The sequence below is a fragment of the Ranitomeya variabilis genome, chromosome 2 (assembly GCF_051348905.1).
Source record: "Ranitomeya variabilis isolate aRanVar5 chromosome 2, aRanVar5.hap1, whole genome shotgun sequence".
Classification (NCBI taxonomy): Eukaryota; Metazoa; Chordata; class Amphibia; order Anura; family Dendrobatidae; genus Ranitomeya; species Ranitomeya variabilis.
Genome location: NC_135233.1, coordinates 979,352,418 through 979,496,596, shown reverse-complemented (window position 1 = coordinate 979,496,596; position 144,179 = coordinate 979,352,418). Strand labels below are relative to the sequence as shown.

General features: G+C 44.3%; 2 protein-coding genes across 6 annotated transcripts; one reads left to right on the top strand and one right to left on the bottom strand.

Annotated features, from left to right (window-relative positions):
• Positions 1–30,527: 30,527 nt before the first annotated feature.
• On the bottom strand, positions 30,528–32,291 carry LOC143810080 (uncharacterized). The gene is made up of 3 exons (XM_077292972.1): positions 32,215–32,291; positions 31,306–31,923; positions 30,528–30,658 (listed from the first exon to the last, which is right to left on the bottom strand). Exons 1-3 carry the CDS (start codon positions 32,255–32,257, stop codon positions 30,636–30,638), a joined length of 684 nt encoding a protein of 227 aa, XP_077149087.1. The 5' UTR covers positions 32,258–32,291; the 3' UTR covers positions 30,528–30,635.
• A 48,946-nt stretch (positions 32,292–81,237) lies between these two features.
• LOC143810079 (uncharacterized) lies at positions 81,238–143,070 on the top strand. Of its 5 annotated transcripts, XM_077292967.1 has the most exons (23): positions 81,238–81,314; positions 81,682–81,713; positions 95,335–95,373; positions 96,602–96,655; positions 101,262–101,408; positions 107,123–107,161; positions 107,679–107,732; positions 110,954–111,052; positions 113,794–113,832; positions 114,355–114,408; positions 119,443–119,481; positions 120,182–120,235; positions 120,386–120,601; positions 122,052–122,108; positions 123,450–123,488; positions 124,262–124,300; positions 126,597–126,635; positions 127,331–127,366; positions 128,947–129,009; positions 138,665–138,703; positions 142,227–142,264; positions 142,460–142,525; positions 142,962–143,070. In XM_077292967.1, the coding sequence occupies exons 1-23, from the start codon at positions 81,285–81,287 to the stop codon at positions 143,030–143,032; spliced, it is 1,383 nt and encodes a 460-aa protein (XP_077149082.1). In that variant the 5' UTR covers positions 81,238–81,284; the 3' UTR covers positions 143,033–143,070. The 5 variants fall into 5 exon arrangements, with proteins under 5 accessions (XP_077149082.1, XP_077149083.1, XP_077149084.1 ...); XM_077292968.1 differs by lacking the exon at positions 119,443–119,481; XM_077292969.1 differs by lacking the exon at positions 142,460–142,525 and having other exon boundaries at positions 142,962–143,068.
• The last annotated feature ends 1,109 nt before the right edge of the window (positions 143,071–144,179 follow it).

Sequence of the window (144,179 nt, the reverse complement as noted above, 5' to 3'; positions counted from 1 at the left end):
GGGAGCTGGCAACGTAATCCAAATGCAACCAAATGAGACTAAGTCCAATCTGAAACACAGGTGGGTGCCAGTACTGCTGGTGAGCACAGCCTTGTAGGAAAACTGGAGAAGAATAAATCCGGCACACCAACACACCGTTAATAAAAAAAAAAAACAGAGAACACCTGACGCGTTTCTGGCATGTGAAAAGTGCCCTTAGTCATAGGATTCTATAACTAAGGGCACTTTTAACATGCCAGAAACGCGTCAGGTGTTCTCTATGTTTTTAACCATGGCTTGATATGCCAGAATAAAGATTTTTTGATTTTTATTAACAGTATTGGTGTGTTGGATCTATTCCTCTCCAGTTTTCCTGAAAATGGTAACGATGACTCTGAGCACACCATTTAATCACAGTGCTTATGCTGACCCTTCTACATAGTTAAAAGTATTTTCAATGGGAACATAAGCATTAGAGTTGGTCTATGGAGCAACAGAAAAAGATGGCTTGATTTGTTGACAGACATTTTTTTCTACATCATGTCAACAGCTTTGTGTGTGTCACTTCTTTGAGAAAGAGATGGCACCACAAAGTAATTTGACTAGCAAGCAGAGGCAGTGAGATCTTCTGCGTAATCTTCTGCTGGAAATCCTGTAGGTCCTGGTATTCATATGAATATTGCTTTGACACATACCACCTACCTAAACAGTGTAGAGACCAAGTACATACCTTCATAGCAACAGAATTCTAATTCAATATGACAGTGCTAGTCTTCATGTTACTGAAGTGTGTCAGCAGTTCCTGCATGATGTAGCCATTGATACTATATACTGGCCTGCCCATCCCCAGACCTGAATCCAGTTGAGCACATCTGGGACATCATGTCTTGTTCCATCCACCAACGTCACGTTGCACCATAGACTGTCCAGGAGTTCACTGATGCTTTAATCCAGGTCTGGAAGGAGATCCCTCAAGAAAAAATCCACCGCCTCATCAGGAACATGTCAGGCATTGTAGGGAGGTCATACAGGCACGTGGAGACCACACGCACTACTGTGCATCATTTCCTTGTCTTGAAGTATTTCCACTTAAGTTGGATCAAACTGTAATTTGATTTTCCACTTTGATTTTCATTATCATTACAAATCCAGACGTCAATGGGATATTAATTTTGATTTACATTAATCATTTTTATGTTTTATTGTTTTCAAAGCATTCTACTATGAGATGAATAAAGATTTGCAACTGGAATATTTCATTCAATGATATATAGGATGTGGTTTTTTAGTGTTCCTTTTATTTTTTTGAGCAGTGTACGTTGTGAAAAGAGGAACTGCATTTGGTGCCAGCTTATTGCTCTCTCATTACTGAAAAAAATGCACATTTTGCTGAAGCAAGCACCGACTGACATTAAAAGTGTACAGGCACATTTAGGCAGCTGGCCGTGGAAGATTGTGCTTTTATATTTTCAATGGAAATATAATTTCACAATAACCATTTTGAACATATCTGTGGATTTGGTGGAGTATGCTTGCTCATGTCTTTGAAAGAACCTTATTTATCTTTTTAGCAGAGAATAGTTTATTTTTTTAACAATATTGCTAATTTAGTGACCAAAATATACTTAAAGTGGCAAAACTCAATAATTGATGCAGTTGTGGAATTAGTCATTTCATTTCCAGAAAATATTTTATTCAATGACCGTAAAGAGCAAGAATGCTGAATTTCTATTACAAATGGGATGATTGGTAAAGTCCTGGTAATCTCTCCTCTGGGCACAAATGGTGTTAAGAGCACTTTGAGTCTATTGAAAGCTTTTGCTAATATGAAAAATGCACACCAGTCACTTCTGTATTGGCAGCACTGCTGCACTTTTCAGCACTCAAAGTAAATAATACGATTATAGAGAATGTGGAGAAGTATAAAGCTGATGTTTCAATCCTATTTTCTATCTCTGGAGTCTCTCTTAATGTGATATTATAAGTGCATCACCGCTCAGAATGACCGGATTAGTATATTCATGCTACTTTTGGTCCCCTGGTAAAGCTGCCCTGCCTGGTCCAGAACTTTCCACCTTTATGATGACATTTTACATCGACAAATCCTATTTTCTCTTTATTGTCCATAATGCTAAAAGCTAATTTGTGAGGTCAAAATTGACTTACCTTGACTGTTCAGCTAAGGCCCTATTCAAGTCGATTTTGTATAATAACACAATGATACTAATATGAATGGTTCCTAGCATATGGCTATATATTAACCCCTTCACCACCAAGGGTGGTTTGCACGTTAATGACCGGGCCAATTTTTACAATTCTGACCACTGTCCCTTTATGAGGTTATAACTCTGGAACGCTTCAACGGATCTTGGCAATTCTGACATTGTTTTCTCGCGACATATTGTACTTCATGATAGTTGTAAAATTTCTTCGATATAACTTGTGTTTATTTGTGAAAAAAAACGAATATTTGGCGAAAATTTTGAAAATTTCGCAATTTTCCAACTTTTAATTTTTATGCCCTTAAATCACAGACATATGTCACGCAAAATACTTAATAAGTAACATTTCCCACATGTCTACTTTACATCAGCACAATTTTGGAACCAAAATTTTTTTTTGTGACGGAGTTATAAGGGTTAAAAGTTGACCAGCAATTTCTCATTTTTACAACACCATTTTTTTTTTAGGGACCACATCTCATTTGAAGTCATTTTGAGGGGTCTATATGATAGAAAATACCCAAGTGTGACACCATTCTAAAAACTGCACCCCTCAAGGTACTCAAAACCACTTTCAAGAATTTTATTAACCCTTCAGGTGTTTCACAGGAATTTTTGGAATGTTTAAATAAAAATGAACATTTAACTTTTTTTCACACAAAATTTATTTCAGATCCAATTTGTTTTATTTTACCAAGGGTAACAGGAGAAAATAGACCCCAAAATTTGTCGTACAATTTGTCCTGAGTACGCTGATACCCCATATGTGGGGGTAATCCACTGTTTGGGCGCATGGCAGAGCTCGGAAGGAAAGGAGCGCCATTTGACTTTTCAATGCAAAATTGACTGGAATTGAGATGGGACGCCAAGTTGCATTTGGAGAGCCCCTGATGTGCCTAAACATTGAAACCCCCCACAAGTGACACCATTTTGGAAAGTAGACCCCCTAAGGAACTTATCTAGATGTGTGGTGAGCACTTTGACCCAACAAGTGCTTCACAGAAGTTTATAATGCAGAGCGGTAAAAATAAAAAATCATATTTTTTCACAAAAATGATCTTTTCGCCCCCAATTTTTTATTTTCCCAAGGGTAAGAGAAGAAATTGGACCTCAAAAATTGTTGTGCAATTTGTCCTGAGTACGCTGATACCCCATATGTGGGTGTAAACCATTGTTTGGGCGCAGGGCAGAGCTCGGAAGGGAAGGAGCGCCATTTGACTTTTCAATGCAAAATTGACTGGAATTGAGATGGGACGCCATGTTGCATTTGGAGAGCACCTGATGTGCCTAAACATTGAAACCCCCCACAAGTGACACCATTTTGGAAAGTAGACCCCCTAAGGAACTTATCTAGATGTGTGGTGAGCACTTTGACCCAACAAGTGCTTCACAGAAGTTTATAATGCAGAGCCGTAAAAATAAAAATTCTTTTTTTTTTCACAAAAATGATTTTTTAGCCCCCAGTTTTGTATTTTCACAAGGGTATCAGGACCTCAAAAGTTGTTGTCCAATTTGTCCTGAGTATGCTGATACCCCATATGTGGGGGGGAACCACTGTTTGGGTGCATGACAGAGCTCGGAAGGGAAGGAGCGCCATTTGGAATGCAGACTTAAATGGATTGGTCTGCAGGCATCACGTTGCATTTGCAGAGCCCCTGATGTACCCAAACAGTACAAACCCCCCACAAGTGACCCCATATCGGAAACTAGACCCCCCAAGGAACTTATCTAGATGTGTTGTGAGAACTTTGAACCCCCAAGTGTTTCACTACAGTTTACAACGCAGAGCCGTGAAAATAAAAAATCCTTTTTTTCCCACAAAACTTATTTTTTGGCCCCCAGTTTTGTATTTTTCCAAGGGTAGCAGGAGAAATTGGACCCCAAAAGTTGTTGTACAATTTGTCCTGAGTACGCTGATACCCCATATGTGGGGGTAAACCACTGTTTGGGCGCATGGGAGAGCTCGGAAAGGAAGTAGCACCGTTTGACTTTTCAATGCAAAATTGACAGGAATTGAGATGGGACGCCATGTTGCGTTTGGAGAGCCACTGATGTGCCTAAACATTGAAACCCCCCACAAGTGACACCATTTTGGAAAGTAGACCCCCTAAGGAACTTATCTAGATGTGTTTTGAGCGCTTTGACCCACCAAGGGCTTCACAGAAGTTAATAATGCAGAGCCGTAAAAATAAAACAAAAATTTTTTCCCACAAAATTATTTTTTTAGCCCCCAGTTTTGTATTTTCCCGAGGGTAGCAGGAGAAATTGGACCCCAAAATTTGTTCAAGTTGTCCTGAGTGCGATGATACACCATATGTGGGGAGAACCACTGTTTGGGCGCATGGGAGGGCTCGGAAAGGAAGGAGAGCCATTTGGAATGCAGACTTAGATGGAATAATCTGCAGGCATCACATTGCGTTTGCAGAGCCCCTAATGTACCTAAACAGTAGAAACCCCCCACAAGTGACACCATGTTGGAAAGTAGACCCCCTAAGGAACTTATCTAGATGTGTGGTGAGCACTTTGACCCACCAAGGGCTTCACAGAAGTTTATAATGCAGAGCCGTAAAAATAAAACAAAAATTTTTTCCCACAAAAATTATTTTTTAGCCCCCAGTTTTGTATTTTCCCGAGGGTAACAGGAGAAATTGGACCCCAAATGTTGTTGTCCAATTTGTCCTGAGTGCGCTGATACCCCATATGTGGGGGGGAACCACCGTTTGGACGCATGGAAGGGCTCGGAAGTGAAGGAGCGCCATTTGGAATGCAGACAGATGGAATGGTCTGCAGGCGTCACATTGCGTTTGCAGAGCCCCTAATGTATCTAAACAGTAGAAACCCCCCACAAGTGACACCATGTTGGAAAGTAGACCGCCTAAGGAACTTATCTAGATGTGTGGTGAGCGCTTTGACCCACCAAGGGCTTCACAGAAGTTTATAATGCAGAGCCGTAAAAATAAAACTAAAAATTTTTCCCACATAAAATATTTTTCAGCCCCCGGTTTTGTATTTTCCCGAGGGTAACAGGAGAAATTGGACCCCAAAAGTTGTTGTCCAATTTGTCCTGAGTGCGCTGATACCCCATATGTGGGGGGAACCACCGTTTGGATGCATGGGAGGGCTCGGAAGGGAAGGAGCGCCATTTGGAATGCAGACTTAGATGGAATGGTCTGCAGGCGTCACATTGCGTTTGCAGAGCCCCTAATGTACCTAAACAGTAGAAGCCCCACACAAGTGACCCCATTTTGGAAACTAGACCCCCCAAGGAACTTATCTAGATGTGTTGTAAGAACTTTGAACCCCCAAGTGTTTCACTACAGTTTATAACGCAGAGCCGTGAAAATAAAAAATCTTTGTTTTTCCCACAAAAATTATTTTTTAGCCCCCAGTTTTGTATTTTCCCAGGGGTAACAGGAGAAATTGGACCCCAAAGGTTGTTGTCCTATTTGTCCTGAGTACGCTGATACCCCATATGTTGGGGTAAACCCCTGTTTGGGCACACGGGAGAGCTCGGAAGGGAAGGAGCACTGTTTTACTTTTTCAACGCAGAATTGGCTGGAATTGAGATCGGACGCCATGTCGCGTTTGGAGAGCCCCTGATGTGCCGAAACAGTGGAAACCCCCCAATTATAACTGAAACCCTAATCCAAACACACCCCTAACCCTAATCCCAACAGTAACCCTAACCACACCTCTAACCCTGACACACCCCTAACCCTAATCCCAACCCTATTCCCAACCGTAAATGTAATCCACACCCTAACCCTAACTTTAGTCCCAACCCTAACTGTAGCCTTAACCCTAGCCCCAACCCTAGCCCTAATGGGAAAATGGAAATAAATACTTTTTTTTTATTTTTCCCTAACTAAGGGGGTGATGAAGGGGTGTTTGATTTACTTTTATAGCGGGTTTTTTAGCGGATTTTTATGATTGGCAGCCGTCACACACTGAAAGACGCTTTTTATTGCAAAAAATATTTTTTGCGTTACCACATTTTGAGAGCTATAAATTTTCCATATTTTGGTCCCCAGTCATGTGAGGTCTTGTTTTTTGCGGGACGAGTTGACGTTTTTATTGGTAACATTTTTGGGCACGTCACATTTTTTGATCGCTTTTTATTCCGATTTTTGTGAGGCAGAATGACCAAAAACCAGCTATTCATGAATTTCTTTTGGGGGAGGCGTTTATACCGTTCCGCGTTTGGTAAAATTGATAAAGCAGTTTTATTCTTCGGGTCAGTACGATTACAGCGATACCTCATTTATCTCATTTTTTTATGTTTTGGCGCTTTTATACGATAAAAACTATTTTATTGAAAAAATAATTATTTTTGCATCGCTTTATTCTCAGGACTATAACTTTTTTATTTTTTTGCTGATCATGCTGTATGGCAGCTCGTTATTTGCGGGACAAGATGACGCTTTCAGCTGTACCATGGTTATTTATATCTGTCTTTTTGATCGCGTGTTATTCCACTTTTTGTTCGGCGGTATGATAATAAAGCGTTGTTTTTTGCCTCGTTTTTTTTTTTTTTTCCTTACGGTGTTTACTGAAGGGGTTAACTAGTGGGCCAGTTTTATAGGTCAGGTCGTTTCAGACGCGGCGATACTAAATATGTGTACTTTTATTGTTTTTTTTTTATATTTAGATAAAGAAATGTATTTATGGGAATAATATATTTATTTTTTTTTCATTATTTTGGAATATTTTTTTTTATTTTTTTTTACACATTTGGAAATTTTTTTTTTTACTTTTTTACTTTGCCCCAGGGGGGGACAATACAGATCGGTGATCTGCCAGTTTGCATAGCACTCTGACAGATCACCGATCTGCGAGAAGTGCAGGCTGCTTCACAGTGCCTGCTCTGAGCAGGCTTCTGTGAAGCCACCTCCCTCCCTGCAGGACCCGGATCCGCGGCCATCTTGGATCCGGGTCTGGAGCAGGCAGGGAGGGAGGTAAGACCCTCGCAGCAACGCGATCACATCGCGTTGCTCCGGGGGTCTCAGGGAAGCCCGCAGGGAGCCCCCTCCCTGCGCGATGCTTCCCTGCACCGCCGGCACATCGCGATCATGTTTGATCGCGGTGTGCCGGGGGTTAATGTGCCGGGGGCGGTCCGTGACCGCTCCTGGCACATAGTGCCGGATGTCAGCTGCGATATGCAGCTGACACCCGGCCGCGATCGGCCGCGCTCCCCCCGTGAGCGCGGCCGATCGCGTATGACGTACTATCCCGTACTATCCCGTCGGCAGAGCCGTGAAAATAAAAAATCTTTGTTTTTCCCACAAAAATTATTTTTTAGCCCCCAGTTTTGTATTTTCCCAGGGGTAACAGGAGAAATTGGACCCCAAAGGTTGTTGTCCTATTTGTCCTGAGTACGCTGATACCCCATATGTTGGGGTAAACCCCTGTTTGGGCACACGGGAGAGCTCGGAAGGGAAGGAGCACTGTTTTACTTTTTCAACGCAGAATTGGCTGGAATTGAGATCGGACGCCATGTCGCGTTTGGAGAGCCCCTGATGTGCCGAAACAGTGGAAACCCCCCAATTATAACTGAAACCCTAATCCAAACACACCCCTAACCCTAATCCCAACAGTAACCCTAACCACACCTCTAACCCTGACACACCCCTAACCCTAATCCCAACCCTATTCCCAACCGTAAATGTAATCCACACCCTAACCCTAACTTTAGTCCCAACCCTAACTGTAGCCTTAACCCTAGCCCCAACCCTAGCCCTAATGGGAAAATGGAAATAAATACTTTTTTTTTATTTTTCCCTAACTAAGGGGGTGATGAAGGGGTGTTTGATTTACTTTTATAGCGGGTTTTTTAGCGGATTTTTATGATTGGCAGCCGTCACACACTGAAAGACGCTTTTTATTGCAAAAAATATTTTTTGCGTTACCACATTTTGAGAGCTATAAATTTTCCATATTTTGGTCCCCAGTCATGTGAGGTCTTGTTTTTTGCGGGACGAGTTGACGTTTTTATTGGTAACATTTTTGGGCACGTCACATTTTTTGATCGCTTTTTATTCCGATTTTTGTGAGGCAGAATGACCAAAAACCAGCTATTCATGAATTTCTTTTGGGGGAGGCGTTTATACCGTTCCGCGTTGTTATTCTCAGGACTATAACTTTTTTATTTTTTTGCTGATCATGCTGTATGGCAGCTCGTTATTTGCGGGACAAGATGACGCTTTCAGCTGTACCATGGTTATTTATATCTGTCTTTTTGATCGCGTGTTATTCCACTTTTTGTTCGGCGGTATGATAATAAAGCGTTGTTTTTTGCCTCGTTTTTTTTTTTTTTTCCTTACGGTGTTTACTGAAGGGGTTAACTAGTGGGCCAGTTTTATAGGTCAGGTCGTTTCAGACGCGGCGATACTAAATATGTGTACTTTTATTGTTTTTTTTTTATATTTAGATAAAGAAATGTATTTATGGGAATAATATATTTATTTTTTTTTCATTATTTTGGAATATTTTTTTTTATTTTTTTTTACACATTTGGAAATTTTTTTTTTTACTTTTTTACTTTGCCCCAGGGGGGGACAATACAGATCGGTGATCTGCCAGTTTGCATAGCACTCTGACAGATCACCGATCTGCGAGAAGTGCAGGCTGCTTCACAGTGCCTGCTCTGAGCAGGCTTCTGTGAAGCCACCTCCCTCCCTGCAGGACCCGGATCCGCGGCCATCTTGGATCCGGGTCTGGAGCAGGCAGGGAGGGAGGTAAGACCCTCGCAGCAACGCGATCACATCGCGTTGCTCCGGGGGTCTCAGGGAAGCCCGCAGGGAGCCCCCTCCCTGCGCGATGCTTCCCTGCACCGCCGGCACATCGCGATCATGTTTGATCGCGGTGTGCCGGGGGTTAATGTGCCGGGGGCGGTCCGTGACCGCTCCTGGCACATAGTGCCGGATGTCAGCTGCGATATGCAGCTGACACCCGGCCGCGATCGGCCGCGCTCCCCCCGTGAGCGCGGCCGATCGCGTATGACGTACTATCCCGTCGGCGGTCATACGGGCCCACCCCACCTCGACGGGATAGTACATCAAATGTCGGGAAGGGGTTAAAGATGAGTAAATCTATTTGCGAATCAAATTTATGCCAAATAATTTCTTTATTAAATTATTGACTCCTGGCTAATTAAAATAATTTCCTTTTTAATTTGTCAAATCACAAAAAAATGCAAACTGCCAAGGTTAGGTTTTTTTGAGGATGGGTGTGATTGTGGCATGTTTGAAAGCAGAGGGGAAGGCACCAGAAGATAGCGATAGGTTGAAAAGTTGGGTTAGGGCTGGAAAGAGCGTGTTAGTGAGGTTGGGGAGCAGGTGGGAAGGGATGGGGTCAAGTGCACAGGTGGTGAAGTGTGATTTGGAAAGGAGGTGAGTAAGTACTCCTTCAGTGATGTTGGAGAGGGAGGATATTAGGGAACAGCAGAGTTCTGGTATATGGAGTAGTTGGGGTGGTGGAACAGTAAAGGTTTACCTTGTTTGGTCGATTTTATTTTTGAAGTAGGTGGCAAAGTCCTCAGCAGAGATGAGGGGAGTTGGAGGTGGCAGTGGTGGGTGGAGGAGAGAGTTGTATGTGCTGAACAGTTGTTTTGGGTTGTAGGATAATGATTGATAGCCTGTCAAGATTAAAACCTGAAAAAATCCTTTCAACTATTGTGCTACTTTCCCAGTATTCATTTATATTTATTACAAATGGTCTACATTTGCAATCAAGCATCTTTTTTATTGTTTGACATTGGGAATTTTACTATCAAACTAGTATACCATAACATCAGAGACATTCCCACGAATCCTTTGTTCACATAGGGCTAATATGTTTTTCCGTCTGGATTTTCCCATATTTTAGTTTTTCAGTGATGCCCAGGATGACATCTACTGTATATCCTCAGCAAAATCCACATCAATTTAGTATGTATCTCATTCAGATTTTGTTGTAGATTTAGTTTCAGTCCTGTAGCAAAATCCATTGTGGATTATTTTTTTTCATGTCACGTCCCATGTGGATGCGCCCTCAATGTTCTCTTACTGTTCCTGTATGAAATTCCAATTTCTGAATGTATTTTAAAATGTATTTACTCAGTGACTAAAATATGAAAAGGCTAAACATTGGCCATAATATCACACCTTTAATAAATATCATAAGTGTTATAGTGTTTATGAAACTGGTATCTGGACAACAATGACATCCCAATATTGTGATCCACTTCTACTCATTATCACAATCTAATAAATTCAGCTCCTGATAATATTTTGCCAACACCAAATTTTAACTGTGACATTTTGAAAGCGCAATAAAATATCTGCCTAGGAAAAATATTTCTCACTCCTAATTTGCTGCATATAAACCCATGCCTGAGATATACCCTGTAATCCTTCCCATAATACTTTTGAATCTTTCTTGCAGCTTGAGAAGTACTAAAGCATATGGAAAGCACTCAGTCATGTGGATTTATTGCCGGGATAATGATATATAAACAAACTGTCTGGCCGCTCTCATCAAAGTGCTGTCATCACTTCCACCTTTTATAAAGACTTGCTAAATGCAACAGGCACTTGGAGGAAATTAAGATGTCTCTCCCACTTTGAACTCTCAGATCAGCTAACACCAACATAACCAGGCCATGGCCCTCCAGGGCATCAAGAGACATATCATTTAATGTCATTGTCAGGAGCCTGTAATGCCATACCAGAAGTAATTCATGAGACAATAAGAATTTAGGAGAATGATTATATATATATCTTCGGCCCAATAAACCATTGGCTTCAAGTAGCATAATAATTGATTTATCATTAGTGTTGAGCGATACCTTCCGATATCGGAAAGTATCGGTATCGGAAAGTATCGGCCGATACCGTCAAAGTATCGGATCTAATCCGATACCGATACCCGATCCCAATGCAAGTCAATGGGACGAAAATATCGGAATTAAAATAAACCCTTTCTTTCCTTGTAGGTTAATTCTACATGAAGGAAAACAACTAAGAATAATGTAGGATGTATTGGGGGACGTGGCGGAGACATTAAATGCACAGAGGTTTAGCCCAATCTAATAGAATAGCAGGATTTTGTTTTGTTTTATTTGACGTTCGGCGTTAGAAAGATTTTGACTATGTTAATTTTTTTTTATTTTGTCAGATATTGATGTTTCACTACTTCTACGCCCTTCACCTTCTTTTTTACTTCTCCCACACTTTCTTCTTCATTATCCTCATCATCAGCTTCTTTGACATCAACTTCTTCACCTTATTCATCTTCTTCTTCATCTTCTACCTATTATTTTTTTGGTTACATTGTTCATATTCTTTTTATTTTACTATTATCTTCATCATATTCTACTTCTTCATCATATTCTCATTTGTGACAGGCATTCCCGTAGTTGTTATCTATAAAAGTTTGAAGATTACACCTTCCGTTCTGCCTGTCACAAAACAGTTACATTTGTCCGCGTTCAGTTTGGCCTGCAGCATCAGGCTTTATCCAGGGGCACCACGAGGAGGAACGGACTCACCCCCATACACTGCTTAGTCTTCTTCTGCTTATAATTTAGATAATATCTTTTGCTCTGATATTTAGTCTTATGCTTAATGTTCTTCTGCTCTTTGTTCTGCAGCCTCTTGTTCTTCTGCTTCTCGGTCTTCAGGGTCATCGTCTCCATGGTCGTCGTCTCCGGGGTCGTCGTCATCGGGGTGGTCTTCAGGGTCATCGTCTCCAGGGTCGTCGTCATCACGGTGGTTGTCGTCTCCGGGGTCGTCATCATCGGGGTGGTCTTCAGGGTCATCGTCTCCAGGGTCATCGTCATCACGGTGGTTGTCGTCTCTGGTGTCGTCGTCATCTTAGGGGTGGTCTTCCGGGTCATCGTGTTTAGTCTCTTGAACTTGGAAATGTAGCAGAAGGTACAAGAAGACAGAGAAAATGCCGAGAAACAGCTGATGGAACTGGAACTCGGATGGCTACCCGAAGGTCCAAGAGCCAATGGAACTACCGAGGACCAGCTGACGTTACTGGAACCCGGTTACTAAGCAGGAGGTACCCGTGCCTGAAAGCACTACCAAGGACCACCTGACGTTGGTGGAACTCGGATACCCAGAGGGAGGCACCTAAGCCAAAGGCTCTGCCCGGAACCAGCTGACGGTACTGGAACCAGGATGGGGAGCAGAAGGTACAAGAGCAAAAGACACTGCCGAGAACCAGCTGACGGTACTGGAACCCGGATGGGTAGCCGAAGGTCCAAGACAAGAGCCAATGGAACGACCGAGGACCAGCTGACGTTACTGGAACCCGGTTACTAAGCAGGAGGTACCCGTGCCTGAAAGCACTACCAAGGACCACCTGACGTTGTTGGAACTCGGATACCCAGAGGGAGGCACCTAAGCCAAAGGCTCTGCCCGGAACCAGCTGACGGTGCTGGAACCAGGATGGGGACCTATTCAAGCTTGTCTTCCTAGAGCCCCAACTAGCAGTGTTGGAGCAAAGGGTCAGCAGGAGGAGGAGAGGGAGCAGAGTGTAGGCCGAAGCCTGCAGTGGCGGCAGCTTTGGGTCTGTTGTGTCTGCGTGGCAGTTGCAGGACACGTTGCCGGCTGCACAGCAGGGGAACAGCTGGCGGTGCTGAACCTCACTGACACATTGGCTGGTGTTTTTCTCTGTGCAGCTAGCAGTACCGGGCCCCAACTGGCGGTGTTGGAGCCCGGGCTCTGCAGGGGGAGCAGAGTGTAGGCCGAAGCCTAATTGAACCAATTTCAAAGGTAACCTTTAACCCCCCCTCAGGGGTTACAAAGTAGAAGAGCCACAGCTTATGCAGCAGTAATGCTGCACAAGTCAAAGGTTGCTCTTTTAATTTTTCTCCTTGCACACGCTGAATGAAACACGTATAACATTTAGCCCTTTACACAGTCAAACTGGGTTGGAGGCGCGAGTTCCCTTCGTAATGAGATGCAGCACAGATGTCAAGAATCCCACCTTGGTGCTGGGTGCAGCCTCCTGAGCGTTGTTATTTGCTGTACAGGAGTCTGCGCTGTCGTGTTATCCCCTGGCCTAGCGCTGTTAGCGCTGCCCATCTTCTGACATCATTTAATGTCGGCCGGTGCGGTTCGCGATGACCATGAATCCCAGCCCCGCAGTGTCTTAACATTGTTAAAACACTGCGGGGCTGGGATTCATGGCCTGGCGCAGCACATATGTTCGCCTCTCACACTCGGGTCCTTACACCCGCTTCAGACTGTGCGGCGTCAGCTGATCCCTTATTGCATGCCGCGGCCATGAAGCCGCACAGTCTGAGGAAGGCGGAAGGAGATGAGGGACAGGCGAACATATGCACTGCTCATGCCCATCAATCACACCCTCGCAGTCAAAATAAATAAGACACCGAGGGGCGTTGTGTCGGGCAGGGCTGCCGCAGAGGCGCAGCCAGCCAAACAATGATGCCAGAAGACGGGCAGCGCTACCAAGGGGGTTGCAGCGTGTCATTACAAAGGAAAGTCACACCTCCGGGACGGTTAAATGGTCACACAGAGGACACATTTTAGACGTGTTTTCAGTTCCACATGTGCGAGGAGAATACGTTTATGAGCCACCTTGCACACATGCAGCATTACCGCTGTACAAGGTGGCTGTAAAACATACAAATGCCTGGGGGAGGGGGGACAGGTTCCCTTCAATTTCAGTTCTTGTGTCTGCGTGGCTTTTGCAGGACACGATGCCGGCTACACAGCAGGGGAACAGCTGGCGGTGCTGAACCCCACTGACACATTGGCTGGTGTTTTTCTCTGTGCAGCTAGCAGTACCGGGCCCCAACTGGCGGTGTTAGAGCCCAGGGTCAGCAGGAGGAGGAGAGGGAGCAGAGTGTAGGCCGAAGCCTGCAGTGGCGGCAGCTTTGGGTCTGTTGTGTCTGCGTGGCAGTTGCAGGACACGTTGCCGGCTGCACAGCAGGGGAACAGCTGGCGGTGCTGAACCCCACTGACACATTGGCTGGTGTTTTTCTCTGTGCAGCTAGCAGTACCGGGCCCCAACTGGCGGTGTTGGAGCCCGGGCTCTGCAGGGGGAGCAGAGTGTAGGCCGAAGCCTAATTGAACCAATTTCAAAGGTAACCTTTAACCCCCCCTCAGGGGTTACAAAGTAGAAGAGCCACAGCTTATGCAGCAGTAGTGCTGCACAAGTCAAAGGTTGCTCTTTTAATTTTTCTCCTTGCACACGCTGAATGAAACACGTATAACATTTAGCCCTTTACACAGTCAAACTGGGTTGGAGGCGCGAGTTCCCTTCGTAATGAGACGCAGCACAGATGTCAAGAATCCCACCTTGGTGCTGGGTGCAGCCTCCTGAGCGTTGTTATTTGCTGTACAGGAGTCTGCGCTGTCGTGTTATCCCCTGGCCTAGCGCTGTTAGCGCTGCCCATCTTCTGACATCATTTAATGTCGGCCGGTGCGGTTCGCAATGACCATGAATCCCAGCCCCGCAGTGTCTTAACATTGTTAAAACACTGCGGGGCTGGGATTCATGGCCTGGCGCAGCACATATGTTTGTCTCTCACACTCGGGTCCTTACACCCGCTTCAGACTGTGCGGCGTCAGCTGATCCCTTATTGCATGCCGCGGCCATGAAGCCACACAGTCTGAGGAAGGCGGAAGGAGATGAGGGACAGGCGAACATATGCACCGCTCATGCCCATCAATCACACCCTCGCAGTCCAAATAAATAAGACACCGAGGGGCGTTGTGTGGGGCAAGGCGGCCGCAGATGCGCAGGCAGCCAAACAATGATGCCAGAAGACAGGCAGCGCTACCAAGGAGCTTGTTGCGTGTCAATACAAAGGAAAATCACACCTGAGGGACGTTTTAATGGTCGCAGAGGACTCATTTTAGACGTGTTCAGTTCAACATGGGCAAGGAGAATACGTTTATGAGCCACCTTGCACACATGCAGCATTACTGTCGTACAAGGCGCTGTAAAACGTAAAAACGCCTGGGGCAGGGGGGACAGGTTTCCTTCAATTTCAGTTCTTGTGTCTGCGTGGCTGTTGCAGGACACGTTGCCGGCTACACAGCAGGGGAACAGCTGGCGGTGCTGAACCCCACTGACACATTGGCTGGTGTTTGGCTCTGTGCAGCCAGCACATCTGGGCCCCAACTGGCGGTGTTAGAGCCCAGGGTCAGCAGGAGGAGGAGAGGGATTAGAGTGTAGGCCGAAGCCTGCACTGGAGCAAGTTGAAAGGGAAACTTTAACCCCCCAAGCGTTTGTAGCTGAAAGAGCCATCGTGTACAGCACTAATGCTTGAAAAGGTAAACTTAGCTCTTTTAATTATGGTCCTTGCACATGCTGAACCTAACACTTATGAAAAGTGTCCCCTCCTACCGTGATACCGTCCGGTAGGTGGAACTTTCCTTTGTGATGTGACGCAGCACAGCCGTCATTCTTACCCCCTTGGCGCCGTGCGCCGCCTCCTCAGCGTTGTTTGAATCAGTCCCGGAGCCTGCGCTGTTAGGTTAGCCCTTGGCCATGCACACATTTTGCGCTGCCCGTCTTCTGACATCATTTGGTGTCAGGCTGGCTGCGCCTGTGCGGCCGCGCTGGCCGAGAGCCCGCCTCGCAGTGTCTTCTGATTTAATCCCACTGGGGGCCTGAGATCCATGGACATGCGCAGTGCATATCTGAACCTCTCACTCCCCTCCCTACGGCTTCTTCAGACTGTGCGGTGTCACGGCCGTGGCATGCTATTAGGGACCAGCTGACACCGCACAGTCTGAAGAAGCCGTAGGGAGATGAGTGAGAGGTGGAGGTTCAGATATGCACTGCGCATGTCCATGGATCTCAGGCCCCCAGTGGGATTAAATCAGAAGACACTGCGAGGCGGGCTCTCGGCCAGAGCGGCCGCACAGGCGCAGCCAGCCTGACACCAAATGATGTCAGAAGACGGGCAGCGCAAAATGTGTGCATGGCCAAGGGCTAACCTAACAGCGCAGGCTCCGGGACTGATTCAAACAACGCTGAGGAGGCGGCGCACGGCGCCAAGGGGGTAAGAATGACGGCTGTGCTGCGTCACATCACAAAGGAAAGTTCCACCAACCGGACGGTATCACGGTAGGAGGGGACACTTTTCATAAGTGTTAGGTTCAGCATGTGCAAGGAGCACCACGAAAAGAGGCACTTTTTCCCTTTGCATCATTACTGCTGCACAAGGTGGCTCCTTCAGTAACAAACGCCTGGGGGGGGGACAGGTTCCCTTAAATTTAACTTGTTGTGCCTGCGTGGCGGTCACAGTACACGTTGCCGTATACACAGCAGGGGAACAGCTGGCGGTGCTAAACCCCACTAACACATTGGCGAGGTGTTTGGCTCTGTGCGGACAGCACTTCTGGACAACAACTAGCGGTGTTGGAGCCCAGGGACAGGTGGAGGAGGAAGAGGTGGAGGAGGTAGGAGGAGGTAGGAGGGATTGCCACACACACAGCTGGGGAACAGCTGACGTTACTGAACCCCAATAACAGAGGAGCGACTGTTGGGACTGTGCGGACAGCACTTCTGGACGGCAACTAGCGGTGTTGGAGCCCAGGGACAGGTGGAGGAGGAGGAGGTGGAGGAGGTAGGAGGAGGTAGGAGGGATTGCCACACACACAGCTGGGGAACAGCTGACGTTACTGAACCCCAATAACAGAGGAGCGACTGTTGGGACTGTGCAGACAGCACTTCTGTACGGCAACTAGCGGTGTTGGAGCCCAGGGACAGGTGGAGGAGGAGGAGGTGGAGGAGGTAGGAGGGATTGCCACACACACAGCTGGGGAACAGCAGACGTTACTGAACCCCAATAACAGAGGAGGGACTGTTGGGACTGTGCGGACAGCACTTCTGGACGGCAACTAGCGGTGTTGGAGCCCAGGGACCGGTGGAGGAGGAGGAGGTGGAGGAGGTAGGAGGAGGTAGGAGGGATTTCCACACACACAGCAGGGGAACAGCTGACGTTACTGAACCCCAATAACAGAGGAGGGACTGTTGGGACTGTGCGGACAGCACTTCTGGACGGCAACTAGCGGTGTTGGAGCCCAGGGACAGGTGGAGGAGGAGGAGGTGGAGGAGGTAGGAGGAGGTAGGAGGGATTGACACACACACAGCTGGGGAACAGCTGACGTTACTGAACCCCAATAACAGAGGAGTGACTGTTGGGACTGTGCGGACAGCACTTCTGGACGGCACTAGCGGTGTTGGAGCCCAGGGACAGTTGGAGGAGCAGGAGGTGGAGGAGGTAGGAGGAGGTAGGAGGGATTGCCACACACACAGCAGGGGAACAGCTGACGTTACTGAACCCCAATAACAGAGGTGGGACTGTTGGGACTGTGCGGACAGCACTTCTGGACGGCAACTAGCGGTGTTGGCGCCCAGGGACAGGTGGAGGAGGTGGAGGAGGTAGGAGGAGGTAGGAGGGATTGCCACACACACAGCTGGGGAACAGCTGACGTTACTGAACCCCAATAACAGAGGAGCGACTGTTGGGACTGTGCGGACAGCACTTCTGGACGGCAACTAGCGGTGTTGGAGCCCAGGGACAGGTGGAGGAGGAGGAGGTGGAGGAGGTAGGAGGGATTGCCACACACACAGCTGGGGAACAGCTGACGTTACTGAACCCCAATAACAGAGGAGGGACTGTTGGGACTGTGCGGACAGCACTTCTGGACGGCAACTAGCGGTGTTGGAGCCCAGGGACAGGTGGAGGAGGAGGAGGTGGAGGAGGTAGGAGGGATTGCCACACACACAGCAGGGGAACAGCTGACGTTACTGAACCCCAATAACAGAGGAGGGACTGTTGGGACTGTGCGGACAGCACTTCTGGACGGCAACTAGCGGTGTTGGAGCCCAGGGACAGGTGGAGGAGGAGGAGGTGGAGGAGGTAGGAGGAGGTAGGAGGGATTGCCACACACACAGCAGGGGAACAGCTGACGTTACTGAACCCCAATAACAGAGGAGGGACTGTTGGGACTGTGCGGACAGCACTTCTGGACGGCAACTAGCGGTGTTGGAGCCCAGGGACCGGTGGAGGAGGAAGAGGTGGAGGAGGTAGGAGGGATTGCCACACACACAGCTGGGGAACAGCAGATGTTACTGAACCCCAATAACAGAGGAGGGACTGTTGGGACTGTGCAGACAGCACTTCTGGATGGCAACTAGCGGTGTTGGAGCCCAGGGACCGGTGGAGGAGGAGGAGGTGGAGGAGGTAGGAGGGATTGCCACACACACAGCAGGGGAACAGCTGACGTTACTGAACCCCAATAACAGAGGAGGGACTGTTGGGACTGTGCGGACAGCACTTCTGGACGGCAACTAGCGGTGTTGGAGCCCAGGGACAGGTGGAGGAGGAGGAGGTGGAGGAGGTAGGAGGGATTGCCACACACACAGCTGGGGAACAGCAGATGTTACTGAACCCCAATAACAGAGGAGGGACTGTTGGGACTGTGCGGACAGCACTTCTGGACGGCAACTAGCGGTGTTGGAGCCCAGGGACCGGTGGAGGAGGAGGAGGTTGAGGAGGTAGGAGGAGGTAGGAGGGATTGCCACACACACAGCAGGGGAACAGCTGACGTTACTGAACCCCAATAACAGAGGAGGGACTGTTGGGACTGTGCGGACAGCACTTCTGGACGGCAACTAGCGGTGTTGGAGCCCAGGGACAGGTGGAGGAGGAGGAGGTGGAGGAGGTAGGAGGGATTGCCACACACACAGCTGGGGAACAGCAGACGTTACTGAACCCCAATAACAGAGGAGGGACTGTTGGGACTGTGCGGACAGCACTTCTGGACGGCAACTAGCGGTGTTGGAGCCCAGGGACAGGTGGAGGAGGAGGAGGTGGAGGAGGTAGGAGGGATTGCCACACACACAGCTGGGGAACAGCAGACGTTACTGAACCCCAATAACAGAGGAGGGACTGTTGGGACTGTGCGGACAGCACTTCTGGACGGCAACTAGCGGTGTTGGAGCCCAGGGACAGGTGGAGGAGGAGGAGGTGGAGGAGGTAGGAGGAGGTAGGAGGGATTGCCATACACACAGCAGGGGAACAGCTGACGTTACTGAACCCCAATAACAGAGGAGGGACTGTAGGGACTGTGCGGACAGCACTTCTGGACGGCAACTAGCGGTGTTGGAGCCCAGGGACAGGTGGAAAAGCAGAGGAACACAATGTAGGCCGAAGCCTGATTGGAGAAAGTCGAAAGGGAACCTTTTACACCCCCCCCCCCCCAAGGCGTTTGTAGCTGAAAGAGCCAGCTTGTGCAGCACAAAAGATGCAAAAGGAAAAGGTGGCTCTTTTCATTATGCTCCTTGCAAACACAGAACTAAACACTTATAAAATGTGTCCCCTGAAACCGTGAGACCGTCCCGGAGGTGGGTCTTTCCTTCGTAATATGACGCAGCACAGCCGTCATTCTTACCCCCCCGGAGCCGTGCCCCGGCTCCTCAGCGTTGTTTGATTCCGTCCCGGAGCCTGCGCTGTTATGTTATCCCGTGGCCAGGCACACTTAGCGCTGCCCGTCTTCTGACATCATTTGGTGTCAGGATGGCTGCGCCTGTGCGGCCGCGCTGGCCGAGAGCCCGCCTCGCAGTGTCGTCTAATGTAATCCCACCGCGGGCCTGGGATCCGTGGCCATGCGCAGTGCATATCCTCGCCTCTCACTCCCCTCCCTACGGCTTCTTAAGACTGTGCGGTGTCACGGCCGTGGCATGCTATTAGGGACCAGCTGACACCGCACAGTCTGAAGAAGCCGTAGGGAGATGAGTGAGAGGTGGAGGTTCAGATATGCACTGCGCATGTCCATGGATCTCAGGCCCCCAGTGGGATTAAATCAGAAGACACTGCGAGGCGGGCTCTCGGCCAGCGCGGCCGCACAGGCGCAGCCATCCTGACACCAAATGATGTCAGAAGACGGACAGCGCTAAGTGTGCCTGGCCACGGGATAACATAACAGCGCAGGCTCCGGGACGGAATCAAACAACGCTGAGGAGCCGGGGCAAGGCGCCAAGGGGGTAGGAATGACGGCTGTGCTGCGTCATATTATGAAGGAAAGTCCCACCTCCGGGACGGTTTTACGGTATCAGTGGACACATTTCATAAGTGTTAAGTTCTGCGTGTGCAAGGAGCTAAACAAAAATAGCTACCTTTTCCTTGTGCAGCATTACTGCTGCACAAGGTGCCTCTTTCAGTAACAAACGCCTTGGGGGGGGGGGACAGATTCCCTTACATTTCAGTTGTTGTGTCAGCGTGGAGGTCGCAGGACACATTGCCGGCTACACAGCTGGGGATCAGCTGACGTTACTGAAACCCAATAACACTGGGTCGTATGTTTTGACTGTGCAGACGGCACTTCTGAGCCTCAACTGGCGGTGTTGGAGCCCAGGAATTTAAGTTCAGGTGGTAGAAAGATGAACACAACAGGAGACCTGGATAACGTAGACAGTGACCTAATTATTTAATCAGGAAGAGGAGTGGAAAATTCCTGCGAGATCCAGACCTTGTTCATTTTCAGGAAAGTAAGCCAGTCAACGTTATCGGAGGATAGTCGCATGCGACGGTCAGTTAGTACACCACCTGCAGCACTAAAGACATGTTCCGATAATACACTGGCCGCAGGGCAAGACAGCACCTCCAATGCATACTGGCTTAGCTCTGGCCATGTATCCAGCTTTGAGACCCAAAACTTGAAAGGTGAAGAGCCGTCTGGGAGTACAGCAAGAGGGCAAGACATGTAGTCTGTCACCATCTGACGGAACCGTTGCCTCCTGCTGACTGGAGCCGTCTGTGATGGTGTAGACTTTTGTGGCGGGCACAGAAAACTGTGCCACAGTTGGGCCATACTGGTCTTGCCTTGGGCAGAGGCACTGCTTCTGCTCCCTCTTTGTGCAGAGCCTCCACCACTGCCTGGACGCACTGAGCTGCTTTGGAATGCACTAGCAGCACTTCTCTCAGTTGGAATGGAGAAGATGATGGAATTCACCAGTGTGTCTTGGTACTCCCGCATTTTTCGCTCCCGGTTCAACGGTGTGATGTGGCTTTCTACGTTGTCCCGGTAGCGAGGATCGAGGAGGGTGAACACCCAATAATCAGACATGTTGAGAATGTGGGCGATGCGGCGGTCTTTTCTCAGGCACTGCAGCATGTAATCCACCATGTGCTGCAGACTGCCAACTGCCCAAGAAACGCTGTCCCCTGCTGGAGGCGTGATCTCTGCCCGCTCGTCATCACCCCACCCTCGCTGTACACACTGAGTACTGGACAATTGTGTAACTCCCTCCTCTGGACGGATGTCTTCCTCCTCCATTGACTCCTCCTCATCCTCCTCACAAACTGTCCCCTGCCTACGCGTTTGTGAGGAACCACGTGGCGCTGACTGTCCAGAAGATGATGGAAATGCTGAATCCTCATCCTCCACCTCTTCCACAACATCATCCCTTAGCACTTGCAGTGATTTTTCAAGCAGGCAGATAAGGGGGACAGTCATGCTGACTAGTGCATCATCTGCACTCGCCATCCACGTGGAATAATCAAAGGGACGCAAAACCTGGCAGACGTCATTCATAGTGGCCCACTCTGTGGTTGTGAAGTCTGTACGGCGCTGAGTGCGACTTCTTTGCGCCTGAAGCAGCTGGTACTCCATTACAGCTTGCTGCTGCTCACACAACCGCTCCAACATATGTAACGTGGAATTCCACCTGGTAGGTAGGTCACATATGATGCGATGTTCCGGCAGGCGGTGTCGGCGCTGCAGAGCCGCAATGCGCGCTTTTGCCGTGCTGGAACGCCGCAAGTGAGCACACTCTAGGCGGACCTTGTGCAGCAGTGCATCAAGATCTGGATAGTCCCTCAAAAAACTCTGCACGACCAAATTGAGCACATGTGCCAGACATGGGATGTGAGTGAGAATGCCGAGGCCCAGAGCTGCCACCAGATTTCGGCCATTATCACACACTACCATGCCTGGCTGGAGATTCGCTGGCACAAACCACACATCGCTCTCCTGCTTGATGGCATTCCAGAGCTCCTGCGCTGTGTGGCTTCGATTCCCCAAATAAATTAATTTCAAGACGGCCTGTTGACGTTTGGCCACGGCTGTGCTCATGTCGGTCGTAACAGGTAAAAGTTCATCACGGGTCCATGTGGAGGTGGACTGTGACGGCTCCTGCAGCGATGATTCTGAGGAACTGGTGTAAGAGGAGGAGTCAATGCGTACAGAATGGATTCCTGCAATCCTTGGAGTGGGCAGGACACGTCCTGCGCCACTCGCACGATCTGTACCCGGCTCAACGACATTAACCCAATGGGCAGTGAGGGAAAGGTATCGCCCCTGTCCATGTTGACTGGTCCACGCATCGGTGGTGAGGTGGACCTTGCTACTGACGGCGTTCAGTAGCGCGTGTTTTATGTGTCCCTCCACATGCTTGTGCAGGGCAGGGACGGCTTGCCTGCTGAAGTAAAAGCGGCTGGGCACATTGTACTGTGGGACTGCCAATGACATCAAGTCACGGAAGCTGTCAGTCTCCACCAGCCTGAATGACAGCATTTCCAGTGACAGAAGTTTGGCAATGCCTGCAGTCAGAGCCTGTGCTCGTGGGTGGTTTGACGAGAAAGGCCGCCTTTTCTCCCATGCCTGTACTACCGATGGCTGTAGACTGGGCTGGGAGTGTGTGGATGACTGGGAAAGTGGTGCTGCGGGTGGAATTACAGCGGGTCTCTGGACAACAGGGCCAGAGGTTCTTCCACGGCGATCCTGGGAGGAAGCCGAACCAGCTGCGTGTGAGCTGGAGGAAGAGGCAACACGAGCTGAAGAGGTGGTAGCTGCCGCTGTTGGTTGGCCTAGCTCTTCAGTGTGTTTTTCTAACTCCGCCGGGTGCCTGGTGCGCACATGTTTCCACATGTTTGAGGTATTGAGGTTGCTGACATTTTTCCCTCTTTTGACTTTGTGATGACACACCTTGCATTTGACATAGCAAATGTCATCTGCAACTGTGTCAAAAAAGGACCAGGCACTGCAAGTCTTGGGAGCGCCCTTTTTGGCTTTTGGAAGAGACATGCTCCTAACGGGTGCCAAAGCCGAGGCTGCAGGATCCGCAGTCTTCCCCCTCCCTCTCCCTCTTTGGGCCGTACGGGGAATCTCTTCCTCAGAGCTGCTCCCACCTCCTTCCTGTCCCTCACGCCAAGATGGGTCAAGGACCTCATCATCTACACTACCCTCTGCCCCCAACTGCTCCTCCTGGGTAGTCTCAGCAGCAGAGCATGCACCAGTAGGTGGCACCTGAGTGTCATCATCAGCTGATGCGGCCTGCGATGTGGTGAACGGAGCCACTGGCCCACCCGCCTCTTCAGAGGAAGAGAGAAAAAGCTGTTGGGCATCACTGCATCCTGACTCTTCTTCCATTTCTCCAATGCTGCTTGGCTGGCCCCCTGTTTCCAAGCCAAGAGATTCAGAGAACAGAAGTAGAGATGGCTCCTGTCCTGGGCTCTCTGTCTGCCTGGGCAATTTGGCAGGTGGTGAAGAGACAGATGGCTGCTCTCCAGTGCTCTGTGTCTGAGAGGATGTGGCACTAATTGAAGTTGATGCATTAGCTGCCATCCATCCGACAACGGCTTCAATTTGTTCTTCACGCAGCAGTGGTGTACGGCGCTCTGCGACAAAGCTGCGCATGAATGACTGTTCCCTTGTGAAAGTGGGTGCTGATGAGTCACCGGTGCCCGCAGCAGGCACAGAATCCCCACGTCCCCTCCCTGCTCCGCGCCCACGCCCACGCCCACGTGCCTTACTCACTGCCTTCTTCATCTTGGTTGACTGATAAAGATAAGCAGAAAAGTACTAACGGCTTTGTGTGCTTATTCCTGAACAACTCCTCCTAACAGGTATAAGAAACACTAATTTTCTAAAGTGTGGACTAGACTTTAATATGAGCTAATGTGGCCTACACAAATGTAAAGTGGTGTCACTGGTGTGTTTGGTGAACTTTATTATTTATTTATTTTTTGGGGGCTGAACTGACAACAGATAGAGCTGCAGTCACACGGAGACCGTGCAGATAGCCGTAAACGGCGCTGCAAGGCCCAAAAACCCTCCTCTACATTATCCTATGTAGTGTTTTTCCACAAGTTAGCTGGAGACGGGTGGAAAGACACTAATAGGAATTTTTTGAAAAAATGTGCAGCAGCCTGCACTACTTAAAACAAAATGAAAATTGATTTGGCGGTATGACGCAGTGAGGAAGCCTGAGCTGGAGACAACCAGGCTATGGCTGCTCACAGACTACAGGGCGAGCTGCAGTCACACGGAGACCGTGCAGACAGCTGTAAACGGCGCTGCAAGGCCCAAAAACCCTGCTCTACTTTATCCTATGTAGTGTTTTTCCACAAATTAGCTGGAGACGGGTGGAAAGACACTAATAGGATTTTTTGTTAAAAATTAGCAGCAGACTACACTACTTGGAAAAAAAAAAAAAAAAAAAGAACAGTATGAGGCAATGAACCACCCTCCCTGAACTGAATACAACCAGCTATGGATGGCCTATGTGGCTGCACTCAGACTAGAGAGTGGGCTGCACTCACACACACACACACACACACAGACCTTGCAGATCGCTGTGAAAACAGCGCTACAAGGCAAAAGCAAGGTGAATAGTAGGTGAACACAGCGGTTGCTAAATTAGCCTTTGGAAAGCACAAAGAAGCAAATCGCTATCTCTAAACTGGCCCTCAGTCAACAAACAGCGTCCTGTCACTAACTGAATTCACAGCAGAGTGATCGCAAAATGGCGCCAGCGACTTTTAAACTGCATCATGACATCATTTCAGCAGCCAATCACAGCCATGCCAGTAGTTTCATGCCCTCCATGCTGAACAGGATGTGCCCACACTTGGAATCATTCTCATTGGCTGAATTTGTGCATTTTGAATCTGGGAACTTCCGATTCCGGTATCCGATACGCGGCAAGTATCGGAATCCCGGTATCGGAATTCCGATACCGCAAGTATCGGCCGATACCCGATACTTGCGGTATCGGAATGCTCAACACTATTTATCATCATAAACCTTTACTTACTGTACAAAGACAACTGAATCAATGTAACCCAAGAGGGAACTATTGATGGAGTGACATCCTGATTTGGTTCTACAGGCAATTCATTAATTGATACGATCTAAAGAAAAACTAATAGGAGGTTTTTTTTTCCCTATGAATTTTCATAGAGCTTTATATAGTCACAAACAGACACTTGGACGGATAATAAAAGTCCTGAATCTTTTAGCAGGTCACAGAAACAGTATTTAGATTTTTTTTATGCTGCTAAATTATATCCAGCTTATTGTTTTTTCATATGTTTTATTATTCACACCTGCAGTGGGAAAAAAAATTATTTAGTCAGCCACCAATTGTGCAAATTCTCCCACTTAAAAAGATGAGAGAGGTCTGTAAATGACATCATAGCTAGACCACAACTATGAGACTCAAATTGAGAAAACAATTCCAGAAAATCACCTTGTCTGATTTTGCAAGATTTATTTTGCCAATTATGGTGGAAAATAAGTATTTGGTCACCTAAAACATGCAAGATTTCTGGCTCTCACAGACCTGTAACTTCTTTAAGAGGCTCCTCTGTCCTCCACTCATTACCTGTAGTAATGGCACCTGTTTTAACTTGTTATCAGTGTAAAAGACACAACCTCAAACAGCATAGTGGAGGGGATTTTATGAAATCCCATATCCACTATGCGTACAAACACGCAGGTGGCAGACCGGCGTATACACACATGTGGCGCGTCTTTATAGACCGCAGCATGTCTATTTTATCTTGCGGAGACTCTCCATCTCCGCAATATAAACAACACAGTCTATGAATAGGATGCGATGATTCCGCCTGTGTTCAATGAACACAGGCGGAATCACCGTGCGTACAAAAGGGGGCAGCACTTTGGGCGGAGCAGGGTATCTGCTGCGTCCAAAGCGCTGGAATTCTGGACCGTGGACACATACCCTAATATGGTAATTAGTGATAAGCGCAAGTGCTCATTACTCAAGCTTGCCTAGGATGCTCAGGGATGCACAGAGCATTGTGGGTGCTCGAGTGACATGTTCGAGTCCTCGCAGCTGCATGTTTTATAGCTGTTACTCACAAAATATGTGGGGATTGCCTGTGTTTGTTGCAAAACATGTGACCACAGGGACTCAAAAATATCACTTGAGCACCCACGATATTACGTTCATACCAGAGTACTCTAGGCAAACTCTTTATGAAAATACCTAAAATTTGACTAACATTTAGTAAAATGTGCAATTTTTGAACTTTAAATTTTTCATGCCCTCATGTCATCATCATTTTTGAAACCTGATGTGGAAGTAATGAAAAATTATGTTTTTTCCTCAAAATATGTTTTTTTTCCCATTGTCACAAGGGTGACAGAAGAAAATGGAGTGCCCAATATGTTGTGCATTTTCTCCTGAGTATGTGGATGCACCATATGTGACGGAAAATTCATGTTTGGGCACACGCGCTATTTGACTTTTGAGCACAGACAGACTGTGAAAGCCATGTCAATTTTGAAGAGCCCCCAAAGTGCCAAAACATAAGAAACACCCTACAAGTGACCCCATTTTGGAAACTACACCCCTCAAGTAATGTATCTAGGGGTGTGGTGAAAATTTTAATCCTACAGGTGCTTCAGACAAATTTAAAACATTGGACCATGACAATTTACGAGTAATAGTAGAAAATGGTCCACCCAATGCGATGTGCAATTTCTCCTAAGAACCCCCATGCCACATATTTTTTCCCAAAAAATGTTGCTTAAGTGGCAAATCTCTCATTTTCTCATAAGTAACAGGAGAAAATGCACCACCCAATTTGTTGCGCAATTTCTCCAGAGTATGCCGATGCCCCATATGTTGGGTAAAACTACTGTTTGAGCACATGGGAGGCTCGGAAGTGAAGGAGCGCCATTTGACTTATAAAGTACAGACTTAGCCAAAATAGGCTGCAGACATCTTATCACACTTAAAGAGCCCTTCAAGGTGCCAAAACAGCAGAAACCCTTCATAAGTGACCCCACTTAGGAAACTATACCACTTAAGACATTTACCTAAGGCTCATCACCATTTTGTACCCACATGTGCTTCACGGAATTTTAAAATATTGGACAGTGAAAATGAAAAATTATATATTTTTCCCAAAAAATGTTACTTGAGTCGCAAATGTTTCATTTTCACAAGGGTAACAGGAGAAAATGGACCACCTAATTTGATGTGCAATTTCTCCTAAGAACGCCGATGCCACATTTTTCCCAAAAAATGTTGCTTAAGTGGCAAATCTCTCATTTTCACAAGAGTTACAGGAGAAAATGCACCACCCAATTTGTTGCACAATTTCTCCTGAGTACGCTAATACCACATATGTGGGGTAAACTACTGTTTGGGCGCACAGTAGAGCTCCAAAAGAAAGGAGTACTGTTGTGAAATGCAGACTATGGTTTATCGGTTTCGGGTACCATGTTGCATTTGTAGAGCCCTTGTTCTGCCAGAAGTGCAATAACCCATCACACATGACCCCATTTTGGAAACTACACCCCACCTGAAACATTTCATCTAGGGGTATATTTGGAATACTGAACCCACAGGTGACACCACTGATCTCATATTGAAGAAATATCCAGTGAATCTTCAATGGTTAGACCTAGATAACTCCCTTTTTAGTGCGTTCTCTTGTTTGCAGTAGTGCCATACATGTTGACGCTAAGTGTGGTTTGGGTACGGTGCAGGGCTAAGACAACAGAGCCATTTGACTTTCCAAGAGTGGATTTTATTGGATTGGTTTCTTGGGAGCCATGTCACTTATCCAGTGCCTCTGAACTACTAAGAACTTTACAACCTCCTTTGTTAACAGAAGACAGATCTGACTAGGGGCTTGTTTTTTTTTTTGCGAGATTAAATTAAGTTTTCCTTGGTGTCATTTGAGAGTACATAACATTTTTTATTTTCTTTTTATTCCAATTTTTGAAAAACAAAATGAACAAAGATAAAACAATTCAGGAATGGTCTTGATTTTTTTTATGCCGTTCACCATATGGTAAACGTGATTAGATGACTTTATTCTTCAGGTCAGAAACTACAGCGACACCAGTGTTATTTAGCATTATTAGAATTTGCTATTTTTGCATGCTAAAACACAGATTTACAAAAAAGTTATTTGTTATTGCATCGCCATATTCTGAGACCTATAACTTTTCTATTTTTACAGTGTGGGGTTTGTTTTCTGCGGGATGAGTTGACGTTTTTATTCATACCATTTTGGACTACATTACATTTTTTGATCGATTTTTTTTTTAGTGGCACCGTGATCAAAAACCAGAAATTCATAAATTGTTTTTTTTTTTCATGCTGTTCACCGTGCAGTAAAAGTGAGCAGGCAACTTTATTCTCTGGGTCAGTATGATCGCGGTAATACCAGATTTATACAGGTGTTTTCAGGTTTTGCTTCTTTTGCAAGCTAAAATAAATTTGTACCATCAATAATTTGTTTTTCCATCATACTCTATTTTTTTTGTCGATGAAGCTATATAAGGCTGGTTTCACATTTGCGTTTTTTCCGGAAAAGCACTTAGTGAGTGGGCACCACCTGCATATAGAATAAATACTAGGGGATCACCACTTGCATACCAAACATAGTAAAATCAAAAAGGAGCAAGTGTATGCAAACAAATTGGGATCACCACAAAATAAGAATTTATACAAAATCCAGCTTTATTCAAGAAACTCCACACAAAGACATAAAAACATATTAAAACAACCCCCTAAAAGTATGACCTGGGGTAATGGGTCCATATAGATCATTGATAGAAATTGTAACATAGCAAATAGCCACTATACAGCCGATATATACATGGAACACAGAACCAAAAATATGCAACACACGGGCATTAAATGGTGCGATGTAATAACACAGATGAAGTAATACACCCTTTACTATTCTATGTCCCACAACAAAAAATCTACAGATAGAAAAACCTAAAATACACTTAGGGGCATAGTGAGCACCGTGTGGCTGCCTAGACCCTAGTATTCAGGTCCCATATTAACTCACCCTACCTAACACCTAGGCGGTAATAGGGCTCCTAGCAGCGTTGGTTCAGTGGATATCTGGCAGGCTGTAGCGTAGCTGTGACCCACGCGTATCGACGCCCGTAGCGTCTTCCTCAAGGTCGATATAACAAGTGCGGTACATTTCTTAACTTAAATAGCTACATGATTTCTTTTTACACCTACCAGGTGTGAGCAGCAGTACAGGCAGTATCACTTCATTCCTGGCGTCCCCCAAGACCTACTGCGCAAATGCTAAACGTTCCCTGTGATTGCACAGTGAACGTAGCTGGTGCATGTGCATTGCAAGATGGTGAGTCACCCATCTCCATGGGAACAAAGCCCCAGCTCCAAGCAACAGTGCTAATAGCTGTAAGAGTGGTAATGTGAATACAGCCACACAGAGCGGCATCGCACAATTACCCTGCACATTTAGGTTAGGGATACTGCATGCATGTATCGTTTATCACCAGAAAAAATGTGTGAATGTGCACAACCTAACACAATGTCCCGGTCGTGCAGGGGTATGATAGCCCCAGAACAGGAGAAAAATATCTTCGGCTGTCGGAGGCATAAAGCACAAGGTACAAAATATATGGTATCTTTAACCATGACTTTGACATACAGAAGTACACTCACATCAAAGTCTCCATCCCTATATTCAGTAGTCCAAGTGGTGGTGCCGGACACTGGAGCACCTGTGTACAACACCAGCATTAACTGCACACGGACCAAAGTGGCCACGAGTTCGATCCTACCAGCAGTAAACTATATACAAAAGGAGGGAGAGAACCAGTAAAGTGCCAATACATTTTGGGCAAATGCCACTATATCAGTAAGTATATGTGTCAATATATTTTGGGCAAATGCCACTATATATTAACATCCCATAGAGATTACCGTATATATACAGTGAATATATAAGGCAAAACAGAATATGTATGCGCATACATTTGTAATTTTTTGTTGGGTGGAGTAAATTTACTCCAACCAGATGGAAAGGGGGCTAGAGGCCCAAGAACAACCCAGTAAAGAATGTTTCCCTAATATATTGCTGGCAGACATAATGAGATAGCATAGCTATGAGTGAGGTATCCAAGCAAGAATTGTAGATAATGGATAATTGGTAGACAGATAGTTATTGCAACCCACGAGGGGTCCCAAAAAACAAAACAAAAAAAAAAACAAAAAAGAAAAATGTAGACAGTCCACACTGTGAGATGTGTAAATCCGTCCTATAGACATCCGACCATCTGTGGGTAACCGATGTCCATTACATTTGCTGAGAACACAGCACGTACAGAAGTCCACCGGACCAAGTGCTGTGGAAGAAAGAGATCAGTAGTTCCCTCCTGTTAGGCCTATAACAAAAAATATATATAATAAAACAGTAAATAAAATGAACAATAAACACTGGAACAAAATCATAAACAAAAATGAAAAGTATAGATAGAGTTGATACCCAATCCAGCCGAGTTTTTACCCATTACAGTATACAATAGAACATATAGGTAAAAATCCTATAATCTTTTGTAAAAACCTGTATATAAGAGTTCACCATTCAGGCCGCCTGGTATCAAACTCTTGAGCTCGTAAATCCATCGGGATTCCCTCCTCAGTAACTCATCTGATACTCCGCCACCCCTAATATTTGGGGTAACCCCCTCTAATCCCATTACACGAAGGGTCCTCGGGCTGCCACTATGATGTTCTAGAAAGTGGGTGGCTACAGTGGTCAACTGCTTGCCTTTATCCCTATCGCTTTTAGCTGTGGATATACTCGAAATATGTTGCTGCACCCTGCGGCGCAATTCTTGTGTTGTTTGACCAACATAAAGTTTGTTACATCCACAGATTAGGGCATAAACTAAGTTGCGTGTACGACAATTGAAGTAAGATCTTGATTTTACCCGAAAGGGCAAGGAGGGAACAGAGATACCCATATCGGCCAACATCAGTGGGCACACCGAGCACCCCCCACATGGATATGAACCAAAGATAACATTACCTGAGTGTGTTCTAGATGTACACCTCCTGAAGTGGCTCCTGGATAGATGGTCTTTCAGGTTTCTTGCTCTCCTGGCCACCATCTTTGGTCCATTGGGGACAAGTGTCCTCAACCTCGAGTCACTCAATAATATCCCCCAATTATCATTCATCAAGCGACGTACGTCGTCCCACTGGTTGTTATACCTTGTTACAAGACTCAATTGGTCCTTGTTGGCTCTTGGTTGTACTTTAAGAACCTCTTCCCTTGGTTTTTGTCGTGCGTTTTCAAAGGCCCTGGAGATGGCCCTCCGTGGATATCCACGTTCTAGGAAACGATTCGTAAGCTGTCTCGATTCATTCTGGAAATCTGTTGTGGTGCTACAGTTTCTTCTGACTCGGAGAAACTGTCCCTTTGGGATGCTATTGCGTAGATGGTTTGGGTGGAAACTGGAGTAATGTAGGACGCTATTTGTGGCGGTTTTTTTCCGGAACAGGGTGGTATTGATCCGGTTGTCCTTGGCTGTAATTTTCAAATCCAGGAAATCCACCGAACTCCTAGAATAATTGGATGTCAATCGTATGTTACATTGGTTCGTATTAAGTTCGTTAACAAATTCTTCAAACGCCTCTGCCGTACCTGTCCACAAAACAACAATATCATCGATGAATCGGTACCATTTCAAAACATTTTGTTGAAAGTACCGATTCTTGGATACCTGAGTTTCCTCCCACCATCCCATAAAGAGGTTTGCATATGGGGGCGCGCACCTAGCCCCCATAGCGGTCCCAGAAACTTGTTTGTAAAAAACCCTATCAAAGGTGAAGTAGCTCTTCTCCAAAACCATTTTCAGAAGGTCCAGGACAAAAGAGTCATGCCCCCTATTCCCTGTTGTAAACTTGTCCAAAAAGTAGCCTATAGCTGAAATACCTATGTCGTGTTGGATATTGGTATACAACGCTTCGACGTCCATTGTGGCCAGAATGGTGTCATCGGGTAGTACAAGAGGGTCCCTCTTGTACTACCCGATGACACCATTCTGGCCACAATGGACGTCGAAGCGTTGTATACCAATATCCAACACGACATAGGTATTTCAGCTATAGGCTACTTTTTGGACAAGTTTACAACAGGGAATAGGGGGCATGACTCTTTTGTCCTGGACCTTCTGAAAATGGTTTTGGAGAAGAGCTACTTCACCTTTGATAGGGTTTTTTACAAACAAGTTTCTGGGACCGCTATGGGGGCTAGGTGCGCGCCCCCATATGCAAACCTCTTTATGGGATGGTGGGAGGAAACTCAGGTATCCAAGAATCGGTACTTTCAACAAAATGTTTTGAAATGGTACCGATTCATCGATGATATTGTTGTTTTGTGGACAGGTACGGCAGAGGCGTTTGAAGAATTTGTTAACGAACTTAATACGAACCAATGTAACATACGATTGACATCCAATTATTCTAGGAGTTCGGTGGATTTCCTGGATTTGAAAATTACAGCCAAGGACAACCGGATCAATACCACCCTGTTCCGGAAAAAAACCGCCACAAATAGCGTCCTACATTACTCCAGTTTCCACCCAAACCATCTACGCAATAGCATCCCAAAGGGACAGTTTCTCCGAGTCAGAAGAAACTGTAGCACCACAACAGATTTCCAGAATGAATCGAGACAGCTTACGAATCGTTTCCTAGAACGTGGATATCCACGGAGGGCCATCTCCAGGGCCTTTGAAAACGCACGACAAAAACCAAGGGAAGAGGTTCTTAAAGTACAACCAAGAGCCAACAAGGACCAATTGAGTCTTGTAACAAGGTATAACAACCAGTGGGACGACGTACGTCGCTTGATGAATGATAATTGGGGGATATTATTGAGTGACTCGAGGTTGAGGACACTTGTCCCCAATGGACCAAAGATGGTGGCCAGGAGAGCAAGAAACCTGAAAGACCATCTATCCAGGAGCCACTTCAGGAGGTGTACATCTAGAACACACTCAGGTAATGTTATCTTTGGTTCATATCCATGTGGGGGGTGCTCGGTGTGCCCACTGATGTTGGCCGATATGGGTATCTCTGTTCCCTCCTTGCCCTTTCGGGTAAAATCAAGATCTTACTTCAATTGTCGTACACGCAACTTAGTTTATGCCCTAATCTGTGGATGTAACAAACTTTATGTTGGTCAAACAACACAAGAATTGCGCCGCAGGGTGCAGCAACATATTTCGAGTATATCCACAGCTAAAAGCGATAGGGATAAAGGCAAGCAGTTGACCACTGTAGCCACCCACTTTCTAGAACATCATAGTGGCAGCCCGAGGACCCTTCGTGTAATGGGATTAGAGGGGGTTACCCCAAATATTAGGGGTGGCGGAGTATCAGATGAGTTACTGAGGAGGGAATCCCGATGGATTTACGAGCTCAAGAGTTTGATACCAGGCGGCCTGAATGGTGAACTCTTATATACAGGTTTTTACAAAAGATTATAGGATTTTTACCTATATGTTCTATTGTATACTGTAATGGGTAAAAACTCGGCTGGATTGGGTATCAACTCTATCTATACTTTTCATTTTTGTTTATGATTTTGTTCCAGTGTTTATTGTTCATTTTATTTACTGTTTTATTATATATATTTTTTGTTATAGGCCTAACAGGAGGGAACTACTGATCTCTTTCTTCCACAGCACTTGGTCCGGTGGACTTCTGTACGTGCTGTGTTCTCAGCAAATGTAATGGACATCGGTTACCCACAGATGGTCGGATGTCTATAGGACGGATTTACACATCTCACAGTGTGGACTGTCTACATTTTTCTTTTTTGTTTTTTTTTTTGTTTTGTTTTTTGGGACCCCTCGTGGGTTGCAATAACTATCTGTCTACCAATTATCCATTATCTACAATTCTTGCTTGGATACCTCACTCATAGCTATGCTATCTCATTATGTCTGCCAGCAATATATTAGGGAAACATTCTTTACTGGGTTGTTCTTGGGCCTCTAGCCCCCTTTCCATCTGGTTGGAGTAAATTTACTCCACCCAACAAAAAATTACAAATGTATGCGCATACATATTCTGTTTTGCCTTATATATTCACTGTATATATACGGTAATCTCTATGGGATGTTAATATATAGTGGCATTTGCCCAAAATATATTGACACATATACTTACTGATATAGTGGCATTTGCCCAAAATGTATTGGCACTTTACTGGTTCTCTCCCTCCTTTTGTATATAGTTTACTGCTGGTAGGATCGAACTCGTGGCCACTTTGGTCCGTGTGCAGTTAATGCTGGTGTTGTACACAGGTGCTCCAGTGTCCGGCACCACCACTTGGACTACTGAATATAGGGATGGAGACTTTGATGTGAGTGTACTTCTGTATGTCAAAGTCATGGTTAAAGATACCATATATTTTGTACCTTGTGCTTTATGCCTCCGACAGCCGAAGATATTTTTCTCCTGTTCTGGGGCTATCATACCCCTGCACGACCGGGACATTGTGTTAGGTTGTGCACATTCACACATTTTTTCTGGTGATAAACGATACATGCATGCAGTATCCCTAACCTAAATGTGCAGGGTAATTGTGCGATGCCGCTCTGTGTGGCTGTATTCACATTACCACTCTTACAGCTATTAGCACTGTTGCTTGGAGCTGGGGCTTTGTTCCCATGGAGATGGGTGACTCACCATCTTGCAATGCACATGCACCAGCTACGTTCACTGTGCAATCACAGGGAACGTTTAGCATTTGCGCAGTAGGTCTTGGGGGACGCCAGGAATGAAGTGATACTGCCTGTACTGCTGCTCACACCTGGTAGGTGTAAAAAGAAATCATGTAGCTATTTAAGTTAAGAAATGTACCGCACTTGTTATATCGACCTTGAGGAAGACGCTACGGGCGTCGATACGCGTGGGTCACAGCTACGCTACAGCCTGCCAGATATCCACTGAACCAACGCTGCTAGGAGCCCTATTACCGCCTAGGTGTTAGGTAGGGTGAGTTAATATGGGACCTGAATACTAGGGTCTAGGCAGCCACACGGTGCTCACTATGCCCCTAAGTGTATTTTAGGTTTTTCTATCTGTAGATTTTTTGTTGTGGGACACAGAATAGTAAAGGGTGTATTACTTCATCTGTGTTATTACATCGCACCATTTAATGCCCGTGTGTTGCATATTTTTGGTTCTGTGTTCCATGTATATATCGGCTGTATAGTGGCTATTTGCTATGTTACAATTTCTATCAATGATCTATATGGACCCATTACCCCAGGTCATACTTTTAGGGGGTTGTTTTAATATGTTTTTATGTCTTTGTGTGGAGTTTCTTGAATAAAGCTGGATTTTGTATAAATTCTTATTTTGTGGTGATCCCAATTTGTTTGCATACACTTGCTCCTTTTTGATTTTACATTTGCGTTTTTTGCCGCTGCGTTTTAGCGCAAAAAAAGCATGCGTTTTTTTTCCTATATTTAACATTAAAAACGCATGCGTTTTTTTGTATGCGTTTTGCCGCGTTTGACGATGCATGCGTCGTTTCTATGCTTGCGTTTGGTTGCAGAAATGCAACATGTAGTAATTTCTAGAGGCGTTTTTTAGCACATGCGTTTTGTTGCGTTTTTGAACGCATGCGTTTCAATTAAGATAACAATGTCTAGACACTGATAAGCCACCACCCACCATCAAGGTGATAAAAGGGAGGGTGTGGACAGTTGCAGGTCACTTGTCACCAGACTCTGAAGCCGAAGACACCCTGACAGGCCACATCTTGGAGGAAAAGACTCTGAACAATGTGAGTATATCGTAGCCAATGCCTTTATTTTTTATTTTCTGTCTCTACATGTCCTAATTTCTGCCATTTTTTTCTTTCTACATGCATCAGAATGTCATCTTCGGATTCTTCGTCTGGTGAGGAGTTTCAGCCACAACAGTCGGAAGTGGAGCATGTCAGCCAGGTGAGTATTTGCCTCGTCAGATTGGTAAGTATTCACTGTCACATCGACACATGTGACAATTTGATTTTTCCTTTTTTTAGAGCTCTTTTACTGCGGCAGAGACAGGGCCGGAGCAGCGGAGTCAAGGTCCGGTGGAAAGGCGGCAGCGGGTACGTATACAAGGCTGCCTGTCCTCAGTGTAATATTCTTGAATCTTCCTTTCTTTCCACTCGTATTTCTAAACTTTTTCCTTCTGGAATCCTTTTGTATCTTGACTTTCCTATTCATGCCATTTCTCAGCATCTTTTTTTCTTTCTTTTCCTTATGTAATTGAGCAAACTTTAATGACTTTCTTTATCTTTTAGGTTTCACAACGGGACCATAACCTGATAGACAATGACCTACTCATCACCCTGGTCCAGGAGCGAGTCCCGTTGTGGGACAGCCGGGATCCACTGCACTCGAACAACACCACGATCCGGCGGTTGTGGATTGAGGTGGCCCAAGCGATGTGGGATGGCTGGGACACCGCCACAACACGGGTCCGAAATGCATTTGGTAAGTATTGCACTGCAGTGTGAAGCAGCAGAGACCTTGGCCGTGCTCACTCAACTCTGTGTGATGAAAGAAACTCTACGGAGTTTCTCTCATCACACACAGTTGGATGAGCACGGCAAAAAGTCCATTTTCTGACCATAAGGGTTTTTTTTTAACAGTGGACAAAGTAAAAACACGTTGGCGTTCGATGAAAGACCGCTTCAACAAGGACCTGCGTGAAGAGAGTCGTGTTCCCAGTGGTTCAGGAGCAAGGATCAGACGATACAAATACCATCGAGTATTGGCATTTCTAAGACCGGTCCTTGCCCAGAGAACGTAAGTATTTATCACGTGCATTATGTTGTGTTGTATTGCCATAATCTGTATTTTTAAATTCCACAGGATTTTGAGTCTAATTTTTTGGTATTAATTTTCTTTTTCCTTTTTTCACAGCACATACAGCACGACTGTCGGCCCAGGTTCTGGAGCGGTCCTTCATCCGACAGCCATGGACCCGTCCCAGCCATCCAGCAGCGCAGCAGCAGGTGGGCCTTCCACACTAACTGGAGACCAGGGAGCTGGTCCATCAGGTCTTCCCCTTTCGCAGTCCTCTTCCACTGCCCTCTTTTTTTTGGCTACATCCCGGCAGCGGCAGAGGCCTTTGGACAGGTCACTCATGCCCGAGTTTTGCACTTGAGCTCGGTTTTACACGAAGCAATCAAGGCTTTAGGTGACCGAATGGATGTTTCACATAACCTCTTGAATGCCCGTATCCAGGTGGTCACCAAAAGCCTTGATCAAGTGAAAGCCGACCTTCAGAGGCCAGCTCATCATTTTTTTAACCAAATTGAGCAGGGCATGTCGGAAAACCTTACTCCTGATCTCCAGCTGAGTGTCATGGAGGCCTGCAATGCTGCTTACATGCAGACTATGCAGCAGAGTCGGTATTTCCAGCAGACAGTGGCGGCATATCCAACTGTGCCTTCACTGTCACGATTAACCTCTGCTGCATACCACTGCACGGCCACCTATATTCCTTCCACAGGCGGACTCCACTACAGCGCCAGCACCATGACGAGTGCAGTTGGACATCCCACCGCCACCACCGTGACAACCGTTGCTCCTGCTTGGACCTCCTCCACTGACACCACGATGCAGCAGAACCCTGGCATGGCTTTCCGGACCGCCCCCACCACGATGCAGCAGGGCCCTGGAATGGCTTTCTGGACCGCCCCCACCACGATGCAGCAGGACCGTGGCATGGCTTTCCAGATTGCCCCCACCACGATGCAGCAGGACCCTGGCATGGCTTTCCGGACCGCCCCCACCACGATGCAGCAGGACCCTGGCATGGTTTTCCAGACCGCCCCCACCACGATGCAGCAGGACCCTGGCATGGCTTTCCGGACCGCCCCCACCACAATGCAGCAGGACCCTGGCATAGCTTTCCAGACCGCCCCCACCACGATGCAGCAGGACCCTGGCATAGCTTTCCGGACCGCCCCCACCACGATGCAGCAGGACCCTGGCATGCCTTTACGTACCGCCCCCACCACGATGCAGCAGGACCCTGGCATGGCCGTCTGCTCGCCAATCGCTATGGACTGTGACACAGTGCAGCCGGACCCTGACAGGTCACCCGCCACCACGCCACGGCATATGAGCCCACCAAGACGTCCCACAACCAGGCAAACCCAAAAAAACCCAGGAAAAAAAAAACAGAGGACTCTTAGCATTCCTCCCCTTCACCTACCAATGTGTCTGTAATGTCAGTTTTTTCTCACCCTTCCAGTGCGTCTCAAGCCTCTCATGTGTCAAGCCCCATCCCCGAACTTCCAGACCCTTCTAGTTTCATTGCCCCTTCTCCTGCCACCTCTGCGTTGTCCACGGTTAGCCAGGCCTCAGTTCTTCACACCCCCCGTTTACATCACTCTACCCCAAGCCGGCGCAGTAAAAAATAATATTTTTCAGTTGTTAAATAAATAAAAAAAGTTTGATTTGCCACAATTATGTTTGGCTTATTGTGTCTATGGCCGCCGGCAACACACACCGTGCGTCAAGAAACGTCGCCAGTAGGGTTGAGCTAAACAGATCGGCAAATTTTAAAAGTCACCGATTTTTGGCAAAATCGGTTTTCGTGAAACCCGACCCGATACTGTAAACCATGTCATATCCCCATTTTTTTTGCATATTCCACACTACTAATGTTAGTAGTGTGTATGTGCAAAATTGGGCTGCTGCAGCTATTAAATTTAAGGGTTAAATTGCGGAAAAAATTGGCGTGGGCTCCCGCGCAATTTTCTCCGCCAGAGTAGTAAAGCCAGTGACCGAGGGCAGATATTAATAGCCAGGAGAGGGTCCATGGTTATTGGCCTCCCCCTGGCTAAAAACATCTGCCCCCAGCCACCCCAGAAAAGGCACATCTGTAAGATGCGCCAATTATGGCACTTGGCCACTCTCTTCCCATTCCCGTGTAGCGGTGGGATATGGGGTAATGAAGGGTTAATGTCACCTTGCTATTGTAAGGTGACATTAAGCCAGATTAATAATGGAGAGGCGTCAATTATGACACCTATCCATTATTAATCCAATTGAATGAAAGGGTTAAAAAAACACACACACATTATTAAAAAGTATTTTAATGAAATAAACACACAGGTTGTTTTAATATTTTATTGCTCTCTCAATCCACCTGAAGACCCTCGCTCTGTAACAAAGGAAAAATAATAAACCAACAATATACATACCTTCCGATGATCTGTCACGTCCCACGATGTAAATCCATCTGAAGGGGTTAAAATATTTTACAGGCAGGAGCTCTGCTAATGCAGCTGTGCTTGTGCCTGTAAAACCCCGGGGAATGAAGGTAATGTAGGTCAATGACCTGTATTTACCTTCATTCGCAGTGATGCACCCCCTGCTGGATGTCCCTCGAATGTGGGAAAATATTCAGAAAAGTTACCAGGCTCGAGGTCATATGAGGACATCCAGCAGGGAGCGCATCACCGCGAATGAAGGTAACTACAGGTCATTGACCTACATTACCTTCATTTGCGGTGATGCGCCCTCTGCTGGATGTCCTCATATGACCTCGAGCCTGGTAACTTTTCTGAATATTTTCCCACGTTCGAGGGACATCCAGCAGGGGGCGCATCACCGCGAATGAAGGTAACTACAGGTCATTGACCTACATTACCTTCATTCACCGGGGTTTGACAGGCACGAGCACAGCTGCATTAGCAGAGCTCCTGCCTGTAAAATATTTTAACCCCTTCAGCCCTTCAGATGGATTTACATCGTGGGACGTGACAGATCATCGGAAGGTATGTATATTGTTGGTTTATTATTTTTCCTTTGTTACAGAGCGAGGTTCAGGTGGATTGAGAGAGCAATAAAATATTAAAACAACCTGTGTGTTTATTTCATTAAAATACTTTTTAATAATGTGTGTTTTTTTAACCCTTTCATTCAATTGGATTAATAATGGATAGGTGTCATAATTGACGCCTCTCCATTATTAATCTGGCTTAATGTCACCTTACAATAGCAAGGTGACATTAACCCTTCATTACCCCATATCCCACTGCTACACGGGAATGGGAAGAGAGTGGCCAAGTGCCAGAATTGGCGCATCTTACAGATGTGCCTTTTCTGGGATGGCTTGGGGCAGATGTTTTTAGCCAGGGGGGGGGCAATAACCATGGACCCTCTCCTGGCTATTAATATCTGCCCTCAGTCACTGGCTTTACTACTCTGGCGTAGAAAATTGCGCGGGAGCCCACGCAAATTTTTCCGCAATTTAACCCTTAAATTTAATAGCTACAGCGCCCAAATTTTGCACATACACACTACTAACATTAGTAGTGTGGAATATGCAAAAAAAAGGGGGATATGACATGGTTTACTGTATGTAAACCATGTCTCATATCATGTCGGGTTATGATATTAACATAATAACTAGCACCTCTGCCTTTATCACCCACTCCTGGTTTTGGATTACAAAAAATGATATTAAATACAGATCAAATACTGCCAGTTTTAGGATAACCTTGGTTTGGAGAGGAAAAAGATAGGAGAGATGGTCAACACAAACAAAACTAAAGTTTATTAATGAGAAATATTATTATCATTGTAGAAAATTACTGGTACAGATATGATTACAATAGGACATTTACACAACATTGTCCTGCCATGACACATGTCCAATATCTGAATCAAAAAAGGCAGCAAATTGGTCCCGCATGTGACCAACTGCTGCAGTTGACCGCAGCGGGTGATGCCAGAAATCGGGCAGTGGGTGTGCAACTGGTTCATCCAGTTCAATGTTGGATTGCTCCTTAGCCATTATATAATTGTGCAGAACCACACAGGCTTTGACCACCTCGTCGACTGTTTCCACTTTTAGATTTATGGCTGATGCAAGAATGCGCCATTTAGCGACCAAAATGCCAAAGGTACACTCTACTGTTCTTCGGGCCCTGGTCAGTCTGTAGTTAAAGATCCTTCTAGTGTGGTTCAAGTCCCGACTGGAATAGGGCTTCAGTAGGTTTTCACACATCTGGAAGGCCTCATCCCCAACCATAACAAATGGCATTGGTGGACCTTGTAACAAATGGCATCGGTGGACCTTGAGTGTTGGGGAGAGGTTGTGGCGGGGGAAAATTGAAATTTTGGCCATACACACGCCGGCCCATATCTGAGTTCTTGAAAGTCTGGGAATCGTTGCCACGGCCAAAAGCTCCAATGTCCATGGCGATGAAGCGACATTCCGCATCAGCTATTGCCATGAGCACAACAGAAAAATATTTTTTATAGTTGAAGTACTCCAATCCTGTTCTGGCAGGTTTGATAATGCGGATGTGCTTTCCATCCACCGCTCCTAAACAGTTGGGGAAATCACACACACTTCAGAATTTTTCAGCTATTTCAAGCCACATGTCCGCGGTGGGTAGGGGTATAAACTCATCCCGGAGTACATTCCATAAAGCCCGGCAGGTGTCCGCAACTATTCCGGAAAGGGTGGATATTCCAAGCCGGTATTGGAAGTGGAGGGATGATAAACTCTCTCCGGTTGCCAGAAATCTGTAAGAAAAACAGAAACAAAAAACATTACAATCTATTCTATTTATGGTGTGTTTACGCTAAAGAAAGATAGGTAAATAGCCAAAACATACATGTGTGAAAACAAAAAATTTGGACTGTCATTGGGTTTAGATTTAACGTAACGTACCTTAATGTAACCAGCAGACGTTCCTCCGGTGGAATCGCTCTACGGAGCTGGGTGTCCTGTCTCCGTATGGTTCCTTGGACACGAGCAAGCAAATCCCGGAACAAGTCTTGCGACATCCTTGTATATTCGTGGAATTTCTCCGGGTTAGCATTAAGCTCGGCATAGAGCGTGTGATAGGCTCCACGGCTCTCACGTACTTCGATAATGGGGTGCCTCCAAATACGCCTACGTTGTCTCCTTCTCCATCTTTCGCGATTTCTGTCTTGCTCCCAAGCAAAAGCACAGGCAAGAAACAGCTTGAAGCTGAAATCCAGGTTGAAATAAAAGCTCTCCATGCGAAGATCCATCATGACACAGGATACAGTAGCAAACTGTTAAAATTTCAGTAGCCCTAGGGTCTATATATAGAGATCCCAACATATACGCACGCCCTCTTTAGTCCCATTGGCGGTGTCTGGTTATCTTGATTTTTCTCTTGTGAAATTTCTGTTCATGGGAAAAAAAAAGCAAACGCAGGAAAAAACGCATGTAAACGCGTAAAAACGCGGCTTTTTTTACCGCATGCGAAAACGCATGTGTCTAAAAACGCAGCGTTTGTACGCGTTTACATGCGTTTTTTACACCACCTGCATTTGCGTTTTAAATGCTGCGTTTTTAAAAGCAAATGTGAAACTTGCCTAAGGCTTGTTTTTACCATAAGGCCGGCCTCACACTAGCGAGTTTTACAGATGTATAAGCGCATAAACTACGTCAGTAAAATACGCATTACACACGGCCCAATGATTCTCTATGGCCCAGCTCCTATCTGCCGTATATTACGCATCCGTAATATACGGTCTTGTACGGCCGTAGAAAATCGCAGCATGCTGCGTTTGTCACCGTATTGCGCAAAAAAATCACCAATGAAAGTCTATGGGGGAGAGAAAAATACGGATTCCACACAGACCAGCAGTGTGACTTGCGAGAAATACGCAGCGGTGTTAGTGAAAAGCCGGTAATTCAATTGCCGGCTTTTCATTTCTCCTTCACAAACCCAACATGATATGAGACATGGTTTACATACAGTAAACCATCTCATATCCCTTTTTTTTTTGCATATTCCACACTACTAATGTTAGTAGTGTGTATGTGCAAAATTTGGGCGCTGTAGCTGCTAAAATAAAGTGTTAAATGGCGGAAAAAATTGGCGTGGGCTCCCGCGCAATTTTCTCCGCCAGAGTGGTAAAGCCAGTGACTGAGGGCAGATATTAATAGCCTAGAGAGGGTCCATGGTTATTGCCCCCCCCCGGCTACAAACATCTGCCCCCAGCCACCCCAGAAAAGGCACATCTGGAAGATGCGCCTATTCTGGCACTTGGCCACTCTCTTCCCACTCCCGTGTAGCGGTGGGATATGGGCTAATGTAGGGTTAATGTCACCTTGCTATTGTAAGGTGACATTAAGCCAGGTTAATAATGGAGAGGCGTCAATTATGACACCTATCCATTATTAATCCAATTGTATGAAAGGGTTAAAAAAACACACACATTATTAAAAAGTATTTTAATGAAATAAACACACAGGTTGTTTTAATATTTTATTACTCTCTCAATCCACCTGAAGACCCTCGCTGTGAAAAATAATAAACCACCAATATACATACCTTCTGATGATCTGTCATGTCCCACGAAGTAAATCCATCTGAAGGGGTTAAATCATTTTACAGCCAGGAGCTGTGCTAAAGCACTCGCTCGTGCCTGTAAACCCCCGGGTGTTATGATCTGGTGGCCCAGGAGTAACATTGGACGTACTCTGGAGAAGGTGGTATCTATACTGACCGCGGACCCTGAACTTAACACCGCAACTAGAAGTAGCCGTGGGATGTACCTACTGATCCTAGACACCTCGACACAGCCGGAGGACTAATTAACCCTATAGATAGAAAAGGGAAAACTATCTCGCCTCAGAGAAAATTCCCCAAAGGATAGGCAGCCCCCCACAAATATTGACTGTGAGAGGAGAGGAAAAAACATACACAGGCTGAAAACAGGATTTAGCAAAGGAGGCCAATCTAGCTAAATAGGAAAGATAGGACAGAGAACTATGCGGTCAGTATTAAAATACTAGTAAATATCCACCACAGAAAATACAAAAAACTCCACATCCAACTAAAGATATGGAGGGTATATCTGCCTCTCCAGAGATTCCAGCTTGACTGCATAAATCCTTACACAGATTAAGCTGGACAAGAAAAAACATGAAATGCACTGAACAATGAGGCCCACAAAATGTGGGCTGCAAAACAAGCAGAACTTATCTTGGTGAAAAGACCAGGAAGCAGGAGAAACCATGAAGGCATGTGAATCCTCCAGAATACAATGGACAACTGGCCCTGACTAAAGGGTGAGGCCAGACTAAATAGCCCAGTCCAGAGTGGAAACACCTGATAACTGCTGTGAAGGACAGACAGCAGCGCTACCACTTATAACCACCGGAGGGAGCCCAAGAACAGAATTCACAACAGTACTCCCCCCTTGAGGAGGGGTCACCGAACCCTCACCAGAGCCCCCAGGCCGATCAGGACGAGCCAAATGGAAGGCACGAACCAAATCGTCAGCATGAACATCAGAGGCAACAACCCAAGAATTATCCTCCTGGCCATAACCCTTCCACTTGACAAGATACTGAAGCCTCCGCCTTGAAAAACGAGAATCCAAGATCTTCTCAACGACATACTCCAACTCCCCATCAATCAACACCGGAGCAGGAGGATCAACAGAGGGAACGACGGGTACCACATATTTCCGCAACAAAGATCTATGAAAAACATTGTGGATGGAAAAAGAGGCTGGAAGGGCCAAACGAAAAGACACTGGATTGATAATCTCAGAAATCCTATAAGGACCAATAAACCGAGGCTTGAACTTAGGGGAAGAAACCTTCGTAGGAACATGACGGGAAGACAACCAGACCAAATCCCCAACCCGAAGCCGGGAACCCACACGCCGCCGACGGTTAGCAAAACGCTGAGCCTCCTCCTGAGACAAGACCAAATTGTCCACAACATGAGCCCAAATTTGCTGTAACCTGTCAACCACAGAGTCCATCCCAGGACAATCAGAAGGCTCAACCTGCCCCGAAGAAAAACGAGGATGAAACCCAGAATTACAAAAAAAAGGTGAAACCACGGTAGCAGAACTAGCCCGATTATTAAGGGCAAACTCGGCCAATGGCAAGAAAGCCACCCAATCATCCTGATCGGCAGACACAAAGCATCTCAAATAAGTTTCCAAAGCCTGGTTAGTTCGCTCGGTTTGGCCATTTGTATGAGGATGAAATGCGGAAGAAAAAGACAAATCAATGCCCAGCCTAGCACAAAAGGCCCGCCAAAACCTGGAAACAAACTGGGAACCTCTATCGGACACAATATTCTCCAGAATTCCATGCAAACGAACCACATGCTGAAAAAACAACGGAACCAACTCAGAAGAGGAAGGCAATTTAGGCAAAGGTACCAAATGAACCATCTTAGAAAACCAGTCACAAACCACCCAGATAACAGACATCCTCTGGGAAACCGGAAGATCTGAAATAAAATCCATAGAAATATGCGTCCAAGGCCTCTCAGGGAGCGGCAAAGGCAAAAGCAACCCACTGGCGCGTGAGCAGCACGGTTTGGCCCACGCACAAGTCCCACAGGACTGCACAAAGGAGCGCACATCCCGTGACAAAGAAGGCCACCAAAATGACCTACTAACCAAATCTCTGGTACCAAAAATCCCAGGATGGCCAGCCAACACAGAACAGTGACCCTCAGAAATCACTTTGCTAGTCCATCTATCAGGAACAAACAGTTTCCCCACTGGACAGCGGTCAGGTTTATCAGCCTGAAATTCCTGAAGAACCCGTCGTAGATCAGGGGAGATGGCAGAAAGAATCACCCTCTCCTTCAGAATGCCGACCGGCTCACGGACCCCAGGGGAATCAGGCAAAAAACTCCTAGAGAGGGCATCAGCCTTAACATTCTTAGAACCCGGAAGATACGAGACAACAAAATCAAAACGGGAGAAAAACAGGGACCGTCGGGCCTGTCTAGGATTCAGCCGTTTGGCAGACTCGAGGTAAATCAGATTCTTATGATCGGTTAAGACCACAATACGGTGTTTAGCCCCCTCAAGCCAATGTCGTCACTCCTCAAATGCCCACTTCATAGCCAGCAACTCATGATTACCGACCTCATAATTGCGTTCCGCAGGCGAAAATTTTCAAGAGAAGAAGGCACACGGTTTCATCAAGGAACCATCAGAATTCCTCTGAGACAAAACGGCCCCTGCCCCAATCTCAGAAGCGTCAACCTCAACCTGAAAAGGAAGAGAAACATCCGGCTGACGCAACACAGGGGCAGAAGTAAATCGGCGTTTAAGCTCCTGAAAGGCAGAAACAGCCGCAGAGGACCAATTCGTCACATCAGCGCCTTTCTTCGTCAAATCGGTCAGGGGTTTAACCACACTGGAGAAGTTGGCAATGAAACGGCGATAAAAATTAGCAAAGCCCAAAAATTTCTGAAGGCTCTTCACGGATGTGGGCTGGATCCAATCATGAATGACCTGAACCTTAACCAGATCCATTTCTATAGATGAGGGAGAAAAAATGAAGCCCAAAAAATAAACCTTCTGTACTCCAAAGAGGCACTTAGACCCCTTCACAAACAAGGCATTATCACGAAGGATCTGAAATACCATCCTGACTTGTTTCACATGAGACTCCCAATCATCCGAAAAAATCAAAATATCATCCAAATATACAATCATGAATTTATCAAGATAATTCCAAAATATATCATGCATGAAGGACTGAAACACAGATGGAGCATTAGAGAGTCCGAATGGCATCACAAGATATTCAAAATGGCCCTCGGGGGTATTGAACGCAGTTTTCCATTTGTCGCCCTGCTTAATACGAACAAGATTATATGCCCCTCGAAGGTCAATCTTAGTAAACCAACTAGCACCCTTAATCCTGGCAAACAAATCAGAGAGCAAAGGCAAAGTGTATTGGAATTTGACCGTGATCTTATTCAAGAGGCGATAATCAATACAGGGTCTCAAGGAGCCATCCTTCTTGGCAACAAAAAAGAAACCTGCTCCCAATGGAGAAGAAGATGGCCGAATATGCCCCTTCTCCAAAGACTCCTTAACATAACTCCGCATGGTGGCATGTTCTGGCACAGACAGGTTGAAAAGTCGGCCCTTAGGGAACTTACAGCCTAAATCAAGTCAATAGCACAATCACAGTCCCTATGCGGTGGAAGGGAACTGGACTTGGGCTCATCAAAAACATCCTGGAAATCTGACAAAAACTCAGGAACTTCAGAAGAGGGGGAAGAGGAAATTGACATCAAAGAAACGTCATCATGAACCCCCTGACAACCCCAACTAGTCACAGACATAGATTTCCAATCCAACACCGGATTATGCACCTGTAACCATGGAAACCCCAGCACAATAGCATCATGCAGATAATGCAACACCAGAAAACGACAATCTTCCTGATGGGCTGGCGCCATGCACATGGTTAACGGTGTCCAAAACTGAGGTTTATTTTTAGCCAATGGTGTAGCATAAATACCCCTCAAAGGGATAGGTCTCCGCAAAGGCTGTAAGGGAAACCCACAACGTCTGGCAAATTCTAAGTCCATTAAATTTAAAGCGGCGCCTGAATCCACAAATGCCATGACAGAAAATGACGATAATGAGCAGATCAGGGTCACAGATAACAGAAATTTAGGTTGTACAGTACTGGTGGTAACAGTACTAGAGATTCTCTTGACACGCTTAGGGCAATCAGAAATAACATGAGCAGAATCGCCGCAGTAAAAACACAATCTATTCTGACGTCTGAATCCTTGTCGTTCAGCTCTAGACACAATCCTATCACATTGCATAGGCTCAGGACTCCGCTCGGAAGACAACGCCATAGTGTGCACAACTCTGCGCTCACGCAAGCGCCGATCAATTTGAATGGCCAGAGACATAGAATCACTCAAACCAGCAGGTGTGGGGAACCCCACCATAACATCTTTAACGGATTCCGAAAGACCCTTTCTGAAAATTGCCGCCAAAGCATCCTCATTCTATTTAGTCAACACAGACCATTTTCTAAATTTCTGGCAATATGATTCTGCCGCTTCTTGACCCTGACACAGGGCCAACAAGGTTTTCTCAGCATGCTCTACAGAGTTAGGTTCATCATACAATAACCCAAGCGCCTGAAAAAAGGTGTCTACATTAAGCAACGCTTGATTCCCAGGTTCCAGGGCAAATGCCCAATCCTGGGGGTCGCCACGCAACAGAGATATGACAATTTTAACCTGCTGGATGGGATCACCAGAGGAACGGGGCTTCAGAGCAAAAAACAGTTTACAGTTATTTTTAAAGCTCAGAAATTTAGACCTGTCCCCAAAAAACAGATCAGGAGTTGGAATTCTAGGCTCTAAAGCTGGAGTCTGAACGATATAATCAGAAATACCCTGTAATCTAGCAGCAAGTTGATCCACATGAGAAACAAGTCCCTGAACATCCATGTCAGCGCCAAACTCCTGAACCACCCAGAGGTAAAGAGGGAGAAAAAAAAACACAACAGACTACAGAAAAAAAATGGCTCAGCACTTTCCTGCCCTTCTTCTGAGATGCGGTTAACTCATTGTTGGCCAGTTGTACTGTTATGATCTGGTGGCCCAGGAGTAACATTGGACATACTCTGGAGAAGGTGGTATCTATACTGACCGCGGACCCTGAACTTAACACCGCAACTAGAAGTAGCCTGTGAATCAGAAAATACACGACCTGCACCCCAAAATATCCAAGGGCGGTGCAGAAAATAATCACATTAGGTGTCAGAAATTAGCAAGAAATCATACAAGAACAAAACACCATGGAAAAATAATGTAACAGAAATTTATTGAGAACATACCAAATAGACAAATACAAGAAATAAAATAGGGATTTGACAGGGAGAACCATGAGTGGATGGCACCACAGAAAAGCAGGACCCAAGCAGGCTAAACATATAATATTGACAATATGCTCTGAGATTCCCAAATAGTCATGCAAAGTCACAGACAGTAAAGGTATACAGGGAGGGCTGTAAACCATCCCAAAACCAAAGAGCAAACAAAAACCAGTCGGTCATAAGTGATAGAATTATGTTACCTGAAGGGGTGCCGAGATTCTGCGGTGCCACCCTCCCCAACGCGCGTTTCGGCGCTATATGCCTTCTTCCGGGGGATGGCATCCAGAATATACAACACTCCTTATAAAGGGAAAATGCCTAATGAAATTAAAACCAGCTGTTAGGATCACCGCATGCAGCGGCGCATGTGGACGCCGACACGACCGGAAGTGGGCGCCAGCGAGGACGTCACCAAGTGAGTCAGCCCGCCCGCGAAGCCCAGCCCACCGCACGTGAGCGAAGCCCAGCGAGCAGAAAGAAACACAAGGGGAAGACGCCGTCACAGGAGCCCAACCACCAGAGGTAGGCGCACATGCGCACAGCGGTGATAGTAAGGAGACACAGGCTGGAAGAATAGAAAAATGCAGTGCAATAATAATAGTGCATATTATGCACTCAATATTAAATACATGCATAAGTAAATAGAAATAAAAATCATACATTAGTAACAATATACAAGATAATAGAGTGAATAAATACACATATATAAATATAATACATGCGCATAAAGTGCAGAAACAATGTGCAAATAGCTACATACATAAAAAATACATTTAATAAGGATCCAACATCAATCCATAATGAAAAATGTATAAATATGTAAAAACCATACAATACATGCACCTAATGTGCTAAAAACAATATACAAAATACATGATTACAGAGATATATAAAGTGTATCCAACTGTGCGCTTAATATTCATTACATACATCAATAAATAAAAAATCATACATATTGGTAACAATAAAGTGAATAAATACACATTTATGTATATATAATACATGCGCATAAAGTGAAAAAACGAAAAAAACAGTGTGCATATAGCTACATACACATTGACAAAAATACATTTGATCAAAATTCAGCATAAATCCATAATAAAAAGTGTATAAATATGTAAAAGACAATACATGTACCTAATGTGCAAAAAACAGTATACAGAACACGTTATTACAAAAGTACATAAAGGGTATCCAGCTTGTGTCCATGATGAAGAAGGTGAATAGATGGAAATTATCACCTCCTGAAACTGAATAAAGGCAAATAGTCCCTCCAAAAAACTAGGGAATATAGAAGAAAAAAACAACTGTTAAAAACATAAATAAAGATGCCAATTAAAAACAAAAGTTCAACAAGGGATTCAGGGAGTTTTCAAATATGGAACAAAACTCAAAACTTAATTTAGCCCATGTGGTTGTAAAGTGCGAAGTTTCCAAATCCAAAAAGATTCTTTCTGAGACAAAAGACGGCTTGCATTTCCCCCACGTAAACCCAGAACAATACGGTCAATGCCCACTACCCGAAGGCCAGAGGGATCACAAAGATGGAATTTCTTGAAATGGCGTGGGATAGTTTTTAAGATTTCCATAATTTCTTCCTCAGCGGCAGCCTGTATATCGCGAACATGCTCCCTGGTTCTCACCTTAAGGGCTCGTGTGGTAAGACCCACATATATCTTACCACACGGGCAAGAAGCATGATACACTACCATTGTGGTTGTACATGTAATTGTCTGTGTGATTTTAAAAATTCGGCCATCTGAGGAGGGGAAATCCTGGGCTATCAAGATATTTGGACATGCCACGCACCTACCACAAGGTTTACAGCCCCAAGTATTAACCCGGGAAGGGAAGCCTGGAAAAATTGGGGGTGGAGGAGGGGGTACCAAATAGCTTCTCACAAGATGATCTCCCAGGTTCTGGGATCTGCGTGCCGTGATAGAGGGTTTACATGGCAAGTACTGTTTGAGGATCGGGTCTACCAAAAGGATCGGCCAATATTTGGAGATTACATTAAGCATATTTTTCCACTGAGAGTGGTACTGTGTGACTAGCCTCACCTGTGTGTCTGCTTTGTTAGTACGGGAAGAGTAGAGGAGTTGATGTCTGTCAGTATTTCGAGCACGGTTGTAAGCTCTCTTAAGGCGCCTCTTACTATATCCCCTTTCCTGGAAGCGATTCATCATTTCGCCAGCCCTCTCTTCAAAATCCTCGTTACTTGTGCATATCCTTTTAATACGGAGGAACTGGCCTACAGGAACAGAATTAATCACATGGGGAGGGTGGGAAGATGCGGCATGCAAAACAGAATTGACCGCAGTATCCTTACGGAAGGCATCAGCAACCAAAGCACCACCAACACCCCTCCTCACGGTGACATCTAAAAAATCAATGGAAGTAGAATCAAATTTGTAAGTTAAATGAATGTTCAAATTATTTGAATTCAAACCAGAAAAGAAAGACTGTAGCTCATGTGAAGTACCTCGCCAGATCATGAAAATATCATCAATGTAGAGGGTCCAAAAAATGACCCGCTCCATTGATGAATCATGATCGGACGAGAATAGGTCCCTCTCCCACAGCCCCAGGAACAAATTTGCATAAGCCGGCGCACAAGCCGCGCCCATCGCAGTTCCCTGGAGCTGCAGGTAGAAGGACCCATTAAAAAGAAAAAAAAATTTTTGTCAAAAGAAAATGTAACAACTCAATCAAAAAGTCATTGTCACCGGAGGAGAAGCTGGTCATTGAAAGAAAGTACCTAACCGCCCTCAAACCATCCTGGTGGCGAATACTTGTGTACAAGTAAGAGCAAACAAAAACCAGTCGGTCATAAGTGATAGAATTATGTTACCTGAAGGGGTGCCGAGATTCTGCGGTGCCACCCTCCCCAACGCGCGTTTCGGCGCTATATGCCTTCTTCCGGGGGATGGCATCCAGAATATACAACACTCCTTATAAAGGGAAAATGCCTAATGAAATTAAAACCAGCTGTTAGGATCACCGCATGCAGCAGCGCATGTGGACGCCGACACGACCGGAAGTGGGCGCCAGCGAGGACGTCACCAAGTGAGTCAGCCCGCCCGCGAAGCCCCGCCCACCGCACGTGAGCGAAGCCCAGCGAGCAGAAAGAAACACAAGGGGAAGACGCCGTCACAGGAGCCCAACCACCAGAGGTAGGCGCACATGCGCACAGCGGTGATAGTAAGGAGACACAGGCTGGAAGAATAGAAAAATGCAGTGCAATAATAATAGTGCATATTATGCACTCAATATTAAATACATGCATAAGTAAATAAAGATCATACATTAGTAACAATATACAAGATAATAGAGTGAATAAATACACATATATAAATATAATACATGCGCATAAAGTGCAGAAACAATGTGCAAATAGCTACATACATAAAAAATACATTTAATAAGGATCCAACATCAATCCATAATGAAAAATGTATAAATATGTAAAAACCATACAATACATGCACCTAATGTGCTAAAAACAATATACAAAATACATGATTACAGAGATATATAAAGTGTATCCAACTGTGCGCCTAATATTCATTACATACATCAATAAATAAAAAATCATACATATTGGTAACAATAAAGTGAATAAATACACATTTATGTATATATAATACATGCGCATAAAGTGAAAAAATGAAAAAAACAGTGTGCATATAGCTACATACACATTGACAAAAATACATTTGATCAAAATTCAGCATAAATCCATAATAAAAAGTGTATAAATATGTAAAAGACAATACATGTACCTAATGTGCAAAAAACTGTGTGTCTGCTTCCCGTACTAACAAAGCAGACACACAGTTTTTTGGAGGGACTATTTGCCTCTATTCAGTTTCAGGAGGTGATAATTTCCATCTATTCACCTTCTTCATCATGGACACAAGCTGGATACACTTTATGTACTTTTGTAATAACGTGTTCTGTATACTGTTTTTTGCACATTAGGTACATGTATTGTCTTTTACATATTTATACACTTTTTATTATGGATTTATGCTGAATTTTGATCAAATGTATTTTTGTCAATGTGTATGTAGCTATATGCACACTGTTTTTTTCGTTTTTTCACTTTATGCGCATGTATTATATATACATAAATGTGTATTTATTCACTTTATTGTTACCAATATGTATGATTTTTTATTTATTGATGTATGTAATGAATATTAAGCGCACAGTTGGATACACTTTATATATCTCTGTAATCATGTATTTTGTATATTGTTTTTAGCACATTAGGTGCATGTATTGTATGGTTTTTACATATTTATACATTTTTCATTATGGATTGATGTTGGATCCTTATTAAATGTATTTTTTATGTATGTAGCTATTTGCACATTGTTTCTGCACTTTATGCGCATGTATTATATTTATATATGTGTATTTATTCACTCTATTATCTTGTATATTGTTACTAATGTATGATTTTTATTTCTATTTACTTATGCATGTATTTAATATTGAGTGCATAATATGCACTATTATTATTGCACTGCATTTTTCTATTCTTCCAGCCTGTGTCTCCTTACTATCACCGCTGTGCGCATGTGCGCCTACCTCTGGTGGTTGGGCTCCTGTGACGTCGTCTTCCCCTTGTGTTTCTTTCTGCTCGCTGGGCTTCGCTCACGTGCGGTGGGCGGGGCTTCGCGGGCGGGCTGACTCACTTGGTGACGTCCTCGCTGGCGCCCACTTCCGGTCGTGTCGGCGTCCACATGCGCCGCTGCATGCGGTGATCCTAACAGCTGGTTTTAATTTCATTAGGCATTTTCCCTTTATAAGGAGTGTTGTATATTCTGGATGCCATCCCCCGGAAGAAGGCATATAGCGCCAAAACGCGCGTTGGGGAGGGTGGCACCGCAGAATCTCGGCACCCCTTCAGGTAACATAATTCTATCACTTATGACCGACTGGTTTTTGTTTGCTCTTTGGTTTTGGGATGGTTTACAGCCCTCCCTGTATACCTTTACTGTCTGTGACTTTGCATGACTATTTGGGAATCTCAGAGCATATTGTCAATATTATATGTTTAGCCTGCTTGGGTCCTGCTTTTCTGTGGTGCCATCCACTCATGGTTCTCTCTGTCAAATCCCTATTTTATTTCTTGTATTTGTCTATTTGGTATGTTCTCAATAAATTTCTGTTACATTATTTTTCCATGGTAACTAGAAGTAGCCGTGGGATGTACCTACTGATCCTAGACACCTCGACACAGCTGGAGGACTAATTAACCCTATAGATAGAAAAGGGAAAACTATCTCACCTCAGAGAAAATACCCCAAAGGATAGGCAGCCCCCCACAAATATTGACTGTGAGAGGAGAGGAAAAAACATACACAGGCTGAAAACAGGATTTAGCAAAGGAGCCAATCTAGCTAAATAGGAAAGATAGGACAGAGAACTATGCGGTCAGTATTAAAATACTAGTAAATATCCACCACAGAAAATACAAAAAACTCCACATCCAACTAAAGATATGGAGGGTATATCTGCCTCTCCAGAGATTCCAGCTTGACTGCATAAATCCTTACACAGATTAAGCTGGACAAGAAAAAACATGAAATGCACTGAACAATGAGGCCCACAAAATGTGGGCTGCAAAACAAGCAGAACTTATCTTGGTGAAAAGACCACGAAGCAGGAGAAACCATGAAGGGATGTGAATCCTCCAGAATACAATGGACAACTGGCCCTGACTAAAGGGTGAGGCCAGACTAAATAGCCCAGTCCAGAGTGGAAACACCTGATAACTGCTGTGAAGGACAGACAGCAGCGCTACCACTTATAACCACCAGAGGGAGCCCAAGAACAGAATTCACAACACCCGGGTACTGAAAGGAAAGCTGGGTGATCTGTACTTACCTTGAGTTGCGGTGATGCGCCCTCTGCTGGATGTCCTCATGAACTGGAGCCTTGGAAAAGTTCCCACGCTCGAGTTCATATGAGGACATCCAGCAGAGGGCGCATCACCGCAACTCAAGGCAAGTACAGATCATCCTGCTTTCCTTTCAGTACCCGGGGGTTTACAGGCACGAGCGAGTGCTCTAGCACAGCTCCTGGCTGTAAAATGATTTAACCCCTTCAGATGGATTTACTTCGTGGGACGTGACAGATCATCTGAAGGTATGTATATTGTTGGTTTATTATTTTTCAGAGCGAGGGTCTTCAGGTGGATTGAGAGAGCAATAAAATATTAAAACAACCTGTGTGATTATTTCATTAAAATACTTTTTAATAATGTGTGTTTTTTTAACCCTTTCATACAATTGGATTAATAATGGATAGGTGTCATAATTGACGCCTCTCCATTATTAATCTGGCTTAATATCACCTTACAAGGTGACATTAACCCTTCATTACCCGATATCCCACCGTTACACGGGAGTGGGAAGAGAGTGGCCAAGTGCCAGAATAGACGCATCTTCCAGATGTGCCTTTTCTGGGGTGGCTGGGGGGCAGATGTTTGTAGCCAGGGGGGGCCAATAACCATGGACCCTCTCTAGGCTATTAATATCTGCCCTCAGTCACTGGCTTTACCACTCTGGCAGAGAAAATTGCGCGGGAGCCCACGCCAATTTTTTCCGCCATTTAACCCTTTATTTTAGCAGCTACAGCGCCCAAATTTTGCACATACACACTACTAACATTAGTAGTGTGGAATATGCAAAAAAAAAAAGGGATATGAGATGGTTTACTGTATGTAAACCATGTCTCATGTCCTGTCGGGTTTGGGAAGGAGAAATGAAAAGCCGGCAATCGAATTACCAGCTTTTCACATATATCGCGCTGAATTAAATATAAATACAGAATATATATATATATATGTGTCTCAATGACATATATATATATATATATATATATATATATATATACTGTATATATGTTTTAACGAACATTTAAGCACATAAATCCATTAGATGTCGATTTTGCAAGCCTGCGAGAAAATATCGCAGTACGGATGCCATACGGATTACATATGGAGGATGCCATGCGCAAAATACGCTGACACACCCTGCCTACAGATGACATACGGATTACTATTTTGGGGACTTTTCTGCGTATTACGGCCGTAAAAAACGGACCGTATTTACATACGCTGAGTGTGAGGCCGGCCTAAGTGTTTCATCAATAATCTATTTGTAAGAAAAAAATAAAATAAAGTTGCAAAACTTCTCCTACCTATTAAAATGTAAACCCTTTAAGGGACAGAGTGTTTCATTCTTGTGCTTTTGTTTTTTCCTTACTTTGTTTCAATAGCCCTGACACTTTTCACTTTTTTTGCAGGAAGAGTTGTAGTTTTGAATACCACAATTCATTTTACCATTTAATGTACTGAAACCTAGGGAAAAACTTCCAGCGATTAGTATAACGGTGAGAGAAAAATTAAATTCCAGCAGCTTTTTTTTGGTGTGGTGGAGGGACGTTATGGTGTTAATTTTGCAGTAAAAATAACCTGGATACATGATTATCCAGGTCACTCCATTCTTTCCTACGGAGCTCAGCCAACAGGCAGAAGGACAGTGATGAGTTTTCAGCAGACCCTTGGCAGTCAGTGACACATCTGTACCCCGTGATCACGTTGTGGGATAGAGGGTGGTGGGGCGATGGGAGCCGGGGCAAGCACCTGTGCACATTACATTTAAATGCTGATGTCAGAACTTGGTGCCAGCCGTGGCTGTTAAAGACAGATGCCTACTGTATAATATAGCCAGTGTCTGCCCATTGTAGAAGGATTAGTGTCCCCTTCATACATGAGGTCTTTTGCGGGAAGGAGTTAGGCTACTTTCACATTTGCGTTAGAATCCGCAGCATTTAATCCGCAATCGCAAGTACAGGAAAAAACACACAGAAGCGAGTACAAACGCAGCGGTTTTTAGGCGCAAGCGGGAATGCATGCGGTTTAAAAACTCTGCGTTTCCATGCTTTTTCATGCTTTTGCGTTTTTGTGCGCATGGTGGAAAATTTTACAGGAGAAAAATCTAGATAACCAGACACCGCCAATGGGACTACATAGGGCATGTATTATGGGATATCTATATATAGACCCTAGGACTGCTGAAATCTTACCAGTGTGCTACTGTATCCTGTGTCATGATGGATCTTCACATGGATAGCTTATACTTTAACCTGGATCTAAGCATCAAGCTTTTTATTGCCTGTGCGTTTGCTTGGGAGCAACACCGAAACCTTGAAAGACGGAGAAGGACACGGCGTAGGTGTTTTTGGCAATACCCCGTTATAGAACTGCGGGAGAGCCATGGAGCATATCGCACACTGTATGGCGAGCTTAATGCCAACCAGGACAAATTCCCGGAATATACCAGGATGTCGCAAGACACTTTTTTGGAGTTGCTTGCTCGTGTTCAAGAAGTCAGGACACCCAGCTCCGTACAGCGATTCCAGCAGAGGAACGTCTCCTGGTTACCTTAAGGTACGTAATAATTCTAAACAAATGCCAGTCATAATTATTGTTGGTCTGACATGTATTCCTTGTATTTTCCTTTATGTCTTTAGCAGAATAACACCATAAATAGAATTGATTGTAATTTTTTTTTTCTTTATTTTATTACAGATTTCTGGCAACCGGAGAGAGCTTGTCATCCCTCCACTTCCAGTACCGGCTTGGAATTTCCACCCTGTCCGGAATAGTTTTGGACACCTTCCGGGCTTTGTGGAACGTTCTCCGTGAAGAATTTATACCCATACCCACAGAGGACATGTGGATGGGAATTGCTGATAAATTCTGGACTGTGTGTGATTTCCCCAACTGTTTGGGTGTGGTGGATGGAAGGCACATCCGGATTATCAAACCAGCCAGAACGGGATCAGAGTTCTTCAACTATAAAAAATATTTTTCAGTAGTTGTCATGGCAATAGCCGATGCGGACTGTCGCTTCATTGCCGTGGACATTGGTGCTTTTGGCCGTGGCAACGATTCCCAGACTTTCAAAAACTCAGATATGGGCCGACGTGTTTATGGCAAAAATTTTAATTTTCCCCAGCCACGACCTATCCCCCACACTCAAGGCCCACCGATGCCATTTGTAATGGTTGGGGATGAGGCCTTTCAGATGAGTGAAAATCTACTGAAGCCATATTCAAGTCGGGACTTGAACAGCACAAAACGGATCTATAACTACAGACTAACCAGGGCCCGCACAACAGTAGAGTGTGCCTTTGGGATTATGGTCTCAAAATGGTGTGTTCTTGCAACAGCCATAAATCTAAAAATGGAGACAGTGGATGAGGTGGTAAAAGCCTGTGTGGTTCTGCACAATTACATTCTGGCTAAGGAGCGACCCACCATTGAACGTGATGAACAAGTTGCAAACCCTTTGCCTGATTACCGGCATCACCCGCTGCAGTCAACTGTTGAAGTTGGCCACATGCGGGACCAATTTGCTGCCTTTTTTGATTCTGAGATTGGACGTGTGGCATGGCAGGACAATATTGTGTAAAATGTCTTGTTGGCTTTGGGTCTGTAACAGTTATGTTTTAAATGTTACTAATGTTTGTTGTTAATAAAATACGTGTTTTATTATCTTGACCATGTCTCCTATGTATTTCCTATACAAACCTCTTTGGTTTTTTGGGTTTAAGTTGTTGACGTCATTGCGTCCTGACTCGGTTCACCAGTAGCTATTTGATGCAGACTGAAGAGACGATGGCTGTTTGGTGCCGTCACATTAGCAGTATTTGTTCAGTACTTTACATCAGTATTTGTAAGCCAAAACCAGGAGTGGGTGATTAATGCAGAAGTGGTGCATATGTTTTTATTATACTTTTCCTCACATTGTTCCACTCCTGGTTTTGGCTTACCAATAGTGCTGTAAAATACTGAGCAAATACTGACAGTGTGACGGCAACCTACAAAACAGATCTATGCTCATCAAGTCGGGTGTCAGAAATAATGAATTCCTGATGCACAAATAAATGCGTCATGAATTCACTATTTCTGACACATGTCCCGGTGAGTATAGATATGCCTTGTGTGACCTCCATCGTCCCTTCACTTTGTGTGAAATAGATTTTATGTACACAGAAGATAAAATGGAGGTAATACAAGCCGTTTCTCTACTCACCAGGTCATGTGTCATAACTAATGATTTTTTTTAACACATGACCTCTTGAGTATAGTTCTGCTGTGCATTCTGCTGTGTATTACCACCATTTTCTCTTCAGTCTGTGACACAAAGTCACAGAGTAAACAGAAAGAAGAGATTATGGAGAAAATACAAGTATTACTTTTTTGGGCCACCTCATATCTCTATACCAAACACACACAAAGCTTCAGTGTTGTACTTACTAACTACTGGAGCTAGGATGTGGCAAAAAAAAAGTGTGCGGCGCATTTTTTTATTTGGCGCAAGGTGTGTGTTGCCGGCGGCGAAATGCACAATTAACCTAACCTTATTGGGGGCAAAAAACATGACTATTTATTTTAACAAAACAAACCAAAAAAAAAAAAATTAACTGCGCCTGCTTGGGGTTGATTGACGGAAATGGGGGGTGTGGAGCTGTGAGGGCTGGCTAACTGTGGACGGCGCAGGGGTGGCTGGAGAAGGTGCAATAAAATTACTGGGGTCTGGAAATTCGGGGATTGGGCTAGACACATGAGAGGGCAGAGACACACTGGAAGGGTGAGACAAACCAGACATTACAGACACATTGGGAGGTGAGGGGGGAGGGATAGCTATCGTCTTAATTTTTTTTTTGCCTTTCCCTTTCTTGGATCGGCGCTGCGGTCTGGGGAGCCTTGTTGGGCTCATTGGTATCGACCTGGCCGTGGTGGCCGACCTGTCCGACCTGTCAGGGTCCATGTGCCATTGCAGCAGCATTCTTGTGGTGGCGGGTAACGTCAGGAGAGGGTCCGGCAGCGGCATTCTTGTGGTGGCGGGTAACGCCAGGCCAGGGTCCGGCAGCGGCATTCTTGTGGTGGCGGGTAACGTCAGGCCAGGGTCCGGCAGCGGCATTCTTGTGGTGAAGGGTAACGCCAGGCCAGGGTCCAGTAGTGGCATTCTTGTGATGTCGGGTAATGCCAGGCCAGGGTCCGGCAGCGGAATTCTTGTGGTGGCGGGTAACGCCAGGCCAGGGTCTGGCAGCGGCATTCTTGTGGTGCAGGTAACACCAGGCCAGGGTCCGGCAGCGGCATTCTTGTGGTGGCGGGGAAGGTCAAGCCAGGGTCCTGCGGCTGCCACATGGTGGTGGCAGTGGAGGAGGTCCAAGGAGGAGCAGCAGTTGTCACGGTGGTGGCGGTGGGCTGTCCAACAGCACTCGGCATGGTGGTGGTGCTATAGTGGTGTCTGGCAGTGCTTGGAATGGAGGTGGCCATGCAGTGGTATGCAGCAGAGGTCGGTATTGAGGTAAAGCGTGACAGTGTGGGCACAGGTGGAAATGCCCCCACTGTCTGCTGAAAATACCGACTCTGCTGCATAGCCTGCACGTAAGCAGCATTGCAGGCCTGCATAACACTAATCTGGAGATCGGGAGTAAGGTGTTCCGACATGCCCTGTTCAATTTGATTAAAAAAATGATGTGCTGGCCTCTGGAGGTCGGCTTTCACTTGGGCAAGGGCTGTGGTAACCTCCTGGATACGTGTACTCATATGGCTAATGGCAGTATCCAGTCGGTCACCCATCGCCTTCAGTCCCTCGTGGAAAACCGAGCTCAAGTGCAAAAACTCGGGCATGAGTGACCTGTCCGCGGCCCTCTGCCGCTGCCGGGAGGAGCCCCAAAAAAATGGGCATAGGCAGAGGACTGGGAAAGGGGATCACCTGATGGACCAGCTTCCTGGTCTCCAGTTAGTGTGGCAGGCCCACTTGCTGCAGCGCTGGAGGATGGCTGGGACGGGTCCATGGCTGTCTGATGAAGGACCGCTCCAGAACCTGGGCCAACAGTGCTGCTCCATGTGCTGTGAAAAAAAAAAGAAAAAAAATTAATACCAAACATTTACAAAACGCAAACTCCTGTGAAATATAAACATACAGATTAAGGCTGAGGTCACACTAGCAGTATTTGGTCAGAGTTTTACATCAGACTTTGGAAGCCAAAACCAGGAATACAACAGTCCGAGGAAAAGTATAATCGAAACATATGCACCACTTCTGCATTGATCACCCACTCCTGGTTTTGGCTTACAAATACTGATGTAAAATATGAAGGGACGATGGAGGTCATACAAGGCACATCTATACTCACCAGGACATTTGCCAGAGATAGTGAATTCATGACACATTTATTTGTGCATCATGAATTCATTATTTCTGACACCCGACTTGATGAGTATAGATCTGATTTGTAGGCCGCCGTCACACTGTCAGTATTTGCTCAGTATTTTACATCACTATTGGTAAGCCAAAACCAGGAGTGGAACAATGTGAGGAAAAGTATAATAAAAACATATGCACCACTTCTGCATTGATCACCCACTCCTGGTTTTGGCTTACAAATACTGATGTAAAATATGAATGGACGATGGAGGTCATGCAAGGCATATCTATGCTCACCAGGACATGTGTCAGAAATAGTGAATTAATGATTCATTATTTCTGACACCCGACTTGATGAGTATAGATCTGTTTTGTATTAGGCTGCAGTCACACTAGTAGTATTTGGTCAGTTTTACATCAGACTTTGGAAGCCAAAACCAGGAGTACAACAGTCCGAGGAAGAGTATAATCGAAACAGATGCACCACTTCTGCATTTATCACCCACTCCTGGTTTTGGATTCCAAATACTGATGTAAAATAGTGACCCAAAAAATGCTAGTGTGACGGCAGCCTAATGCAATACAAAACATTTTTTTTTTTCACCAAAAATATACTTACGTTCTCTGGGCAAGGACCGGTCTCAAAAATGCAAGGATGCGGTGATATTGGTATTTTCTGATCCTTGCTCCAGAACCACTAGGAAGCCGGCTCTCTTGATGCAGGTCCTTGTTGAAGCGGTCCTTTATCGAACGCCAACATGTTTTGACTCTGCCCACTGTTGAAAAAACAAAACATAATGGTTAGACAATGGTCTTTTGGCCGTGCTCACACAACTGTGTGTGCTGAGAGAAACTCCTGAGAGTTTCTGTCATCACACACAGTTGTGGAGCACGGCCAAGGTTTCTGCTGCTTCACACTGCATTGCAATACTTACCAAATGCAGTTCGGACCCGAGTCGGGGCGTTGTCCCAGCCATCCCACATCTCTTTGGCCACCTCATTCCATAGCCGCCGGATCGTCACGTTGTCCGAGTGCTGTGGAATCCCGGTGTCCCACAACGGGACTCGCTACTGGACCAGGGAGATGAGGTGGTCATTGTCTATGAGGTCCTCATCCCGTTCTGGAACCTAAAAAAAAAAAGGACATTAATGTTGGAGACATTAACATAAGGAAGAAAGAAAACAGAAGCAGAGAAATGGCATGAAGTAAAAAATGGCATGAAGTAATGACATGAAGTAAAAAAAAAAGGAGTCCAGAAGCAAAAGGGAAAAGGGAAAGAAAGAAAAAGTAAAGAAATGAAGATTCAAGAATTTGTAAAGTGAGGGTACAATAAACAGTCAGCCACGTATACGCACACACTGCCGCCGTGCCACCCGACTGTGACCCCGCTCCTCCTGCTCAGCCTCTGCCGCAGTGGAAGAAGTGCTCTAAAAAAACAAAAAAAAAAATGTCATATGTGTTGATGTGACAGTGAATACTTACCAATCTGAGGAGGTGAATACTCACTTCGCTGACATTTTCCGCTTGTGCAGGCCCAGGCATTTGATCATCATCATCAGAAGAAGAAGACATTCTGATGCGTGCAGAAAGAAAGAAATTGCAGAAATTAGGACATGTAGAGACAGAAAGTAGAAAATAAAGGCATTGGCTAGGATATACTCACATTTTTCAGTGTCTTGTTTTCCTCCAAGGTTGTAGCCCACTCCCTCCCTTTATCACCTGTGCTTGTGGGGGGTGGCTATTCAGTGTCTAGACATGTTTTCCTGGGATACAACGCATGCGTTCACATAGACAGCAATGCATTTTTTTGGCGCATTCCTTCCGCAATTGACCGCATAAGTTTCTGGGCGGCAAATTGACGCCTCTAAAATTACTACATGTAGCATTTACCGCGCCAAACCGCAGACGACGAAACGACACATGCATCGTCAAACGCGGCAAAAAGCAACCGATCGCAGACGCATGCGTCCCTAATGTTAAATATAGGAATACACAACGCATGAGGATATTTGCGGAAGAAACGCTGTGGACACAACCGCAAATGTGAAAACGGCCTTAATGCACAGAATACAGACGTATGCCATCCATGTGCTCTCCGTGATTTCAATTAGTGACTTGGATCAAAAATGACATTTCTCCATGGTTTTTTGTGGCCCAATTATCAGTCAAGAACAACAGATATGTTTTTTGTTATTATTGCGTCTCTTGCTCCATACAGCTGTATTCCTGGTATTGTGCGCCATACACTGCTTCTATAAATACAATGTGTCACCTGCACACCATTTGGATATAGCACCGTTATCAGGGTATTTTCTGGGAGATTTTCCTATAAGAACTCCATTCACTTATTAGTGCTTTTCATTTGGATCTAAGATCTCAGCCGTTCTCCATTGATAATTGGCATCCTTGTTTTTAGAAATGTTTGTCTCATTTTCATTTCTGCTGTAAACAAGAAATGTGTTCAGCTGGAAACGCGTTGGCATTATGCACACGTTTTGGAATTGCCAATAGGTGTATTATATTTTTTAGGAAAATCCAATCAAGCTTTGGAACATTTTATGCTGGACTTTCTCTTTCAAGTGTACAGCTAGCTCACACTACGACTATAGTAAATGTGGGCAGGATCAGCTTGTCCCATGTCAGGACTCCCATCACCTTCTGGGTGTTTGCTGAAGTGTGTGGGGGGGGGGGGGGGACAAAGTTTAGGATCACAGTGCAGCACTCTGCTGGTGATGGCACTGCGGTACTGACATGTCGACAATGTCACAGCGGACAGCTGGAAGTGCTGATTCTAGTGTTCCTGCTAAATGAGATGATAACTGAGAGACAAATAAATGTAATTTCTCTAATTTTTTTTTAGATTTGCTTTTACAGTATTCATTGGTGGTAAAACACTTCGTGACATTGAAAAAAAAAATCTAAAGTTGAAAACTTTTTTTTTTTAAACTGACAAAAATGAAGCCTCGTTTAAATCAAAAGGAAGCGGAAACAATTACTTAAATATCCAAATGAGATTTTTTATTTTTTAGAGCTGATAAAAGTTCATGTACAAAAAAATAAAAAAAAATAAAAATGTGCCTGGTCAGGAAGATGGAAAATAGCCCAGTCTGGAACTATTAATTAGCAGCTCATGTTCAGATGTCAGAATTACAACATAATGCTGAAAACTGCAGTATGAACAGGTCGTCGCTTTGTGTACCGAACAAACTTCATTTGCAGCCATTTTACCTTTTCAGTAAACACATAAGCCAAGCCCATTTTCCTATGCCCAGAGCCATAACTTTTTTATTTTTCCGTCAATATGGCCATATGAGGGCTTGTTTTTTGCGGGACAAGTTGTACTTTTGAACGACACCATTGGTTTTAGCATGTCATGTACGAGAAACCGGGAAAAAAATTCCAAGTACTGTCAAATTGCAAAAAAAGTGCAGTCCCACACTTTTTTTGGGCTTTTTTGCTAGGTTCACTAAATGCTAAAACTGACCAGCCATGTTGATTCTCCAGGTCATTACGAGTTAATAGACACCAAAAATGTCTATGTTCTTTTTTATGTAAGTGGTAAAAAAAATTGTAAACTTTTCTAAAATAAAAAAAAATAAATAAAAAAAAATTGTGCAATTTTCCAATACCTGTAGCGTCTCCATTTTAGTGATCTAGGGTCAGGTGAGGGCTTATTTTTGCGTGCCAAGCTGATGTTTTTAATGATACCATTTTGGTGCAGATACGTTCTTTTGATTGCCCGCAATTACAATATAATGCAATGTCGCGGCGACCAAAAAAACATAATTCTGGAATTTCAAATTTTTTTCTCGCTATGCCGTTTAGTGATCAGGTTAATCCTTTTTTTTTATTAATCGGGCGATTCTGAGCACGGCGATACCAAATATGTGTACGTTTGACTTTTTTTTATTGTTTTATTTTGAATGAGGCAAAAGGGGGGTGATTAAAACTTTTATATTTTTTTAATTTTTTTTCAGATTTTTTAAAACATTTTTTTTTTACTTTTGCCATGTTTCAATAGCCTCCAGAGGAGGCTAGAAGCTGGCACAACTCGATCGGCTCTGCTACATAGGGGCGATCCTCAGATCGCCCCTATGTAGTAGATTTACTGCATTGCTATGTGTGCCGACCACAGGGTGGCGCTCATAGCAATCCGGCATCAACAACCATAGAGGTCCTCTGGTTGTTATGCCGACGCATTGCTGACCCCCGATCATGCGACGGGGGTCGTCGATGCGCTCATTTTCGGCCCGATGGCCGGAAGCGCTAGTTAAATGCCGCTGTCAAACCCTGACAGCGGCATTTAACTAGATAATAGCGGCGGGTGAATCGCGATTCCACCCGCCGCTATTGAGAGCACGTCAGCTGTTCAAAACAGTTGACATGTCCCGGCTTTGATGCGGGCTCACCATCGGAGCCCACATCAAAGCAGGGGATCTGACCTCCGCAATACTAGTACAGCAGAGGCCGGTAAGGGGTTAACAAAGGAGGTTGTAATGTTCTTAGTAGTTCAGAGGCACTGGATAAGTGACATGGCTCCCAAGAAACCAATCCAATAAAATCCACTCTTGGAAAATCAAATGGCCCCCGTCGTCTTAGCCCTGCACCGTACCCAAACCACACTTAGCGTCAACATGTATGGCACTGCTGCAGACGAGAGAACACACTTAAAAAGGGGTTATCTGGGTCTAACCATTGATGATCCACTGGATATTTCTTCAATATGAGATCACTGGTGTCACCTGTGGGTGTCAGTATTCCAAATATACCCCTAGATAAAATTCTTCAGGTGGGGTGTAGTTTCCAAAATGGGGCCATGAGTGATGGGTTACTGCACTTCTGGCAGAACAAGGGCTCTACAAATGCAACATGGTACCCGAAACCAATAAGCCATAGTCTGCATTTCACAGCAGTACTCCTTTCTTTTGGAGCTCTACTGTGCGCCCAAACAGTAGTTTACCCCACATATGTAGTATTGGCGTACTCAGGAGAAATTGAGCAACAAATTGGGTGATGCATTTACTCCTGTTACTCTGGTGAAAGTGAGAGACTTGCCACTTAAGCATCATTTTTTGGGAAAAAATGTGGCATCGGCGTTCTTAGGAGAAAATGGACCACCTAATTTGATGTGCAATTTCTCCTGTTACCCTTGTGAAAATTAAACATTTGTGACTCAAGTAACATTTTTTGGGAAAAAGATATAATTTTTCATTTTCACTGTCCAATATTTTAAAATTCCGTGAAGCACGTGTGGGTACAAAATGGTGATGAGCCTTAGGTAAATGTCTTAAGTGGTGTAGTTTCCAAAGTGGGGTCTCTTATGAAGGGTTTCTGCTGTTCTGGCACCTTGAAGGGCTCTTTAAATGTGATAAGATGTCTGCAGTCTATTCTGGCCAAGTCTGCACTCTATTTCAAATGGCGCTCCTTCACTTCCGAGCCTCCCATGAGCCCAAACAGTAGTTTCACCCAACATGTGGGGCATCGGCATACTCAGGAGAAATTGCGCAACAAATTGGGTGGTGCATTTTCTCCTGTTACTCTTGTGAAAATGAGAGATTTGCCACTTAAGCAACATTTTTGGGGAAAAAATATGTGGCATCGGGGATCTTAGGAGAAATTGCACATCATATTGGGTGGACCATTTTCTACTATTACTCTTGTGAAAATTAAACATGTGCGACTCCAGCAACATTTTTGGAAAAAAAAAAAGGTAAATTGTCATGGTCCAATGTTTTAAATTTGTGTGAAGCACCTGTGGGTTTAAAATTTTCACCACACCCCTAGATACATTACTTGAGGGGTGTAGTTTCCAAAATGGGGTCACTTGTAGGGTGTTTCTTATGTTTTGGCACTTTGGGGGCTCTTCAAAAGTGACATGGCTTTCACAGTCTGTCTGATGCTCAAAAGTCAAATAGCGCGTGTGCCCAAACATGAATTTTCCGTCACATATGGTGCATCCGCATACTCAGGAGAAAATGCACAACATATTGGGCACTCCATTTTCTCCTGTCACCCTTGTGACAATGGGAAAAAAAGCAAATATTTTGAGGAAAAAACATCATTTGGAAAAAACATCATTTTTCATTACTTCCACATCAGGTTTCAAAAATGATGATGACATGAGGGCATAAAAAATTTAAAGTTCAAAAATTGCACCTTTTTCGAAATGTTCGTCAAATTTTAGGTATTTTTATATAGAGTTTGTCTAGAGTACTCTGGTATTATCGGAATATCGTGGGTGCTCGAGTGATATTTTTGAGTCTCTGTGGCCACATGTTTTGCGGCTATTCGACAACCACAAAACATGCTGGGATTGCCTGACAAACACGGGCAATAAACACATATTTTGTGACTAACAGCTACAAAACATGCAGCTGCGAGGACTTGAATATGTCACTCGAGCACCCACAATACTCTGTGGATACCTGAGCATCCTAGGCAAGCTTGAGTAACGAGCACTTGCACTTATCACTAATTACCATATTAGGGTATGTGTCCACCGTCCAGAATCCCAGCGCTTAGGATGCAGCGGATACCCCACTCCGCCCAAAGCGCTGCCCCATTTTGTACGCACGGTGATTCCTCATGGGTTCATTGAACACATGAGGAATCACTGCATCCTATACATAGACTGTGTTGTTTACACTGTGTTCCAAATTATTATGCAAATAATATTTCCTCATATTTTCTCTAAATTACCTATGTGAATTGCAGTCATTGTTATGTTCCAGTCATCTACTATTCTAGTATAATTGCAATGTTTTGGAAAAAACTGCCTATGAAAACAGTATCTTTTTAAAAAAAATAAACACTCAAAATGCATGTTCCAAATTATTATGCACAGCAGAGTTTTCAACCTTTTTTTTTATTTTGAACAAAAAAATGGTCAATTGTGAAGTTATAAGCATTATCAGCTTATTACAAAATGAAATCAAACAGTTCTCAAGTGAAAACTTTAATTTAGGCGATGTTACATTTGCACATAGGACCCCTTGCTCAAAAGAAGCTTCTGAACTCTCTCGTCCATTGAATTTGTCAGTTTTTGGATGGTTTCTGCTTCAATTGTTTTGCATGTGGACAGGATACCCTCCCAGAGCTGTTGCTTAGATGTGAACTGCCTCCCGCCATCATAGACACTCCTTTTGATGATGCTCCAGAGGTTCTCAATGGGGTTGAGGTCAGGGGAAGATGGTGGCCACACCATAAGTTTGTCCTCTTTTATGCCCATAGCAGCCAGAGATGCAGATGTGTTTTTTGCAGCATGAGACGGTGCATTATCATGCATGAAAATGATCTTGCTGCGGAAAGCACGGTTCTTCCTCTTGAACCATGGCAGGAAGTGTTGTTTTAGAAACTCCACATAGATTATGGAGTTCATCTTTACCCCTTCAGGGATCATAAAGGGGCCGACAATCTCTCTCCCCATGATTCCAGCCCAAAACATTACTCCACCTCCTCCTTGTTGGTGCCTTAGCCGTGTTTTCATGGGGTGTCCATCCTCCACTCCATGCATCTGGACCATCGAGCGTTGCACGGCACTCATCGGTGAACAAAACAGTTTGGAAGTCAGTCTTCATGTATCGTTTGGCCCACTGGAGCCGTTTCTGCTTGTTGCAGTGGATAGAGGTGGTCGACAGTATGGCTTACGCACAGCTGCAAACCTCTGAAGGACCCTGCATCTTGTTGTTCTGGGGACGTTGGAGGCACCAGCAGCTTCAAAAACTTGTCTGCTGCTATGACAAGGCATTTTTGCAGCTGCTCTTTTAACCTTACGCAATTGCCTGTTGGAAAGAGTCCTCAATTTTTCCTTATCAGCACGCACACGTGTGTGATGGGAATCAGCTACATACTTCTTGATGTTGATTGTAGTCATGCCTTGACCTAAATACTCCACAATTTGTTGCTTCTCAGCAGCCGACACATCCTTTTTCTTTCCCATTTTGGCAAAAAATGTAGGTTGCTTAATAATGTGGAACAGCCTTCTTAAGTAGTCTTGCCTTTATTTGGACACACCTGCCACACTAATTTGCACAGGTATCTGCAATTGCTTTCAGTGATATAAAGAGCCCTGACACACATCACCATCAATGAGTTTAAATGACAAATAAAAAAATTCTAACCTTATCACTCCTAAACTCTATGTGCATAATAATTTGAAACACAGTGTATATAAATAGACATGCTGCGGTCTATAAAGACGCGCCACATGTGTGTATACGCCGGTCTGCCACCTGCGTGTTTGTACGCATAGTGGATTTGGGATTTCATAAAATCCCCTCCACTATGCTGTAACATCTGGATGCTGCGTTTGTAGCAATTACTGAAGGAATACGCTCCGTGGAAACATACCCTAAGGCTGCCGTCACACTAGCAGTATTTGGTCAGTATTTTACATCAGTATTTGTAAGCCAAAACCAGGAGTGGGTGATAAATACAGAATTGGTGCATATGTTTCCATTATACTTTTCCTCTAATTGTTCCACTCCTGGTTTTGGCTACAAATACTGATGTAAAATACTGAGCAAATACTGATAGTGTGACAGCAGCCTAAAAGGGACACTGGTCAGAATTAAAATGTTTGGCCTGGTCAGGAAGGTGAAAACCTTTTTCTGTGTGAAGGGGTTAAAGACGCACTCTGCATGTATACAGGACAATTACATTGTACGCAATTATATCAACAACCATTACATAGAACATACTGTACACATCTCTGTGGATCGGGTCATAAGAAATAGAACTTGGTGGAAAGTGATTGACTTCAAATAACCGTTGAGAGCAAGTTTTCAGCCACAGACACTTGAAGGTACTACGTGAAAAAATATTTGTGCTTTGTGCTACAACATTAAGGGTAAGTTCACACTAGGCGTTTTTTCAGCTTTTTTTTCCTGCAGCGAAACCTGATCTCTTGGCAGGAAAGAAGCTGCAGAAAAAAAGCATGTTTTCCTTGTTTTTCCTTGCATTTTTGGCATGCTGGATTTGTCTCTTTTGCATGCTGATAAAGTTTAGTATTGAAAATAAAAGTCCCATTCTATACAATCAGGTTTGGCGCCAATAGACGCACCAAAACCTGATACCTGTGTGTTTGGTGCTTTTTTCTTGCTTTTCACCCATTGACTTGAATGGGTGGTGAAAAAACACTGAAAAAGCACAGAAAGAAGTGACACGTTTGTGCAAAAAAACATGCTAAGAACAAAATCCTGATGACAATAAAAACAAGATGTGTGTGTGAGATTTCTGAAATCTCGTAGACATTGATGGTACCGTAAAACGCATCTGAAAACTTGCATAAGAAAATGCATTAAAAAAAGCTACAAAAATGCCTAGTGTGATCTTAGCCTTAAACTCGGTAGAGTAAATTGGAATAGACTGATGAATCTAAATTTGAAGTCAATACAAAGCAATTGTGTACATCCATGGGGGCAGCAGAACTCTACTGCTGAGGCCGGTTTCACACGTCAGTGTCTCCGGTACGTGTAGTGACTGTTTTCTCACGTACCGAGACACTGACTCACGTACCAGAGATACTGACACACGTCTGCGTGTTTTCACAGACAGTGTGTCCATGTTGAAAACACGTAGACATGTCCGTTTTTCTCCGGCAGCACGGTCCACAAAGCGTCCCACACACATGCACACGGAGAACAGTGTGCACTCTCCTCCGTGTGCACGTACTGCCGCAGGAGAGACAGCGCTACAGTAAGTGCTGTCCCCTGCGTGTGGTGCTGAAGGCGGCATTCATCCCTTCTCCGGTGCTCGCCCGAAAGCAGCGCGAGCAGAGGAGAAGGGATGAAAGATCAAGTTTTTTGTTCTGTTTTCTTTTTTTTTAAAATTAAAGTTCGGGGTCACCTCCCGCCTGTGTTATCTGCTCCAGATTTATTATTTCTCTGACTGACTGCGGAGCTCTATATAACCCCACACCACTGATTAGCAGCTTTCTGTGTACATGGTGCATACGCAAACAGTTGGGGCAGGGTTATACACAGCTCATAAATATGGATACTACATGGCAGCAGGTATACTAGTACTAATGATGATCTCATATTGATAAATCAGTGATTTTATGAAAACTACACCAAGCTGCCTAATAAGTGCTACATCACTGGAGTTAGGGTCATTATACTGCTCTCAGATTAGGTGGCAAAAATCTGGTGACAGATTCCCTTTAAGTATTTGCTGACAATCAACTACTAAACAGTGTACCATATTCTTCTCTACTAATGAAGACTCTACTAGACAAATTGGTCTTGGTCTCATAAGGAGCACAGATAAATGCTACATCCAATTCTTCACTCATTACATTACTTCCAGTTTGTATATATTACAAAAAATGTTTTAGGCCTCTGTATTACAAGGTGGCGATATCCCATCACTGTCACTTGGAGGCTTTATCGCAGATGACTAAGATGAACATATGCAATCCTGGTGATGATCACTTACTCTCCAATACTGTGTACAAAGTCTCCATTCCTGCATGTACATGGTCAGCCACGTGACAATGAAGCAACCATGTTCCTGGGGTCTTTGCAACCATATCAACTGTCTGAAACGTTCCCGGAGAAAGCGCAAAAACATCTGAGCGATAATTATCACTCGCCTAAAAGTAAGAAGAGACGTGACAGGTAAGTGGCTGCTGAGTGACATCTTCTCTTCTCATTTCCTGTGGGTAAACCTAGAATGCGATATAGATCTCAAAATTGTCAATTATTTGGAAGACATTTGCTCCTGTTTCATATCAATATGCACTCACTGAGGCAAACCTAAAACTACATGAATGTGCCCCACCTCAGCTCATATACATAACCATAAGGCCTAAAGAGATGGAGGTTGTGCCGAGGCCTTGGAGAATGATGGGGCCAAGAAAGCCACTGCCCCATGTAAGGAGGCCAGCCCTATAGCTGGTGAGCTCTGTTACAGAGAATGTTGTGGATACCAGGAGCTTTAATTATTGCCAATACTCTAGCCTCGTAAGGTTTCATTTAGATGTCTGTTCTCCGCGTACGAGTGTTATCCATGCTTTTCACGTGTCATGGACGAGGTGCATTTTGGAGACCATAAACAGGTGTCCCTGGGAGTGCGCAACCGATGTTTGAATTGCTGTCGTTCTCAGACTGATGGCTGCTGTAACTTAGAGCAAGTTGGGACCCTTTGTTATCATGAAGGATGAGCTTGATGTTATTAATAAAATAATCTCTTGGTTACTTGATCTTGGCAGTATGTACAAAAGGTAGAAGGTAAAACACTTGAATTCTTCATCTGCTCCTGCATCTTCCCAGTACTGGGCCACATGGGGTCGATGTGTTTCACTGTGACCACTGCACCCAGTACTACACACTGTGGACTATATAAGGGAGCGCTTCCTTACAGCAGTGCTCCCCAACTCCGGTCCTCAAGAGCCACCAACAAGTCATGTATTCAGGATTTCCTTAGTATTGCCCAGGTGATGGAATTCTTGCCTTTCCAGGTAATGCAATGATCATCTGGGCAATACTAAGGAAATCGCAAAACGCCTGGGCTGGATCCGGGGGGCGCTGGAAGGTGAGTATATAACTATTTTTTATTTTAATTCTTTTTTTAACAGGGATATGGTGGCCACATTGCTATATACTACGTGGGCTGTGTTATATACTACGTGGGCTGTGTTATATACTGCATGGGCTGTTATATACTGCGTGGCCTGTGTTATATACTACGCCTCTGTGCTATATACTACGTGGGCTGTGCTATATACTACGTGGCTGTGCAATATACTACATGGCTGTATTATATACTGCATGGACTGTGTTATATACTGCGTGGCCTGTGTTATGTACTACGTCTCTGTGCTATACACTACATGGGCTGTGCTATATACTACGTGGGCTGTTATATACTATGTCGCTGTGCTATATACTACGTGGCTGTGCTATATACTATGTGGCTATGCAATATACTACATGCCTGGGCAATATACTATGTGGCTGTGCTATATACTACGTGGCTGTGTTATATACTAGGTGGCTGTGTTATATACTACGTGGGCTGTGTTACCTACTGCATGGGCTGTGCTATATACTACGTGGCTGTGTTATATACTACGTGGCTGTGTTATATACTAAGTGGGCTGTGTTACCTACTGCATGGGCTGTGCTATATACTACTATACATATTCTAGAATACCCGATGCGTTAGAATCGGGCCACCATCTAGTATATTCTATATTGTAGGTTCAGTAAATGTCTTTTGTGTAAGACATCCTTGTTTTGTATGAGTGACAGGTTAATTAACAGTTACATAGACTTTTTTTAGACATAACAATTAAAAAGGAATGCACCAAATTTTTATTTCAATAAATATTTGAAATAATTTAATCTGTCATCAGGAATTTGTTATCTAATCTGACAACTACACAATGTAGATACAGAGACCCTGATTCCAGCCAATGTGTTTACTGGGCTGCTTGCCATAGTTTTGTTAAAATCACAGTTTTATTAGCAGGAGAATATCACTAGAGGACTAGTAAACCTGCTGCCATGTAGTCCTCCATATTCATTAGCTATGTATAACCCTGCCCCCTCCACTGATCGGCAACTTTCTACCTATTAAACAGTATGATAACACCTACACCTCAGGGATCAATATTTGTGTAACCATAAATATAAGATTTTTATTATATGATAAAAAAGGTAATAAACTGTCCCTGGTGTTAAATCAAGAAAGTGGTGACCACTTAGTTACAGGAAGAAACCAACCACCAAAACTATAGAGTAAACCATAACAAGACAAGATTAAGTAATTTAAAATGTATATCTTTATTAAATATTAGCAATAGTTATACTAAAAAATAAAATAGATTGTGTGCACATATCAGGACAATTAATACAAAAATATAAAATATTAAAATGCCAATATAGTCAATATTGTAAATGGTGGACCCAAAAATAAAACCTACAGTATATTAGGCCATGATTGAAGTAAATAGGCTCATAATAAGGATATTATAGATCTCCATAAATAAGTGAAAAAGTAAATAGATAAAAAAAAAATGTAAATGGTCCCTTTACTAAATGAATAAAGGGGAGAAAAAATATATACATCCTTTATAGAAACAAGGTGCAGCAGTGTCATAAATTAATTAAGCAACAGGGGTGGGCACATTATTAGGACCAGGTGGCACCTTAAGGTACGGATCTCCATTAGTTTTGGCACTCTGCATGATGCACTTTGAATATTACAGGGAGGTTTGGTTGCTTAATTAATTTATGACACTGCTGCATCTTGTTTCTATTAAGGATATATATGTTTTTTCTAATAATTTTTAATAAAGATGGGACTTCAGGCACTCATGCAGGAGTAGGCGGCGCTGGGTGAGGAATAGAGCTGGAGTGACGGAGGCTTCAGATTCACAATTCTTTTGCATTGCGCTTATGGGAGGGTCATCAGAATTTGGTGCAAAAAACCCTGAATCGATGAATCCTTCCCATCAAGTATCATCAGTTCTTCAGGCTGGTGGAGGTGGAGTAAAGGTCCACATGGGCTAATATTCCTGCATAACGATTTCAGGACCTCGTGGAATCTACTCCATGATGAATTGTTGTAGTTCTGAAGGCCCAAGAAGATCCAATGCACTACTAGATGGGTGATAATAAGCTGTTGGCTGAGTAGTGCCACATACCGCCATCTCGTCACTGGTACAGGCTGCTGCCCTCTTTCTACGAGTGACTGCTGTATACCACACAAATCTATCACACAGACGCCAAGAGCACGGAGAGCTGACTACTGTTACAATGAGGGCAGAACTACGAGTAAGAAAAGGATGGTAACATCAGTGAAGTCTCCGGCTTGTAGACACTGGTGCCATTTTAGGGATGGAGATCATGGGCAATTTCCAAGTTTGTCCACCTTCCCTACTTCAAATTCCGGTCTTGCTAAAAATTTAATGTGTAACTCTGTCACTACTACAATACATATGAAAGTATGTACAGTGCCTTGAAAAAGTATTTATACCCCGTAAACTGTTCCACATTTTTCCTGTTCTGCAAAGATCTGCAATTCTGGCACTTGACCCAAAAGACTTGCAGCAGTAAGGCCATGTGCACACGTTGCGGATTTCTTGCAGAAATTTCCTGAAGAAAACCGGAAATTTTCTGCAAGAAATCCGCATTTTTTTTTTTGCGTTTTTTTTCCGTTTTTTTCGCGTTTTTTTAGCATTCTGCAAGCGTAATTAGCTTGCAGAATGCTAAAGTTTTCCAAGCGATCTGTAGCATCGCTTGGAAAACTGACTGACAAGTTGGTCACACTTGTCAAACATAGTGTTTGACAAGTGTGACCAACTTTTTACTATAGATGCAGCTTATGCAGCATCTATAGTAAAAGATAGAATGTTTAAAAATAATTAAAAAAATAAAAAAATGCTTATACTCACCCAGACATCTCATAAGCGGCGTCCGTTCGTCTTCCTATAGCTGGTCTGTGCGCACAGGGCCTTCCGTGACGTCACGGTCACGTGAGCGGTCACATGACCGCTCACGACCAATCACAGGACAGTGACGTCATCGGCAAGGTCCTTCGCCGCACACCAGCTACAGAAACCGAACGGCAGCGTGCAGCGGTGAGGCGGGAACACTGCACGGGACATCGAGGGTGAGTATAGGACTATTTTTTATTTTATTTCTTATTTTTTGACCAGTTATATGGTGCCCAGTGCGTGGAGGAGAGTCTCCTCTCCTCCACCTTGGGTACCAACCGCACATAATCTGCTTACTTCCCGCATGGTGTGCACAGCCCTGTGCGGGAAGTAAGCAGATCAATGGACTCCTAGGTGTGCGGAATCCCTGCAATTCCGCATTTTTAATGAACATGTTGCTTTTTTTTCCGCTATGCGATTTTTTCGCGGAAAAAATCGCAACATTTGCACAAAAAATGCGGAATACCTTGTAAATAATAGGAGGCATATGTTAGCGTTTTTTTCGCGTTTTTATCACGTTTTTATAGCGAAAAAACGCGAAAAAAACGCTAAAAATCCTGAACGTGTGCACATGGCCTAATAGTAGCGAAAGGTGATCCAGTACAATACTGACTCAGGGAGGGGAGAGGTGGAAGACAAAGGCACGGCACAATTATCAGATTTACATTTTTAGCCTCTCATTTACATTTTTGTTTTTTCCTCTCCTTCTTCTAAGACCTTATTTTTTTTTAGTTTCTACAGCCACATATAGCAGTATGAGGGCTTGTTTTTTTGTGGGACAAGTTGTATTTTTGATGACACCATTCATTTTATCATGTGATGCACTGGAAAGTGGGGAAAAAATCCAAGTGCTTTAAAATTGCAAAAAGAGTGCAATGTCACAATTTTGAGGAAAGTTTTATTTACTGTGTTCACTATATGGTAAAACTGACCCTACAATATGATTCTCCAGGTCAGTATGAGGACACAGATACCAAACGTCTAGTTTTTTATTTAAGTGATAAAACTAAAAAATAGGAAATTTGTAAAATAAAAAAAATAAAAAAACAACTTTGCTTGTGTCTCTTTTTTTTCCGAGACCTGGAACGCTTTCAATTTTCAGAAGATAGTGCTGTGTGGCGGCTTATTCTTTGTGCTATGAGGTGACGTTTTTCCTGATACCATTTTGGGGTAGATGATAATAACTTTTACTTATAAAGCTCCAACATATTCCGCAGCCCTTTACAGTTTAACAATTCATCCACAAGTCATAAGTAACAACGTTAAAAATAATACAATAATTAAAGCAAAATAAGACGACCCTGTTTGTGAGCGCTTACAATCTATTTTTTTTATTTTTATTTTATTGCAGTGTTACAAAGACCAAAAAAAAAAAAAAAAAAGTAATTCTGGCTTCTTTTTTTTCTCAACAACCAAAGGAAAAAGAAGCAGCATAAAGTCCAGATAAATATGTAAACAAGCTTTATTAACAATTTATTACAGGTTTAAAATGAGCAGAGGGAAGTGGTCCCTGTGCTATACTCAGCACGCACCTACAGAAACAGGGGGTATGTGCCTGTAGTATATATATGCCCACATTATAGCCAAGGCTAGTATAGCAGAAAATTAAAGTGACTGTGCATAGGATTCAAAGAAGCCTGCATTGGACACACAGGTCCATAAGATTAGCTGACAAGCATATTTCATATTAGAAAGGCGATAGCCGAAACGTGCGTCGGGGGATACAGGGGTGAAGTGCCAATCCATGCCGTGACTTGTTTCCACATTACCTGGTATGTATAGTATTATATACTTAATATGAAATATGCTTGTCAGCTAATCTTATGGACCTGTGTGTCCAATGCAGGCTTCTTTGAATCCTATGCACAGTCACTTTAATTTTCTGCTATACTAGCCTTGGCTATAATGTGGGCATATATATACTACAGGCACATACCCCCTGTTTCTGTAGGTGCGTGCTGAGTACAGCACGGGGACCACTTCCCTCTGCTCATTTTAAACCTGTAATAAATTGTTAATAAAGCTTGTTTACATATTTATCTGGACTTTATGCTGCTTCTTTTTCCTTTGGTTGTTGATTAATTTAGGCAGTGGTCCTATATGTTCCTGCCCTTGGTCCCAGTTTTTCTGTACTGAATATACCCTATCTGGGTTTAAATACTATGTTGGTGACCTTATATTGTTCCACCTTAGTGTTTTACTTCTTTTTTTTCTCATTACGCCGTTTACCCACCGGATTAATTTATTTTAAATTTTGATAGATCAAATTTTTATGAACGTGTATATATATATATATATATATGTTTTAAACTTTCTTTTTTTCATTTTATACTGTGTTTGCTAGTCTCCTAATGGGACTTGCAGCTGCGATCGTCTGATTGCTTGTGCGATACATAATTGTAGTGAGAATCATGATCTCCTATGAACAGTGGCGTAACTACAAAGTTATGGGCCCCGGTGCGAACTTCCAAATGGGGCCCCCCCCCTACCTCCGTGACGCCCCCCCACCCCCTTCCCCTAGATACGCCTCGGACTGTTGCAGGAATCTCCTGCACTGCAACATGGTGTTGGGTGCCAGCACAGCCCGCACAGTGGTATATCCAGCACAGCCCGCACAGTGGTATATCCAGCACAGCCCGCACAGTGGTATATCCAGCACAGCCCGCACAGTGGTATATCCAGCACAGCCCGCACAGTGGTATATACAGCACAGCCCGCACAGTGGTATATACAGCACAGCCCGCACAGGGGTAAATACAGCACAGCCCGCACAGGGGTATATACAGCACAGCCCGCACAGGGGTATATACAGCACAGCCCGCACAGGGGTATATACAGCACAGCCCGCACAGGGGTATATACAGCACAGCCCGCACAGGGGTATATACAGCACAGCCCGCACAGGGGTATATACAGCACAGCCCGCACAGGGGTATATCCAGCACAGCCCACACAGGGGTATATACAGCACAGCCCGCACAGGGGTATATACAGCACAGCCCGCACAGGGGTATATACAGCACAGCCCGCACAGGGGTATATACAGCAGAGCCCGCACAGTGGTATATACAGCACAGCCCGCACAGTGGTATATCCAGCACAGCCCGCACAGGGGTATATACAGCACAGCCCGCACAGGGGTATATAGAGCACAGCCCACACAGGGGTATATACAGCACAGCCCGCACAGGGGTATATCCAGCACAGCCCACACAGGGGTATATGCAGCAGAGCCCGCACAGGGGTATATGCAGCACAGCCAGCACAGGGGTATATAGAGCACAGCCCGCACAGGGGTATATAGAGCACAGCCCGCACAGGGGTATATACAGCAGAGCCCGCACAGGGGTATATACAGCAGAGCCCGCACAGGGGTATATACAGCAGAGCCCGCACAGGGGTATATAGAGCACAGCCCGCACAGGGGTATATAGAGCACAGCCCGCACAGGGATATATACAGCACAGCCCGCACAGGGATATATACAGCAGAGCCCGCACAGGGGTATATACAGCAGAGCCCGCACAGGGGTATATACAGCAGAGCCCGCACAGGGGTATATACAGCAGAGCCCGCACAGGGGTATATAGAGCACAGCCCGCACAGGGGTATATAGAGCACAGCCCGCACAGGGATATATACAGCACAGCCTGCACAGGGATATATACAGCAGAGCCCGCACAGGGGTATATACAGCAGAGCCCGCACAGGGGTATATACAGCACAGCCCGCACAGGGGTATATACAGCACAGCCCGCACAGGGGTATATACAGCAGAGCCCGCACAGGGGTATATACAGCACAGCCCGCACAGGGGTATATAGAGCACAGCCCGCACAGGGGTATATAGAGCACAGCCCGCACAGGGGTATATACAGCAGAGCCCACACAGGGGTATATACAGCAGAGCCCACACAGGGGTATATACAGCAGAGCCCGCACAGGGGTATATGCAGCACAGCCAGCACAGGGGTATATAGAGCACAGCCAGCACAGGGGTATATAGAGCACAGCCAGCACAGGGGTATATAGAGCACAGCCCACACAGGGGTATATAGAGCACAGCCCGCACAGGGGTATATACAGCAGAGCCCACACAGGGGTATATACAGCAGAGCCCGCACAGGGGTATATGCAGCAGAGCCCGCACAGGGGTATATGCAGCACAGCCAGCACAGGGGTATATAGAGCACAGCCAGCACAGGGGTATATAGAGCACAGCCAGCACAGGGGTATATAGAGCACAGCCCGCATCTCATCTCCCCCCCCCCCCCCGATAATGGCCCCACAGTCCGGTGAAAAAGAAAAAAAAAAACTCTCCTCACCTTTCCTTTTGCCCGCGCTGCTCCTGGTGGCTGCAGTCTGCCCAGGACACTGCAGGTGCGCGATGATATGACATCATCGCGCACCCGCAGTGTACTGTCAGAGGCAGAGCGGGGAATGATGGGAGAGGGAGCGTCAGGTGACGCTCTCCTCCATCATTGCATTGAACTATACCGGTGTCATAGACGCCGGTATAGTTAAATGCGGCGGCGGCGGCGGCGGCGGCGGGGGAGGAACAGTGCAGCGGCCCACTACTGGCATCGGCTCTTCTGGCATTTGCCAGAAGTGCCCGATGTCCAGCCCGGCCCTGCCGGCCCGGGGCCCCTGACCTGCGGGGCCCGGTCGCAATGGCGACCGCTGCGACCGCGGTCGTTACGCCCCTGCCTATGAACACCATCTGGAGGCTGGCTTTCACAGGAGAATCATCATGACAAGCACAAGGGTCTTCAGCAGACCTCTGACACGGCAATCCATCGGTGCCCTGCAATCACGTCACTGGTGTGTCGATGAACGTGTGGAATGATGCGCCCCCTGCTGACACTGGTTAAGTGCCCCTTCGGAGATTGACAGTGGGATTTAACAGGTTAACAGCCCTGGTTGGAGCGAGATTTAAATCAGCCATCATATGCTGCTCAGCGTGCGATCCCACATCAAAAAGGGAGAGGCACGACTATTTGTGTACATGTATGTCTATGTGGATTATAATAATTATAAACCATGTATCATTTCATTTACAGTTCTCGAATACTGCCTACTTTGTGTTGCTATATATCAGATAAGATCCCAATAGAGCACATTTAAGTTTGTGGGTATAAAGTGAAAAGTGGAGCAGTTCACAGGGTATATTGTGTCTATTATAGAGAGTTTCCAGGTTACAGGTAACAGTTGCTGTGAATGGTGATGTCACAGAGTAGCATGTGCTGGGCCTGCGCTGTGACATCACACCTCTATATAAGGAGCTGCGCTTCGGAATGCTCGCTGAGGGTTCCGTAGAGTTGGAGTGTGAGTACGCTGCGTCTGAGTCTCCTGCTCTCTCATTATTATTAGTTTCTATAATTTTCTATTCCTTTCCTATGTTTCCTCCATATAATGGCCACATCCTGCTCTTCTCTTTCTTTTCTCCCTCCAGTCTTTACTCCTGATACTGAGCTTGGTGTCCCCAATTTGTTTCTGAGTAACCATTGGTCTGTTATTACTGACTATAAACTTTCTCCTCTTATCTCAATCCATTTTCAGTGCGATTGTCAAGAGTTTTCTGTACTGACGATTGGCAAGAGTTTTTCTGCATAATGGAGAACATTTCCCGTCAGCTCATGGATGTAAGTCATGAATTACCACCCAGAATGAATGTGCAGAATGGGGAGACGTGAATAATATAGATACTAAATGTAATCTCCATGATGTCAGCAGATATCAGTGTTATATACTCCACTGAGATCTATAGAAAACATAGAGCGGGAGGTTATGGCTGGTACATGGTAATTCCAGGATAAATGTCTCATCTTTATGGACCCTATGAGATAATCATCAGGAGAGTCTGGGGGACACTGATCACCCTCTACCTTATTGAAAATGCATATATGAAAGTGTGTATTTATGGAGAAATCAGGGCTGATCGCGACATTGCGGCCAATCGTAGAATTACTCTCATCACACTAAATATTATTATTATTTCTACATTTACAGATTTCATCTTCCAATGAAGTTGATGATTTTCAGTAAGTAAATGTTCATTATGAGTTTATAATATCTAGAGACCTATATATTTTATCATTGGTTTTATTTTTTTATGCTGTTTTGGTCCCTTTGAATCTGAATTTCCTTAAATAATGAAATACAAATGTAAATAAAGAGTGATATATCCCCCATGTGTTATGTATTCTTATACTTGTGCACTTATTCTTATAGGATTGGTGTTCGTCCACAAAATATATAAGTACCGTGTATCTCTGCAATGTACTATTTACATTGTGTGGTCAGTGGTGTACTGCTAATAGTGACAAGCCACTGGTCACTATGGGGCCTAGGAATCTGGACGGCTTGGTGCCAGCACCGATCCCCTCTCCCCCATGTGTAGAGACCGCAGATAAAGAAGGATGCAGGGACAAAGAGGAGTCAGAAAGCAAATAACGTTTTTTTAACTTTCCTTTAACTTCCAACCCAACAAAGAATAACAACAGTTTTCCACGCAGGGAACTTAGGTACACGATCACAATTTCACAGTAAATCCTATCTACTATATAGGCGCCCTGAACTAAACCCGCGAAACACGACAGCGCCTCACTAGTGACCCACTAACAAGAACAAGTCAACCAAGTTCACTTATCAGTGTTGTTTCAACGATGCAGTCCTGATGGTGAAGCTCCGTCAGCGGCGTAGTCCTGATGGTGAAGCTCCGTCAGCGACGTAGTCCTGATGGCGGGGGAAGGAGGTGTCCTCCGTTGACGGGCCCAGGTGTAGATTCAAGTCCAGAATGTCTTTCGCGGTGCTGCGTTACCTCCCACAGGCGGACGTTGATTCGGGGTAACAGTTTCCACGTCCAGAGAGGGGTCTTTTTGAGAAGAATTAGCAGAATAATCGGTATCAGTCACAGCTAAGAAAAACCCAGGAGGGCCCGGAGCACTCTGTGGCAAGATGCTCCCGGGGAGCACGGTAATATTGTCCCTGAGCTGATCAGCGCTACCCCTCTGCCTGGGGGGTCGCTGACGACGAGTGCGCCTCTTTTTGGGGGCTCTGGTAATTGCCCGCAGTGTCTGTTGCACGTTCTCCCCCTGCTTCCAGCAAGTCTCACTGCGGCCTGCATACACACAACAACTGCGCTGCAGTTTCCTCTCCTCAGAGATTTCCCGCGCTTCTCTGTCTCTGCTTTCGCGCGTTTTGCTTTTTATCCTCTCCTCTCCCTGCGTCACTCTGCCTCCTGTCACATGAGCCTGGCTTCCCATGTGCCCCTCAAATCCGTCCCCCGGAACCCCGACTCCCGGCAACCATGGTTCCACCCGTCTGCACAGCTCACCAGGTCCCTGTCCCCTACATTCCCCCACCCTGTATGCTCGCCAGTCCCCGGGCGAGGCCTTCGCACTGACAGGTCGCCCATCTGACGGGTTGTTCCACACTTGGGTCTGTCTAGTGTGTAAGTCAGGACTGTAGCGAGTTGGGGGTCTACCGGCAGTAGAACGTTCAGAACGTCGTGGCTCGGGTCCTGGTGTAGGGGGTGTTGGGGGAATGTCGTCAGCGGAAGGGTGACTGGTCAGGGGTAGTGTAGTAGTCGAGATAGGGGGAGTATTTTGACGCCGTTCTTCTTCTTCATCATCTTCTTCATCCCACCAATGGTTGTTGGGGGACTCAGTCGTAGGTGGCTCTTCCCTGATTGCGGATTCCGGGGTGTCCGAGTCAACAGAGCGACACAACCGGAGCATGTTGCGATGAAGAATGCGAGTACCTGTACTTCCGGGGGCCTCAGACTGCACTTCATATACAGGTCCATGCGGGTCTATACGGCGAAGCACCCGATAGGGTGTTTTTTCCCAACGATGGTCTAACTTGTTTTGCGGTCTTTGCTCTCGAACGAGTACTCGATCACCTGGCCGGAACTCTGGGGGTTTTGCTGTAGGGGTGCTCCGATGCTCCACTTCCCGAATTCGAGTGTGTACCAGTCGGTGTAAGGTCTGCAGCCGTTGCCGATGATCACGCACCCACGAAGCCATCCCTGTTCGGGGGCCTTCTTCCTCCGAAGACAGTTCCAGATCTGTCATGCCTTTTCCTGGGCGCCCAAAGACCACTTCATACGGGGTGCGTCCTGTGACTTGATGAACTCTATTGTTGTGGACCCACACTAGGTCAGACACATACTCCGGCCAGCGGGCCTTCTGATCTTGTTCTAGCGCACGCAGCATTTGAAGCAAAGTCCGGTTAAACCGCTCACAAGCCCCATTTCCCTGGGGGTGATACGGTGTGGTGCGTGACTTATCAATGCCGTAGAGGCGATGCAGCTCTTCCATGACTTTGCCCAAGAAACAGGCGCCTTGATCCGAATGTATTCGCCTCGGACAGCCGTAAACTTGAATAAAGTTCTTACAGATAGCGCTCGCCGCCGACTCAGCTGTCTGATCACGGGTAGGGGTGACTACCGCGAATTTTGAAAAATGATCTACCATAACGAGGCAGTGTTCGTAGCCTTGATGCGCTGCTCCAATGGTAATGTAGTCTATCATTAATACTTCAAAAGGGGCAGACGTCGTGATGCTCTGCACAGGCGCCCTTTCCTCCGGTGACTTGGTTAGCTCACATTGTCGACATTGTCTACAGGCAGTTTGTACTTCCGCAAGCAGCCGAGGATGATAGAACCGAGTTTGCAGCCACTTAAACGTCCTCTTCACTCCGAAGTGTGCCCCGGACTCATGAGCTTCTTTAGCAACTGCGGCCACCACGGGCCCTGGTAAGACCATCTGCCAGGTCGGCTCGGAATCTGCCTGAGCCATGGTTAAGTGGCATAAGAGCCCGTCCTGAAGAGTTAGGCGCTCCCACTGCCGCAGAAGAAGGTTCAGGTCTGACGGGAGAGTTTGTCCAGGGGTTCTCACGGGCAATAGACCATTCGTTATCCACTGTCGCAATGGAGCTAGTTCCTGGTCTTCCTGTTGCAGCCGTATCCATTCGTCCCGACTCTGAACCAACAGTCCTGTAGCCGTTCCGTTCCCGGTCTGTTCCCGGCTCACAGCCGTCCGAGCAGCGCCCCCGATGGCGTAGGGGATTTCTTCTCCCTCCAGCTCCTCATCTCGGTTAGTTCTCGGGGGGTTCTTCCGCAGACGAGATAACGCGTCAGCATGAACATTCTCCGCTCCTCGCTTGTAGAGGATACGGTATCTGTACTTGGCCATCCGGGCTACCCAGCGCTGTTCCAGGGCACCCAATTTCGCATTTTCCAGATGTGCCAATGGGTTGTTATCCGTGCGTATCAGCACCTCGGAACCGGCCAGGTACTCAGCGAACCGCTCCGTCATAGCCCACACCACAGCCAGCAGCTCCACCTTGAAAGAACTATAATTGTCCGGGTTCAACTCAGAGTCATGAAGAGACCGACTCGCATAGGCGATCACTCTCTCCCGCCCATCCTGAACCTGAGACAACACAGCCCCCAATCCCTGAGAGCTGCCGTCAGTGTGTAGGATGAACGGTTGCGAAAAGTCCGCATAAGCCAACACCGGCGGCTCCATGAGAGCTGTCTTCAAGTCCCGGAACGCTGCTTCTTGTGGCTCCTGCCATTGTATCTTCTTTCCCCGTTCCTTGGGGGAGCTTCCTTTCAGCAGGACTTGTAGATTGTGAGAACGGCGAGCAAAGTTCTTCACGAAGCGCCGGTAGTACCCAGCGAGGCCTAAGAACGCCCGTACATCCTTGGCGGTCTCCGGTGTGGGCCACTCCTGGATTGCGGCAATCTTCTCCTGCGATGGCCGGACCCCTTCGGCGGACACCACATGCCCCAGGTACTCGATCTGTTCCCGGAACAAGTGACACTTCTGGGGCTTCACCTTAAGCCCGTATTTCAGCAACCGGTCTAGTACCTGCTCCAGTCGGCACAGATGTTCCTCGAATGTTGGAGCATAGATGATGATGTCATCCAGATAAATGAGAGTGGCCTCGAAGTTCAAATCCCCCAGACACCGCTCCATTAATCGTTGGAAGGTGCCCGGAGCGTTGGCCAGCCCAAACGGCATTCGATTGAACTCGAATAGTCCCATGGGAAGGATAAACGCTGTCTTAGGGCGATCTGCTTCTGTCATCGGGACCTGCCAGTATCCGCTGGCTAGGTCTAAGGTGGAAAAATATTTGGCCCGACCCAGCACGGAGAAAGACTCCTCGATACGGGGAAGTGGATAAGAGTCTCGGACGGTGCATGCATTTAGCTTACGATAGTCCACACAGAACCGGAGCGTGCCGTCCTTTTTCCGCACCAGCACGATCGGGGCAGCCCATGGGCTCTGACTCTCGCGGATCACTCCCTTTTGTAGCATCTGGCCTAACAACGTCTTTACTTCCTGGTACATCTGCGGGGGAATCTGTCTGTACCGCTCCCTGATGGGCACTGTATCTCCGGTCGGAATTCCATGTTCGATGGCCGTGGTACAGCCAAAATCATCTTCATGTTGTGCGAACACTTTAGCATAATGTCCAAGGAGTCGCTGCACTTGTGAGATCTGTGATGGATCCAGGCCCGACAATTCCGTCCGCATGTGCTCCAGAATAGTTTGACCCTTTCGAAACGCTATTGGCTCAGGATCCTGCGTAGACCAGACACTGACCATCCAGGGATCAGGGGAATCCACCGTTAACTGCAAAGTATCTGGAGGGGGCATCACTTCTAAAGGTCGTAACACTTTGGCCATCTCACTTCGGACCCGTAGCACGACATCGTGTTCGACCACATTCACACATCGCACTGGTACGGCTCCATTTTTAACAGTAGCCAGGGATCGGGCCACCAGCAGTCCTGTGGGCAAAGGGGATGTAAAGGTGGGCTCAATCTGTACTTGTACTCCTTCTAGAGGGATGCGAGCTTGTATGGGCAGGGATATAACAGTCTGTCCTGGGGGAAACGTCACCTTTGCTGTCGGGGAAGTAATTACTCTCCCTAGTATGTCTCCCTCCTGACAGGTCTCTTGTACTCGGACTTCCCTCACTAACTGTCTGAACACGGAGCCCTGAGGTGTACTGGTCCCCCACTGATTGAGTGTCTCTTGCGTAGTCTCCCCTAACAGAAAACTGCCAAAATCTTTCAATACGTTCATCCCCAAGGTCACAGTATGTTGTGGGCCGGGATCTCCCCGTGTTAACACAACCCCCCGGCGGCCCAGGTCCTTCCCACATAAAAATATTTGCATCCAGGTGACCCCTTCCACTGGGATGGGCAGCTGATTGGCGGCCTGTAACCGAATTACAGGACCCCATTGGGGTCTGACTGTCAAAGGAAAGTGTTTTCTAAAATAAGCCTCGGGCATAGTCGTGACTTGGGACCCGGTGTCCACCAGACAACGGACAGCCCGCCCTTCAAACTCTGCCCAAACCAGGGGGCAGCTGGCAACCAAATTTCCGGGACTTTCACCACCCATCCGCGGGGACTCTGGCTCCGAGCGTCGTCCCCTTAGCTCGGAGCCCTCTAGTTTAACGCCTGACGGGACGAGGCCCTCCCTCTCCGGGGGCACTCCCGTGCAAAATGTCCTGCCTCCCCGCAACCATAGCAAGCACCGGGGACCGGATAATATTCTGGACGAGCGCCACGAGCTGGACTCCCAGACCCTTGCCCCCGGGGTAGCTCCCTTGGGCTTCGCGCATTCTTTTTAACTTCAGCCAGTTCGTCCCTGATTTGTTTGAGCTCCTGCCGCATCTCCTGAACCCACGACGGCTCACCCCCTCCTGGTGCAGCGGTCTGGATAACCCGAGTCTCTCCTGTCAGGACCGTCACCCCCCTCTCTTGCTCCCGGGTGCGGGCCTCATTGCCTATGTCGGAGAAAGTCAGGCGCGGGTCGACCCGCACTCGTTCACGTAGAGCCTGTTTGGTCAACTCATCTTGCAGTCCCCTCACCAGTTGGTCGCGCAGGGTCACGTCAACATGTCCCATCCCCATACCATCTTTCCGCACGATTGCAATGTTTAGCTCTTGCAGAGCATTCATGTACTGAGTGACAGTCTCGCCTTCTTTTTGTCGCCGTCCAAACAACCGGGCCCGCAGCTCTCCCACGTCGGTGGGATCCCCGTGCGTCCCTTCTAACACATTTAACACCCCAGTAAAAGTATTCCGCTCTGTGGGGGGTCTCAACATCACTGAATCTCGGGCCTCTCCGTCTAAGGCCATAATGGCCACCTCTGCTTCCAGGGCCGGGGTCATAGGATGCATCCTCAGCAGCCCCCGCATCCTTTCAGTCCAACTCCACAACAACATGTTGCTCCCATTAAACTTGGGCAGGTTATTCAACATGGCCCCCAATGAGAGAGACGCTCTCGGGCCAGCCCCATCCTCCGTATCTTCTGGCTCCCTCTTTGGATCCTGCATCCTGCCGACTACGCCAAATGTAGAGACCGCAGATAAAGAAGGATGCAGGGACAAAGAGGAGTCAGAAAGCAAATAACGTTTTTTTAACTTTCCTTTAACTTCCAACCCAACAAAGAATAACAACAGTTTTCCACGCAGGGAACTTAGGATTTACTGTGAAATTGTGATCGTGTACCTATCTACTATATAGGCGCCCTGAACTAAACTCGCGAAACACGACAGCGCCTCACTAGTGACCCACTAACAAGAACAAGTCAACCAAGTTCACTTATCAGTGTTGTTTCAACGATGCAGTCCTGATGGTGAAGCTCCGTCAGCGGCGTAGTCCTGATGGTGAAGCTCCGTCAGCGACGTAGTCCTGATGGCGGGGGAAGGAGGTGTCCTCCGTTGACGGGCCCAGGTGTAGATTCAAGTCCAGAATGTCTTTCGCGGTGCTGCGTTACCTCCCACAGGCGGACGTTGATTCGGGGTAACAGTTTCCACGTCCAGAGAGGGGTCTTTTTGAGAAGAATTAGCAGAATAATCGGTATCAGTCACAGCTAAGAAAAACCCAGGAGGGCCCGGAGCACTCTGTGGCAAGATGCTCCCGGGGAGCACGGTAATATTGTCCCTGAGCTGATCAGCGCTACCCCTCTGCCTGGGGGGTCGCTGACGACGAGTGCGCCTCTTTTTGGGGGCTCTGGTAATTGCCCGCAGTGTCTGTTGCACGTTCTCCCCCTGCTTCCAGCAAGTCTCACTGCGGCCTGCACACACACAACAACTGCGCTGCAGTTTCCTCTCCTCAGAGATTTCCCGCGCTTCTCTGTCTCTGCTTTCGCGCGTTTTGCTTTTTATCCTCTCCTCTCCCTGCGTCACTCTGCCTCCTGTCACATGAGCCTGGCTTCCCATGCGCCCCTCAAATCCGTCCCCCGGAACCCCGACTCCCGGCAACCATGGTTCCACCCGTCTGCACAGCTCACCAGGTCCCTGTCCCCTACATTTGCACCCTCCCAGTACCACATATACAGTGGGTACGGAAAGTATTCACACCCCTTTACATTTTTCACTCCTTGTTCATTGCAGCCATTTGGTAAATTCAAAAAAGTTCATTTTTTAAATTAATGTGCACTCTGCACCCCATCTTGACTGAAAAAAACACAGAAATATTGACATTTTTGCAAATTTATTAAAAAAGAAAAACTGAAATATCACATGGTCATAAGTATTCAGACCCTTTGCTCAGACACTCATAGTTAAGTCCCAGGCTGTCCATTTCCTTGTGATCCTCCTTGAGGCCAGTGTCACACGTCCAGATAATTATGGTACCGGAGAAAACGGTACCGGAGTTATCCGTGTCCGTGTGCTCACGTGGCACATCAGTGTGCCGCCCGTGCGCTGCTTTCAGCTGAGCAGGACAGAAGGGATGAATGCCGGCTTCAGCACCACATGCAGAGGACAGCACTTAACTGTAGAGCTGTTTCTCCTGCGGCGGGACGTGCACACGGAGGAGAGTGCACACTGTTCTCCGTGTGCCCGTGTGCGGGATGCTTTGCGGACCGTGCTGCCGGAGAAAAGCGGACATGTCTCTGTGTTTTGCACACGGACACACAGTCCATGAAAACACGCAGGCATGTGCATAGACCCATTCATTTGAATGGGTCTACGTGTGTCAGTGTCTCCGGTGCGTGAGAAAACTGTCACTACACGTACCACAGCCACTGACATGTGAAACCGGCCTGAGATGGATCTACTCCTTCATTGGAGTCCAGCTCTGTTTAATTAAACTGATAGGACTTGATTTGGAATGGCAGACACCTATCTATATAAGACCTCATAGCTCACAGTGCATGTCAGATGAAATGAGAATCATGTGGTCAAAGTAACTGGCTAAGGAGCTCAGAGACAGAATTGTGGCAAGGCACATATCTGGCCAAGGTTACAACAGAATATCTGCAGTACTCAAGGTTCCAAAGAGCACAGTGGCCTCCATTATCCTTAAATGGAGGAAGTTTGGGACCACCAAAAGTTTTCTTGGACCTGGCCATTCAGCCAAACTGAGCAATCGTGGGAGCAGAGCCTTGGTGAGAGAGGTAAAGAAGAACCCCAAGATCACTGTGGCTGAGCTCCAGAGATGCAGTAGGGAGATGGGAGAAAGTTCCACAAAGTCAACTATCACTGCAGCCCTCCACCAGTTGGGCCATTATGGCAGAGGGGCCTGACGGAAGCCTCTCCTCAGTGCAAGACAAGCCCACATAGAGTTTGCTAAAAAAAATACATGAAGGACTCCCAGGTTATGAGAAATAAGATTCTATGGTATGATGAGACAAAGGCAGACTTTTCTGGTGATAATTCTAAGCGGCATGTGTGGAGTAAACCAGACACTGCTCATCACCTGCGCAATACAATCCCAACTGTGAAACATGGTGGTGGCAGCATCATGCTATGGGGGTGTTTTTCAGCTGCAGGGACAGGACTACTGGTTGTCATTGAAGGAAACATGAATGCGGCCAAGTACAGAGATATCCTGAATGAAAACCTCTTCCAGAGTCCTCTGGACTTCAGACTTGGCCGAAGGTTCACCTTCCAACAAGACAATAACCCTAAGCACACAGCTAAAATAACAAAGGAGTGGCTTCAGAATAACTCTGTGACCATTCTTGACTGGCCCAGCCAGAGCCCTGACCTATACCCAATTGAGCATCTCTGGAGAGACCTGAAAATAGCTGTCCACCAATGCTCACCATCCAACCTGACGGAACTGTAGAGGATCTGCAAGGAAGAATGGCAGAGGATTCCCAAATCCAGGTGTGAAAAACTTGTTGCATCATTCCCAAGAAGACTCATGGCTGTACTATCTCAAAAGGGTGCTTCTACTCAATACTGAGCAAAGAGTCTGAATACTTATGACCATGTGATATTTCAGTTTTTCTTTTCAAATAAATTTTCAAAAATTTCTACATTTGCTTTTTTCAGTCAAGATGGGGAGCAGAGTGTGCATTAATGAGAAAAAAATTAACATTTTTGAATTTACTAAATGAAGAGTGAAAAATATAAAGGGGTCTGAATACTTTCCATACCCACTGTAGTTGAGAGCAAAGTTGGAACAATTCCTTTCTCCCTGAAGTCTTAGCGCAGCAGGCGCGATGACATCACTAACTCGCACTCGCTGTGCAGTGCTTTAGAATACACACTTCAGAGACCTGAGCATTGGGGGAATGAGGAGAGGTGAGTCTTTTTTTTCTATTTCTTAAATCGGTGAATATATTGAACTCATGGGGATGATCATACTGTGTGGGGGCCGTTATACTGTTTGAAGGGTTACTTGGGGCCATTATACTGTTTGTTGGGATACGTGAGAGCTTTTATTCTGTTTGGAAGGCAATTTAGTTGCCTCTAGACTATTTGATAGGGCTACGTGGGGACTTTTATATTGTTTGCAGGACTATGTGAGGACCATTATACTTTTTGGAGGGCTATATGGTGAGCATTTTACTATTTTCAAGTATATCTGTGGGCCATTATACTGTTTGGAGGGCTATGTAAAGGCTATTATACCGTTTCTAGTACAATGGGGGACAGTATACTATTTGGAGGGCTGTGTGAGGGCCATTATGCTGTGTGGAGAGCTACATAGGGCCAATTTATACAGTGTGGGGGGGAGTCATTATTTAATGAAGGGGCCATTATACAGTGTGAGGGCCTATGACACAGTGCTGTGAGCTATGTTGGTACCATTATACTGATTGTAGGGCCATTATACTGTATTGAGGGCCATTATACTGTCTGAAAAGCCATCATTTTGTGTAGAGGGCTGTGTCGGGGCCATGATATTGTGCGGAGGGCTGTGTCTATTGCATAAAAAATACTGCAAAAACACTATGTGTGCACATAGTCAAAGACAACCTCTTCATCTCATCTCCTGGAGAAATAGTGGATGAAACATAGTCATGCCTGATACACTCATCGTACTGACCATACAAGTGCTGTGTATACTTGTGGTATATGACGAGGTCTCGCCCCGCACCACCCCAGGATCCACATAGGAAATATGACCCTTACTGGAGATTTTATAACCAGGGACAATAGAAACTTTTTCTGGAATTGTGTGGATGTGACACTTGATAACTATCATTGTCTTTCTTTATTCTTATAACAGATATATAAAGATAATATTATCGTAGTTCTCAGCATTCAGGGAAAATCATAATTTCCATTAATGTTACAGTTAGAGATACAGGATTATATCAGCAGATTGATGAGTGGGGACAAGACTGGTGACAAATTCCCTTTATATCCATGTATTTACATGAGTGACTTGTCTTACTTCCTCTCTGTACTCCCCTGAGACGTATATACTCAGCTGTATACAGACATATGCTGGCATATGACAACTTTTCAAAATTGTCCCCCCTCCTATGACCCTTCTGTTATAATATCTCCTTTCTGGGCCTCTTCCTGTTATTAATGTCATCCATCCTGACTCCCTTCCTGGTATTATATCCCCCATCATGGTCCCCTTCCTGGTATAATGGCCCCTATACTTTAAAATTGTCCCCCACCTTGGTTTACTGTCCCCCATCATGGGCCACATTCTGGTATGACCCCCATCCTAGGCCCCTTTCTGATGTTCAATTCCTGGTATAATGCCCTCCATTCTGGTATAACCTCCCCCATCCTGGGCCCCTTCCTTGTATAATGCTACTCATCCTGGGCCCCTTCCTTGCATAATTCTATGCATTCTGAACTCCTTCCTAGTATAATGTCCCCTATCCTGGACCCCTTTCTTGCATAATTCTACCCATGCTGGGCCCCTTTCTTATACAATGTTCCCCATCCTGGGTCCTTGTTTGTACAATGTTCCCCATTCTGGACACTTTGTACAATGTTCCCCATCCTGGGCCCCTTGTTTGTACAATGCTCCCCATCCTGGGACCCTTGCTTGTACAATATTCCCCATCCTGGGCCCCTTGCTTGTACAATGTTCCCCATCCTGGGCCCCTTGCTTGTACAATGTTCCCCATCCTGGGCCCCTTGCTTGCACAATGTTCCCCATCCTGGGTCCCTTGCTTGTACAATGTTCCCCATCCTGGGTCCTTGTTTGTACAATGCTCCCCATCCTGGGCTCCTTGCTTGTACAATGTTCCCCATCCTGGATCCCTTGTTTGTACAATGCTCCCCATCCTGGGCCCCTTGCTTGTTCAATGGTCCCCATCCTGGGCCCCTTGCTTGTAGAATGTTCCCCATCCTGGGTCCCTTCCTGATATCATGTTCTGCCACTCTTTTCCAATACATTAAAAAAAAAAAAAATCTTCTTGTCTTCCTCCCATGACATGTGGCTTCCTCTTCTGTAGCTGACTTCAGTGTGCTGGCACAGGCTGTGCATGACGATACTACCATGCTCTGCTTGTGATTGGCACTCTGACATCAACTGCCAGCCTCTACGACCACGATTGTTACACCCTTGCTTCTATGTACTAACTAACTTCCAGATATCATCTCATAGTTCTATCAACTCTCACTCTTCACCCGAACTTAGTGTCATGAGATGAGATCTGGAAGTGTTTGTAATGATACATAAGTCAGCCCTGCTGTATCTCTTCACAGAGGCTGCAAGGATCAGTGAAGAGGAGGATGTGTTCTTCTCTTCTCTGCATGACCCTGCCTACTTATGATTGGTCAACCTCATGTAGGGGAAGAAGTGCGTGACCCAAGAGACAAATCTGGCATTTTTGATCCACTCTATATATTACATGTGGCCGGCATTATCGTTCCACTTTATAATATAATAATGGGCAGCATGGTGGCTCAGTGGTTAGCACTACAGCCTTGCAGCGCTGGAGTCCTGGGTTCAAATCCCATCAAGGACAACATCTGCATGGAGTTTGTATGTTCTCCCCGTGTTTGTGTGGGTTTACTCCGGGTTCTCCAGTTTCCTCCCATACTCCAAAGACATACTGATAGGGAATTTAGATTGTGAACCCCAATGGGGACAGCGATGATAATGTATGTAGAGCGCTGTGGAATATGTTGATGCTATATAAAAATAAAGATTATTATTATAAGGATTATTAATATTATATATAATTAATACATCGTGTATAGATTTCTATATTTGTATAAGAATGAAAAGAAAACTATATACCGTATATACTCGAGTATAAGCCGACCCCCCTAATTTTGCCACAAAAAACTGGGAAAACTTAATGACTCGAGTATAAGCCTAGGGTGGAAAATGCAGCAGCCACCGGTAAATGTCAAAAATAAAAATAGATACCAATAAAAGTAAAATTAATTGAGACATCAGTAGGTTAAGTGTTTTTGAATATCCATATTGAATCAGGAGCCCCATATAATGCTCCATACAGTTCATGATGACCCCATAAGATGCTCCATACAAAATACACCCTATACAATGCTGTACAAATGCTGATTATGGCCCCATAAGATGCTCCATGTAATGCTGATTATGACCCCATAAGATGCTCCATACAGTCATTTGCCCCATGTAATGCTGATTATGGCCCCATACAGTCATTTGCCCCATGTAATGCCCCATATAATGCTGATTATGGCCCCATAAGATGCTCCATACAGACATTTGCCCCTTACTGCTGTTGCAATAAAAAAAATAATAAATAAATCACATACTCAACTCTCGTCGCCCAGGCCCCTGGCACTTGCTATATTCACCTGCTCCCTGTTCCACCGCCGCCAGCCACCGCTACGTTCCCCGTCCACTGCACTGACTGTTCAGGCTGAGGGCAGCGCGCACTAATCGTGTCACCGCGCCCTCTGACCTGAGCGTCACTGCAGAGGATGCAGAAGACGCAGCGGTGGTGGAATGGGGAGCAGGTGAATATCGAGCACTGCTTATACTCATCTGCTCCTGGTGCGGTTCCTGCTTTGCTTTCCCGGGGCCGGCAGCTTCTTCCTGTAGTGAGCGGTCACATGGTACCGCTCATTACAGTAATGAATATGCGGCTCCACCCCTATGGGAGTGGAGTCCATATTCATTACTGTAATGAGCTGTACCATGTGACCGCTCACTACAGGAAGAAGCTTCCGGCGCCGGGAAAGCAAAGCAGGGACCGCGCCAGGAGCAGGTGAGTATGCTTAGACAGCTGCCACTCCACCTCTCCTGCCGACCCCTGGGTATGACTCGAGTATAAGCCGAGAGGGGCAATTTCAGCCTAAAAAAATGGGCTGAAATTCTCGGCTTATACTCGAGTATATACGGTAATATTATATCACTATTAATATTATACCAGTAATATAAATCATATAATGTCACATAAATGTCTCCTCTGTTTCTTCAACAGATTCAGGCGTAATGTCATGAATGCCGTCCCAGCATTCAGGTATTTATCTAGAATCTCCCATATTCCTCTGTTCTTACAATATGAGTCTTGTATATAAAGAGCAGCAGGAATAATCCTGGTGATACTTCTTATAGATGATATAAAGTCGTGGCCAAAAGTTTTGAGACCGACATAAATTTTGGTTTCACACAGTTTGGTGCTTCAGAGTTTAAGATCTTTTAGTCGGATGTTTCTATCATTACTGAAGTTCAGATATCAGCATTTCACATGTTTTTAAACTTTTATTAACAAATACATCAAGTTTATTAGTTAAAAAATAGTTGTCATTCCACAGCATTTGGCCCAGAAACTGATATCCAGCTGCCAGGGTTAATGGCAGTCTTGAAAAATAAGGGTCAACACTATAACTATTAAGTCTTCTGACTAAAATATTTAAACATAAGAGAAAGGTTGGTGTGGACTCTGCCTAGTTACGAGGTGCTGGAGGAATGGACCGTATAGGCCCTGTCATCAAAAGAATTCAAAATTCACCGCACACTCTTTCAATGCATTTCAGATAGAGTGTTCAATTTATTACAAAAACAGAAATTGGGAGCACAAGGCACAAAAAATAGGAAAAGTGATAAAAAAAATAAAGATGTTTCGACCCATCCAGGGTCTTAATCATAATATCACTGTAAAAACAAGAAAAAAGGTATATCAATACAACACAATAAAACTTTACAAGAAAATGCTACAAGATATCCCTTTAAGAAAATTATGAAATAACAATAGCCACATGATACCCAGTATATAAATGCTAAAATTTAAATCAATTAAAAGCACAAAAAAACAGGAAAACATTAAGTATTGTCATCAAGTCATAGTACTTTGGAAGTGGACAAGGAAATTTGGGTTAAGAAGGTTAAAGTAAATGACCTTTATCTGTAGTGTAGAAGATAGAAAGGGCACATACACGAGTATAGGAAGCCCTGAGGGACACTCATATACGTGCCCTTTTCTGTACAATTTTCTGAAAGGGATATCATGCATCATTTTCTTGTAAAGTTTTATTGTGTTGTATTTGTTTTTGTAATAGATTGAACACTTTATCTGAAACGCATTAAGAGCGTGTGCGGTGAATTTTTAATTCTTTTAAAAGATGTAAAAACACTGAAGAAGAAAACTTTGTGAGAACCAAAATTTGTGTCAGTCTCAAAACTTTTATCACAAACTCAATTATAGAAATCTGTGAATCAATCTTTGTAACTGGAGCTTTATTTTATAGACAAGACAGATTTCAAACCTGGGTCTCCTCGCTGCCAGATCTGGACACCATAATGTAAGTGTAAAAAATTAAAAGGTCCTACCGTCCACAACCACAGAACATTCCACAGAACATTCCGAACATTTCTCTGGTTATACCACATTGGGGAATATAGATAGTTCTAGGTCTTAACACAATTCTTAGCATCTCAGGCAAACCTGAAAACATGACTATGTATAAGCAAGGGAAAAGGAAGGGGAAATATTCAGCTCACCAGTGTGAAGCAGAAGTCCTTGTGTGCAAGCTTACACAGGAACAAAAGTCTGAACAAAACCTGTGACTCATTGTATGTCAATTGCATGTGTTCCAATGTTGGACTTTTAATTAGTGCACCCGTTTTTTGCCCCTTTATTTTCTTTTTCCTGATTCTAAATGTTGCCATTGTTGTGTGTTTAATTTTTTCTATATATGTTTTGTTGCTTTGACCATATACCATTATTAAAACCTGAACGGGTCGAAACGCGTTGGTCGTATCATGTACTCCACTAATTGCTGTATCACTATGAAACAAGGATTTTAATGGATTTGTCTAAATAAATTGAACTTTTATCCAAGTTTCATGCTGGGGATTTACTTCCTTTTTCCTTCTGAAAACATGACTACAAACCAGTAAGAATGTAATATAAAGTTATATTCAGTGGTGCACCGGTAATAGAAGCAGACCACGCAGCCGCTGTCAGGCCTGGTGCTAGTGCCACCACTGCGCACCCTCATTCCTCAATGCCGATACATTTGAAAGCGATGATGGAAGAGGAGCCGTTAGCTGACACTCCCTCCTCCATCATTATCCCTGTGCGTCTGACGTCTCAGCGCAGCGGGCGCGATGAAGTCACTACGTTGCACCTGTTGTGCCGACCAGCACCAAAGATCAGACCACATGCTGCAGAGACCTGAACAGTGGGGGAACAAGAAGAGGTGAGTATTTTTCTTTTTTTTTTAATTAATGAGTACATTATGGGGGCCATCATACTATTTGGAGGGCCACTTAGGAAACAATCATAATAATTAGAGGGCTACTTGGTGGGCCATCATGCTACTTGGAGGACTTCATGGGTCCATTAATTATTTGCAGGACTGTGTGGGGGGCAGTTATATTGTGTGTAGTGCTGTATGGGGGGCAGTTATACTGTGTATAGGGCTGTGTGGCGGCCATTATATAGTTTGGAGGTCTGTGTGGGGGGGCATTATATTATTTGGAGGGATGTGTGGGTTTGCCATTATACTGTTTGGAGGGCTAGTGGGGGAAATTATACAGTGTGGAGTGATTTCTATTCTATGTACACCCCTGGTTATATATAATATACATCCTGTAGAGGGACAGCAACATCTTCTACCACACGGCCTATAAGAACAGACTGAGCCTAATGGTAAACCAGTCCTGAGAGGAACACAGGTGTTCTGTGGATATAAATACGAGGGGCCACCAACACCAGCATCTATTTCAGCTGGATGGAGCACCTGAAGACACATTCAGCTGAAATGTATTAAGGCGCAGAGGGCCGCCATGTCCTTGCACTGCAATACACACTGCTGGCCAATCAGGGGTGGCATGAAAGTCACTTGCGACGCTGGCTGTCGCCCACACACCGAAGTCAGGAGCCGGCTATAGAAAAAGATGCCACACAAGGTGGGAGCTGGAAAAGGTGAGTAGAAGCGTTTATTTGTTTTTATATTTGTTGTAGAAGAGAACACTATACCGTGCTGGGGATCACATATTACTGGAAGGGGACAGGAATGGTGGATTATACCAGGATGGTGAACATTACTACTGGAAGGGTCCCAGGACATTATACCAGGATGGGGGACACATATTAGTGGAAGGGGCCAAGGATAGTGGTCATTATACTAGGATGAGATACATATATTACTGGAAGAGTGCCATGATGGGGGACATTATACCAGGATGGGGGACACATATTACTGGAAGAGTGCAAGGATGGACGGCATTATACCAATATGGGGACACATTACTGGAAGGGGCCAAGGATGGTGGATATTACACCAGGATAGGTGACATATATTACTGGAAGGGTCCCAGGATGGGGGACATTATACCAGGATGGGGGACACATATTACTGGAAGGGGCCAAGGATGGTGGTCATTATACTAGGATGAGATACATATATTACTGGAAGAGTGCCATGATGGACGGCATTATACCAAGATGGGGACACATATTACTGGAAGGGGCCAGGGATGGTAAATATTACACCAGGATAGGTGACATATATTACTGGAAGGGTCCCAGGATGGGGGACATTATACCAGGATGAGATACATATATTACTGGAAGAGTGCCAGGATGGACGGCTTTATAGCAGGATGGGGGACACATATTACTAGAAGGGGCCAAGGATGGTTGACATTTTACCAGGATTGGTACATATATTACTTGAAGGGTCCCAGGATAGGTGATGTTATACCAGACAGGAGTACAGGTTGAAGAACATTATACCTGAAAAGGGAAATATTATATCAGGATGGGTAACATATAGTACTAAAGGGGCCCAGGATGGGTCACATACAGCTCTGGCAAAAATTAAGAGACCACCACATCAAAATCCTGTCATGGGCGCCCAATCTCCAGACCTGAACCCCATTGGAAACCTCTGGAATGTAATCAAGAGGATGATGGATAGTCACAAGCCATCAAAAAAAGAAGAACTTCTTAAATTTTTGTGTCAGAAGCAGTCTGAAAGACTGGTGGAAAGCATGCCAAGACGCATGTAAGCTGTGATTAGAAATCATGGCTATTCCACAAAATATTGATTTCTGAACTCTTCCTGAGTTAAAACATTAGTATTGTTGTTTCTAAATAATTATGAACTTGTTTTCTTTGCATTATTTAAGGTCTGAAAGCACTGGGGGATTTTAATTTTGACTTTTTCTTTTTCAGAAAAAAAAAATACAAAATTTATTGCTTGGAAATTCAGAGACATATTGTCACAAGTTTATAGAATAAATGCACAATTTACATTTTACTCAAAAATATACCTATAAAGAGAAAAATCATACAAAATGAACATTTTGCAGTGGTCTCTTAAATTTTGCCAGAGCTGTATATTACTAGATGAGGATATTATACCAGGATGGGTGATATAAAACTGGAAGGAGTCCAGGATAGGGGGTATTATACCAGAATGGGGGCGTATATTACTGGAGAGGGTCCAGGATAAGGGGTGTAATAGCAGGAAGAGGGACATATAAAACTGGAGAGGGTCCAGGATGGAGGATGATATACCAGGTGTGGCCAAAAATAGGGAACATTATACCCGAAAAGGGAAACGTTATACAAGGAAGGGACCCAGGATCGAGACAATATACCAGGAGGGCAAACATTATTACTTTAAAGGGGCCAGGATAGGGAACATTATGCCAGGAAAAGGCCCAGGATGGAGGGCATTATACCTGGATCGGGCCCAAGATGAAGGACATTATTACAGGAAGGTGCCAGGATAGAGGACAGTTTACTTGGAAAATTAGCTAAATTATCTAGCAGTTTCTATGTACCCTACAATAGCAGTAAAAAAATATATAATTTGTCCGACATGAAACAAAGGTTTGTACAGCCACGTAAATGAAAAAAGAAAAAAAGATGGCTGGTCATTCCGGCTTTTTCAGGTCTGATTTATCGGGTTAATGACAGTTTTACATCAGACATCCCAGGCCATTAGTGATCACAATAAACTTCTCATCATGGAAAACCTCAATGTCAGGAGAAATATTTGTATAAATCTACATATGCCATGTTACATCGTACAGTGAGGAAGAAGAACCAGATGAGGATGCTGCAGAGGTCATGTATGTAGAGAGATTTAAAGAGATAATTGTATGGACATTCTATATTACACGTTATAGAAATGTAATTATGGAGGGAGTGATATATACAGCACCTTGCTACTTTGTGTTCACATAAAATCCCAATAAAATATATTTAGGTTTGAGGGTGTAACGTAAAAAAATGTGGAAAAGTTCACAGAGTATGGATACTTACCGTATATACCACGGCCTCACTTATACCCGGCTGCAGAAATAGTAGGTTTTGGTGGTACAAGTCATGACACATATCAGTGGTGTAGCATGAGAGGAGCCCAGGTGCAGTTGTTCTGGGCACCAAAGTCTGTGGGAGCAAAAATTTCCCCTTTCCCCTCATCATGCACAAGTATTCTGAAGTCTCAGAGATTTTGCTGTTATTGTAAAAAGGAGTTTTTAGTTTGCCTGAATCATGCTAAAGACAAGAAGACAACCTCTTCCCGCCTTCTGGAGAAACAGTAGATGATACATAGTCGTGTCTTATACACGTGTCCCATCGTACTGACCATACAAGTGCTGTGTATACTTGTGGTAAATGACGAGGCCTCGCCCCGCACCACCCCAGGATCCACATAGGAAATATGACCCTTACTGGAGATTTCATAACAAGGGAAAGTATCCGAAAGTATCTTTACTACCTAGACTGTTCACTATAATGTAAGTGTATAGAATGAGGAACGCAATATATTATGTCACATCAAAAATCCCCACTAGTGACCACAATAATCATCTGTCTGTGGATGAATCCATCGCCACGAGAAATATCTCTGGATTTCTGTATGTGATATATCTTTATATCTTTAATAGTGAGGAGGAAGAAGAGGAGGACAAAGAGGAGGAAGAAAAGGAGGACAGAGAGGAGGAAGAACAGGAGGACACAGAGGAGGAAGATCAGGAGGACACAGAGGAGGAAGAGCAGGAGGACAACCCACCAGACACTGATGACATGAGTGTGTAAGTGGAGAATTATAATGAGATGATTATACACAGACACTATCGATGATACATTATAAAGAGGATATAAAGTATGGCGGCACATGTCCCCGGCTGTAGATATAATATCTTCCGCCAGTTCTACCATGGAGCCACCGTCCTCTCTGTACTCCCCTGAGACATACACACGTGGTCAAAATTGATGGTACCCCTCGTTTAGTGACAGAAAAACCCACAATAGTCACAGAAATAACTTGAATCTGACAAAAGTAATAAAAATAAAAAATCTATGACAATGAACAAATGAAAGTCAGACATTGCTTTTCAACCATGCTTCCACAGAATTAAAAAATAAATAAAAATCATGAAATAGGCCTGGACAGAAATGATGGTACCCTTAACTTAATATTTAGTTACACAACCTTTTGAGGCAATCACTGCAATCACACGATTCCTGGAACTGTCAATGAGACTTCTGCGCCTCTCGACAGGTATTTTGACCCCCTCCTGAAGAGCAAACTGCTTCAGTTGTCTTGTGTTGAAGGGTGCCTTTTCCAGACGGCATGTTTCAGCTCTTTCCAAAGATGCTCAAATTCAATGTTTTCCTCTTAGCCATTCTTGGATGTTTTTAGCTGTGTGTCTTGGGTCATTATCCTGTTGCAAGACCCATGACCTGCGACTGAGACCTAACTATCTGACACTGGGCAGCACATTTAGAGATACAGGATTATATCAGCAAATTGATGAGTGGGGATAAGACTGGTGACAATTCCCTTTAAATCCATGTATTTACATGAGTGATGTGTCTTACGTCCTCTCTGTTCTCCCTTGGGAAGTATATACCGTATATACTCGAGTATTAGCTGATATTTTCAGCCCATTTCTTTAGGCTGAAAGTGCCCCTCTCGGCTTATGCTCGAGTCATTGTCCCAGAGGGTGGGAGGGGAAGCGGCGGCTGTCACATCATACTCACCTGCTCTTGGCGCGGTCCCTGCATCTCCGATGATCTCCGGGGACCGGCAGCTCTTCCTGTGTTCAGCGGTCACATGGTACCGCTCATTAAAGTAATGAATATGGACGTGATTCCACTCCCATGGGGGTGGAGCGCATATTCTTTACTTTAATGAGCGGCACAAGTGACCGCTGACCACCGGAACAAGCTGCCGGCGCCAAGACCATCTGTTAGTGAGAAGCAGGGAGCGGGCCGTGAGCAGGCTAGTATAACAGGGGAGGGTGAGCATTGTGATATTCACCTGTCCCCGTTCCACCGCCGAGTGCCGCCCCGTTTTCCGCATCCTCTGACTGTGACGTTCAGGTCAGAGGGCGCAATGACGTATTTAGTGTGCGCGCCATCCTCTGTCTGAACCGTCACTGCAGAGAGCTGGAAGACGGAGCAGCACCCGACGGTGGATCGGTGACAGGTGAATATCGCAAGTGCAGGGGGCCTGAGCGACAGCAACAGCATATGGGGCATATTACTCTATGGAGCATCTTATGGGGCTATAATCAACCTTCGTGCCGCATTATATGGGGCATGTGTTTATATGGAGCATCTTATGGTGCCATAATCAACCTTTATGCAGCATTGTATGGGGCAAATGTTTCTATTGAGCATCTTTTGGGGCCAGTATTAACCTTTGTGCAGCATTATATTGGGCATAATTTAATATATAAATCCACTGTATAGTATTTTATGTGCCTGGCATAATAGATCCACCCTTTATACTACATATGCCAGGTGTTATAGTTCCACTGCATAGAATTATACAGTGTGTGCCTGGCATGATATACATACTCTGTATATTGTGGTACATCAGCTCACTTTGCTGCACATAGAGGTAGACACAGGAACGCTGTCTCTTTAAATCTTCCACTGGTTTATTAAAGATACTGCATAAACCAGTGCAGTGTTAGCAAAGCAAAGACAACGTTTCTGTCCTAACAAGAAAACCAAAACATAACGTATGGCACAGTCCATGTTGCTGCGGGGATCCGCCTGCTCAGGAACAGACAGCAAAAGGTCAACTTTCCAGAGCATGAAAACACAGCAGTGGAGCTTGCATCTCCAGGACCACCCAACCCTGAATGTGCCAGAAGGCTGAGTATTTATCCTCTGAACCCCACCCACTCTACAGATATTCACTCAACCTAGCTCTAAACATGGCCAATTAACCCCTCTCAGCACTTAGTGTGCTGGAGCGTTTTCCTAGGTTCGTATCACTGAAGTTAATAACCGCAATGATACATATCTCCCCTTCAGTACTTTGCCAGTGACTTTGTCAAAATATATAGAGAGTATTATATGTGTCTGGTATTATAATCCACTCTATATATTACATGTGCCTGACATTATAGATTCACTCTATATATTACATGTGCCTGGCATTATAGATCCACTCTATATATTACATGTGCCTGGCATTATAGATCCACTCTATATATTACATGTGCCTGACATTATAGATCCACTCTATATATTACATGTGCCCGGCATTATAGATCCACTCTATATATTACATGTGCCCGGCATTATAGATCCACTCTATATATTACATGTGCCTGGCATTATAGATCCACTCTATATATTACATGTGCCCGGCATTATAGTTCCACTTTATAATATTATATATAACTAGCTGTACTACCCGGCTTCGCCCGGGTTAATGACTGCTGTTAGCAAAATAGAATGTGTTAACAAAAATTTATTCTGCACGCAAAAACCACAAAACAAATAGATAGAAATGTAATTATTAAAAGGCAAAAACTAAGCTAATAGAAGCATTTCACAACATATATTAGCTTTGTTATACGGAGAATGTCTTTGTTGCCTATATTAACCAATCAGAGCTCAGATTAATTAACTGTAGCAAAATAGAAGCTGAGCTGTGATTGGTTGCTATTGGCAGCCTGATAAATCCCCAGCCAACAGGAAGCCCACCCCCTGGCAGTATATATTAGCTCACACATACACATAATAGACAGGTCATGTGACTGACAGCTGCCGTATTTCCTATATGGTACATTTGTTGCTCTTGTAGTTTGTCAGCTTATTAAATCAGATTTTTATTTTTGAAGGACAATACCAGACTTCTGTGTGTTTTAGGGCGAGTTTCATGTGTCAAGTTGTGTGTGTTGAGTTGCGTGTGGCGACATGCATGTAGCGACTTTTGTGAGATGAGTTTTGTGTGGTGACATGCGTGTAGCAACATTTTGTGTGTCGAGTTGCATGTGACAGGTTAGTGTAGCAAGTTGTGTGCAGCAAGATTTGTGCATGGCGAGTTTTGCGCGTGGCGAGTTTTATGTGTGGTGCGTTTTGAGTATGTGCAAGTTTTGTGTGAGGCAACTTTAGCATGTGTTGCAACTTTTGTACATGTGGCAATTTTTCTGTGTGTGCAAGTTTTGCATGAGGTGAGTTTTCCATGAGGTGAGTTTTGCACGTGTGGCGAGTTTTGCGTGAGCCTAGTTTTGCATATGGCGAGTTTTGCGCGTGGCGAGTTTTGAGTGGTGACTTTTGTGTTTCAACTTTTATGTGGCGAGGTTGGTGTGTGTGTGGTGAAATGTGTGCTGAGGGTCGTATATGTGTTCAAGCATGTGGTAGTGTGTGGCACATTTTGTGTTTGTGTTCATATCCCCGTGTGTGGTGAGTATCCCATGTCGGGGCCCCACCTTAGCAACTGTACGGTATATACTCTTTGGCGCCATCGCTCTCACTCTTTAAGTCCCCCTTGTTTACATCTGGCAGCTGTCAATTTTCCTCCAACACTTTTCCCTTCACTTTTTCCCCATTATGTAGATAGGGGCAAAATTGTTTGGTGAATTGGAATGCGCGGGGTTAAAATTTCACCTCACAACATAGCCTATGACGCTCTCGGGGTCCAGACGTGTGACTGTGCAAAATTTTGTCGCTGTAGCTGCGACGGTGCAGATGCCAATCCCGAACATACACACATACATACATACACACATTCAGCTTTATATATTAGATATACCTGTATGTAATCTCCTGTATATAGTATATACCTGTGTGTCATCTCACCTATATATAGTATATATCTGTGTGTCATCTCCTCCTGTATATAGTATATACCTGTATGTCATCTCCTCCTATACATAGCATATACCTGTATGTCATCTCCTCCTGTATATACTATATACCTGTAGGTAATCTGCTCCTGTATATAGTATATACCTGTGTGTCACCTCCTCCTGTATATAGTATATACCTGTATGTCATCTCCTCCTGTATGTAGTATGTACCTGTATGTCATCTCCTCCTCTATATAGTATATACCTGTGTGTCATCTCTCCTGTATATAGTATATATCTGTGTGTCATCTCCTCCTGTATATAGTATATACCTGTGTGTCATCTCCCCTGTAAATAGTATATACCTGTGTGTCATCTCCTCCTGTATATAGTATATATCTGTATGTCATCTCCTCCTGTATTAGCCCTCGTTCACACGTTATTTGGTCAGTATTTTTACCACAGTATTTGTAAGCTAAATTGGCAGCCTGATAAATCCCCAGCCAACAGTAAGCCCACCCCCTGGCAGTATATATTAGCTCACACATACACATAATAGACTGGTCATGTGACTGACAGCTGCCGGATTCCTATATGGTACATTTGTTGCTCTTGTAGTTTGTCTGCTTATTAATCAGATTTTTATTTTTGAAGGATAATACCAGACTTGTGTGTGTTTTAGGGCGAGTTTCGTGTGTCAAGTTGTGTGTGTTGAGTTGCGTGTAGCGACATGCATGTAGCGACTTTTGTGAGATGAGTTTTGTGTGGCGACATGCGTGTAGCAACTTTTTGTGTGTCGAGTTGCATGTGACAGGTTAGTGTAGCAAGTTGTGTGCAGCAAGTTTTGCGCATGGCGAGTTTTGCGCGTGGCGAGTTTTATGTGTGGTGCCTTTTGAGTATGTGCAAGTTTTGTGTGAGGCAACTTTTGCATGTGTTGCAACTTTTGTGCATGTGGCAATTTTTCTGCGTGTGCAAGTTTTGCGTGTGGCGAGTTTTCCATGAGGTGAGTTTTGCACGTGTGGCGAGTTTTGCATGTGGAGAGTTTTGCGCGTGGCGAGTTTTGAACGGCGACTTTTGTGTTTCGACTTTTATGTGGCGAGGTTGGTGTATGTGTGGTGAAATGTGTGCTGAGGGTGATATATGTGTTCGAGCACGTGGTAGTGTGTGGCGCATTTTGTGTGTGTGTTCATATCCCCGTGGTGGTGTGGTGAATATCCCATGTCGGGGCCCCACCTTAGCAACTGTACAGTATATACTCTTTGGCGCCATCGCTCTCATTCTTTAAGTCCCCCTTGTTCACATCTGGCAGCTGTTAATTTGCCTCCAACACTTTTCCTTTCATTTTTTCCCCATTATGTAGATAGGGGCAAAATTGTTTGGTGAATTGGAACGCGCGGGGTTAAAATGTCGCCTCACAACATAGCCTATGACGCTCTCGGGGTCCAGACGTGTGACTGTGCAAAATTTTGTGGCTGTAGCTGCGACGGTTCAGATGCCAATCCCGGACATACACACACACATACATACATACATACATACACACATACACACATTCAGCTTTATATATTAGATTAATATATCGTGTATAGATTTCTATATGTGTATAAGACAGACAAGAAAACTATATAATATTATATCGCTTATTAATATTATATTAGTAGTATAAATAATATAATGTCACATAAATGTCTCCTCTGTTTCTTCAACAGATTCAGGCGTAATGTCATGAACGCCGTCCCAGCATTCAGGTATTTATCTAGAATCTCCCATATTCCTCTGTTCTTACTATATGAGTCTTGTATATAAAGAGCAGCAGGAACAATCCTGGTGATACTTCTTATAGATGATATAAAGATGTCGCCAAAATTTTTGAGACCGACACAAATTTTGGTTTCACACAGTTTGGTGCTTCAGAGTTTAAGATCTTTTAGTCGGATGTTTCTATCATTACTGAAGTACAATTATCAGCATTTCACACGTTTTTAAACTTTTATTAACAAATACATCAAGTTTTTTAGTCAAAAAAAGGTCGTCATTCCACAGCATTTGGCCCAGAAACTGATATCCAGCTGCAAGGGTTAAGGGCAGTCTTGAAAAATAAGGGTCAACACTATAAATACTGAGTCTTCTGACTAAAATATTTAAAAACACCGAAGAAGAAAACTTTGTGAGAACCAAAATTTGTGTCAGTCTCAAAACTTTTATCACAAACTCAATTACAGAAATTTGTGAATCAATCATTGTAACTGGAGCTTTATTTTATAGACAAGACAGATTTCCAACCTGGGTCTCCAAGCTGCCAGATCTGGACACCATAATGTAAGTGTAAAAAATTAAAAAGTGGATGATGGATAGTCACAAGCCACCAAACAAAAAAGAACTTCTTAAATTTTTGTGCCAGAAGCAGTGTGAAAGACTGGTGGAAAGCATGCCAAGACGCATGTAAGCTGTGATTAAAAATCATGGTTATTCCACAAAATATTGATTCCTGAACTCTTCCCAAGTTAAAACATTAGTATTCTTTCCAGGGCCGGACTGGGACTAAAATTCAGCCCTGGCATTTGAAGTCACACAGGCCCACTTGTCACATGGTGACTGTATAATACCTTTATACACTTGTAGGTTACCAGAAGTGAGGGGAGTGTAACACGACTATATAACATATAATCACAGCTGTATCCAGCATTACAGCTCAGTCCCATTTATTGCTTTTAGTTGAATTACCAAGAAAAGCCGCTACTTTACCTACATAACTGGATCTCGTAGATAATGAAGGGATTGAGACGACCAAAGGCTATGGAACCTCATTCTGATGCTCCATAAACTTTACCTACAGCCACTTTTGGTTCCGCTGCGCAGCACGAGACCCGGTGACTCTGAAGAGCGGTGACATCAGTAACGTCATCGCTCTTCAGATATTCCGGGTCTTGCGCTGAGCTCGGTGACTGTGAAGAGCGGTACTGTTACTACCGTCACCGCTCTTCATAGTCGCTGGGTCTCGCCAGGTCTGGCCTAGTAGTGGGGGGCTGATAGACACCTCTCCATTACTTACATCAGGGATTGATGGCAGCTGACATTACGCAGCTGACATCAAGTCTAAAAATCATTACACATACCAGAATTAAATGCTTTGGCGGCTGGGAAAAGCAGTAGAGTTAGCGCTATTCCCAGGCGCCGGGTGCTAACTACAACTGTCATCATCCTTGCCTCATCTCCCTGTGATACAGCATTTCTGCTGTATTTATATGCGCTGATCTCAGGCCACTAAACCAGTGTGATCGACAATACTGAAGTCGTTCGCTTGGTTCCCGGCCTCTTTACACCAACTGAGAAAGAATGAAGGGAACAGAACAATCACAATTAGATCAATCTGTCCCCATACAGTATCATGTTATCAGCAGCACAACTACAGTTTACACCAGCGATGTGCTGCTGAGAACAAGGATTTCAGTTCCCACATAAACAATCCAATCACTTGATGAATAGGCAGCATTTTGCTTGTTTAGTATAATGCACCCAATAGTCCTCCATATATTATAATGTGCACCTCAGTTCTCCATATAGTATAATACAGTCCTCAGTCCTCCATATGGTATAATACATTCCTCAGTCCTCCATATAGTAGAATATACTCCTCAGTCCTCCAAATAGTAGAATACACTCCTCAGTCCTCCATATAGTAAAATACACTCCTCAGTCCTCCATATATTAAAATACACTGCTCAGTCCTCCATATAGTTTAATACACTCCTCAGTCCTTCATATAGTATAATACACTCCTCATAGTCCTCCATATATTAAAATACACTGCAATTCCTCCATATAGTATAATACACTCCTCAGTCCTCAATATAGTATAATGTACTGCCACAGTCCTCCATATAGTATAATACACTCCTCAGTCCTCCAAATAGTATAATACATTCCTCATAGTGCTCCATATAGTATAATGCCCCTCCATTGTCATCCATGTAGGACAAGTCACTTCCCATAGTATAATGCAGCCCACAGTTCTTCATATAGTATAATGTATTCCCCATAGTCCTCGATACAGTATAATGCAGCCAACATATAGTATAATGATGCCACCCAAGAGTATAATGCAGCCACCCCACAGAATATATTGTAGCCCCCTGAGTATAATGGAACCCCCCAGAAAATATAATGCAGCCCCATCATATAGTATAATGCAGCCCCTGCATATATAATATATGGTAGCCCCCTCAGAGCATAATGCAGCCCCGCCATACAATATAATGTAACCTCTCCATAGAATACAATGCAGCCCTCCTCATATAGTATAATGCAGCTCCCCATAGAATATAATGTAGCCTCCTCATAGAGTATGATGCAATCACCCCTCATAGAATATAATACAGCCCCCCATAGAATATAATGTAGCCCCCAGAGATTGTAATACAGCCCCCATAGAATTCAGCACCCAATAGAATGTAATACAACCCCCATATAATATAATACAGCCCACCTCCCCATAGAATATAATACAGCCACCCATAGAATATAATGTAAACCCCAGAGAATGTAATACAGCCCTCCCCATAGAATGTAATACAGCCCCCCCATAGAATGTAAGACACACCCCATAGAATGTAAGAAAACTCCCCATAGAATGTAAGAAAACTCCCCATAGAATGTAAGACAGCACAGCTCCCATTGAATATAATACAGCACAGCCCCCCATAGAATATAACATAGCACAGCCCCCATAGAATGTAATACAGCCCTTCCCCATAGAATGTAATGCAGCCATCCCCCAGAGAATGTAATGCAGCCAGCCCAATAGAATGTAATGCAGCCAGCCCAATAGAATGAAATGCAGCCAGCCCCCATAGATTGTAATGCAGCCAGCCCCCATAGAATGTAATGCAGCACAGCCCCCATAGAATGTAATGCAGCACAGCCCCCATGGAATGTAATACAGCACAGCCCCCATGGAATGTAATACAGCACAGCCCCCATAGAATGTAATGTAGCCAGCCCCCATACAATGTAATACAGCACAGCCCCTATAGAATGTTATGTAGCCAGCCCCCATAGAATGTAATACAGCACAGCCCGCATAGAATCTAATACAGCACAGATTTTGCTGGTATTGTAAAAAGAAGTTTTTAGTTTGCCTGAAAAATGCTAAAGACAACAAGACAACCTCTTCCCGCCTTCTGCAGAAATAGTAGATGATACATAGTCGTGTCTTATACACGTGTCCCGTCGTACTGACCGTACAAGTGCTGTGTATACTTGTGGTAAACGACGAGGCCTCGCCCCGCACCACCCCAGGATCCACATAGGAAATATGACCCTTACTGGAGATTTCATAACAAGGGAAAGTATCCGAAAGTATCTTCACCACCTAGACTGTTCACTATAATGTAAGTGTATAGAATGAGCTACGCAATATATTATGTCACATCAAAAATCCCCACTAGTGACCACAATAATCATCTGTCTGTGGATGAATCTATCGCCACGAGAAATATCTCTGGATTTCTGTATGTGATATATCTTTATATCTTTAATAGTGAGGAGGAAGAAGAGGAGGACAGAGAGGAGGAAGAACAGGAGGACACAGAGGAGGAAGATCAGGAGGACAACCCACCAGACACTGACGATATGAGTGTGTAAGTGGAGAGATATAATGAGATGATTATACACAGACACTATCGATGATACATTACAGAGAGGATATAAAGTATGGTGGCACATGTACCCGGCTGTAGATATAATATCTTCTGTCAGTTCTACCATGGAGCCACCGTCCTCTCTGTACTCCCCTGAGACATACACACGTGGTCAAAATTGTTGGTACCCCTCATTTAGTGACAGAAAAACCCACAACAGTCACAGAAATAACTTGAATCTGACAAAAGTAAAAAAAAACTATGACAATGAACAAATGAAAGTCAGGCATTGCTTTTCAACCATGCTTCCACAGAATTAAAAAAAAATAAATAAAAATCATGAAATAGGCCTGGACAGAAATGATGGTACCCTTCACTTAATATTTTGTTGCACAACCTTTTGAGTTAATCACTGCAATCACACGATTCCTAGAACTCTCGACAGGTATTTTGACCCCCTCCTGAAGAGCAAACTGCTCCAGTTGTCTTGTGTTGAAGGGTGCCTTTTCCAGACGGCATGTTTCAGCTCTTTCCAAAGATGCTCAAATTCAATGTTTTCCTCTTAGCCATTCTTGGATGTTTTTAGCTGTGTGTTTTGGGTCATTATCCTGTTGCAAGACCCATGACCTGCGACTGAGACCAAGCTGTCTGACACTGGGCAGCACATTTAGAGATACAGGATTATATCAGCAAATTGATGAGTGGGGATAAGACTGGTGACAAATTCCCTTTAAATCCATGTATTTACATGAGTGATGTGTCTTACGTCCTCTCTGTTCTCCCTTGGGAAGTATATACCGTATATACTCGAGTATAAGCCAATATTTTCAGCCCATTTCTTTAGGCTGAAAGTGCCCCTCTTGGCTTATACTTGAATCATTGTCCCAGAGGGTGGGAGGGGGAGCGGCAGCTGTCACATCATACTCACCTGCTCCTGGCGCGGTCCCTGCATCTCCGGTGGTCGCCAGGCTCAGGCAGCTCTTCCTGTGTTTAGCGGTCACATGGTACCGCTCATTAAAGTAATGAATATGGACGTGACTCCACTCCCATAAGGGTGGAGAACATATTCTTTACTTTAATGATAGGTACCAGTGACCGCTGAACACCGGAACAAGCTGCCGGCGCCAAGACCATCTGTTATTGAGAAGCAGGGACCGGGCCGAAAGTAGGCTAGTATAACAGGGGAGGGTGAGCATTGCGATATTCACCTGTCCACTTTCCACAGCCGGGTGCCGCTCCGTTTTCCGCATCCTTTTACTGTGACGTTAAGGTCAGAGGGCGCGATGACGTATTTAGTGTGCGCGCCATCCTCTGCCTGAACAGTCACTGCAGAGAGCCGGAAGATAGAACAGCACCCGGCGGTGGATCGGTGACAGGTGAATATCGCAAGTGTCGGGGGCCTGAGCGACAGCAACAGCATATGGGGTATATTACTCTATAGAGCATCTTATGGGGCCATAATCAACCTTCATGCCGCATTATATGGGACACGTGGTTCTATGGAGCATCTTATGGAGCCAAAATCAACCTTTATGCTGCATTATATGGGGCACGTGTTTCAATGGAGCATCTTATGGGGCCATAATCAACCTTTATAACGCATTATATGGGGCAAATGTTTATATGGAGCATCTTATGGGGCCATAGTCAACCTTTATGCAGCATTGTATGGGGCAAATGTTAATATGGAGCATCTTATGGGGCCAGTATTAGCCTTTGTGCAGCATTATATTGGGCATAATTTAATATATAAATCCACTGTATAGTGATTTATGTGCCTGGCATAATAGATCCACCCTTTATACTACATGTGCCAGGTGTTATAGTTCCACTGCATAGAATTATACAATATGTGCCTGGCATTATATATATACTCTATATATTGTGGTACATCAGCTCACTTTGCTGCACATAGAGGTAGACACAGGAACGCTGTCTCTTTAAATCTTCCACTGGTTTATTAAAGATACTGCATAAACCAGTGCAGTGTTAGCAAAACAAAGACGACGTTTCTGTCCTAACGAGAAAACCAAAACATAACGTATGGCACAGTCTATGTTGCTGCGGGGATCCGCCTGCTCAGGAACAGACAGCAAAAGTTCAGCTTTCCAGAGCATAAAAACACAGCAGTGGAGCTTGTATCTCCAGGACCACCCTACCCTGAATGTGCCAGAAGGCTGAGTATTTATCCTCTGAACCCCACCCACTCTACAGATATTCACTCAACCTAGCTCTAAACATGGCCAATTAACCCCTCTCAGCACTTAGTGTGCTGGAGCGTTTTCCTAGGTTCATATCACTGAAGTTAATAACCGCAGTGATACATATCTCCCCTCCAGTACTTTGCCAGAGACTTTGTCAAAATATATAGAGAGTATTATATGTGCCTGGCATTATAGATCCACTCTATATATTACATGTGCCTGGCATTATAGATCCACTCTATATATTACATGTGCCTGGCATTATAGATCCACTCTATATATTACATGTGCCTGGCATTATAGATCCACTCTATATATTACATGTGCCTGGCATTATAGATCCACTCTATATATTACATGTGCCTGGCATTATAGATGCACTTTATAATATTATATATAATTAATATATCGTGCATAGATTTCTATATGTGCATAAGACAGACAAGAAAACTATATAATATTATATCGCTATTAATATTATACCAGTAATATTAATGATATAATGTCACATAAGTGTCTCCTCTGTTTCTTCAACAGATTCAGGCGTAATGTCATCAACGCCGTCCCAGCATTCAGGTATTTATCTAGAATCTCCCATATTCCTCTGTTCTTACTACAGTATAGGAGTCTTGTATATAAAGAGCAGCAGGAATAATCCTGGTGATACTTCTTATAGATGATATAAAGTTGTGGCCAAAAGTTTTGAGACCAACACAAATTTTGGTTTCACACAATTTGGTGCTTCAGAGTTTAAGATCTTTTAGTCGGATGTTTCTATCATTACTGAAGTACAATTATCAGCATTTCACATGTTTTAAAACTTTTATTAACAAATACATCAAGTTTTTTAGTTAAAAAATGGTTGTCATTCCACAGCATTTGGCCCAGAAACTGATATCCAGCTGCAAGGGTTAAGGGCAGTCTTGGAAAATAAGGGTCAACACTATAAATATTGAGTCTTCTGACTAAAATATTTAAAAACACTGAAGAAGAAAACTTTGTGAGAACCAAAATTTGTGTCAGTCTCAAAACTTTTGTCACAAACTCAATTTTAGAAATTTGTGAATCAATCATTGTAACTGGAGCTTTATTTTATAGACAAGACAGATTTCCAACCTGGGTCTCCTCGCTGCCAGATCTGGACACCATAATGTAAGTGTAAAAAATTAAAAAGAGCCGCCGTCCACAACCACAGAACATTCCACAGAACATTCCACAGAACATTCTGAAGATTTCTCTGGTTATACCACATTGGAGAATATAGTTCTAGGTCTTAACACAATTCTTAGTATCTCAGGCAAACCTGAAAACATGACTATAAACCAGTAAGAATGTAATATAAAGTTATATTCAGTGGTGCACCGGTAATAGAAGCAGACCACGCAGCCGCGGTAAGGCCTGGTGCTAGTGCCACCACTGCGCACCCTCATTCCTCAATGCCAATACATTTGAAAGCAATGATGGAAGAGGAGCCGTTAGCTGACACTCCCTCCTCCATCATTCTCTCTGTGCGTCTGACATCTCAGCGCAGCGGGCGCGATGAAGTCACTACGTTGCACCTGTTGTGCCGACCAGCACCAAAGACCAGACCACATGCTGCAGAGATCTGAACAGTGGGGGAACAAGAAGAGGTGAGTATTTTTATTTTATAAATTAATGAGTATATTGTGGAAGCCATCATAATATTTGGAGGGCCACTTAGGAAGCAATCATAATAATTAGAGGGCTACTTGGTGGGCCATCATGCTACTTGGAGGACTGTTATGAACCTGGTGGTTAGGAGCACCCGGAATGACCTGATGAGTAAACTAGTAATCAGAACAAGCTCTGGGAAAGTGGGAACTCTGCTGACTAGTGTTGAGCATTCCGATACCGCAAGTATCGGGTATCGGCCGATACTTGCGGGTATCGGAATTCCGATACCGAGATCCGATACTTTTGTGGTATCGGGAATCGGTATCGGGATTAATATCAATGTGTAAAAGAAAGAATTAAAATAAAAAATAGGGATATACTCACCTCTCCGACGCAGCCTGGACTTTACCGCCATAACCGGGAGCCATTGTACCTAAAAATGCGCGTTTGAAGGGCCTTAGATGACATCACGGCGCTCTGATTGGTCCGTAGCGGTCGCGTGACCGCTACGCGACCAATCACAAAGCAGTGACGTCACCTAAGGTCTTTCAAGCACTTGAAAGACCTTAGGTGACGTCACTGCTTTGTGATTGGTCGCGTAGCGGTCACGCGACCACTACGGACCAATCAGAGCGCCGTGACGTCATCTAAGGCCCTTCAAGCGCGCATTCTTAGGTACAACGGCTCCCGGTTACGGCGGTAAAGTCCAGGCTGCGTCGGAGGGTGAGTATATCCCTATTTTTTATTTTAATTCTTTCTTTTACACATTGATATGGATCCCAGGGCCTGAAGGAGAGTTTCCTCTCCTTCAGACCCTGGGAACCATACAGGATACCGTCCGATACTTGGTGTCCCATTGACTTGTATTGGTATCGGGTATCGGTATCGGATTAGATCCGATACTTTGCCGGTATCGGCCGATACTTTCCGATACCGGCACTTTCAAGTATCGGACGGTATCGCTCAACACTACTGCTGACCGCAAACCCTACTCCTATCACACACACTAGAAATAGCCATGGAGCGTACCTAACTCTCCCTAGATGCCTCTTCACAGCCTAAGAGCTAACTACCCCTAAAGATAGAAATAGAAGCCTAACCTTGCCTCAGAGAAATTCCCCAAAGGTAAAGGCAGCCCCCCACATATATTGACTGTGAGTTAAGAGGAAAGTCACAAACACAGGAATGAAACAGGTTTTAGCAAAGGAGGCCAGACTTAACTAAATAGTCAGAGGATAGAAAAGGAGACTATGCAGTCAGCACAAAAAACAACAAAAACCACGCAGAGTATGCAAAAAGACCCCCACACCGACTCACGGTGTGGAGGTGCAACACTGCACCCTAGAGCTTCCAGCTAGCAAGGAAATATCATGATAGCAAGCTGGACTAGAATTTAGCAGTACTAAGAAATATATTCAGGCAGCAGTAACAACAAATGAACTAGCAGGGACTTAGCTTCTGCTGGAGTAGACAGGTCCTCAGAGAAGTCCAAGAGAGATGTGAACCAATACTGATACATTGACAGCTGGCATGAAGTAACGATCTGAGTAGAGTTAAATAGGGAAGCCAGCATAACAATAAACGAGGACAGCTGAGAAAGCAAACCTCAGAGACCAGCAGTTCCGCTCAAAGCCACCAGAGGGAGTCCAAGAGCAGAACTAACCAAAGTACCATTCATGACCACAGGAGGGAGTCCGAGAAATGGAATTCACAACAGAGGACCAGTTATACTATTTGGTGTGCTGTTTGGGGGGCAGAAATACTGTGTGTAGTGCTGTGTGAGGGCCAGTTATACTGTGTGTAGGGCTGTGTGAGGGGCAGTTATACTGTGTGTAGGGCTGTGTGGGGGCAGTTATACTGTGTGTAGTGCTGTGTGAGGGGCAGTTATACTGTGTGTAGTGCTGTGTGGGGGGCCGTTATACTGTATGTAGGGCTGTGTGGGGGGCAGTTATACTGTGTGTAGGGTTGTGTGAGGGGCAGTTATACTGTGTGTAGGGTTGTGTGGGTTTGCCATTATACTGTTTGGAGGGCTAGTGGGGGACATTATACAGTGTGGAGTGATAGTGTTGGCCATTGTATAATACATGAGCCATTATACAATGTGAATGTTGTAGAGACCATCATACTGTATGGAGGGCTGTGTCAGGGCCATCATACCGTGTCTGGGGGACTTTGCGGATGGGGGCTGGTACTGTAGGGTCATCATACTGTGCATGAAGAGGGTACTGTGGAAGAATTCCCTTTGAGTATATCTTACTGTGTTTAGGGGGCAGATTTGTTGGCATCATACTGTATGGGGGCCATGGAAGGGTTATCCTAATGTGTGGGAACACTGAGGGGCTTCAGTAGGGGCAAAATTACTTCATACGGGTTGCAAAGTTGCGAGATATGTGCCTCTATGATCCCACTGAATATTATTAATTTTTTGGGGGGAGGGGGTGGGCTGTGGCAATTTGGACTTCTGCTATGTGCTATGGGCTCCATGATTTCTATTCTATGTACACCCCTGGTTATATATAATATACATCCTGTAGTGGGACAGCAAAGTCTTCTACCACATGGCCTTATAAGAACAGACTGAGCCTAATGGTAAACCAATCCTGAGAGGAACACAGGTGTTCTGTGGATATAAATACGAGGGGCCACCAACACCAGCATCTATTTCAGCTGGATGGAGCATCTGAAGACACATTCAGCTGAAATGTATTAAGGCGCAGAGGGCCGCCATGTCCTTGCACTGCAATACACACTGCTGGCCAATCAGGGGTGGCATGAAAGTCACTTGCGACGCTGCCTGTCGCCCACACACCGAAGTCAGGAGCCAGCTATAGAAAAAGATGCCACACAAGGAGGGAGGTAGAAAAGGTGAGTAGAAGTGTTTGTTTTTATATTTGTTGTAGAAGAGAACACTATACCGTGCTGGGGATCACATATTACTGGAAGGGGACAGGAATGGTGGATTATACCAGGATGGTGAACATTATTACTGGAAGGGTCCCAGGACATTATACCAGGATGGGGGACACATATTACTGGAAGGGGCCAAGGATGGTGAATTACACCAGGATGGGGGACACATATTAATGGAAGGGTCCCACGACATTATACCAGGATGAGGTACATACATTACCGGAAGGGTGCCAGGATGGGGGATATTATACGAGGATTTGGGACACATATTACTGGAAGGGGCCAAGGATGGTCGACATTTTACCAGGATTGGTACATATATTACTTGAAGGGACCCAGGATAGGTGATGTTATACCAGACAGGAGCACAGGTTGAAGAACATTATACCTGAAAAGGGAAAAATTATCAGGATGGATGACATATATTATTAGAAGGGGCCCAGGATGAAAGGCGTTATGCCAGGATGGGTCACATATATTAGTAGATGGGGATATTATACCAGGATTGGTGACATATAAAACTGGAAGGGGTCCAGGATAGGGAGTATTATATCAGAATGGGGGGCATATATTACTGGAAATGATCCAGGATAGGGGGTGTAATACCAGGAAGAGGGGCAAATATTACTGGTGAGGGTCCAGGATGGGGGATGATATACCAGGAGGGGCCACGGATGGAGAACATTATACCAGAAAAGATAAATATTACACCAGGAAGTGGCCCAGGATGGAGCACACTATGATAGGAAAGGGAGACATATTAGGAAAGGACCCAAGGTGGAGAACATTATACCAGCAAAGGGAAACATTATACAAGGAAGGGACCCAGAATCGAGACAATATACCAGGAGGGCGAACATTATTACTTTAAAGGACCCAGGATAGGGAATATTTTACCAGGAAAAGGCCCAGGATGGAGGGCATTATACCTGAATCAGGCCCAAGATGAAGGATATTATTACAGGATGGTGCCAGGATGGAGGGCAGTTTACCTGGAAGGGACAATGGATGGTGGACATTACAGGAAGGGGCTAGGACCAGGGACATTATTACAGTATGGGGAACATTGTTACATGAGAATGTGAACACATAAGTCTTCACGGGATCTGGAACGCTACAAGGGTCCATACATCTGACAAACTTGTAGGTGGGGGGCTCGGGTACAAGTTTTGCACAGGGACCAATCGGACTCTAGTTATGCCAATGAGCCCTATACATATTAAATATTTTCATAACTGTAATAACCTCAAGAACTTATTCAACAGGCTATTTGGTGTGAAAAATGAACTGTAAAAAATTTGAACACAAAAACTAAAAAAAAAAAAAATAGTTGTTGTTTTTTCTATATTTGTGTTGCAAAGAAAAATTAACTAAATTATGTAGCAATTTATATGTCCCCTATAATAGAGGTAAAAAATATAATTTCTCCGACATGAAACAAAGCTTCATACAGCCACGTAAATGAAAAAAGAAAAAAAGATGGCTGGTCATTCCGGCTTTTCAGGTCTGGTTTATCGGATTAATGACAGTTTTACATCAGACATCCCCATTAGTGATCACAATAACCATCTCATCATGGAAAACCTCAATGGCAGGAGAAATATTTGTATAAATCTACATATGCCATGTTATATCTTACAGTGAGGAAGAAGAACCAGATGAGGATGCTGCAGACGTCATGTATGTAGAGAGATTTAATGAGATAATTGCATGGACATTCTATATTACACGTTATAGAAATGTAATTATGGAGGGAGTGATATACACAGCACCTTGCTACCTTGTGTTCACATAAAAACTTAATAAAATATATTTAAGTTTGTGGGTGTAACGTAAAAAATGTGGAAAAGTTCACAGAGTATGGATACTTACCGTATATAACACGGCCTCACTTATACCCGGCTGCAGAAATAGTAGGTTTTGGTGGTACAAGTCATGACACATATCAGTGGTGTAGCATGAGAGGAGCCCAGGTGCAGTTGTTCTGGGCACCAAAGTCTGTGGGAGCAAAAATTTCCCCTTTCCCCTCATCAGACACAAGTATTCTGAAGTCTCAGAGATTTTGCTGGTATTGTAAAAAGGAGTTTTTAGTTTACCTGAAAAATGCTAAAGACAACAAGACAATCTCTTCCCGCCTTCTGGAGAAATAGTAGATGATACATAGTCGTGTGTTATACACGTGTCCCATCGTACTGACCGTACAAGTGCTGTGTATACTTGTGGTAAATGACGAGGCCTCGCCCCGCACCACCCCAGGATCCACATAGGAAATATGACCCTTACTGGAGATTTCATGACAAGGGACAATAGAAAATGTTTCTGGAATTGTGTAGATGTCGCAATATCATTGATTCTCACTGGTGCTGTATTCTTCTTATAGCCCCGGATTATATTATCTGACAGCATCTGAGCCACCTAGACTGGACACTGTAATGTAAGTGTATGGAATGAGGGACGGAATATATTATGTCACATCAGAAATCCCCACTGGTGACCACAATAATCATCTGTCTGTGGATGAATCCATCACCACGAGAAATATCTCTGGATTTCTGTATGTGATATATCTTTATATCTTTAACAGTGAGGAGGAGAAAGAGGAGGACAGTGAGGAGGAAGATGAGGAGGACAAAGAGGAGGAAGATGAGGAGGACAAAGGGGAGGAAGATGAAGAGGACAGAGAGGAGGAAGAAGAGGAGGACACAGAGGAGGAAGAAGAGGAGGACAAAATGGAGGAAGATGAGGAGGACAGAGAGGAGGAAAAGGAGGGAAAACCACCAGACACAGAGGATATGATTGTGTAAGTGGAGAGATATAATGAGATGATTATACACAGACGCTATCGATGATACATTATAGAGAGGATATAAAGTATGGCGGCACATGTACCCGGCTGTGGATATAATATCTTCTGCCAGTTCTACCATGGAGCCACCGTCCTCTCTGCACTCCCCTGAGACGTATATACTCAGCTGTATACAGACATATGCCGGCGTATGACAACTTTTGTGTAATGGATAATATAGCGGGCTGTGTTATTCTATATAGCATCTAAAAGACGTTCAGACCTAAACCGGCCCCATCGGTCAACAAGTTATCAAGTATTCTCTGGATAACTTATTTAACCGGACAACCACGTTTAAAATAATGATGATTGTATGTGTAGATATTATATATTTTTACTGGATAAATTATTATTTCCTTTTCATTGGTTGCTTTGGTAATTTTCTTTTTATACTTTGTCAACTGGACCAGAATTAGGTAGTGTAATTAGCTATTGTTAGTTATATGATTCTGTCTGTATGCAATAATATATGTGTGTATACTAGGAAAATGTGTGTATGGTAATAATATGTGTGTATACCAATAATATTTGTAGGATCAAGGGAGGTTCAGCATCCAAAAAATCTTCAATTAAAAGCCCATCTTATAAAAAATCCATGGGACATGCAAATCGCAATCTTAAAACCATTTTAATATACAATCAGATGCGTTTAGCTCAAACAATCATATTCATTGCTCTGTTTATAGAGTAGTCATCTTATATTTGTCAACTGTCACCCTTCCCCCAAACTGACTGTCGTGGCATGAGATCTGGAAGTGTTTGTAATGATACATAACTCAGCTCTGCTGTATCTCTACACAGAAGCTGCAGAGATCAGCAAATAGAGGAGGATGTGTTCTTTTCTTCCCTGGTCAACCTCATGCAGGGGAAGAAGTACATGATTCCAGGGACAAATCTGGCATTATAGATTTTCTCTATATACAATATTATATGTGCCAGGAATTAGAGATGCACTCTATATATAGTAAAATATGTGCCAGGAATTACAGATCCGCTCCATATATAGTATTATATGTCCCAGGCACTATAGATACACTCTATATATAGTATTATAGGTGCCAGGCATTATAGATCTACTCTATATATAGTATTATAGGTGCAGGCATTAAAATAGATCCACTCTATATATAGGATTATAGGTGCAGGCATTATAATAGATCCACTCTATATATAGTATTATAGGTGCCAGGCATTATAGATCTACTCTATGTATAGTATTATATGTCCCAGGCATTATAGATCCACTCTATATATATAGTATTGTAGGTGCAGGCATTATAATAGATCCACTCTATATATAGTATTATAGGTGCCAGGCATTATAATAGATCCACTCTATAGAGATATATATATATATGTATGGACTTGTGACATTTTGACCTTGTGACTTTTTCTTCTTTTATAGATCAGATACATATAAAGTCACCATCATATCAAAGCGGGCAATGATAGACATGTTATTGTAAGTATAGAGAATAAAAAGAAAATACCTCCCACAGAACCTTCCATAGAACATCCCACAGAACCTTCCATAGAACATCCCACAGAACCTTCCACGGAACATTCCATAGAATATTCTGAAGCTTTGTCTTTTTACAATACAGAGGATAATATAGGCCTGATTTAAGGGGTTAGATCACATTTTTACATCAGACATCCCAAGTAGTAATCCCAATAATGGGAAAAATCAAATCCAGTGGGTGCATAGTAAAATTACAAATTAGACCATTTCATAAGCAACTCCACAAATATTCTATACAAAGGAGCCAAAAAAGATAGGTACACAATAATCACAATAATGGTCTGATCGTGAATTAATTTAACCCATTAGTGACCAGGCCAAATTCACTTCTTTCAGTTCTGACATGTGTCACTTTATGTGGCAATAACTCTGGAATGTTTCAACATTTCCCAGTGATTTTGAGATTTTTTGTGACACATTACAGTTTATGTTAACGGTAAATTTAGGTCGATATGTTTTGAGTTTATTCATAAAAACATCAGAAATTTGGCACAAAAATAGCAATTTTCAAACTTTGAATGACTTTCACTTTAATCCAGATAGTCACACCACAAAATAGTTAACAAATACCATTTCCCTCAATCTGCTTTACATCAGCACCATGTGTAATATGTCTTTTTTATTTTGTTAGGATATCAGAAGGTTTAAAATGTAGAAGCAATTTTTCAGTTCTTTCAAGGAAATTTACAAAACTTTGTTTTTTAGGGACGGATTAATTTTTTAGGTGAAATGGGAGGTCCTAAATATTGGAAAACCCCCTAAAGTGATTCCATTTAAAAAAAAGTGACCCTACACATATTGAAAACTGCTGTCAGGTAGTTTATTTATTAAGCGGTATGAGGCGAATGAAAATTTTTATTTTTACCACCTAATTGTTACTAACATCTTAACAGACCCTTATAGCCGGCAGACCCTTAAGCCGTTATTTTGTCGTAAATTGCCATGGCAACCATCGGGACCACATAATCATGATCTCCGGGTGCTGATTGGGTTAAAGCGGAAGCCCCCACACTCTGTTAACCATTTAGATGCTGTAGTCCGTGTTGACCCCTTACACGGCCATAGCCGGTGCCAACACTGATAGTGGCTGATGCCGCAGGTTGGCAGCTATAGTGACAGCTGACCGCTACTGCGTCTTTACCCGCCCGGGGATGACATTATATCTCAGGTCAGTGACAATATATAGTGGTGTCACTAAGTGGTTTTAATAGGAGGAGAAATATCTATATAATTCCATATATGCCGTGTTCTATATCTATATGTTCACATTATTTCTTACAGTGAAGAAAAACAACAAGAAGAGCAAGATGGAGCCATAATGTATGTAGAGAGATTTAATAATATGACTGTATGGAGAATATATAGTGTATATTATATGTACATGTGGTTATACAGGAATATATAGTGTATATTATATGTACAAGTGATTATACAGGTAATGAGGATATACGGCATGGCCTCACATGTAGCCGGCTGCAGAGATTACGCCTTGTGGTGCCAGCCATGACGCATGCCAGTGGGGTGGCATGAGAGGACTACAGGAGCTGTTGCCCTGAGCATCAAAGTCATTGGAGCACAAATTTTCCATTTTCTCAATGTCAAACGAGCAGCGTCATCAAGCGCCAGTTCCTCTTCCAGTAATGCAATGAGTTCCTGCCTATGCAGAGCGCAGCAGTCAAGATAAGTTTGTCATCAACTGCTACACTTTGTATAGGCAGCCATCGAGGTGACAAAGCTCATTTCATAATACTTGGAGTTTTAACACCTTGGTTTCTGCCCATGCAAATCCATCCTGACTGCTGCGCTCTGCATAAGCAGCAAAAGAGATGACAACATGTGAGCAGCTGCTGAAGACAGTATTGAATCTTGTGCACTGCACTATTCTCTCTTCATTCACTACGAAAAGCTACTTTTATGTTTTCACTTTTATGTCCTGGAGTGAAAACGCCCCAAAAACCCCAACATTTTTATGCAACTTCGTGTTGCCTGTAAATTTTATAACTTTTTAAATTGTTTTACACCAGAAACAATTTGATGAATCGGCCCTGATACGTTGTAGACTTTTCTGACTAGAGATTTATTTTCTCCTATAGACCAAACTTGATGGACTCTGCAATACTGGACACCTTATTGTAAGTAAAGAGAATGCAAAGAGATGCCTCCTCCACAACCACGAAACGTTCCACAGATCATTCCACAGATCATTCTACAGATCATTCCACAGATCATTCTACAGATCATTCCACAGAATATTCCACAGATCATTCTACAGATCATTCTACAGAACATTCCACAGAACATTCCACAGATCATTCCACAGAACATTCCACAGAATATTCCACAGATCATTCCACAGATCATTCTACAGAACATTCTACAGAACATTCCACAGAATATTTCACAGATCATTCCACAGAATATTTCACAGATCATTCCACAGATCATTCCACAGATCATTCCACAGATCAATCTACAGAACCTTCCACAGATCATTCTACAGAACATTCCACTGAATATTCCACAGAACATTCCACAGAATATTACACAGATCATTCCACAGATCCTTCCACAGATCATTCTACAGAACCTTCCACAGATCATTCCACAGAATATTACACAGAACAATCCACAGATCATTCCACAGATCATTCTACAGAACCTTCCACAGATCATTCCACAGAACAATCCACACAATATATCACAGATCATTCTATAGAACCTTCCACAGAACAATCCACAGAATATTCCACAAAACATTCAGAAGCTTTGTGCTGTTACTATACAGAGAAGAATTTAGTTCTAGTCCTGAAAAATTTTTACCATTTGAGAAACCTAAAAACATGACTGTAAACCAATGAGAATGTAATATATGTGATATATAATACCTGTGCAGTCCTCTGAGAAGCAGCCTCCTCCTCTACAGGGTTATGGCTCAGTTTAGGGTCAACGTGATAAATTACTTACATAAAAAGTAGAATAAAAAATAAAAGCTTGAAAATTGTAATAATTTATAAAAATATATATATTTAAAATCTCAAAACACAAAAAACAGAAGGTCAAAGAGCAAAGTATTATGATATGTTTTTTTTTAACTCAAAATATAATAAACTAGATGGTGGCCCGATTCTATTGCATCGGGTATTCTAGAATATGCATGTCCACGTAGTATTTTGCCCAGTCACGTAGTATTTTGCCCAGTCACGTAGTATTTTGCCCAGTCACGTAGTATAATGCTCCATGCAGTTATGGCCCCATAGATGCCCCATATAATGCTCCATGCAGTTATGGCCCCATAGATGCCCCATATAATGCTCCATGCAGTTATGGCCCCATAGATGCCCCATATAATGCTCCATGCAGTTATGGCCCCATAGATGCCCCATATAATGCTCCATGCAGTTATGGCCCCATAGATGCCCCATATAATGCTCCATGCAGTTATGGCCCCATAGATGCCCCATATAATGCTCCATGCAGTTATGGCCCCATAGATGCCCTATATAATGCTCCATGCAGTTCTTTATGGACCCATAGACGCTCCATATAGCATTGTGCCACATATAATGCTGCTGCTGCAATAAAAAATCAGATACTCACCTCTTGTCGCTGCTCCTCAGCGTCCCGTCTCTCCGCATTGACTGTTCAGGCAGAGGGCGGCGCACACACTAATACGTCATCGCGCCCTCTGACCTGCACAATCACTGCAAGAGGACGGGAAGATGGAGCGGCGCCCGGCGGATAGAACGTGGACAGGTGAATATGAAATACTCACCTGCTCCTGGCGCTCCTGACGCTGCCCCTGCCTGTCCCATGGTACCGCAGCTTCTTCGCGCAGGGCCTGTGATGACGTGCGGTCACATGACCGTGACGTCATGGCAGGTTCTTGTCGCACACCAAACTTAGCACCGGAACCTGCCGCTTGCATGGACCGGTCACCGGAGCGTCGGAAAGGCGGCGGAAGGTGAGTATATAATGATTTTTTTTTTTTTTTTATTATTTTTAACATTAGATCCTTTTACTATTAAACTAGGTCACACAGGGTTAATAGCGGCGGTAATGGAGTGAGTTACCCGCGGCATAACGCGGTCCGTTACCGCTGGCATTAACCTTGTGTGAGCCGTGACTGCGGGGAGTATAGAGCAGCCGCCCGGCACTGACTGCAGGGGAGTAGGGAGGGACTAATTGGACTGTGCCCGTCGCTGATTGGTTGCGGCAGCCATGACAGGCAGCTGGCGAGACCAATCAGCGAATGAATAACCGTGACAGAAGTTGCAGACAGAAGGACAGACAGAAAGACGGAAGTACCATTTAGACAATTATATATATAGATGTGCTTGTGAGAATATTCCCGGTGACACATGTTATAGATGAGATATTCTAGACATTTCTGAATCAATCATTGTAACTGGTGTTTTTCTTCTTTTATAGTGCGAACATCTCAGATTGCACAAAACTGGACACCTTGTAGTAAGTATAGACAATGGAAAGCAGATGCCTATTCCACAACCACAGAACAATCCACAGAACATTCCACAAAACAATCCACAGAACATTTCACAGAACATTACATGGAACAGTCCACAGAATATTCCACAGAACATTACATAGAACATGACACAGAACATTACATAGAACAGTCCACAGAGCAGTCCACAGAATATTCCACAGAACATTTCATAGAATATTCCACTGAACAATCCCCAGAACATTGAACAGAATTTTCCACAGAACAATCCAAGGAAAACTAGAATTTTATTTTATTTTTTGGCTGAAAATACAACTCACGTGTTTGGGTAACAAGAAGTTCAATTCTGGTCTAAGGAGTGTTAGCAAGTCATGGGTTATGGGTCACAAAATACTGCTTTGCCCAGGTCACAGGCAACCAACACTAAACCAGTGCCACACACTGAAATTTACCTGTTTTGGAGGGGAATTACAAGGGGTCATAAATATTGGGGGATTGGTTATTTTACTAGTCGTTACAACATGCCGAGCCAGCGCTTATCAAGAATCCCCGATATCCCTTTAGTCTTACAATATAATCTTTTATAATAAGGAGCAGCAGGAATATTCCCGGTGACACTTGTTATAATGTTATAGATTAAATATTCTACACGTTTTTGAATCAATCATTGTGACTGGAGTTTTTTCTTCTTTTATAGCAAAAACATCTCGGAATGGACACCAGACACTGTATTGTAAGTATAGAGAATGGAAGGGAGAAGCCTATTCCACAATCACAGAAGATTCCGCAGAACATTCCACAGATCACTCCACTAGGGATGAGCGAATATACTCGTTGCTCGGGTTTTCCAGAGCCCGCTCAGGTGGTCTCCGAGCATTTGTTAGTGTTCGGAGATTACGTAGACAGCTTGATTACAGGTGGGGATTCCTTAGCAACCAGGCAACCCCCACATGTACTCAGGCTGGCTAGTAGCTGTAAATCAAGCAGCTGAATCAACAAAAACTAAATCTCCAAGCAGTTACAAATACTTGGAGACCACCCAAGCGTGCTAGGGAAAACCCCAGCAATGAGTACACTCGCTCATTACTACACTCCACAGAACACTCCACAGAACATTCCACAGAATATTTCAGGGATCATTCTGATTTTTGTCTTGTTACAATCAAGAGAAGAATAAAGATCTAGTCCTGAACACAATCCTTACAATCTCAGGGAAAGACTAAGAACATGACTGTAAACCAGTGAGAATGTAATATAATGTGATTTATAATCTGCGTCCTGTCCTCTGAGGAGCGGCCTCTTCTACCACACCGCCTACAGGAACAGACTGAGCCCAATGGATAATCCAGTCCTTAGAGGAACACAATAGTTCTGAGGATATAGATAGGATTCCGCCATTACAGGCCGTCTGTGTCCATATTAATCACAATGAGGTTATTAGTGACAGTTTTACATCAGATCTGCCCACTAGTGATCACAATAAAGATCTGATCATGGATGAACTTAATACCAGGAGGAATATCTATAGAACTTGAGGAGGAGGCTGGAGATGCCATGTAAGTGGAGCTATAATGCAAGGACTATATGGACTTTTTTGTCGTACAGGATTTCCATAAGGAGTATGTGGGGACATGGATATGGGGTTGGAGAGCGTTTCACTAGTTATCAGAGCAGATATGGAGCAGTGGTCTAAACTGACAGCATTGTATAGAGATGAGATATGACCCATGGGAGAGGACTCTGAAACTCTATTGTCCTAAGAGTCACCTCAACCACAGAACATTCTATGACTGAGGCCTCATGTACACAACTCCATATGATGTAATATGTGAGAACTGGCTATGATCTATCGAAGTATATGGGGCCAGACTTTCCCGCTATACACCTTCTCTGTTACATAGAGGCCTACAGAAGCATGCTCGATATGCTGCCATATTACACCAATAATTTCCCCTATAAATCTGAATTCAGACGTCAGGGTTTCTCAGTCGGTTTACAGACCACAAGGCCCAGACCAGACACAGATTTCCTCACCCAAACTTGAGGGCATCATATAAGGCTATAAGGCTCTTGAGTTTAGGTCAGGAGACCCTCAGTCAGTCTGCACATCGCAGTCCACACAGGGATCATGAATGTCGAATGTGTGAAAGTGGCCTAGAACACACAACTCCGCCATATGCATTATTTCTAATTATTAACACTATGTCCATAGTAATCTCAGTGTAAATCATCACAGAAGACCTGATCATGGATGAATTTACTGTCAGGAGAAACATTGATATAATTGTTATATGATGTTATTATTTCTAATAGAGAAGAAAATAAAGAACAGCGAGAAAATGAGAAAGAGGAGACATTGAGTGAGGAGGAGATTGTGTAAGTGGAAAGACCCCGACTCCATGACAGACCCATGTCCTGGAGTCAGTGAGACAGCCCTGCCCTCCCGTCACTGTCCCAGGATGTCACACCTGTCCTGATAGAAGGGAGGAAATCATTGATGGCTTCTACCGCACAGGAATCTTTATCGCTGATCACAGAGAATGATATGGGAAGTGGGGGCCATGTCCTCCTTAAAGGGAGTCTGTCACCCGCAAAATGCAAATTCAGGTGCTGAAACAAGTATATAGGGGACTATATAGAGTGTAGCGAGCATCTTCAGAGAGGGGCTGGAGATCAGAGTGTGCCCGCATACACACTGAGTGTGTGCCCGCTCTGCCAAGTGAGCGCCGCTGGGCTCCTCCAGTGTCAGTGCGCACCAGGGTGGATTTGATTTAAATCTAACTGATTTAAATCACGATTTAAATCACGATTTAAATCACTAGTCAGTAAGGCTTGATTTAAATCAGTGATTTAAATCAAAGTTTCTACCTAAACTAGTTCTTGCTACTTTAACATGCAAGTAGATGAAGATTTTTAGAATCACTTTTTATATTACTTTTTTCTCCCCAGTTTAATGGGTTAATCATTCATATTTGGACACCACTGTTCTGTTGTACTTAGGAAGGAGAAAAATAATCCTGACCTTAATAACAATTTAAATAGATTTATTCAACTGAAACAATAACAACATTACAGCATAAGTTATTTGCTTAAACAAACATCCATGTTTGTTAACTAATTTGGCTAAACAAAATATATATATATATTTTAAGAAACTTAGACTGTCAGCCCAGCCGACACATGAAAAACTTAAATACTACTGTCCCTGCTGTCCTCTGTAGCTCACTTGTCGTCATCTTCATCATCATCTTCTTCTTTGTTCCTATTCATAATCTGGAAAAGAAAAACAAGCTTTCCTGCTTTATTGGGTCCCAACCGATTTCTCAATTTAGAATGAATGAGTCCAAAGGAAGAGAATATTCTTTCAACACCTGCAAAAGAAGCTACTGCTGTTAAAAGTGAAATCATTACTTGAACAGTCTCTAAATCCAAGCGCTTAAGTGACTTCCACCAGTTTACTGGTGTGACCTTCCTTAAAATATCTTCAGCAAACATATATTTCTTGAATGGTTCCCCCTTAGCTCTGAAGTTTATTATAGTTGGCATTAAAGATGGATGATTGCTGGATACCCATGTCATAGCTAACTCCTCTTCCTCAGCACTTAGGTTTTGACCCTGATATTGGATATTGACAATATTTGCCAAAAAATGAGCTGGAGTCAGTGCTTGTCCCATTCGTTTGTTTACTGCTTGTAATTTAATTCTGTCCATGTGTAGTTCTGTTTTTAAGTGTTCACTCAGTTCCTTCCAAATTTCAACAGCATCCGCAATAAAACAGCTATTTTTCTGTATTTTGCTTAAAGCTTGAGAGATGGGTTTCAGGAAGCTCAGCATATGTTCAACATTTCTCTTAAGCCCAATGTTGAGGATTTTGGCCGTGACATTGCCATCTATTTTATCTCGATTTTCTTCACAAAGTGTCATCAGAATAGGCCAGTTTTTGATATACTGCTCAAAACAGTCCACCACAGAGTTCCATCTAACATCTTGTGGGAGCGTTAGCTTGGTTCCACCCATCCTTTTCAGAGCTGCTGCAGCAAAATGATTATTACGGAAGTATTTAGCAATTTCAACAACATTAGCCTTTATTTCTGGAACACTTAAGTCTTTGGCTAAGAGGTGCAGCAAATGAGCACTGCAACCATATGTTATTAGCAGCTTTGTATTCCCTCCCTGCTCTTCTAAATCTCTTCTCATCTTGGATACGTTTGCAGCATTGTCAGTGACCAAACTGCGTACTAGACATTTGAATTTTTGTTCACATGTCGTTATAGCTTTTACTGCCACTTCTTGTAAGTATTCTGCTGTGTGTGCATTTCCTGACGTATCAGTTGTTTGTGCAAGGAAGACTTTACCTTCTTCTGTTGTTATACAAGCACATACAATAGGATCATTGTGGACATTACTCCACCCATCAATACTTAGGTTAACAATTTTACCCTCCAGAGCTGTTGCACATTGCTCCATTTCTCTGTCATACACTTGATCCAGCAGTTTCCCTGCAACATCAGCTCTGCTGGGTGGACTGTATCCTGGTCTCAGTGACTGAACCATATTAATGAAATGTGGGTTCTCAGTCAGATGGAAAGAAGAGTTCGTTGCATAAATAAACTGGGCAATTTTTTCATCAATCAACTCTATTTCTAATCTGCTAGTTCTTATCACAAACCTATCTATGGTGGTTCCAGGAGGTAAAGGTTTTTTCTTCCTTTTGGGTGATGGTGATATGTGGCTGTGGGTGTCTGATGATGATGCTGCTGCTAATGAAGCACTATCCTGGATGGATAACTCTGAAACTGTAGAACAGGATGATGGTGATCTTGGAGGTGGATAGTTTCCAGAATCCATGAATTCCCCTAAACAAAAAAAGTCAATGCTGTTATTTTATTGTTTATACAATTTCTGCTTATTGTACACAACACATCACTGCCCCTGCTGTTGTGAATTCCGTTTGTGGGCTCCCTCTGGTGGCTACTGGTGGTACTGGTTGACTTCTGTCTTCTATCTCCAGTGCACCTGTTCCCATCAGGAAATGGGAGTTTCCTATATAGTCTGGCTTCTCACTCATTTACTTGCCGGCTATCAATGTTACCAGAGCTCCTCTGTTACTTGCTACCTGCTCCAAGTCTGCTGAGTCAGATAAGTTTGATCATTTGTACCTTTTGTCCAGCGTGCATTTATATTATTCTTGCTGCTGGAAGCTCTAGTGAACTGAAATGACCACTCCGGTGTCATGAGTTGATACCGGAGTTAAAGTCATTTCAGGATGGTATTTTGTAGGGTTTTGAGTTGACCGCGAAGTCCACTTTTGTATTTTCTGCTATCTAGTTAGTGGGCCTCTCTTTGCTGAACCTGTATTCATACTGCGTATGTGTTTTCTTCTTAACTAACCGTCATTATATGTTGGGGGCTACTATTACTTTGGGGTTTTCTCTGGAGGCAAGCCAGGTCTGTGTTTCCTCTGGTAGGGGTAGCTAGATCTCCGGCTGGCGCGAGACGTCTAGGGATAAAACGCAGGTACGTTCCCCGGCCACTGGTAGTTGTGCGTTAGGTTCAGCATCGCGGTCAGCTTAGATTCCATCTTCCTAGAGCTAGTCCTGTTTTTGCCTATGTCCCTGCCATTGGGAATCATGACTGTATAGCCGGCCCTAATGTGTTAAGTATTGGCTGAAGTAGGAGAGAAAAGAAGTCTCTGACACCTTTTTTTTTTTTTTTTTTTTTTTTTACTCTGAAGTCTGTTTAGCCATAATTGCAGTCTGCTTCTTTCCCTCCTCTTAATCCCTGAATGGTTCAGATCTCAGCTGCTGAAAAATGGATATCCAGAGTTTAGCTTCAAATCTGAATAATCTTGCTTCTAAGGTTCAAAATATACAAGATTTTGTTGTTCACACTCCCATGTCTGAACCTAAAATTCCTATACCAGAGTTTTTTTCTGGAGATAGATCTCATTTTTTGAATTTCAAGCACAATTGTAAATTATATCTTTCTCTGAGACCTCACTCCGCTGGAAACCCTGCTCAGCAGGTTAAGATTGTTATTTCCTTGCTGCGGGGTGACCCCCAGAATTGGGCATTTGCATTGGCGCCAGGGGATCCTGCGCTGCTCAATGTGGATGCGTTTTTTCTGGCGCTGGGGTTGCTCTATGAGGAACCGAATTTGGAGATTCAAGCTGAAAAGGCCTTGATAGCCCTCTCTCAAGGGCATGATGAAGCTGAAATATATTGTCAAAAGTTTCGTAAATGGTCTGTGCTTACTCAGTGGAATGAGTGCGCCCTGGCGGCAAATTTCAGAGAGGGTCTCTCTGACGCCGTTAAAGATGTCATGGTGGGGTTTCCTACGCCCACAGGTCTGAATGAGTCCATGACAATGGCTATTCAGATTGATCGGCGTTTGCGGGAGCGCAAACCTGTGCACCATTTGGCGGTGTCTTCTGAGCAGGCACCGGAGAATATGCAATGTGATAGAATTCTGTCCAGAAGTGAACGGCAGAATTATAGGCGTAAAAATGGGTTGTGTTTCTATTGTGGTGATTCTGCTCATGTTATATCAGCATGCTCTAAACGCACTAAAAGGGTTGATAAGTCTTTTGCAGTTAGCAACTTGCAGTCTAAGTTTCTTTTGTCTGTAACTTTGATTTGTTCGTTATCATCTATTAATTTGAATGCCTATGTGGACTCTGGCGCCGCCTTGAATCTTATGGATTGGTCCTTTGCCAGGCACTGTGGGTTTAGTCTAGAGTCTCTGGAGGTCCCTATTCCTTTGAAGGGTATCGACTCCACACCATTGGCTTGGAATAAACCTCAATACTGGACACAAGTGACTATGTGTATGACTCCAGACCATCAGGAGGTGATTCGATTCCTTGTGTTGCATAATTTGCATGATGTTTTAGTGCTTGGATTGCCATGGTTACAAACTCACAACCCAGTTCTTGACTGGAAGACAATGTCTGTATTAAGCTGGGGATGTCAGGGGGTTCATGGGGGAGTACCCTTGGTTTCCATTGCTTCATCTACTTCCTCTGAGGTTCCGGCATTTTTGTCTGACTATTGTGATGTTTTTGAGGAGCCTAAATCTAGTTCGCTCCCTCCTCACAGGGATTGCGATTGTGCTATAGATTTGATTCCTGGCAGCAAATTTCCTAAAGGTCGTTTGTTCAATCTGTCTGTGCCAGAGCATGCTGCTATGCGAGAGTATGTTAAGGAGTCCTTGGAAAAGGGACATATTCGTCCATCCTCATCCCCTTTAGGAGCAGGTTTTTTTTTCGTGGGTAAAAAAGATGGTTCCCTGAGGCCTTGTATTGATTATCGGCTGTTGAATAAGATTACAGTCAAATATCAGTATCCTTTGCCACTGTTGACTGATTTGTTTGCTCGTATTAAGGGGGCAAGGTGGTTCTCTAAGATTGACCTTCGGGGTGCGTATAATTTGGTGCGGATTAAGCAGGGAGATGAGTGGAAAACTGCATTTAATACGCCCGAGGGCCATTTTGAGTATCTGGTAATGCCTTTTGGTCTTTCTAATGCCCCTTCAGTCTTTCAGTCCTTTATGCACAATATTTTCCTTGAATATCTGGATAAATTTATGATTGTGTATCTGGATGATATTTTGATTTTTTCCGATGACTGGGAGTCGCATGTTCAACAGGTCAGGAAGGTTTTTCAGGTTTTGCGGGCTAATTCTTTGTTTGTAAAGGGTTCAAAGTGTATTTTTGGGGTTCAGAAGATCTCTTTTTTGGGGTATATTTTTTCCCCTTCTTCTATTGAGATGGATCCTGTCAAGGTTCGGGCTATTTGTGATTGGACGCAACCGACTTCCCTTAAGAGCCTTCAGAAATTCTTGGGCTTTGCTCATTTCTATCGTCGATTTATAACTGGTTTTTCAAGTGTCGTTAAGCCTCTAACGGATTTGACTAAGAAGGGTGCTGATGTTTCCAATTGGTCCTCGGCGGCTGTGGAGGCCTTTCGGGAGCTTAAGCGCCGCTTTTCTTCTGCTCCTGTGTTGCGCCAACCTGATGTTTCACTTCCTTTTCAGGTTGAAGTTGATGCTTCAGAGATCGGAGCGGGGGCGGTTTTGTCGCAGAGAGGTTCTGATTGCTCGGTGATGAGACCATGTGCGTTCTTTTCTCGAAAATTTTCGCCCGCCGAGCGAAATTATGATGTTGGTAATCGGGAACTTTTGGCTATGAAGTGGGCCTTTGAGGAGTGGCGTCATTGGCTTGAGGGTGCTAGGCATCAGGTGGTGGTCTTGACTGATCACAAGAATCTGATTTACCTTGAGTCAGCCAGGCGTCTGAATACTAGACAGGCGCGCTGGTCGTTGTTTTTCTCCCGGTTTAATTTTGTGGTCTCATATCTACCAGGTTCAAAAAATGTGAAGGCAGATGCCCTTTCTAGGAGTTTTGAGCCTGACTCCCCTGGTGATTCTGTGCCTACGTGTATCCTTAAGGATTGGGTGATATTGTCTGTTGTCTCCCCTGACTTGCGACGTGCTTTGCAGGAGTTTCAAGTGGATAGGCCTGATCGTTGTCCGCCTGGGAGACTGTTTGTTCCAGATGAGTGGACCAGTAGAGTCATCTTGGAAGTTCATTCTTCTGTGTTGGCAGGCCACCCTGGAATCTTTGGTACCAGAGATTTGGTGGCCAGGTCCTTCTGGTGGCCTTCCCTGTCTCGGGATGTGCGTACTTTTGTACAGTCTTGTGATGTTTGTGCTCGGGCCAAACCTTGTTGTTCTCGGGCTAGTGGATTGTTGTTGCCCTTGCCTATTCCGAAGAGGCCTTGGACACACATCTCTATGGACTTTATTTCGGATGTCCCGGTTTCTCAGAAAATGACCGTCATCTGGGTGGTGTGTGACCGTTTTTCTAAAATGGTTCATTTGGTACCCTTGCCCAAGTTGCCTTCTTCATCGGAGTTGGTTCCTCTATTTTTTCAAAATGTGGTTCGTCTACATGGTATCCCGGAAAACATCGTTTCTGACAGGGGATCGCAATTTGTGTCTAGATTTTGGCGGGCGTTCTGTGCCAGGATGGGCATTGATTTGTCTTTTTCGTCTGCTTTCCATCCTCAGACGAATGGCCAGACAGAGCGTACTAATCAGACCTTGGAGACTTATTTGAGGTGTTTTGTGTCTGCTGATCAGGATGACTGGGTCGCCTTTTTGCCGTTGGCGGAGTTTGCCCTTAATAATCGGGCTAGTTCTGCCACTCTGGTTTCTCCTTTCTTTTGCAATTCGGGGTTTCACCCTTGTTTTTCATCTGGTCAGGTGGAATCTTCGGATTGTCCTGGAGTGGACACGATGGTGGATAGATTGCACCAGATTTGGAGTCATGTGGTGGACAACTTGAAGTTGTCCCAGGAGAAGACTCAGCAGTTTGCTAATCATCATCGTCGTGCTGGTAATCGTCTTCGCGTTGAGGACTTGGTGTGGTTATCTTCTCGTTTTGTCCCTATGAGGGTCTCTTCTCCTAAGTTTAAACCTCGGTTCATAGGTCCTTATAAGATTTTGGAGATTCTTAATCCTGTATCGTTTCGTTTGGACCTACCGGCATCTTTCACTATTCATAATGTCTTCCATCGGTCTTTGTTGCGGAGGTACGAGATACCGGTTGTTCCTTCTGCTGAGCCTCCTGCTCCTGTGCTGGTGCAGGGTGAATTGGAGTATGTTGTGGAGAAGATTTTGGACTCTCGCATTTCCAGACGGAGACTTCAATATTTGGTTAAATGGAAGGGATACGGTCAGGAGGATAATTCTTGGGTGACTGCCTCTGATGTTCATGCCTCTGATTTGGTTCGCGCCTTTCATAGGGCTCGTCCAGATCGCCCTGGTGGGTCTCATGAGGGTTCGGTGCCCCCTCCTCAAGGGGGGGGTACTGTTGTGAATTCCGTTTGTGGGCTCCCTCTGGTGGCTACTGGTGGTACTGGTTGACTTCTGTCTTCTATCTCCAGTGCACCTGTTCCCATCAGGAAATGGGAGTTTCCTATATAGTCTGGCTTCTCACTCATTTACTTGCCGGCTATCAATGTTACCAGAGCTCCTCTGTTACTTTCTACCTGCTCCAAGTCTGCTGAGTCAGATAAGTTTGATCATTTGTACCTTTTGTCCAGCGTACATTTATATTATTCTTGCTGCTGGAAGCTCTAGTGAACTGAAATGACCACTCCGGTGTCATGAGTTGATACCGGAGTTAAAGTCATTTCAGGATGGTATTTTGTAGGGTTTTGAGTTGACCGCGAAGTCCACTTTTGTATTTTCTGCTATCTAGTTAGTGGGCCTCTCTTTGCTGAACCTGTATTCATACTGCGTATGTGTTTTCTTCTTAACTAACCGTCATTATATGTTGGGGGCTACTATTACTTTGGGGTTTTCTCTGGAGGCAAGCCAGGTCTGTGTTTCCTCTGGTAGGGGTAGCTAGATCTCCGGCTGGCGCGAGACGTCTAGGGATAAAACGCAGGTACGCTCCCCGGCCACTGGTAGTTGTGCGTTAGGTTCAGCATCGCGGTCAGCTTAGATTCCATCTTCCTAGAGCTAGTCCTGTTTTTGCCTATGTCCCTGCCATTGGGAATCATGACTCCCTGCCCCAAAAGGAATATTTGTTTTTCTTCATAACTGTACCAAATGACAGTAACATGCAGTAATAATAAGACATATTATTTTTCTCACACATGACAGTTCAGTCTTTAGAAATAGGATTCAATAAAAATGTTTACCAACCTGAAGATCCTGCCTGTTCAGAAGTGTTTCTTTGGTCATCTTCATCACCGCACTTCTCATGATGTTGCCTCATTCGCGCCACCAGGCCTTGCATCTCTTTGTTGCATCGTTTGCATTTTGCACGCATGCCTGCCTTACCGATAGGCGAAGGAGCTTCATTAAAATATTCCCAAACTGGGTCTCTTTTACGGCCTGCTGCCATTATAAGGAAATAATGTAATAAACCTCAGATCGTACACACAAACAGATCCAGACTTGTCTGTCTGAGGCTATGCTGCAGTATTGTGCTCAAAGTTTCACTTTCATTTTCTTGTCTGCTTGCCCTTCCTCCTCCTCACACTTAGATTCACATTCTTCTTGTGTTGTGCAGATCTATTCCACTCCAAACAATCAGAAACATATTGTCTAACTTCTTGGACTTGGCACTGAAGGGGTTGATTCTGTATTCATAGGTTTGTAGAACAATAGGATTAAGGTCTTTTTCTCAACTCTGTTCATGTTGTAACATTTTTGCCGTGAAGAAGAGGCTGGGACCTCTGCGGAGTCAAATTCAGTTTTGAGAACTGCGTAAGTAAAGCGAGCGTCTGTGATAATATAGGAGAGAAACTGCCCACTAATCCTACAGAAACCTCTGGAAGAGCATGGCATTGTGAATGTTTCACATATACAGCCTTTATTCTACTGAGTTAAACAACTCAGCTTTATCTTATGATGGAAGAACCTTTGGATGGTAAAATATTTTCCTCAAAAAGCAGTTTATTGAAAAAAATCCGATTTAAATCAAAAAAATCCGATTTAAATCAAAAAAATAAGATTTTTTTGATTTTTTTAAAAAAAACATTGATTTTTATCCACCCTGGTGCGCACACACACGAACAGGGATTTGAGTTTAGGGAGCTCTCGCTGTGAGAACGCGCCGTCAATCAAGGTCAGAGACAGCGCTGGATATGCAGATCGGAGAGCGTAACAGAGCAGCGAGCCAGGGGGGCACGAAAGCATCCTCATTATCATATGGAGTAAACGAGAAATTTCCTGCAACTACATCAGTAGAATGTATATTGCTAGTATGATTTCTACAGGGGCTGGGTCCTCTATATAAATGTTTAAGTAGCTTAATTTGCATTTCGGGGGTGACAGACTCCTTATAAAATAATGGAGAGAAAATGTATGTATGAATGTTACCTAAAGCTGAGACAGTGAGGGAACATCAGACAAGGAGCAGAGACCTCACATGTACATCGGGCGTTCGGATATAACGGACTAGTTATAATTATTGGGGACTGATCATATAATATCTTATTTTTTCTTTCTGAACTAGAAAACCGAGAGGCTGGATCAGGAGATGGATGAGAAACATGTAAGTAATATAAGGACATGACATATTTCCAGCTCCGTATTCTCCTTCTGCTGATCTTTGTTACACATTATCATGTATTACAAATCACATAGCGAGTAAACATGGACGTCAAAATGTTAGCCGTGACACCCTGAGTGGTAGTCAGCATCTAGAGGGGGAGATGGGGCACATATATATCTTAATACATGGAACTTTCAACCACTCTTTTGTGTCTTTCAGTCACTGACATATCAGATGTCAGCCCTTTTAATATGTCCTTCAGTCACTGAAGTGTCAAATGTCAGTCTCTTTGTTGTGTCCTTCAGTCACTGAAATGTCAGATGTCAGCCTCTCTGTTGTGTCCTTAAGTTACTGAAGTGTCAGATGTCAGCCTCTGTTGTGTCGTTTAGTCATTTAAGTGTCAGATGTCAGCCTCTCTGTTGTGTCCTTCAGTCACTAAAGTATCAGATGTCAGCCTCTCTGTTGTGTCCTTCAGTCACTAAAGTATCAGATGTCAGCCTCTCTGTTGTGTCCTTCAATCACTTGCATGCATATCAGACGTCAGCCTCTCTGTTGTATCCTTCAATCACTTGCATATCAGATGTCAGCCTCTCTGTTGTGTCCTTCAATCACTTGCATATCAGATGTCAGCCTCGCTGTTGTGTTCTTCAGTCACTAAAGTTTTAGATGTCAACTTCTCTATTCTGCCCTTCAATCACTAAGGTCTCAAATGTCAGCCTCTCTCTTCTGTCCATCAATGAGGTGTCAGATGCCGGCCTCTCAATTCTGTGCTACAGTTACTGAAATATCAGATATCAGCCTGATTTTTCTGTCCTTCAATCACTGAGGTGTGGGAGCATAGCTCATGCTGTTTATCATTGTTCTCTATTACTGATATATGACTTTCTTCTTGATAGTCAGAGGGGCAATATCTCATGTTGAGGCAAATATCCTTTGATAGGCAAGAAATTATTATACAATTTTGCAGGATGAGAGAGAGTTTTGTTTTTGGCGATTATCTGGACTCTATAATTTATATGGTTTTATTTCTTTGCAGCTGAAATTTTTAGGGTATGTGCACACTTTGCAGATTTTCTGCGGATCCGCAGCATTTTTTTCGCCGCAGAAACGCTGCAGATCTGCAAGTGATTTACAGGACAATGTAAATGAATGGAAAAAAAAATGCTGTGCTAATGGTGCGGAAAATTCCGCACAGAAAGTGCAGCGGATTAAAAGAAGGAGCATGTCAATTCTTTGTGCGGATCTGCAGCGTTTCTGCACCCATTCCATAATAGAAATCTGCAGGGGTAAAAAAGCCTGAAATCCGCACGGAATCCGCAGTAAATCCGCAACAAAAACGCACAAAATCCGCAAAAAAAAACAACGTTCAGATTTTGACCTGCGTTTTCTGCCAGAATCCGCACAGAAAATTCACCAGGCAAATCCGCAACGTGTGCACATACCATTACATAGTTACATAGGTTGAAAAAAGACCTAGGTCCATCAAGTTCAGCCTTTCTCCACCAGTTGTACAGTGGGTACGGAAAGTATTCAGACCCCTTTAAATTTCTCACTCTTTGTTTCATTGCACCCATATGGTAAATTCAAAAAAGTTCATTTTTTCTCATTAAATGCACACTCTTGCATCCCATCTTGACTGAAAAAAACAGAAATGTAAAAATGTTTGCAAATTTATTAAAAAAGATAAACCGAAATATCACATGGTCATAAGTATTCAGACCCTTTGCTCAGTATTGAGTAGAAGCACCCTTTTGAGCCAGTACAGCCATGAGTCTTCTTGGGAATGATGCAACAAGTTTTCACACCTGGATTTGGGGATCCTCTGCCATTATTCCTTGCAGATCCTCTCCAGTTCCGTCAGGTTGGGTGGTGAACGTTGGTGGACAGCCATTTTCAGGTCTCTCCCGAGATGCTCAGGTGGGTTTAGGTCAGGGCTCTGGCTGGGCTGGCCAGTCAAGAATGGTCACAAAGTTGTTCTGAAGCCACTCCTTTGTTATTTTAGCTGTGTGCTTAGGGTCATTGTCTTGCTGGAAGGTGAACCTTCGGCCAAGTCTGAGGTCCAGAGCACTCCTGGAAGAGGTTTTCATCCAGGATATCTCTGTACTTGGCCACATTCATGTTTCCTTCAATAGCAACCAGTCGTCCTGTCCCTGCAGCTGAAAAACACCCTCATAGCGTGATGCTGTCGTCACCACCATGTTTCACTGTTGGGATTGTATTGGCAGGCTATGAGCTGTGCCGGATTTTCTCCACACATACCACTTAGAATTACAACCAAAAAGGTCTATCTTCATCTCATCAGACCAGATAATCTGGGAGTCCTTCATGTGGTTTTTTAGCAAACTCTATGAGGGCTTTCATATGATCTTGGGGTTCTTCTTTACCTCTCTCACCAAGGCTCTTCTCCCACGTTTGCACAGTTTGGCTGGATGGCCAGGTCTAGGAAGACTTCTAGTGGTCCCAAACGTCTTCCATTAAGGATTATGGAGGCCACTGTGCTCTTAGGAACCTTGAGTACTGCAGAAATTCTTTTGTAACCTTGACCAGATCTGTGCCTTGCCACAATTCTGTCTCTGAGCTCTTTGGCCAGTTCCTTTGATCTCATGCTCATCATTTGGTCTGACATGCACTGTGAGGTCTTATACAGACAGGTGTCTGCCTTTCCAAATCAAGTCCTATCAGTTTAATTAAACACAGCTGGACTCCAATAAAGGAGTAGAACCATCTAAAGGAGGATCACAAGGAAATGGGCAGCATGTGGCTTAAATATAAGAGTCTGAGCAAAGGGTCTGATTACTTATGACCATGTCATATTTCAGTTTTTCTTTTTTACTAAATTTGCAGAAAATTCTACATCTGTTTTTTTTCCAGTCAAGATGGTGTGCAGAGTGTACATTAATGAGAAAAAAAATGAACTTTTTTGAATTTACCAAATGGATGCAATGAAACAAAGAGTGAAACATTTCTGTACCCACTGTACATTTTGTCTCTAATTTAACTATAACCCACAATGTTAAGTGTACTGAGGAAATCATCCAGCCCTTATTTAAAAGCTGTTATAGTGTCTGCCATTGCTACCTCTTGTGATCAGGCATTCCACTGTCTTAGTGCTCTAACTGTAAAGAACCCTTTCCTATTCAGCTGCCGGAATCAAAATAAAAGGACGAGGAAGGAGAAGCATCTATCAACGTAAATACAATTGCAGGAATGTCTGTAATCACCCCGTGTAACAGGCCCTTTAGTTATTCTAAGAGTCAGTGACGATCTTCACATCTTTCCATAACATCCTGTGGATAAGGGGCGGCTTTATCATACAGAATAGTAGAAATACGGCCGGTGTGATGTACGGTACCAGGTGTCAGACCCAATGTCTGCAGTGAAGTAATAGGCCAGGGGCTGTAACAATATTCCATAAGAATAAAACTCCAGAGACAATATACTCAAATCCACACAATTGTCACATTTTTCGTGGGACTCAAAGTAGACCGTGCTCTCATGAACATGTTTTTGTATTTTTTATTAGATTTCTCTCCTTGGTCTGCTGCAAAACATCAGAAAAAAGTGAGTACCCAGCATCTCCCCGATAAGGACATTCTGCTCCCCCATATTCTCCCCCAACCCAGATGCCATATTTCATCACATTATCAGTGAGTTGTATAAATAGCAGCTTCCTGCTAATACCCCCCGATAGCGCAGAAAACATGGCGGTGCACCGGGCGTCATATGCTCTTATCATTTCCCACTGTTACATTGTAGAAACCAAGAGATTGGCAGCTTCAGCTGCACGTCAGACACAAGGGCCTGAAATCAGACAAGTCTATGGTAAGTATTCTGGTTTGTAGATGGGATTTGTGTAAAAGTCAAGTATAAAGTACCAAACTGGCCTAAGATTCCTCTCCCCTCTGATTCCAGTCTACAATCTGCAGCCTGATTTGCATAAGAGAAACAGAATTTAGAAATACCTTTTCTTAAGATCTGCTTAGATGTCAAATGCAATAAAGAGCTTGTTAGGCAGGGAGTTTATACAGGAAGACACGAGTGCTGGTGGAGCATGGGCGACCTGTCCGCTGCCCTGCAATGGGTTACACATTCCGATATATCTATATTCCAATGGTTTTTCCTTATCAATGTCATCTTCTCTTAAGTTACAACAATGGATAATAATAATGATAATAATGATGATACAACTAAAAGAAATAAAGTAAAATATTTCTGATTTCATGTATACATATTATAAAATCTGCTTTTCTCCTTTCAGAAAGCTGTGATAAAATGATGGACTTAGAAGAGAGCCTGATGCTGTGGACAGACGGAGTCATCAAAAAATGAGAACAGGGTCCATTAATACCTTTAATTAAAAATTTAAAAGCAGCCAATTTGTTTATGGGGGATTATAATGTGAGAGATTATTTGGGGCAGGGCAAGGTGTTATGGTGCCAAAATGGCCCCTCTCCAGCGTGTTCAATCAGGGAAGTGGGGGAACACTTCCCTATAGCTGGCCGTACACAAGAGACACTGTAGCTGTAGACCAGACGGTCATTCAGCAGACATCATGTATCCAACCATCCATGCACCATTGTACATCACTACTTATGGAATGATGATCCTTCACCAATGTCTCCTGATGACCCCAGACTGTAGAGGGGGAGACATGTAGGTGCAGGACATATGGATTGGGATAAGTGAGGGATACAGGTTATTTATTCTGGAAGTTTTCTGCATCTGTTTAAATATTAACTAAGACACAAAGTAATTTGCTTTTTCCAGTTTTTCATGATTTTTTGATTACTCACCAGTCGGCCGGGCATCCTGGGTTCTCTCCTGACTATCTAGTCCCTGTGGAAAAGCCGATATGCTGGTGTGTTCAGCTCTCACTGTACTGGTGTAAAACTTTCCTGAAAAGTTAAAAGTAGCCATATTGTACATGGATGATTATAATGTGAGAGATTGTTTGGGGGCAGGACTAAGTGTTCTGGTGCCAAAGACAAATAGGACAAATGCCGCCCCCGCAGCGCGTTCAATCAGGGAAGTGGCGGAGCACTTCTCTATAGCTGGCCATACACAAGACACACTGTAGCTGTAGAACGGACGGTCATTCAGCAGACATCATGTATCCAACCATCCATGCACCATTGTACGTCATCGCTACATATGGAATGATGATTCTTCACTCTACCAAGGTCTCCAGCGGCGCCCAGCGGTGGAACGCGGACAGGTGAATATCGCGCAATACTCACCCTCCAGTCCCCCATTATACTTATCTGCTCCCGGCGAGGTCCCTGGCAGCTTCTCACTGACAGGTGATCTTTGGTGCCCGCAGCTTCTTCCTGTGTTCAGCGGTCACATAGTACCGCTCATTATAGTAATGAATATGCATCCATATTCAATACTCCTTGCTTTTATGTTCGGGTCATAGTGACCCGTAGAGAATTTTTGAGGCCCTGTAGATATTTTTCTATGTTTCTAAAACTTGAGG

Excerpts from the sequence above, each read along its gene's own strand:
- LOC143810080 (XM_077292972.1), bottom strand. The coding sequence starts at position 32,257 with ATGGACGTCGAAGCGTTGTATACCAATATCCAACACGACATAG. Across the intron at positions 31,924-32,214 it reads CAATATCCAACACGACATAG|GTACGGCAGAGGCGTTTGAA; the intron begins GTATTTCAGCTA and ends TTTTGTGGACAG. Across the intron at positions 30,659-31,305 it reads TACATCTAGAACACACTCAG|GCCTAACAGGAGGGAACTAC; the intron begins GTAATGTTATCT and ends TTTTTGTTATAG.
- LOC143810079 (XM_077292967.1), top strand. The coding sequence starts at position 81,285 with ATGGAGAACATTTCCCGTCAGCTCATGGAT. Across the intron at positions 81,714-95,334 it reads AATGAAGTTGATGATTTTCA|ATTCAGGCGTAATGTCATGA; the intron begins GTAAGTAAATGT and ends TTTCTTCAACAG. Across the intron at positions 129,010-138,664 it reads TTGAGTGAGGAGGAGATTGT|AAAACCGAGAGGCTGGATCA; the intron begins GTAAGTGGAAAG and ends TTTCTGAACTAG.